General features: G+C 36.1%; 2 protein-coding genes across 12 annotated transcripts; one reads left to right on the top strand and one right to left on the bottom strand.

The window, feature by feature from the left end:
* Nucleotides 1-46740: 46740 nt before the first annotated feature.
* On the bottom strand, nucleotides 46741-143326 carry ETV1 (ETS variant transcription factor 1). Of its 11 annotated transcripts, XM_077856719.1 has the most exons (15): nucleotides 143104-143326; nucleotides 142516-142965; nucleotides 141194-141390; nucleotides 140926-141057; nucleotides 140009-140096; nucleotides 138561-138608; nucleotides 129231-129284; nucleotides 93388-93517; nucleotides 90570-90758; nucleotides 86324-86571; nucleotides 67331-67397; nucleotides 65651-65721; nucleotides 61980-62149; nucleotides 56238-56339; nucleotides 46741-51520 (listed from the first exon to the last, which is right to left on the bottom strand). In XM_077856719.1, the coding sequence occupies exons 4-15, from the start codon at nucleotides 140968-140970 to the stop codon at nucleotides 51299-51301; spliced, it is 1434 nt and encodes a 477-aa protein (XP_077712845.1). In that variant the 5' UTR covers nucleotides 140971-141057; nucleotides 141194-141390; nucleotides 142516-142965; nucleotides 143104-143326; the 3' UTR covers nucleotides 46741-51298. The 11 variants fall into 11 exon arrangements, with proteins under 11 accessions (XP_077712845.1, XP_077712849.1, XP_077712843.1 ...); XM_077856723.1 differs by lacking the exon at nucleotides 141194-141390; XM_077856717.1 differs by lacking the exons at nucleotides 142516-142965; nucleotides 143104-143326 and adding an exon at nucleotides 141489-142016.
* LOC144288826 (uncharacterized) lies at nucleotides 141777-143002 on the top strand. The gene is made up of 3 exons (XM_077856729.1): nucleotides 141777-141923; nucleotides 142181-142278; nucleotides 142545-143002. Exons 1-3 carry the CDS (start codon nucleotides 141890-141892, stop codon nucleotides 142779-142781), a joined length of 369 nt encoding a protein of 122 aa, XP_077712855.1. The 5' UTR covers nucleotides 141777-141889; the 3' UTR covers nucleotides 142782-143002.
* Nucleotides 143327-144179: the final 853 nt, after the last annotated feature.

Genomic DNA, 144179 nt, shown 5'->3' with positions numbered 1-144179 from the left:
CTATTAATTACAATATACCTATTAGAATGTGATCAAGATGTGGTCACAGCCTGTCTTCAAATAGGTAAAAATTAATACTTAAAGTTAGATTAATAATCAGGGAAATCCTTGGTAAGCAAAAGAGAAGATACAGAATAGTATATTTAGGACAAAATGAGGACATTCAGAACTACCACAGATTTTGCTGTCATTATATTTTTTTAATTCTCTTATAATAATGTATTTTTTCTTTCTTTTTACAGACAGATTCAAACAAAATTGAATACGTGATAGTTTTAGCCATGCTAAGGCAATCACCCACTAACAAGTCATAGAAATTTGTTTTTAGATGTTTCCAGACTCTTCAGTCATAGGTTATTACTGTATTTCAGTTATTTCTATAGCTGACTGATTTCAGTGGTGTCATGATGATTGTGTCTAATTTCATTCTCAGAGGGAAACTTTAATTCCAAGAGCTCAGGTTACCTAGCTGTTACCTCCTAGGTACTAACTCCAATTTTCACTATGGGTGTTAAAGTCAAGATTTAAAAACATTGGTACAGTATCACAACATGATATTATATTGATATTGAATTCATTTTGCTCTTAAACATTTTCCTGGTTTTCTCTCTCTGTAGGGTTAGGATTTCTTTTTCGATGAAGTATGATGACACATTTTTAAAGCATAGAATTTCCATACATCATACTCTGACAATCTTGGAATTAAAACAATCTGTGTTGGGTACAGGCAGCATTTCAATATGGAGGGTCACCCTTCACCTGCTATGCTACTGAAAGGGGGGTGATAAAGTGCAAAACCTACGTTCCTTTACAATTTAATCAATGGTGTAAAAGTTTTGTGGACTAAAAAGGATCAAAGTCCATTTCTTCAGGACATTGCCTTGTTCAACATTTCCATCCCATCACCTAGAACAATGCCTGGCACACCTAAAGGGTTGAATATATTTTTGAATGAAATACTTAACCACAAGAGTTGGAAAACAAGCTCAGAGAAAACATACTCTCCTGAGAAGCTACTTAGAATGTAGAGAGAGTTCTTGTGGTGAATCTACAAGGCTAAAATACAGATCTCAGCAAAACAGTAAAGTGACATCTGATTCCTCCATTTGAACAATTACTTCCAAATTTAATGACGAACACTGTTTTTCAAAATTTACAAGTAGAAACATATTCTTTCTATAAATATCTGACTTTATAGTCAGATATTTTTGTTCCTTGAGTCTGCGTTGTTAGGAAAAAAATCTTTGTGAACTTAACCAGTAAAATGTCTGATCTCTCAAAGATTCTTTTCTTTAAAAAAAAAAAAAGGTTTTATTTATTTATTCATGAGAGACACAGAAAGAGAGGGAGAGGCAGAGACACAGGCAGAGGGAGAAGCAGGCTCCATGCAGGGAGCTCGACCCGGGGACTCCAGGATCCTGCCCTGGGCTGAAGGCGGTGCTAAACCACTGAGCCACCCAGGGATCCCCCTCAAAGAGTCTCTTCTTAAGGGAGCAGGCATCAACTATGAAAGTAAAACCTATTTCTGAAGGAAGATACAGATGTTAAAGTGTTACAAGGGTTATCTGTGCAGTTCAGACTTTTGGTTTATTTAGTTGTAGCATACATGCTATGAGACTACATTTTATTTTACATATTTTAGGTATACCCTTTAATAAATGGAGCAAATTAAAATTAAGGCTAATATTATTAGCTGTTGTATATTTAGATTATTTAGAAGTTTAGGCTTAGGCCATAGGCATGTTTCAGTTCCAAGGGATTATCAAAATGCAGAAAATCTCCAGGGTGGTGAAAGTTAGTTGAACAATAATTAGACTAGAGCAACATAAAAAAAAAAAAAATAGATGACAACCCATTACCAACCAATATCATCTATAACTTTCCTTGGTCTCAGCAATTCACAATACAACTTTATTTTACTTATCATTCCAGTTTGAATCAAAGCATCTACTACCCCAAGCATCAATGCTCTTCAATATCTAATTTCACAGTTTTCTTAACACGTATCTCATGTTATTTATTATAGTCAGAGGCATCCCAACACCTTTGTCTATCCTTGCTACCTTTTAAATGGTTTATCTGGCAAACCATCAATCACAAATCATGAAACATATTTTAACTCAAGTAAGATCAGTTAAGAAAGAAAACAAGGCTTGTGTGGCCTAATTGGAAACATTACTCACATCAATAAGTGATAAATGCTTGTTCTGGGAAAGAATATTTTTCCCTCAGATCTGTCTGTAATGTATAATATGGACAAGATTAAAATCTCCAATCACCTTCTAACTTGAGGCCATAAAAATATTGATAAAAACAACCCAAAGTTATGTGAAGATAAAAGTTTGAAAAACTCAATTTCAGGTTCAAAAGATTGCTTGTAATACCAAATAAGTAAAAATATGTAATTTTCTTTTTGCCTTATTCTCTGGTTAAAACCAGAACTCACAAACCACTTGAAAAAAATGCCCAACAAACAAACATAAGTACATTTTAGTATGTTACAAAAACCATGATAAATTGGCTTACTTGGCTTTACCCTGAATAACATGTGCTGGAAGTTTTCAACAATCTCTTATGTGATATTAAACTATTCAAATAACTTTTATTAATGATATTATAAAATGTATAATTCAGCATTCATTGCCATTTTATATAGTATTTTCTATGTCTTATGGAGGATACGTTAATTATACCCACGTAAACATATTCTTCAACTAGGAAGAGACATAATGTTTCTTTCATAAAATTTTAATTTAAAGAACATAGATGTGCTCTCTTGTTCCATGAGGTCAATTGCGCTCCCACAACCATATTAACCAGGTGATGCTCATTTCACTTTACAGGTCATTTATTATAACTGCAGCACTGTCACAGGGATGGTTCACACAAATAATTTAACTTAGGTAAACACCATTTTCCAGTAATGATAAGACAAAACAAACTTTAGGAGCATTTATGAACAGTAACATCTCATTCTCAGTACACATTTGCCAACCGATCTCTGCTGTTTGCAAATGAATTAACGATGGCTTGACAAATCATTACAGCCATCTGTTTTGATGGTAAGGAAGAACTGCTTTGAACATTTTATTATAGGAGCACAGACTAGGTAGTACTTTAGCATATTTTTAGCATCATTTACCCTAAATATCACATGATATCTAAAAAATTACCAGTATTACCCATTCTCATCGAAGCTCTCTATAAATCCATTTGCTGAGAGACCACTCTGCAAAGGTAACTATGTAGGTTTTTTAGAGATCTTGAACAGAAGAAATGTCAATTTTCCCTCCATTAAAATAAATCTTTACAGTTACCAAAATGCTTTATATTCCAGTATATTTTAATTCCTCAAGTAAGCACTAAAGAAAGAAATTAAAATCAGCTTAACTAATTAAAATCAGCTTAACAAACAAACAAGTTCCTCTGGTTGTTTCAAGTCAGTGGATACAAAATGTACTATTGTTTAATATATTTCCTTGTTCAAATAATTTGTGTGAATATTATTTTCAATTTTATCAACATTGGAATAGCAATTTTTTTTTACTTGCTGGAAAAATATCTTTACTTTCTTATGAATATTTGATTCAAGAGTATGTTTATAATGTGACTGTAAGTGTTTTCTTGTATTTGGCAGGACTAATAAGGTGAGGAGGAACAGGGCACTTGCATATACATATACACACACGAACACACACAAATTGAACCCACTGTTACCTGTTTCTCAAGGATACATGTATTTTCCCAAATAAAGGAAGGAGAAAGAAAGGATAGAAAGAGGAGCTGGGGAAAGGGAGAGAAGGAAGGAGAGGGAAATGAAAGACCACTGATGTTTATCTCCAGTGGAAATATTCTAATAACCACACAATTTAAATAATATTTGATACATAATATTAAGATACATGCTTTAAAATAAAAATCTTGGGACACCTGGGTGGCTCAGTGGTTGAGCGTCTGCCTTTGGCTCAGGGTGTGATCCTGGGGTCTGGGATTGAGTCCCACGCCGTCTCCTTGTGGGAAGCCTGCTCCTCCCTCTGCCTATGTCTCTGCCTCTCTGCCTCTCTCTCTCTCTCCTTCTCTCTCTCATGAATGAATAAATGAAATCTTTTAAAAAAATAAAAATCTTTTTTTCTTCTCTTAGGATAGGAGCAGTACCCATGATAGTAAAGGAAGACCTGCCTATTTTTAAATGCACTTGAATTCTACAGACATTTAATAACTAAATATACACTGAACAAATGGATGGATGGGGAAATAGAAGTACACACTAAACTGTGCTGTATCTAAAGCTCAGCTAAAAGAGTGAAAAAAATCTGCTTATGGACTACTAAAAAGCAATCCCCTTCGAATTCAGAAGAACATCTTTTTCTCATTGGGTTTGCAATGAAGAAGGGGACAAATACATAGTTTTAATCCATCAGATTAGCTGATTCAAGCTTGAATCTGTGCAGTGAGAAATATGCTACATATATCCTCACCATAACTGCATTCAGAATTTTCTGTATCAGTAGGATATAAAAGGTTTAAGGAGGTGGATTTCACAAAAGTTTTTCAGAATCCCAATACATAGCACAATAGGAGATATACTTGCTTAAGATAGTGAATCACTTGAAAGATAGTGAATATAAAAGCATATATCTTAAAACTCAGATTTGTGTATTCAAAATGGAATTTCACAATCTAGAAACTGACTTTTTTTAATTATTGAGAAAACCAGCATTACACTCTTGAGGAGGTTGAAGTCAGTAAGATCAAGTGCTGGCCACAAGCTGGCAGTGAATGTGTGGTCTCTTCCACTGGTTGGGTGAGAAATCTGACCAAGGCAAGAGAGAGGGCCCAAAACAGAAGCATTCTGTTTTTACAAACTAATTTTGGAAATAACAGCCCATCACTTCTGTTATATTCATTAGAAGCGAATCACTTGCCCTTGACAACACTCGAAGAAAGGGAATTAAATGAGGGAGAAATATCAGGAGATAGGGATGAAGGAGGCCATCTTAGAGGCACGTACTACAGCTCCTGATACCATAGTCAGCTCCTTCTCCATGGGCTTATTCCAAGGTACCATGTTTCTCTGAATTTTCCTAATTTAAGTCAAATCTATACCAATTAACATATCTATAGATTAGCCATTCTTTTCTCCTTCCTTTAGATCTGAGAAAAAGATTTCTTCTCCTATCTACTTTATAAGATTATTGAAAATAGTAACTATGATAATGAATATCTGACATCTCCTAAAAAACCTATGATATAGAGCAGCCCTTCCTGGGCTATCTTTCTTACCAACATTGCTGCTCAATGTTCCTAAACCTCTATCCAGGATTCACTTCTAGAAGTTCTTGCATCAACAATCACCCTTGTGCCTACTTCAACAGCAGTTACAGAAATTTTCAAATCACTACCGTTTATATCTTCATTCATTCATTCATTTTTTAAACATTTCTTCCCGTTTCCTTTGTCTCTAGCAGCAACTGCCCTTTTTTCAAAGTCAAGTATCTTAAAGAATAATGGAAACTGCTGGATCCACTTTCTGACCTCATTGCACTCGAGTTCCCCATCCTCACTACACTTCTCTGGTAGTGATTGACAGGGATCTTTTAACTGCCTAGACAAAGGATCTTAAAAAATTTGGCACCTGGTATATGCACCCCTGAATTTATTGCAGTATTATTTATAATAGCCAAGATAAGCAAGCAATCTATGTGCCTATCAATAGAAGAATGAATAAGGAAATGTAGGGTGTGTGTTTGTGTGCGTACATATACATACATAATATATGTGTATATATATGAACATACATATATATGTATTGAATATATGAATTTATATATATATTTGCATATATACATAGCCAAGTTTTGGAAGCAACCCACATGCTCATCAATAGATGAATGGATAAGGAAGATATAGCATGTGTGTGTATATATATGTATATACACATATATATACATATTGAATATGAATATATACATATATACATGTATACATGTATGTACATATATTTCGGATATATATACAACTGAATATCACCAAGCCATATAAAAAATGAGGTCTTGCCGTTTGTGACAACATGCATGGAGGGTATTTGTGATAAGTGCAATAAGGCAGACAGAGAAAGACAAATACCATGTTTTCAATTATATATATAACCTACAATAAACAGACCCATAAATACAGAGAACAAACTGATGGTTGCCAGAAGAAAGGGGGTTGAGGGGAATATATACAATGGGTCAAAGGGAGTGAGAGACACAGGCTTCCAGGTATGGAATGAATACGTCAGGGAGAGAATATAGCAAATCTAGCCAGTGGTATTGTAATAGCATTGTGTGGTGACAGAGAGTAGCTACACTTGTGGTGAGCAGAGCAAAATGTATAGAGTTGTAGAATCACTATGTCAAACACCTAAAACTAATGTAAGATTGTGATTCAACTAGACTTTAATTTTTTTAAATAATTTTTAAAAAATAATAAATTTTTAAAAGCCCATATAAAAATATGTGGTACCTGGATCAAGAGTATCATCTGTGAACATCTGTGAAATGCACATTTCAGGCCTCTGCCATAGACCTACTAAAAACTTGGGCCTGAGGCCTAATAATCTTTGTTTTAACAAGCCCATTAGTTCATTCTGATGCCTGCTAAAGTTTGAGAATCACTGACTTCGACCATCATAAAAAAACCACGTCCTGAACTAATGGACGTTCTTCAATTTTTATCTAACTTTGTTTCTACAACATTTAAAATGGATGCTTTGAAAGTCTCATCATACACTCTCCAAAACATTCTTTTTTCACTGCCTCTCTGATAATTTATTCTTTGGGCTGTGTGTTCTTTTGGTTTTTGCACTTGGCTTGCCCCATCTGTCCTAAGAATGATGAATTGGTCCTCAGTTTTCTTATTTTATCTTTATACAAGTTTTCTCTAGTTAATTTTTTCCCATTCCATTAATTTATACATGGAATTGCTAATACCTATGAAATCCTACTGCTTGCCCAGTCAGCTCCCTTGGGTAGAGACACATATTTCCAACTTCCAAATCAAGATCACTAAGTCAATGCTATCTATTAAGTTCCAAATTAAGATGTCCAAACTAAAACCAAAATTGCCCCTCCCACAGCTCCCAAATCTATTTCTTTTATATTCTTTATCATAATAAAATGCAACATAATTTTTAGCATCTTCATTTTTAGAAGATTGGCGTTCGCCCCCAGTCTGCTCTCTTCCCATACTTTTGTACGGTCACTCAGACTTCCCCTAAGTTTTGTCTCCTCTTTTATGAGAGCCCTTCTCTGGATCTTTATTACTATTCCTGGAACTGCAGGTTTTCCTATTTTGTTCCATTTTTTTTCTTTTGTAAATAACATTTATATGAAATTTAACTATTTTCCAAAAACGAAGACTCAGTGAGAACAGTGCTGTGTTTTTTGGGGTTTTTTTTAAGAATTTTTTTTATTGGAGTTCAATTTGCCAACATATAGTATAACACCCACTGCTCATCCTGTCAAGTGCCCCCCTCAGTGCCCATCACCCAGTCTCCCCCACCCCCTGCCCACCTCCCTTTCCACTACCCCTTGTTCGTTTCCCAGAGTTAGGAGTCTCTCATGTTTTGTCACCCTCACTGATATTTCCCACTCATTTTCTCTCCTTTCCCCTTTATTCCCTTCACTATTTTTTATATGACCCAAATGAATGAGACCATATAATGTTTGTCCTTCTCCAATTGACTTACTTCACTCAGCATAATACCCTCCAGCTCCATCCACGTCGAAGCAAATGGTGGGTATTTGTCGTTTCCAATGGCGGAGTAATATTCCATTGTATACATAGACCACATCTTCTTGATCCATGTATCTTTCGATGAACCCCAAGGCTCCTTCCACAGTCCACAATTGTGGACATTGCTGCTATAAACATTGGGGTGCAGGTGTCCCGCGTTTCACTGCATCTGTATCTTTGGGGTAAATCCCCAGCTGTTTTTTAAATGTTTGTGAATTGCTCTACTGTATGACTCAATAAAGGACAACTGAATTCTCCTACTTGCTCCTACACTCAATCTGATACAGTATGATGAATTGGTTGAAGTAAATGAAAAAAAAAAATCCTGTTTCCTACTATTATGTAACTGAATAATGGAGGAGTATTTTAATAATCTTTGCATATAATTTTGAGTATTCTCCTTTGATATCATCATAGCAAAAGCCAACAAGTAGAGTTTTTTGGTTTTTTTTTTTAAGATTTATTATTTATTCATGACAGAGAGAGAGAGAGAGAGAGGAAGAGACACAGGCAGAAGGAGAAGCAGGCTTCAGGCAGGGAGCACGACATGGGACTCAATCCTGGGTCTCCAGGATCATGGCCCAACCCTCCCCCCCACCCCCCTTCTGAAGGCGGCGCTAAACCGCTGGGCCACCCGGGCTACCCGTGAAGTTTTAAAAAATAGTTGCAATATGATACCTGAAACCATATCAAAAAACTTTCTGCAATGTGTTACGTTAAAATCCATTGGATTATCATATATTATGAATGTCTTGTTGTTATATAACAACATACAATGACCATTTGGAAAATAATAATTTATTGAATTCATTTCTTCTAACTACTAACCTAGTTTACTATATAATATTTTAAAAATCACACTCACCAATATCACCATTAATCTAATGTTTTTAAAAAATATTAGAAAGTGGTGGATACAAGTTTTCCAAAATTTTAATGATCTTTTAGATAAATTTTCTCATTGACAACAAACACCATTAGTTGTTTTTCTTGAAATGATAAGCACATTTACTTTATTTTGAAGAAAATTTGTCTAGTACCTAAGTCTGAATAGCCACTACTATTATCTGTCGCCATTCTTAAATGAAAGACTGGTGCTCCTAGAAAAGTTAGCTAGCTCAGCTTGCAACTGAAAGAATCACAGATGTGCTTTTGAAATAAATACCAGACCTTGATATTTGGCAGATGTTCTTTATGAGTATTTCTCATTTCTTCACACAGAATATTAAAGAGACATGAACTCAAAATCTAAGATTTAATAAGATTAATTTTTGTATGGCTTTTTCTCCCTTCTGTGAATGAATGGTGGTAAAGAATGCAATGATTCTTAGTACTGTTTGGTGCCAAGATCTTTAGTTATGCTAAAACAGTAGAAATGTTACCTGCCATTGCTTTTTAAACAAGAATGCAATTGTCAACACAGTCGAAATAACTGAATAACTTCCTTCTACTATCATCAAAAGGTTTTTTTACTTTGCAAACTGCCTGAAAGGATCGCAGGAACCACCCGCATCACCATAAGCACTTCATAGACAATGCTGTGACAATAGTTGATCTAAGTCTTTGAACTTCAGAGTTCAAGGCCCTGATTTTACACTCACTATCCTTCTTCATATGGTGAAATTGCTGGTATATAGTCTTTGATGTTAGAATTCTGAGATTTAAATCTGTCCCATCTAGTAGCTGTGTAACTATAAGCAATAAATGTTAGCTATTATTATTATTCCAGATAAATTACAGCTGAGTAAATTAATAAATTAGGAAATAAATGCAGGTTTGTTTGCTGGTGACTACATTTAAAATTTTATATTCTTTATGTGGTGTTCAGAACTCCCAGTAATTGGACTGTTGTCTCTATAGTCTCCCTCTCTGCCTTCCTCTGGTCTCTCTCTTCTCCCAGATAACCACAGCCTGGAAGCCCTACTGCTAAAGTGCTTGTAGCCATGACATTTACAAACATATCAGAAGATCTATTTCTCATCTCTTTGACCTATAAATACTGTTTTGGTGGTCTCTCTGTCTCCAATATTAATCCCATACTGGGGCTTTACATACTTTTATGAGTATTAGTGCATTTTACTCCATTTAAATGTCTGCATAAACTGATTTCTCTTTCTTGTGGGCAGTCATCTTTGTAAAGTGAAATGGGTGAAATAATAATTGTTTTAATAACTTTTAAGGACTTCAAAACACAATGTAGGTTTAATTTAGAAGATATAAAAGAAAGGGATTTATTGCAAAGCACTCATAAATATATTGGCTTTCAAAGGACATTATGAGAAATTTTCTTACAAAGAGCTGGAAATTTCCTCTTATCTAGAAATCAGTAAGTAGTCTTAAATGAAATCTGGCTTCATTACCCTATCTAAAGCAGGCTAAAAGTAAACTAAATTACCATGTATAACGAAAAAAAAAGTGCTGAGGTAGAGGGGGTGGGGAGATGGAGGGAGACCTTAGTGGAAGGACTAAACATGTCTAGAACCCATGATGGATATCCTGCAGCTGGTAGAGGATATACACCAAAATGTTAATAGTGTTTTCTTTGGTTGGTGAAATACACATGCATGATTTTTTTATACTATTTTTCTTTTTCCCCAAACTGCCTACGTTGGAAATGTCCGAAATTTATAATTTGAAAAAAAAATATTATTTTGAAAAATATCAGAAAAACAACACAGAGTTGCCCAATCAGCATAAAGGTGAAATTTAGTAAAGAGAAAATAAAGGTCTGGGGAGATTACTTGTTTAATCACAGGACTGCAAACAACTATTTTGTGAAAAACCAAATGCAGGAAGGAATGAATCTTTAATATTTAACATTGACTCTTGCCAATTTTAAACACACACATAAACATGCACACATTTTCAAGAACCTCCAATATTTCTCAGGATGTTCAACAAAGGCTCCATGTGTAACAACCACACCTAGTCTCTGCTATCATTTACTACAGAGTTACTGTGTGCAAGATGATTCATGGAGTGTGGGTAAGAAAGTTAAAACACCAGTTTACACCTAGATTTCCTTATCAACAATGAGAAAGGGTTAACATAGCACCTATTGTATAGGGTTACTGCAAGGGGTACATAAGTTAAATCATAAACTATAAAAATGTATTAAAATATTTTAAAATTATAAGGAAAATACAGAAGTTAAATTCTATTAGAATAGTTTGGAAGAAAGTTCCTTGATCAATAAACAGTAGCACTTATAAGTATGGTGATTGTTACTGATTTTTTAATTAGACAAAAGTTGAGTCTTACCTATATTTATAGATTAGGACAGCAGTGATAACTACAGAAATACAACTTGGATTTTCATACACAAAAATGTTTGCTGACAAGTTTCACAATAAAAATTTTGGAGATCATTGACATACAGAAAACAAACCAAATTAAATCTCACCTCAACCCAAAACATGCTTAAATTCAGCCAAGATGACATGCCCTTTATCATCTTAAAACAATTTCTCTTGCCTAGAATTCTCTTCCACCTCTTCTGATCAGCTTTGTAAATTCTTTTATCCTCCATTTCATCATTCTCACTCTTCCTTTGCTCCCACATGTACATTTACATATTTGTTGTACGACACCTAGCTTTTATTGTAATTGATTATGAATTTGTTTTTCCTACTTGATTACAAACTCCTTGAAGATAGAAACTGTGTCCTAGTAAACTAATCTCTCTGATGACTATCACAAAGCTGGCAGTCAACAATCATTTGTGAAATAAATGTTGAATGATCTCCCTCTGTATCTTGTAGGAATGGATCAATTTCTTCCCTTCTGGAGTAGGACAAGAGAAATAAAATGTACACAAACATACAAAATTTAAAAACAGCAAATATATATTATATTCAATATGTGTTTATATTCTATATATTATTTGTGGCATATATTTTATATATGTATGATATATATTTATTCGCTTTAGATTTTTTTGTATTTTATTTTGTTATATATATATCACAATCTCTGACTCAATCATAGATTTTGTTTTCTTAGATCACTAAAATTTAGTCAGAGCTTGATTCTGCAACATGCTATCTTTCCGGATTGAAGACCTTAGTTTTCCTTCACCTCTGTTTGACTTGGATGTCTCATCAATATGCTCACACTGCTAACCTGGAGAAAGTTCCTAGGAAGTCCACTTAGTGTGGAGCAAAAGATGAGCTTTAGTGTCCCAGAAAACCTCGATCCATATGTCGAGGATAACTTTGAACAAGATACATAAATCATTCTGTCTCCCCATTATTGTATCAGCAAATTCAAAATTACAAGTTTAACTCATAACTTGAATTTTTTATTTTTTTTTTAGAATGTAAGCTCCCAGATGTACTATATAACTATATGTTAGTTTCTTAATATGTAGTAGATATCATCAATGACATCCATGAAATACAATCATTCTCTCCTAATCGCTTGTGTTCTTAAATTCCTTTTAAACATTGGATGATTACCTCATTTCTTTAACACAGTAAGCTCCTTGATGACAGACTCAATCTCTTCCTCCTTTTTGTTATCTCTTCAGTGCTAAGCCTGGGACACAATGCTTGCTGAATCAATATTTGTTCCTTGAATTGAATTGAACTGGGTGGTAAGGTTTCCCTCCAGTTGTGGTTATTTTTGATGTGTGCTAATGTAAGTTTGAATCTGGATGATCTACTCCCTCAAATACACAGTACATGTGCCCTTGCTCAGTCTGCCAGGCTGTGATCACCAGCCAATTTTCAGCTGCAAGTCCACATTTTTTTTTTATTCTGGGAAGTTATAAAAATAACAATTCTGCCATCACTTTCTAATTCACAAAGTGACTTTAGTCTCCTGCTTTCTAATTCCTCTCATTTCTCCTTTATAGGCCTGCCAAAAGCCTTGGCCTCTGCCGGCCTTACATATTTAATCAGAATAACCAATGCTGATGATTTTTACAGGGAATTAAGTTTGATTTGTTTCGAAATATTTATTCCATATGGCATTTAAAGTGACTGAATTATTTCTGGTGTTAGAATGAGGTTGCATGAACTAGATGTGAATTTCTAAAAACAAAAACAAAAAGCCCAGGGAAAGTCTTGTAGAAAACATCCTCTCTAAAAGAAATTAACACGCAACTGAAGGACCAGATCAGGAGACTTGGCAAAAACAGGAAGGTAATTTGGCTAAAGCTAAACCTCCAACATAAATCTCCTCAGTGTCAGGCCAGGACTTGGTGCCACATTGTAGTGAACACTATGGATTTTCCCCTGTGAGCACCGTGCCAGTGCCACCTTAGAGCATTCTGGTTTGCCTGACATTGGCAGTTAGCTCCAGGGAACAGAGTGGGAATGGGGTGGGGGGGCGGCTGGTTAGTGGCCTACTCCAGCCTGTGAAGTGCCTTCATCCTGGGCAGGTTCTGGACAGTCAGGGGTCCAGACCTAAGAACCAGCACTGAGCACAGTGATTGGTGATTGGGTCAGAAATAGGAATGTGACCTATTTGTGTCCAATTGGCAAAACCTAGTGATGTAGGAAAAGATGTTAGGGTTTGAAGATGATGGCCAAGAAAGAACTTTTGAGATGTCTTGGTCCAAAAAGGTGATTTTATTAAAGCACGGGGACAGGACCCATGGGCAAAAAGAGCTGCACCAGGATCATGAGGAGTGGTCCATTATGGACTTTCAAGCTGGGAAGGGGTTAGGGAGAGCATAAGTCTCTAACAAATTTGGAAACAAAGTTTCTAGGACCTTGAAGGGGGTGTTTTTGGGAAAGGGTCATTTATTACTGTCTAATAAAACTTGATTCATGAGACCTTTCAGATGTGTATCAGTGGGTCATATGCTTGGGGGATGATTGCCGACATGTATCTTGTGGGAGCAGAGATAAAAGAAGTTTCCAGGGATCCCTGGGTGGCGCAGTGGTTTGGTGCCTGCCTTTGGCCCAGGGCGCGATCCTGGAGACCCGGGATCGAATCCCATGTCGGGCTCCCGCTGCATGGAGCCTGCTTCTCCCTCTGCCTATGTCTCTGCCTCTCTCTCTCTCTCTCTCTCTCTCTCTGATGTGACTATCATAAATAAATAAAACTTAAAAAAAAAAAAAAAAAAAAGAAGTTTCCAAAGGAATTTTTATATGTTAAAGTAGACTTACAAGGTCCTGGGGGGTCAGGCTAAGATGGTCTTTTGCCCTTAGCAAAGTGTCAACATTGAGGCAGTTGAGTCCCTTGAGGAATGTCACTCTGCCTGTTTCATGGACTTGTCAATGGGCTCTAGGGAGTAAAGAAACTTAATATTTCTTCTGTCTCTGTTTCCCACATCACCTAGTATTTCTATTCAATTGTTGGGTAAGGATTAGATCTATTAATTCCATATCCTATAGTTAAAGATATGCATCCCAACACTACTAAAGTCATTTTTCTACCATGACTAAACAAACAAAAAACAAAAAAAAATTAAAGAAATATAGAGTTCAATCCTGATTATCATATATTGCCTAAAATCCACTAACCTGATGTAAACCAAAGCATTGCCTTTATTGTTTAAGCCAATATGTGTTAATCTTTTTAATTTACATTTCAACAACAGCAAAAAATTCTGATACATCAGCAGAGATGCAGAAAGGCAAAATGATAATTAGTAAATCCTTCTGCGAGGGCCAGTAGAAGATGGTACGTATTATTTCACACATTCCTCTACTGAAATAAAATTGCCCTTGAGCCCTTAAACATGCTCAAGAGGAATGACTGTTTCAAAGACCACTGTTTCTAATGTATGTTACAAAGTTGATGCTAATAAGCATTTTAAACCGGTTAAGTACATCATTGCTGTTTCTCTTCTCTCTTGTTTAGAGGTGTGAGTCATGCTTCCTGTTAAGCCCAGGGACTGTGCCCCTGTTTGAGGTTTTATTATTTGGTAACAAAATGGAAAACACACTGGTGCCCTGTCAGTGAGCTGGAAGCAATCAACATTTACTAGGCTTACACACATGAGAAATGCAAATATGTTTCATTTGCAGGGATATGGGTTGGTGGCTCAACTCAAATAGTTCATACCCCTAGGAAAAGGAAGTTAAACCACAGGCTTAATCCTTGACTAAATCTTGAGGCATTTAGAACCACAAATTAGAAAATTAAAACCAAAATGTATTCCGCCATTCCAAAACCAAAGAGCTTTAGAGGCTGGTAAACCCCACCACCTTGGCCCATTTCACTTGATTCTTACCCACTGGTTTACTTTTATGGCCTACTGCCAGCCTCTCTAAGGCAGGCCTATGGAACCAGGACTTTCAGCAATGGAATCAGAAACTGAATTACAATTAGGCTTGAAAGGGCACCAGAATCTTCTAATGATATAGTTACTGAATTTCTGGGGATCACTGGGGAAGTCTTTGAACTGTGTAAGAAAAAAAAGAAAACTAACATGGAAATTCACAACCTTCACAATTTGTGTAAAATCATTAATTATAAAGTTAAAGGTAGTCATACTCCAACAGATAATGCCAAAAACGTAGAGAAAGGGTGCTATTTATGTCATTCAAGATACAAAGGTCTCAGCAAATAGTAGTTGATAACAATGGTGCATTTACTTGAAACAGGAGAGAAAAATAACAGTTCCTTGACTTCATCTTATAATTGCCTAATTGTATTACACACAGATTTTAGCATGGTAGGGAGGAATTTCTAAGAAAAGTATAATTCTTGAGCATTGTTAAGTTGAAATTCTTAATAGGAGAGAAATAATCCAGAAAACATAGGTTGCTTATGATTTATTTTAAAAAATGAATGACTTGCAAGAGCACAGAAATAGACCCATGTATATAATGTCAACTAATATTTGACAAGGAAGCCAAGGAAACTCCATGGAGAAAAGACTGTCTCTTCAATAAATGGTGCTGGGAAAACTACATATCCACATAAAAGGAATGAATCTAGATCCCTAGCTTATGTCACTCAGAAAAATTAACTCAAAATAGATTAAAGATTTTAAATGTAAGACTGAAAGCCATAAAACACCTAGAAGAAACCGCAGGAATAAGGCTCCTTAATGTGGGTCTGGTAATGATTTTTTTGATAAGATACCCAAAGCACAAGCAACAAAAGCAAAAATAAGTGGGATTACATCAACCTTAAAAGCTTCTGTGTGGCAAAGGAAATCAGTGACAAAATGAAAGGTAACTTACAAAATGAGAGAAAATATTTGCAAATCGTATATCTGATAAAGGGTTAATATAGAAAAAATATAAAGTACGCATACAACTAAACTGAAAATAACAACCCAATTTAAAAATGGGCAGAGGACCTGAATAGACAATTTACCGAGAAAGACATATGAATGGCCAACAGATACATGAAAAGGTGCTCAACATCCCTAATCATTAAGGAAATGCAAATCAAGACCACAATAAGACATCACTTCACAACTGTTACTATGGTTATCATCAAAAAGATAAGACATAAAAAATGCTGGTGAAGCTGAGTGAAATAAGTCAATCGGAGAAGGACAAAAATTATATGGTCTCATTCATTTGGGGAATATAAATAGTGAAAGGGAATAAAGGGGAAAGGAGAAAAAATAAGTGGGAAATATCAGAAAGGGAGACAGAAAATGGAAGACTCCTAACTCTGGGAAATGAACTAGGGGTGGTGGAAGGGGAGGAGGGCGGGGGGGGGGGGGGTGACTGGGTGGCGGGCACTGAGGTGGGCACTTGACGGGATGAGCACTGGGTGTTATTCTGTATGTTGGCAAATTGAACACCAATAAAAAATAAATTTATCAGGGATCCCTGGGTGGCGCAGCGGTTTAGCTTTGGCCCAGGGCGCGATCCTGGAGACCCGGGATCAAATCCCACGTCCGGCTCCCAGTGCATGGAGCCTGCTTCTCCCTCTGCCTAGGTCTCTGCCTCTCAATCTCTCTCTCTCACTGTGTGCCTATTATAAATAAATAAAATTTAAAAAAAATTAAAAATAAATTTATCATTAAAAAAGATGCTGGTGAAGACATAACATAAAAGGAAACCCTGGTACACTTTTGGGGGGATTATAAATCTGTACAGCCACTATAGAAAACAGTATGGAGGTTCCTTGAAAAATTACAAATAGAACAACTTTATGATCTAGCAATTTCACTTCTTGGACTATATCCAAAGGAAACAAAAACACTATGTCAGAGTGGTAACTGTACCCCATGTTCATAGCAGCATTATTTATAAGAGCCACAACATGGAAACATCCTGTGTCCAGCAACACATGAATTGATAAAGAAGATGTGATTATATATGTACATATATACATACATACATATACACATATACATACAGTGGTATATTATTCAGCCATAACCAAAGAAGGAAATAATGCATGTTCTCACAGATTTCCAAGACAAGGGAAAAATCTAGTCTGTCACTGACATATCTCAGAGTATTGAATGTGAAATGTGGTGCTGACTGTAGGATAGAGTAAAAAATATATAAGGCACAGTATATCCATAGCATAAAGCACAGTGGCTGAGTCTCATTGCTGTGTTCTCAAAGCTAACATATATATGTTAACTAAGCACCATATTGAAAGAGCCTAGCCAAAGTGTCAAATGTTTTCAGGGTTAAATGTATTCCAATTGTCTTACAGGTAACAACTGGCTTAAAAGTATGAGGGCAGCCCGGGTGGCTTAGCAGTTTAGCACTGCCTTTGGCCCAGGGCGTGATCCCGGAGACCCTGGTTTGAGTCCCACATCAGGCTTCCTGTGTGGGAGCCTGCTTCTCCCTCTGCCTGTGTCTCTGTGCCTCTCTTTCTCTCATGAATAAAAAAAAAAAAAAAAAAACTTAAAAAAAAAAAAACTTAAAAAAAAAAAAGAAAGTATAAGGAAGTGTAGGAAAAAAAAAAAAAGAGGAAGAGGGGATGTGAGTTGGCTGGAGGCTAGGATAGCAATCTCTAGAGTCACCAGAACTAGTTACCACTAATAAAGCACCCTAATTCTAAATTATTTAGAAACCTGTCCACCAGAGTTCAGGAAAACTATCCTCAATCTCAACCCAAAGCACCAACTGAATGGTTCTCAAAACCCTTGTGAGAAGATGATGCAATTTTCCAGAATCTCTGGGATGCTTCTCCCTAATATCTGAACTGCTTTAGACTGAATTGGCCCCCCGCTCCTCACCAAATTCATATGTTGAAGCCTTACCCCACAATGTGATGATGTTTAAAGATGGGGCCCATAACAGATAATTAGGTTTAGATGAGGTCATGAGGGTGAGGCAAGAATTTACTCTCACTGTGTACTCCCATCTGGCTTCCACAGTCACCATTTGGGGACACAGCAAAAAGTCTGGTGTCAACAAGGCAGGAAAAGATTTCTTGCCAGAACCGAACCATGCTGGTACTCTGATCTTGGACTTTCCAGTCTCTAGAAGTGTGACAAGTAAGTGCTGGTTTTAAGCCACCCAGTCTATAGTATTTTGTCTGGCAGTCCAAACAAAGATATCAACCTAGAGCTGCCCAATGAATGGCATCCGTCCTTAGAGCTCTGACTGCTTCTGCGTAAGAACAGCTAGTTCTGTTCACATTCCAAATCTCATGGAAAGGTTTCAAGTTGAGAAACTCTAACCCAGGGTCATGCAATGAAGGCAATTCTGGGAGATAGAGTTCTAGTCTCTTCTCTGAAGGGAATGGTTAGGACACTGAGTTTATAATAGATAATCCAACAAACTGGATTATTAAACTAACAAGCAGATTATATAAATGCCACATGAATATTATGAACTAAGTAATATGAACTTGATAGTGATATAGTAGATAAATATACTCTTGATCCAACCAAGAGCTGAGATAAGTTTTAACCTCCTAGAGCCATGTCCACAGTTCAAACTAGGACTGACCCTACTTACTGGGCTGTTTTTATCAGAAGGACAGCCTCTTAGCCAAAATTAGGAGCAACAAAGATGGGGGGATCTTTTTAAAGGACTGCCAGAAACATAAGAGGACAGGACAGGGAATGGAAAATTCAAAGGGCTTGGGTCCTTCATTGGCAGGTAGCAGCAAGTATCATCAAAATATTCATTCAAAAATAAAATAATTGAGTTATACCTAACAATATATTTAGTAAATTAGATCTATTAAAAACAATAAAGTGAAAGGAAATAAGGATTTTCCTTGGCATGGTGGAAAATGCTATTAGAATGAGAGGCCACTGAAGGCTAGATTGAGGGAAATAAACTTCAGTCTGTGGACATGCAGAGAACAACTTAAGATTCTGAACAAAGGAATGCCATGAACAAGCCAATGGGCCAAATGAAGAGGAACCTGACTTGAGGCAGAAAATAAGGTAAAAAATCAGGCCATTGTATTATTGAAAATACATGATAATGTCTGACTGCAATGTTAGCAAGGATAGAGGTGAAAGGGATTCCTAGTTAACATGGTGAAGAATCAGAATAACTTAGTGAACGATAAGATCTTTTAAAAAATAATAGTAAAAATAAATAGACCTTAGCACGTTCTTCATCTATTCTCAGAGACTTATGCACTGAGTGCAGTCTAGTGCCTTTCCTAGCCACTTCACTGATCTGAGCTTTCAAATTCTCTTAACCATGATCTGGCCTACATTTTTAAAAGGATTTTCCTTTATTTTTTTTAAGATTTTTTTTTTATTTATTCATGGGAGACACAGAGAAAGAGAGAGAGGCTGAGACACAGGCAGAGGAAGAAGCAGGCTCCTTGTGGTGAGCCTGATGCGGGACTTGATCTCAGGACCCTGGAATCATGACATGAGCCAAAAGCAGGTGCTCAACCCCTGAGCCACCCATGCACCCCTCTCTGCCTGAGTCTTGAGCCTATCTTTGATCATCTCTAGATCTGAGTATTACTAATGAATTCTTTTGCATTTTCTCTAATATTTTTTTCTCAAATTACATTTGTTCATTCATTCATTAAGAGTGGCTATTAAATGCCACACACTATACTACTAGATGTTAGGTATATAAATATTAGTAAGGCAAGGTCCTGCTCACCAGAGGTTCATATTCTATAGGTAAGCACACAAATATGCCAGATAATATAATAAATAATATGTTAGGGATCCCTGGGTGGCGCAGCGGTTTGGCACCTGCCTTTGGCCCAGGGCGCGATCCTGGAGACCCGGGATCGAATCCCACGTCGGGCTCCCGGTGCATGGAGCCTGCTTCTCCCTCTGTCTGTGTCTCTGCCTCTCTCTCTCTCTCTCTCTCTCTCTGTGACTATCATAAAAAAAAAAAAAAAAAAGAAGGCTGTTACCACAAAGGAGAGGTTAGCAACATGAGCTAAGTTATGGGAAGCTTGGCAGGCTTAACAGAGGACATGATTCTTACACTCACCTTAAAAGAAGGGCAGGACTGGTCAGGTAGACAAGGCTGGATGAAGGGAAATCCAAGCAGCTACAAAGCAAAGAGCAAAAAAAGGACCTTGATAATAGACATAAAGCATTTACACACTAGCTATTTCAGATACCTCTTGCATATACAACTCTAATTTCCAAAGGGAAACTGACATTTTCAGACTAATCAGGGTAAAAAATATACATGTTTTTGAAGAGTTAACATTTTTAGGAATCATTGAAAGTGTCTACATATTAGAATTGTGTATTATTTTGAACCACACGGAAACAAATAGTAATTGGCTTGAGTCTGTTGCAGAGTAAGGACATCCTGATGTTACCTTCCAATAATGAGAAGAGAGCTCAGCTCAGCTGAGATAGGATAGGATAGCAAAAATAACACACTATTTCTTTTTTCTTTCTTTTTAAAAAGTAGACTATTTTAATAGAAATCAAATTTAGCTGCTTTTCATCAGATAATTTATGGTTGTAGATCTAAACAATTATTCTAGTTTTATTACCTTCTTTGGATGCCATTTGTACAATGCCACTTTTGATGACATTTTAACTTTGAGAAATTTACATTAAATCTTATCTGTTTTTATTTAGTTTTGGTCTTTAGTTATCTGTAACTATCTTCTCTCAGGTCACCACCACTAAACCACCAAATGTTAACCTTGTTAATAATGAGGTAACTGTACTCATTTTACTTCCCTATTTTCATTCTTCATGAATATCCTATTAAAATCAGATATCATCAGAGATCTGACTTTATGACCAAATTCCCTTTTGTTGGTTTTCTTTTTCTCTTTTTTTTTTTTCTTTCTACTTTGAAAGTTGTTTTGGTTTGGAGTCCCTTGTCCCTCTTGGGCTATGTTACATTTTAGTTTCTCTATTCATGGCCTAATAACACACTTTTCCTTCAAGTTTTTATAGAAATATAGAATAATATAATCTATATTACTATAATAGTTTCCTAGGACTGTCAAAAAATGTAGCACAAACTAAATGGCTTAAAACAATAGAAATTTATTGTCTCGTGATTCTGTGAAGGCCAGAAGTCCAAAACCAAGATATCGGAAAGACTATGTTTCTTCTGAAAAACATAGCAGAATCTCTCCTTAGCCCTTTCTACTTCTAGTGGTTTGCTAGCAATCTTTAGCATCCTTTGACTTAAAACCACTTATATCCAATCCCTGCCTTTCTTTGTCACATGGGATTCTCCTGTGTATTTCTCTTTTCCTGTGGCCATCTTCTTAGAACACCAGGTATACTAGAGATATATCTCCAACCTACTCCAGTAGGATCTCTTCTTAAATTACATCTACAATGACCCTAATTCCAAATAAAGAAGTCAGATTTGGAGGTACTGGAGATTAGGATTTCAACACACCCATTTCTGTGTGAGATTCAATTCAAACCCATAGCAATTACTGATGTTAAGAAATAATACAGGGTGACACTCAAGAGGATAGGCTTTGGAATGAAAAAGTTTTGATTTCAAAGCCTCCTTCTATCACTAACTATGACCTCAGTCAATTAACTTAATCTTCCTACTAAGATTTAGTTTTTTCAATATGTAAGTTAGGAATAATGGTGATACCTCAGGTTTTTAAAGAATTAAATAGTTAGGAGGGACAAAATTCAACATCCATTCATGATTTAAAAAAAAACAACTTAACAGATTAGGCATAAAAAAGCATATCCCAACAAAATAAAGGCCTTATATGACAAGTACACAAGAAACATTATATTCAATTGTAAAAGGTTGAAATCTTTCCTCTAAGATCAAGAATAAGACAAGGCTGCCCACTCTCACCATTCCTATTCAATAGAGTACTACTATAAATCCTAGCTAGAGCAGTCAGGCAAGAAAATGAAATAAAAGTTTCTAGAAACTAAAAGAAAGAAAATAATAGCAAATCCCAAATACTCAACCTAAAAACTGTTAGATCTAATCAATGAATTCAGTAAAGTTTGAGGACACAAAACTAACATATGGCAGTGTTTCTATATAGTAATATCAATAGTGGTTTTACATACAACAAATTTTCCAAAAAAATAAAGAAACAAAGAACTTAATCCCATTTATAATAGCATCAAAAATACAGTGAAATACTTAGGAATTAATTTAACCAAGGAGATGAAAGATCTCTACTCTGAAAACTTCAAGATAGTGATAAAAGAAATCAAAAAAAGGACACAAGTAAATGAGAAAATATCCTGTGTCCATGGATTAGAATCATATTGTTAAAATAACCAAAAGTTATTTATAGATCCAATGTGATCTCTCTCAAGAGTCTAAATGTATTTTTTTACAGAGGTAGAAAAAATATTCCAAAAGTGTATATGGAACCACAAAGATCTCAAGTAGCCAGAGAAATCCTGAGAAAGAAGAGCAAAGCAGGAAGCATCACACTCCCTGATTTCAAGCCCTATTATAAAGTTATAGTCTTCAAAACAGTATGGTACTGGCATAAAAACGCACAAATAGACAAATGAAACTGAACTGAGAACCCAGAAATAAACCTAGGCATAATTAATTAATATTTGACAAGGAAGCCAAAAATACTCAATGGAGAAAAGAGTCTCTTCAATAATGGTGTTGGAATAACTTGATCTTAAAAGAGTAAACCTGGACACATCTTAAACCACCCACATAAAGTAACTTGAAATGAATTAAAAACTTAAATGTAAGACCTGAAGCCATGAAAATTCTAGAAGAAAACATAGGAATAAATCTCCTTAACATGGATCTTGGTGGTAATTTTTTTGGGATATGACACCTAAAGCATAAGCAACCAAATCAAAAATAAATAAGTGGAAACATATCAAACAATAAAGCTTCTGCACAGCAAGAGAAGCCATCACAGAATGAAAAAGCACACTAGGGAGTGGAAAAAATATTTTCAAACTATATATCTGTTAATGGCTAACAAACAAAATATAAAAAGAACTCCTACAACTCAAAAGTAACAACCACCACCACCACCACCACCCAATTAAAAAAAAAAGTTAAAGGATCTGGATAGATATTTTTCCAAAGAGGATATACAAAAGACCAATAGGCCTATGAAAAGATGCTCATAGGGAATTGGAAATTAAACCACAAAATAATGGTGTACATATGAAACTAAAATAACATTTTAGATTAATTATATTTTAATTTAAAAAACACACAATGAGATATCACAACATGCATGATATGATGGCAATTATTAAAAAGACAAAAGATAATACTGACATGAATATAGACAAAAGGGAACAGCTGTGCACTGATGGTGAAATTATAAACTGGTATAGCCAATATGGAAAACAAGATGTAGGACTCTCAAAAAATTCCAAATAGAACAACAATATGACCCAGCAATTCTACTTCTAGGAATATATTCAAAGGAAATGAAATATCTTATCAAAGAGAGGTCTGTACCCCACATTTATAGCAGCATTATGTACAGTACCCAAGACATGGAAACAACCTAAGTGTCCATCAATGGATAAATGGACAAAGAAGTCATGGTGTATATATACAATGGAATATTATTTGGCTATCAAAAATGAGGAAATCCGGGATCCCCGGATGGCTCAGCAGTTTAGCCCTGCCTTCAGCCCAGGGCATGATCCGGAGTCCTGGGATCGAGTCCTACGTGAGGCTCCTTGCATGGACCCTGCTTCTCCCTCTGCCTGTGTCTCTGCCTCTCTCTCTTTCTCTCTGTCTCTCATGAATAAATAAATAAAATCCTTTTTTAAAAAAATGTGGAAATCCTACCACTTACAACAACACAAATGGACCTTGAAAGTATTATGCTAAGTGAAATTAGTCAAAGAAAGACAAATAGTGTATGATCTCACAAATATGTAGAATCTAAAACAAACAAAAACAAAAAGCAAACTCAAAGAAAAAACAGATTTGTACTTACCAGTGATAGAGGGAAAGGAAATTGGAGGAAGGTGGTCAAAAGGTACAAACTTTCAGTTATAAGATAAATAAGTATTAGAGTTGTAGAGTACAGCATAACAACTATAGTTAATGATGCTATAGGGTATATAGGAAAATTGTTGAGAATAAATCCTAAGAGTTCTCATCACAAGGAGAAAAAAAACTATTTTTTCTTCTTTCTTTTCTTTTTGTTGTTTCTATATAAGATGGATGCTAGCCAAACCTATTGTGCTCATCATTTCATAATACATGTAAATCAAACCATCATGCTGTATACCCTAAACTTGCAGAGATATATATGTAATTATTTAATTAAAATTGTAAAAAATGTCCAAAAAAACCCTTAAAATGATAAAACAGTAAGCAGGGGACAGAGGAATCACCAACTTTAGCTTTCACTGTGTCATTTGTTAGAGTTCAGACATTCTGGTAATATCTGTAAAAAGCGATGAAAAGAACTAAAGACTACTTGTATGGAGAAGTGTGAAGCCTCCAAAGCAAGAACTCATTCAAGCGAAGAGAGAGCTGTTAATGACAAACTTGCTTCCATACTACATGCTTATTTTCAGAAGGGAAAGTTATTCTGAGCATAGTCTCATGTCACACTGTCACTGGCTTAGTACCATGAATTTCTTTCTATCTGGGTCCTAATGGAGAAAGACGACTCTGAGTTAAAACCAGGACAGGGTGCCTAGCAGGCTCAGCTGGTTAAGCATCTGCCTTCAGCTCAAGTGAAGATTCGAGTCCCAGGATCAAGCACCACATCAGGCTCCCTGCTCAATGGGGAGTCTGCTTCTCCCTCTGTCCTTCACCCTGCTCATGCTCGCTCTCAAATAACATCTTTAAAAAAACAACAACAGAAGGACATTATGAATTAATTTTTGTGTATGGTGTTAGGAAATGTTTTAGTTTCATTCTTTTTTGAATCATTATATCATGTACTTGAAACTAATGTAACACTGTGTGTCAACTATACTCAAATAAAAACGAAAACAATATTTTTTTTAAACTCCAAAGGACAGTTTCTCTGGAAACTTTAAAACTATGGAGTACAACTTATATTATCTTGGTATGCCTCTAACAAATTTTAAAACAAAATTTGAAAAATTTCAAAACAAAATGGTGGAACAAGGCATTCTTTTCTAAATTGCCCCAAATATCTGTGACACTTCTGAACTTCGAGGACCTCTGTACTGCCCAGTGGTCACACATGTATCTAGTAGAGGGTCAGCAGCGGTAACAGAAACCGCAATACTCCCTGCAAGACACCAACAGGGAAAGAGAAGCACAATAGGATAGATAGATATGAAAAGTTAGAATAGTGGTACTGATAACACTTAACATATTTAATTTGTCCTGGCAGCAATGCTAGTAGAGAGGATTAGTATTATGCCCATTTGATACATAAGAAAAACTGAAGGGTAAACATTGGCAATGTGTCATCCAAGACCACCAAGTTAGCAGACAGAAGAGAAAGTGTTTTAACCCAAGCAATAGGATTTCCAAAGCTGAGAATTTTCTAACATGGATGTTAAAAACCATTTCTTTTCTGTAAAAGTTAGCTACTAAATATTTTCAGCCCTGGGAGTTTTTATGGTTGCTGTTGCAACTATTTAACTTCGTCACTGTAATGTAAAAGCAGCCATGGACAATATGTATACAAACAGGCATGGCTCTCTCCCAATAAAAGCTTATTCCAAAAACTGGAATCAGCCAGACTAGACCTACAGGCCACAGTTTGCCAACCCTTGCCTTCTTTTAACTGCTGTGGCAAATGATTTGCTCAGCCATGAAAACATGTCATACAAAAACAGGATTTAAGCCCCAAACACCTCCATCTTCTTTGACTCTTAACTCTTGTGAAACTGCTAGATGTTTGAGGGCAGCACTGATTTGTTTCACATGGTGAGACTAGTCTCTTTGGTAAGAGAACTAGAAACAGACCCTGGATGTGAGTTTTCCATAATAAATCATTAATTTTTGCACCTCTTTGGCTGCACCTGCTCATCGCCTGTACGCTGTTTGCTTACATTTACCATGATCTTTTCTGACACCTGTCCTGGCCCAGCTCCTCTTTCCCTTTTACTTCTAAGCTACCTTTTTATTTTTTTCTTTAGATCTATGACTTTTTTTTTTTTTCCCCCATTTGTGGTCCCTATTTCCCATTTGCAGCTGCGATTGCAGCACATTTATTTATACCTATAGCATCTGTGTTTCTGTGGACGCCCCATAAATTCTATGAGCACTTCACATGATGAGAGGATTAGCACTGGGTGGGCAAACTCTTAAGAGCTCAATGTTGTTCATAACTTGAATTGTGTTAATACGGTAGGAAGAAGCGGAGAAGGACCTACAGGATGAAACAAACAGGAGAAGGACCTACAGGATGAAACAAACAAAACCTAAAGTGAAAGTAAACTCAGCACATTCCTCAAAGAGACTTGGATGAGAGCCAAAAGGAAAGTAACTACCAACACACACACACACACACACACACACACACACACACTTTCTTTCAAAGAAAAAAAGGAGAGAAAGAAAGGAAAATAAGGGAGGGAGAAGAAGGAAAGGAAAGAAAATGAGAGAAATCTGGAGATATTTCCCGACTGTTTACAGAGTTTATTGCAGAGCTGACCCTTAAATTGAAGTCTGCTGATTCACTATCTAGGGTTTTTTTCTAGAGGCCTGAACACCTGGAAAGAAAGAACATTTCTAAAATGTTCCTTCTATTGCTCTAACACATTATATCGTTAGTCCTAGTTCTAATCACTCAGGCAAAATGACTGGGGCTTCTTCCCACATCTGGAAACATAAGGGTTAGAGCTGGTTAGGTCTTTAAAGAAAGTCCGATTTTAAATACTCTTTTCAAATCAAGCGTCCTTCTTTCTTGCTGACTTTCACCTGCAAAAAATTTCACCTGTCCTTTAAAGTCTTTCAACCTAGAAGATGAATTTTCCTAAAGCACAATTCTGAAAATGCCACTCTATTCACTCAAAAAAAAAAAAAAAAAAAAAAAAAGACATTTAGAGGATCCTCTCTGCTTCCTCACACAAGTATTTCCTAATCTTCAAATTTTGCTCTCCGTTTTCCTTCACCTACAACTAAAACAAACACACAAAGCATCTCTTTATTATTTTGTCAGAACCCTTGTATAGGTTTACCAGGGCTGCCCTAATGAAGTGCCACGGACTGATAGCTCACACAACAGGACAGTATTGTCTCACGGTTCTGGAGGCCATAAATCCAAAATTAAGGATAGCAAATTTCCAGAAACACATTTGAAAGGGTCGTTTTCTCCTGAGTGTCACGAGGGAGAATCTGTTTGAGCCTCTTACCTAGCTGGCAATCTTTCACATTCCTTGGCTGTGGCAGCGCAAATCCAATTTTACATGGTGCTCTCCCTGTGACTCTATGTCCACATTTCCCCCCTTTTGTATAAGGACACTAATCAGATTAGATTAGGGCACCCCCTAATGACCTCATTTTAGCTTGGCTACATCTGCAAAAACCCTATTTTCAAATAAGGCCACACCGGGAGGTTTTGGGAATTAGTACTTAAAATATGAAGTGAGGGGCAGAGACACAGACACACTATTAAACCCCTAAAAACCCCACTTGTATTTCCAGGCCTTAAGCAAAAGCAGTATCTTCCACGAAAAATTTCTCTGCCTTGACTGAGACCGTGTTTTCCTCTGCTAAGCCTTTTTGCGATGATTTCCTCCTCCCACTTTATGACAAATTTCTCAAAAGAGAGATTGTGCTTTTCTCCATTTGCTACTGGATTCCCCAAGTTGATCCTGCTGTTTGACATGTAGCAGGCCTTCAAAAACGTTTGCCAAGTTGAAGAGAAGGTTTCTGTCCCCTAGAGGCCAAAAGGAGTTTTACGTGGGATGGGTCCTGCAAAGACTCTGCATCTTCGAGTCGCATTTGACACCAAAAGGCTGAGAGACAGCAGAAGGTCATGGTTTAAGAGGACTGTGTTCAAACAGTGATTTTGTCCCTTATGTATGTGTATAGCCTGAGGATGCTACTTAACCTCTCTTAAGACTCTCTCAAATTTCCTCATCTATAAAGTGTAATATTTAATCCATGCTGCCTTGAAGAATTTGATAGAAATATTAATACCTAGCACCTCCTAAACAATGGCAGCTAATACTACCGTTGTGTAGGGCAGCTCCAAGCCTCAAGTGCTGACACTGTTTTAAAAACTTGCAAGACGCTGTGAAGAACTTGGTAGGACTAGAGATCACAGAAAGGCCTCCATGCACTCATAAAGAAACCTTGTGAGCCAGATTCACCAGGAGGAAAAAAAAAAAAAAAAAGAAGAAGGGACACTTTGTATAACATTAAGGAAACAGTGGTCACCACTGGTCAAGGAGAACAGACGGCAATTGTGCTGATTTGAGCTACAGATCCTACCTTTGACTTTTTAGTCATGCCACACAATTAGCCAGAAGAGCCGTTTTCAAATATCAAGGGCAATACAAATACGGTTATTATCATCACTCACTCTTCAAAGCAGTGACCTTTCCTTGGGGCTAGTTTCTTTGGCAAGGAAGTTTGGCACGGAGCTTCGAAAGTAACATTAAGCAGCAAAAATCTGTTCTTGTATCTACGCTCTCTTAATGGCAATTTAACAAAACACCTAACTTCAGGCTCAGAGGTAAAAATGCTTAAGATAACCCACCTGAGACTCGCAGGAAGCATATTTATCAAAACGAGTTAAAGTCACCTTCTGAGTAATTGCTGTGAAGGTGTTTTAGCACAGCAGACAGGCACATTTTCTATGGGTTGAGCGATTGATCACTAAGTTCTAGTAACAGGTGCATCTTGTTTCTGGGGCCTTGAAACATGACAGCCTGTAGAAAGACTATTAAAATCGCTTTGCTAACAAAGAAAAATCAATTGTTCTCCACAAGGAGGTGCCCTCCGGCACAATCAATATACAATAGTACAATGCTGGGCTGTAAAGCCTGTGAACAGAGTTAAGCTTTTGATTAGGTAAAAGGTGGCTGTTTTTCATCTCTGATGGACAAAGCGAGATAAAGGTGTATTTTGCTGCCAGTTGCATTTGGTTTTCCTCCGGTAGATCAACTTACTAAAAGGACAGTTTTTTCTTTCAAGTACAATCCTTTATAAAGTATCATTTTGCTTGTTTTCAGTTAAAGTCTAGGGGAGGGAGTCAGAGTTGGTAAGGGACATATTTATGAGACTAGTCTCAGACTCAAAATGAAGAGAAACACGGGAGTGGTGACACTATCACTTCCATTGTTAAGAGCTCTAGTCGAAAAGTATATAACACTTGTGATTTTTTTGCTAAATGTAGGACACGTATGAGTTGAGATGTTGGTAAGGTCTTGGTACTTTTTGTGCATTTTTCCGCCAATGAATCAATAATCATCTGTCATTTACAGACCTATATTTCAAGAGTAGAGAAATAGCATTTTCGTGGCATTTACAACCTCCATGTATTTTCATGAAGCTTTATCTGTGTGCCAACAATCTTTGAAGCAGGTACAAAACTCAAAATAAAACTCAATTCAGGCTGTTCTAATGCAGAAAAGGCACATTCCCAGTAACAAAGAACTTTATGCTGAGAACATGAAGTCCCTTTTTTACTTAAAGGAATGTTACAGTTGAAGAGTGCAGCTAAAACCCATTGAGCAATTGTCAGTAATTTTTTGTAGTTATCTACAATGTGTATACATTAATAGATTTGAAATTCAATGTCAAAAACATGTTAAATAGCCTTAATTTTATAAAATCAGCAACATAGTTTAGTATTTTCATGGAAAATCAATTATATATGTTGTTCAGCACAAAGCAAAAATACAAATGTTCTGTAGCTTACATGGTTTTGGGAAGTACACATTATTAAGGGGGTCAATTTTGTTCTGCATAGATCAACTAATAAGCCTCATTTCCTAAAACTTCCAGACTCATGAGTTTAACCAGATTAATCTATGGTTAATCTTGTCCCTGTGAATCTGTTCTGGCCATAGAGAAATCAAGTAGATTGCCAGAAAGAAAGTAATGTTGTTCTCATTCTATCAATCCAAAATAAAGATCTGGAAGTATAACAGGTAGTGATGGGAAATGAGGCCAAAATTTGAGGACAGAAGACTACTGTAGAGTTAAAAACCAGGAGAGGTCTAAAATTGTGTTTACCCTAACACCCACAAAGATACTGCTGCAAGTTCTCAACTGGAAGGAATTAGACATAGCTATAAATCATCCCTGATCTGCATCTATGGAAGAGGGCTATATTCATCTCTGATCAGGTACCCTCATTGCCTATATTTTTTACTCAACATATTTAATGGGACTCCTTCAGGAAGATGAAACTGATGCAAGAGGGAAGCCCAGCGATAAAGGAAAAATATTTGGAAGAGCAATATATGTGGAAGGCATAGGCAAACCTAAATGGATATTAACAGTATAAAGGAAATAAAATGTTTTAGGTTTAAAAATAACCTAGTATTTAAAGGTCACTGTAGGGTCTTGAAAATGGTAACAAATTAATTTATATCTGACTTTAATTAGCCAAAAAGCTGTGTGAAAATCTCTAGAGTAGATGTTGATATGTCAAGGAATGTTGTAATAGTAAAAATAGTGTAAGAATGTGTAACTAACAAACTAATGGATGTTGAGTTTAGTAAACACAAACACAAAAAGTCTAATTTAAATAAAAACAAACAGAAGAAAAAATACACAGAGGAGACTTGGAGAAAACAAGGTACAGAGAACAGATAGAAGAACTAGAAAACAAATCGAAAGATGGTAGATTTAAACATTAATATACAAATAAAATAAGTGTAAATGAACTAAAATTATAATTAATAAATGAAGATAAAATACTTTAAAGAAACTAAACTAAATAAATGTTACTTATAATAGACATACTCTCAGTATTAAAATTCGGAAAAGTTAAAAACAGAATACTAATTATTGAACAACACTAAAAGAAAGATTTTTTTTTAAAAAAGAATAATAATAAAAATTATTGAACAACACTAAAAGAAAGATTTTTTAAAAAAAGATTTTATTAATTTATTCATGAAAGACACAGAGAGGCATAGACACAGGGAGAGGGAGAAGCAGGCCCCATGCAGGGAGCCCGACGTGGGACTCTATCCCAGGACTCCAGGATCATGCCCTGAGCCGAAGGCAGATGCCCAACTGCTGAGCCACCCAGGCATCCCTAAAAGAAAGATTTTAAAACCACATTAATATCAGACAAAGCAGACACTAATGCAAGACACATTATTAAAGATCAAAGAGACATTTCATATTGATAAAAGGGTAAAACCCCTAGGAAAATATAATAGTTCTAAGTTTGTACACACCTTATAACATATCTTCAAAATGATGAAAAATTTTACAGAACTATAGGAAAAATAGTTTCACAATGATACTGAAAGACTTTATTTATTTATTTATTTATTTATTTATTTATTTATTTATTTGAGAGAGAGTCAGAGAGCACAGGCATGCCAGCCGGGGAGGGGCAGAGGGAGAGGGAAAGAAAGGGAATCTCAAGCACACTCCCCACTCAATAAGAAGCCATTCTGGGTCTCTATCTTATGACCCTGAGATCAGGACCTGAGCCAGAACCAAGAGTTAGCTCGTCAATGGGCTGAGTCAGAGTCAGCAAGACACCCTTATATTGAAGGACTTGAAACAACTCTCAGCAACTGATAAAACAAGCAGATAAATCGGTAAGGTAAACATAATTAACCAACTTGACATAATGACAAATATAGAATATCCAACCCAACAATTTCAGAATACAAACTAATTTAAGCTAAAAGTAGAGGGAATTTATTGGCTTACTATTATTTATTATAACAGACAGGTATGTGCTCGTATCTTTGGGTTTCAGACATTGGACCCAGGGAGTTAAAAAATACCTTATAGATTTTAAATTTGTTTTCCTAGCTCAGTTCTGCTTTATTTTACATGTTTGATCTCCTTCTCTTCTGTTGCAAATAACCTGTCTTTCTCAGGCCTAGGAATATGGACCCAAGCAAGTCTAAATTTACATTTTAGCACTTAAATTCCAAAGGCAAGAGATGGTTATCCATATAGTAGCACTTGTTAAGATTTGGAGAATACTCTTATTGACCTGGCTTTGGTCTCATGCTAACACCTGAATTAAACATTGAGGACAAGAAGATGGGTCCAGGATCTAATTCTACAGCAGCCTTATTAAAATCTCATGTCACAAGAGAGGAGTTTGGCAAATAAAAATGTTTCATGACTTCATAAGAACTCCTAAACTTCTGTTTACCAGAACTATGATCACCAAAGATAGTCTTTGATAGTGTATCATAATGGAAAAATTACAAGAAGAATTCTAGTTGGTCCATTTTGGGTCACAAATGCCTCTTTGAATAATGTTAGCCAAGGGCATATAATATTTTTAATTTTTTCCTTTAACTTTTTATTTGGAAATAATTTCAAATTTAAAGAAAGTTAAAACAATACCATAAAGGATCCTCTTATTTCCTTACTCAAGTTAAATAACTTAATTAACATTTTGTCACACTTTTTAAATTATTATAATGTGTGTGTGTGCATATACATGCTTATGTTTCTAAACAATCTCAAAGTATGTTGCAAAAATCATGCCTTTACCCTTCTCAGCAATCATTTGCTAAGTACAAGGGCATTTTTTTGCTTATTAGAGTACAATTGTAAAAATCACAAAATTTAACATCAACACAATACTATTGTATAATATATAGTCCACATTCAATTTTGATTAATTGTCTCATTGTATTTAATCAATTTTACAATGTTGGATATTAAGGGTCCTCTTTTTATTACATACTAATTTTTTTAAAAGATTTATTTATTTATTCATGAGAGACACAGACTGAGAGAGAGAGAGGCAGAGACACAGGCAGAGGAAGAAGCAGGCTCCACACAGGGAGCCCGATGTGGGACTCGATCCCGGATTCTGGGATCATGACCAGAGAAGAAGGCAGGCACCCAACCGCTGAGCCACCCAGGTGTCCCTCACATGCTAATTTTGATCCTATACCTTCTGTACCTCTGTATAGATAGTAGACTATTATTTTTCTGTGTCTCCTTTTCCTTATTGCCTTCTGCTATTTCCTTTTCTCATTTCTTCTCTGTGTTGCCTCCATGAGACCCAAATTGGTGTCTCCTCCTTTCTCCTACTATACATAGCTGCACCACTGTGTTTATGCCCTTCTGATGCCAACAGCTATACCTAGGTCTGCATGGACTTGGGGATTCTACGAGTCTACAGACATAAGATATTATTCACCCTAAGGAAAAAAAATTTCCTTCAGAAGTAGAAAGGAAACTATGTTCCCAGGTCTTCACCAGTGTCCTCCTAAGCCCAGAGTATGTTTACATGTCCCTGTAGGTAGAAATAAGTCAATTACTTGAATATTCAATAAACCATCCTGAACTTGCACTTACCTTAACTGAAAAAACTTCATTGATTTGTTTTTGCATGGTTACCTTTTATTCAGGAATATGGCTTTGTTATTTTCTCTAAAATGACCTTGACATGATTTTTGCTTAAACTTCAGTAAAAGTTAAAATAATGGCACAGCAGCATATCCTGTGACCCAGAACTTTCACTCCTGAGACTTTAAACCCACCCTCAAAAAACGATAAGATAAAAATACAAAGATAGTCTATCTGAAATTTATAATAATGTAAAAAAAATAGAAGCAACTAAAAGTCGTTATTGGAAAAATAGTTAAATAAACCATAGAACATCTATACAATTAAGTATTATGTAACTTTTAAAAATCACAATGTAGGGCAGCCCCGGTGGCACAGCGTTTTAGCGCTGCCTGCAGCCTGGGGTGAGATCCTGGAGACCTGGGATCGAGTCCCAAGTCGGGCTCCCTACATGGAGCCTGCTTCTCCCTCCATCTGTGTCTCTGCCTCTCTCTCTCTCTCTCTCTCTCTGTGTGTCTCTATGAATAAATAAATTAGAATGTTTTTAAAAAAAGAAATTAAAAAAATAAAAATCACAATGTACAATAGTACTTAAGAACACAGAAAATTGTCCAGGTCAACAAATCAGGTAATAAACTATTATTCTAGAAAAACTCTATGTTAGGTAGCAAAAATTGGGATTAGATAGATTTCTTACTCTGGAGACAAAAGAAAAACAAAGCCTAAAGCAAAAATTAGAAACGTTCTTGAGGTAAACGATAAATGAAATATATGAAGTCCAAAAGCCTTCTGTTTTCTGTGCCAAAATCTGTCTTGATGCAGTGTCTTCTTCTATATTAATAATCTTCAATAAAACTATACATTGATAAGAATGGCTCCCTCATGACTGCTTGTCTGTCAAATTCAGAACCTCCTTATATTTAGTCTCTGTGCCTGTCACACCAAGGATTTAACCCAGGACCATGCCAAGCTCAGTAGGAGAGCCAGATTCTCTCAGTAATGTATACAGTTTATATTCCTCTTCTCTAACCCGATACTATTGGTCAACTCAAACACTCTTGCTATCTGGCCTAAGCATAGTGGCGAAACAAGGAACATAACAAAACTCTCCCTTGCCCTTTCTCCAGCCCACAGGCAAAGTTGGGGTATATCTGACTCCGGAAATAAAATGACTAAGTTCTCAAAGCAGGAAACACTACATAGTATGGGCTCACAGCTGATTATCCTCAGCAAGGTAAAGAAGAGCAATCAGGTCTGAAGTACCCAGTCAACACAGTCCAGGATGATTTTGCATATGATCTTCATGATTTTTATATTTTGCTTCAAGATGATAAATGCAGAGAATAGTAACAGATTGGTTTAATGCCCTATTTGGGCCACTTGGAGAGGTAGCAAATGACTCCAGACTGCTTATCTCATTTTATCCCTGATCTTCTTCATGTTTATATACATAAGATACTTGGAATCCCATTGCCCCAATGTCCTCTTGCCATGTTTATCAAACTAGCAATAGAACATGATAATTTTTTTAAAAAAGGACATATTATTCAATGTTTGCTTAATGTTTTATAAGTACATCTTATAGAAGGTCAATGTTACACAAGTTATTATTTCAATTAGTTATGACATACTAATACAGAGTAGAGCTAGAACTCGAATTTCTGTAAATACTAGCAATATTTTTATCATAACATACTGTCTCCCTGAAGAGGAAAATTTGCCCATTCTGATCTGAAATATGGGAGGCATGACACGAAGGTTCCTTCCAGTTTTCCTGTGTTAACCTACATATGCATATGAATTGACTCTGGCTGGATCAAGCAAGCTTTAGGTCCTATTATGATCCTTCCTATTCCACTGGCTCCTACTCACTTTGATGATGGGCCTTGGATAGTCACTCATTTTGTTTGGGCTATTCCATTCCTTGTCCAGCCCCCATCCACTCCTGTTCATGCTGCAAAGCCGCCAAACCACTTATCTGGTTTCCACTGGCATCAATGATTTTCAGATATCCTTTTTTTCCCTCAATATCAGTTATTATAATACACCCTAGTTATTATAATAGAGATAATTTTGTTGTTTTAACATTCTGGTTCCAATCTCTTTATGACTTGTAATTGGGGCATTGGAAACAGAGGCCAGATTGATTCACTAACTAGCTGGCTAGAGATCTTCAAATATATGCAGATGCTCTATCAAATAACGTATAAAGGGTCATCTCTAAATATACTCAAAGACATTCTATTCAATAACAAATAAAAGAGTCATTTTTCTCAAGCTGGAAGCCCCCTAACCTCAACTCTGGAATCTTCTATTAGAGCAATTTGATGGACCGTGATGCGCAAAGAATTAAGGCACACTTTCAACTCCCAATCTGCAAGCCTGTGCAGTATTCTACAGTAAGTTGCAATGCTGAATAAGTGCTTAAATAGACCTGTCCATCTAAATCTCTTCTGTCATTTATAAATGAGCCAGGATGCTACCATTGAGCTGATTTGTGGGGCAGAATTTAAAAGACCTTCTGTCAGCTTGTTTCAGATCTGGGTACACTGATCTCTCCAGCATCATTGGTGATGTATTTAAAAGCAGTCTCTCCACACCAGGGTACCACTGCTCTTATTCTAGACCAACCCTGTACTCAGGACCTTCCCATACACATTTTCTTGATTTGTTTCTTTTTGTCTTGAGAAATGTCATATTTTAATATCCTTGAGAACAGAAATGAAGATGATACTTTTATATTCTCCACAATCAATTTCCTTGTGCTTTTAACATAGAAAGCAGACAATAACATTGGATTGGGGACAAGGAGGAGCCGAAACCTAGGGCCCTTCCTTCAGGCTTTTCCCAGAGGAACTCACAGCTCCTAGAAAATGAGGCTCCAGGGTCTAATTACAGTCCTCTTCTATCTCTTGTGTCAACTAATTGCATCCTAATTGATCAGCTTGCCTCCACTCTTGATAAGCCCCAATATAGCCTCCACATATCTACAAAGGAACATTTTTAAAACAAAAATATCACTCTTCACCCTTCTACTTAATAGTCTTTGATGACTCACCTTAGCCAAAAGCTGCATTTCTAAAATGTGCTTTATATTAAGAATCACTGGAGTCTTATTTTATTTTATGATTTCAATTAGCATACAGCAAAATTGACTTTTTTCTTTTGGTCTCCAGTCTATGAATTTTAACACATGTCATTGTAGGCAGAATAGTGGCCCCAGATTTATAGGCACCCTGAACCATTTTTCTTGCCAGAGAAGAACATCAAACTCTGGTTTCAGCCCCTCTCAAAACCCTTAACCCCAGACATACTTCCTCCTATCTTCCATCCCATATAAGGTCAGTGGATCACTTATAGCAGAATCGTATGGGATTAGGATTTCTAGACCCAATCCCAGACCTACTGAATCTGAAACTTAGGCATCTTTATTTTAAAATAAAACTCCAAGTGATCTTACCTGACTGCTAAAGATCCTTGTTTTAGTAGATCAAAACATAGAAATGTTGTGGTGTTCATCTAGGTTGAAGGTACAATCATCTTGGAAGCTTTATAAGAAGGACGTGTCCCAGCTCTTTTGTGTGTTATTGGTAGTTGGAGATTGAAGCACATATCTTAAGAATGTTTCCCAGGAGGGGCAGCCCCAGTGGCCCAGCAGTTTAGCGCCAGCGTTGGCCCAGGGCCTGATCTTGGAGACCCGGGATCGAGTCCCACGTCCGGCTCCCTGCATGGAGTCTGCTTCTCCCTCTGCCTGTGTCTCTGCCTCTCTCTCAGTGTGTCTGTCATGAATAAATAAATGAAATCTTAAAAAAAAATTTTTTTAAAGAATGTTTTTCAGGAGATTCTGACAATCCCAGGTTTTCTTTCTCTCTCTTTCTCTCACCTGCCAGTCCCTATTATCTACCTGAAATTGTCCACCAAATTTATATGCTAGCATAATATATCATTTCATCTATAAAGATGTCTCCATATCTATATTCAGGAAAGATTAACTGCTCTCATAACTGTACTCAAATACTTATTAGATATTTATAATACAAAATTTCACCTACTGAATTATAGTCAGTGATCTGTTTCTTTCTTCCTCCTGCACTGTGAGTTCATCAAGAGAAGGAGCCGAGTCGTCTGTACTTTGTCATCTCCAGAGCTGGTTCAATGAGTATGTGTTGAAGTAATTACAAATTATGCTTTATATTTTTTAAAGATTTGTTATTTGTTTGAGAGAGAGAGAGAGAGAGAGGGAGAGGGCACATGCACAAACAGGCAGGAGGGGTAGAGGGAGAAGCAGACTCCCTGCTGAGCAGGGAGCCCAATGTGGGGCTCAATCCCAGGACCCTAGGATCATGACCTGATGCTTAACTGACTGAGCCACCCAGATGCAAATTACATGTTTTATAAACACGGCAAAGCAAATAGCTCAGTAACAGCAGCAGGAAAGTCACTGAGAGAGTTTCTAGCATGACAAGTCTAATTCTCCAGTCTCCAGAAAATAAAGCAGCTCTGTTCCATGTTTTCCTAAATTTCTTTGTTTTTTTTTTTTTAAGATTTTTTTCATTTATTCATGAGAGATATACAGAGAGAAGCAGAAACATAGGCAGAGGGAGAAGCAGGCTCCCCACAGGTGGCCGGATGAGGGACTCAATCCCAGAACCCTGGGATCATGCCCTGAACCGAAGGCAGACACTCAACTGTTGAGCCACTCAGGAATCCCTTCCTAAATTTCGTATTATAAATATCAGTGTAATAAGTTTCATCTCCTTTAAAGATGTCATTTCCACTATGGGAAACTTTATGATAAATTTCAATATTATTTTCCTTGGAATTCAAAAAGGATAGTAAGGGCTGATGGTAATTTGTTTACTCATATTAAATACCCCTCCCTGCAGAAAGGTTATATATTCCCACTTTCTGGAACTCAAAAATGGGTAAGTCCATTCTTTGGCCATTGACTATTAAGTGCTAGTTAGTGTAAATTCAGAGCAGAAGCCAGGAGATGGTTACCGTGTTCTTTTTCCCGATGCCATAACAACCATCAGTGTTCCGGCTTGAGACTGTACCGTCAGTGGTAATTCTGACACAGCACTGCAATTGACTCATGGTGGGTATATATAGAGAGAAACATGGTTTGTGTAAAACACTTAACACAATCTGGAATAAACTGGCTGATACAAGGCTCTTGTGACGTTGTATCCTTGAACAATCACAGCATCTGTCTTTGAGTTCCCAAACGGGTATGACAATAAACCTGAATATTGGGGTTGCTATGGTGAGTGTGCTTAAAAATTTGTTGAGCTTTTTTGGGGTGGGGGTTACATTAGGGGCACTTAGAAATGTGTGCATGTGGGGGGGCTTGGCTGTTATAGTTACTGTAGTTCTCACTGGCGTGTAGTGCCTTTGGGGTTCCAGAGGCTATACATCCTACAATGCATCAGAATCTTGCTCAAGAATTATCTAGCCCAAATATTCATTGTTCTGGTGGAGAACACTGGACCACACCAACTACTTAAAAACCTGCAAGTTAATTATATTGAAAAATAAAAGAAAGAGTGAAAGAGAGGAAGGAAGGAAGGAAGGAAGGAAGGAAGGAAGGAAGGAAGGGAGGGAGGGAGGGAGGGAGGGAGGGAGGGAGGGAGGAAGGAAGGAAGGAGAGGGAGAGAGGGAGGGAAGGAACATGCAGATTCAATAGTTATGTTTATAATGGATAAATGAAAGGTGGGTTTATCAGAATTTGAATTTTTATTCAAGAAGATTATTGAATCTGTTTGTGAAGAATATTCTGTTGTTCCTGACAAATCCTTGTTCAGAAAGCTATTACATTTCCAATTTTATGGAATATTCTTGAATCAGTTCTTTAATCAAAGGCTGAAATTTGAGGACTATCTTTCAGACATATAGTGTCTCCCCCCTCAGGATTTCAATTTTTACTAATATGGTTATGAATTTATTTATTATCTTTTTACCCTATCGAGTGTTTTTCCTGCCCTTTACAGAAGTATTTATTCTATTTTGCTACTCTCCTTAAGAGATATTATACATCTGAAGACAAATGTTATATATAGTTCTTTCGCCTTTGAACATACTGTACACACCTTGATCCTTCACCATGAGCACTTCATGGTCATTCTTTATTACTAGGCTATGATTTCCCTCTGTACCTTTTTGTTGTTCTAGAAAAGGATGTTTCCAAAGGGAATAAATTCAGTCAGAAGGGACTTTAGCATTGCATTCAGAAACTGATGAATCTTTTTCAACCTCATCTATTAGATCAAACATCATGTTACATCTCTCGGGTGATGGCTGACATTGTAAACTCATATGCGTGTTGCTGTTCCCTGTCACCTTGTTGCATCCTTTGGCATTACTGCTGAATTTCTCTCCTAGTCACTTCAGTGCTTTGCATTTGACACAAGCATTTCTCAGTTGTGCCAGGGCACCTCTGTCATTTTTTCTTTTTTTTTTCTTTTCTTTTCCTTTCCTTTTTTGTTTTTTTTTTTTGTTTGTTTTTGTTTTGTTTTTCATGATTTATCCATTTAAGCACCACCGTCATTTTACTGGCCTCACTGCTTTTAGCAGTACTTCCTAATTTAGTATCAGCTGTGAATTTCAGTGGAAAACATCTACTCCTTTCTATTTGTTTAACTAGGTATCGTATTTAACTTGCACCTTGCGGGCAGTTTCTATCATGAGGCCCATGCACCATAGTAGAATTCAAGTCTACCCAATGCTGAAGAGTCCGGCAACAAAGAGTCGTGTGCTATCTGGTCAATCTTTTGTTTAAAGCTAGGCAGATTAGATGATAAAGCATTGGCTTGTCCTGAGACTCAGAAAAAGATCAAATAACAGCATCAGGATAGAATCTTGGAACGCTAAGTGAATTAAATGATCCAGTGACATAAGTAACTATTTTCAAAAGCAACACAAATGTTTGAGGTCAAATCTATTTTCTCCTTCCCCTAAATCTGGATTTATTGTATACCTTGTCTGAAATCCTGGGGTGCATGCTGAATCTTTTATTCCATTTATTTTTATCAAGCCTGAGAAAGCTGTGTGAATGTTAATATGTACTGAATAAATCCTGTGATCACTGTAGCACCTTATAATGATGTGTTCCCAAGCTGCCATATCACGGTTGATTATTACTTCTTTTTCTTTGCAATCCTTCATTTAATTACCACTCCTTACATCGGTGTTAATATTCCTGACTATTTGAATTCATTTTTGAGTTCATGAGATGCTGTATCAAATATTTTGCTAAAATCCAAACGTATTACATCTCCCACATTGCATTCATCCACTAATCTTGTAATTTAATAAAAAAAGCAATCAGATTTGTTTGGCATGATTTGTTCTGTGTAAACCCATGCTGCTTATTGCTCAATGGTGCTTAAATGATAAGTAGTGCTCAACGCAAATTTCCTCATCTAACTTCTCATTTTAGCTCGGAAAAGTCTATAGTGTTTTTGTTCATAGATTTTCTCCTGGCACATAGTTAGTTTCTAGGTCCTAAACACCAGAGAACAGCAAGAACATATTAGTTTTATTACAGTACCATTTTCCTTTTTTTCTTTTTTTTTTTTTTTTGCTTTTCCATTATTTGTTTTTCCCATTTATTACCCCTGCATTTTCTCATTAGATTTTCCTTAAATTTATTATGTGAGTAATCCCTTTATTCTCATTTGCCTATAGCATCTTTTGAGGAAGGTGGTAACTGGTGGAGGGATGAGGACACTGAGAATAAAATATATTTCAAACATCTTTGAGAATAAAGGTCAATGCCTTGGTTATATTTATGCAACGTCTTTATCCATTTTAGTCATGTAATATAAGAAAGACATAGCTGTCTTTTACCCCTTAAGTCTGAATCTCATACTTACCATATAATATTTATTTCATTTTAATGGATTCTTTCATCTTCATTTGACCATAATTTAAATACTTGTTATGGGTTGAATTGTATCCTCTCTCCAAAACAGAGGGCGGTGGCAAGCTAACTGCAGTGCTCTGGAATGTGATCTTATTCAGAGAAAGGGTCTTTACAGAGAGAAATTAAATTGAGGTCATTAAGGTGAGCCCTAATGGAATATGACTGACATCTTTCTGAAAAGGAGAACTTGGACCATGGGGCAGAATCAGAGGGAAGACAATGTGAAAGGCACAGGGGGAAAAGGCCAACCACAAGCCAAGGAGAGAGTCCTGCAACAGATCCAGCCCTCAGAGGGTACCAACCCTGCTAGTACCTTAATTTTAAACTTCCAGGGCAGCTCCGGTGGCTCAGCGGTTTAGCGCCGCCTTCAGTCCAGGGTGTGATCCTGGAGACCCAGGATTGAGTCCCGCATCAGGCTCCCTGCATGGAGCTTGCTCCTCCCTATGCCTGTGTCTCTGCCTCTCTTTCTTTCTCTCTGTGTGTGTCTCTCATGAATAAATAAAATCTTTAAAATTAAAAATAAAAATAAACTTCCAGTCTCCAGGACTTCCACCACATTTCTGCTGCTTGACCTACCTAGCCTGTTTGTGTGACTTTGTTATGGCAGCCCTAGCAAACGAATACAGTACCTGTCCTCTATGCATATTGGTTTGTTCTCATCATTATTCCTCTTAGATTATACTTTTCAAGAACTTGCTAAACATTTCCACTTCTTGCTAATCACTGCTTTTATGTCCATGTACTACATCAGCAGCCTTTAAGGGCCTGTAGGAATCAAAGAACTCTTGAAGGAATGGGAAGAACAAAAAGGACATTCTATCTTCAGCAGTTTCCCCATTTGGGAGATGAATGATAATATTATTATTTGGGACTGTGAAAAAGACTGGACAATTCTGTTTCTTTTTCAGTTGCCAATGACTTGGGAGAATTGCTTCTCATCAACTGTACAAGGGCATGATGGGGCTGGTGGAAGAAACCAAACTAAGGGCCAACTCTTGGGTTTTCTCCTCAGGGCTCTGAATCGTCAGTAAAGTGATGTTAGCATGGGAAGATAGTTGGTAAACATTTATTTCAGTAGTGGTGGCCTGCAAAGATTTATCATTATTTCTTGCTACTGGGATTTTTAAAAAAAACGAAGTTCTTTATCATATCCATTAGTTTTGCCATCTTACTATCCTACTAAGCTTCTTTTCCACTTAAAACAGGTAGAGTCGCAGTGTATTCATTTTCATGGGGGTGTAGCTAAAATTCAGAAACCTTAAAATCTATCCGGCTCAGCCCCACAGATACTCATATAGATGCCTATGCCTCTCATACTTATAAACATCCACCATTCCCCGACTGATAAAATAGAAGATACAGGAATCTTTTATCTTGATAAACACCACAGATATGGAGGGGAGGGAGGTTAATTTTGTCAGGTCCAGGAAATAATCCCTCAAGTATATCTGTCCTGGAGGAACGGTATGATGCTTCAATCACAAAAAGTCATTCTGTGAGGCAACCCAAATGGAGTATCTTAATCATGCTTTCTGATCTAGAGTTCAGGTAGAGTGAATTTACTTCCAAAGTTTGAGAGTGAGGAGTGGGCGCTGTTAATAACACACAGGGACAATAAGTGGATTGTCCCAGGCAAAAGGGGATTGATTATCTCAGTATCCCAGAGGTTCTTAGGTGGGTATCAACCTATGAGCTGTCTGCTACGAAATAGTCATTGTCACTGTGAATTTGAAACGGAATGTATCAAAGACTAGAAATAACTCCATCTCAGAAGATGCTTTTTTCATTTCTATTGACCTTTTTAAGCATCAACGGTAGGTTGGGAACAGGGGGGCACTTGTCAGGGCAGATAACAAGGAAAACTACAGCATCTATAAAATGGGACCTCTTTGACTTGAAAACCTTCAGTTATTGTTGCTTGGAACCATCAACCATAACTAATACAATAACCCCTTCATAACAAAGGGAGAAATCCTAGTATGTACACATACACAGCAAGTAGGCATTTGATTAATGCTTTTTTTTTGATTAATGCTTTTAATCAAGATGTTTGAGATCAAGGCAGTCCAGAAGTTAGAGTCAGCAGTCTTCCCTGCCCTGATTTATAAATTTTGACCATCCCCTGCATTATGGGCCACATTACACTTAGTGACTAATTAAATGCTTCATTTAATGGTAATAGGCATGATTGAACATATAAACTCATTATATATATATTTTTAAAAGTATTCTTGCTTCCTACTGTCACTAGCATTCTTAAGGCTACTTCTTTACCACACTCCATTTGCATAGAATCCATACACTAAAGGATGGATATATCACATCCACTAAGTGATACACCAAACCATATAATTATCTAAGTGTATGTTAGATTTACATGGGTTAGTCTTAGTTTAAGTGCGGGGATCACTTTTTATAAATCTGTTGTATATTCCATATGGCCTACCTATGGAATGGGGCATTTTTTTCTAAAGATTTATTTATTTATTCATGAGAGACACACAGAGAGAGGAAGAGACAGGGAGCCCCACAGGGAGCCTGATGCTCACAAGACTCGATCCCAGATACCAGGATCATGCCTTGAACCGAAGGCAGATACTCAACTGCTGAGCCACCAGGCATTCCTGGAACAGGACATTTAATTTGAATGCAGAAAATGCACAATCAGCTGATGTTTAAAGCAGTGTTTAATACCAATTTGTGGAAAATTCTTATTAAGGGATTCTGAGAGATTAAATCAATGGATTTCCCAAATTAGAGCAAATTGCAATGAATAATCTCAAGTCTGTTCTAATATGAATTAATATTTACTCAATGAATAAATTAGTGCACAATGTACTTTTCCTTTGGGATCTACATATCCAAACATTTATTTTAATTTTTTCACTTGCTTTGGTTTTAGAAATATTGCCTCGGGGTTTCTACATAATCACAAATTTTTGTGAAAAAAAGTAAACAGCAAGTTGTGGGGAAGAAGTCATTTTTCAGTTGGTTCTATTTCATAATTTTCTTGATACTGAATTTCAGAGGTAAGCAGGCAAAATAATCAGAAGGGCAATTATGTGTGTTATTTGTAACATTTACTATTTACAAGCTATTCACAAAACAAGTAAAAATCAACAAACAAAATTGGAATGTATCACATTTGGGCCTGGTATTATATATCTGAGAAAAATTTAAATATAATAATAGAATCTTATCTCTTCACATGCTACCCTTTCAATAATGAAGTAAAAGTTTATTCCATAAGTGAATGATTCTAAACAAGCCACCCTAATCTATATATGATCGAGTACCACAATGCAAGAAATAGATTTTGAAAGGAATCTTTAAGAGACTTGGAGAATGCGAGAAAAATATTCTATTTCTTTTCACGTGGAAAGTTTTTAGTGCTTATACCTAAAAATATGGTGAGAGGACAGTGGAGAGATGCCCATTTTATCTTGATAGCCTACTTTAATTAAATATTGTTATTTAATTTAGGATGTTTGTGATTTAAAAAAAAATTATCTGAAATTATCACTGTCTTAAAGAGTTTAATCATAGCTTCAGTATGTTTGTGTTTTTATGATGTTAATCAAATCTATCATTTCAAATTTAAAAACCATGACGGCAAAATAATTTACTGCTTGACATGGTTTGTGTAAAGGGATTGTCTTTACTTGTTAACCTACACCTAAATAACGGAGTTATTTTCAAAACAGCCAGTAAGCTTATTATCTAAATGAACTTTTCTCCCTGCAACAATAATTGGGGCTTTGTAGATACACTGTTTATACATGTTTATTTTTTTTCTTTAATAAAGCCATTAAATGACAGGGTAATACCAGAAACAATCTATTAATGAAGAAACTGCAATATGAATTATGAGAAAGCAGAAAAAAACTGCATTTTTACCTTTCAATTCTAATATATGATAAGGTATTTTAATACTTTAAGAATAGAAGGATCTAGATGTTTTGGAAATAGTGGTTATGGTTGTACAACATTCTGAATGTAATTAATGCCACTGAATCACACACTTAACATGGTTAAAACTACAAGTTCTATGTTATATATACTGTACATTTTTAAAACAAAACAAAGAATTTAATATTTATGATTATTTTTAAGTATAAAGTAAAATATTTTTGTAGTATTAAAAGTAGAATAGTATTTTAAATTACAGAGTAAAAAGCAGTGCCCCCTTTTTGTCTCCTTTTTTTTCTCCCTTTTTTTCCCCCTTTTTTATTCTGCCATTTAAATTTGTTAAACTATAGGACAAGTACTTTTACTAGCTTTTCATAAAATTAAAATGTATATAAGATGTCACAGTCCCCTTTGTAGTAATGTGACATTAACAAAAAAAAAAATCAAGATTTCTTTATAAAATAGTTTCTATGCTTTCAGTTCTTTCTAATTTAAACATCTGTCTCTTGCTTCTTCTGAATCATGTAAATTCAAATTTACTGTGCCTTAAAAGTTTTCTGGAAAATCTATTACTTTCAGAAGTCATGTCTAATAGCATAAATCACAGGGGCAGTGTTTACAACTTTCTGACGAATTTGATCAGTACATCTGTCTCTTTTGGGAGCGTTAAGCTGTATCCTTCTCTAGTAGGGGGGAAAAACCCACCACCAACAAAGTGGTACTTCAATCATTTTGATTTCTAAATGCTTAAAGACTCAAAAAAAAAAAAATCACGGTTTGATGTTGCTGTGTTTAAATAGCACTTGATTTCTTTGTCAGATTTTTCTATAAAGACTATTCAAGAATGGTTAAAGAAATGTTTTAAGTAAGACTGTGTTCAGCAAAATGTGAATCATTGTTACATACATTTTTAAGTATTAGAAATTTAAATCGAGAAAGTAGTTAGGTCCAAGTAACAGAAAAAAAGTACAGCTTATGAATTTGCCTGTGATCACATGACATCTTGACACAAGGACGTTTTTGTTTGCCACAAGCCTCACTCAGCTTCTCCTCGAGTGAAGCCAATCAGTGATAGAGGCAGTAGCATATGTCATGCATGGTTGCTGGCTGGCACATGGGAGTCACTGAAATAATTTGGGTAGCTCCCTTCTACAAATTTCTTTCCGATATAGTTGCTGAAAGGATTAAGTGAAATAATATATTAAAAGAAATTAGAGCTTACAACTAGAAAAAGATTTATCAGATATCCTGGGACCTAAGTTACTGGAAAGAGAATAATACATGGGAAGTGGTAGAAGGGTAGCAAAGACATTACTCAAGTGCCTTGGTCATAAACTAAATGATTAAAATGATTCAGATGATTAGGAGCAAGTCAAAAATTTAGACAACATTTCTCAGTTTTAGATGTGCCACCATTCAGAGTGATCACAATAATACTTTCAGTTTCTGGGCTTTTATTTCAGATTTAAGTTTTGAGCATATTTAATTTGCTATAATCACAAATTTCATAGTATGTATTTCCAAACCATAATTTCAATACATCCAAGTGGATTGAAAATGTCTTCTCCATAGAAATATTAAATATCATTTTAGAATGGAAGAATATTGGAGTCTACATGCAAAATAAAAACAAAAACAAAAAACTGTACCCAATATATGAATTCCTGAACCATAGCTATTCTATATATAATTTAGCATTCTAAAATCATTACTTCTATAAAGGTGTCTGTCCACTCTCAAACTCTATTTTTCCATATTTTTTTATAAATAAATCTTTCTAAATGAGTCTTACTTTAAAAAAAAAAAAAGTTATAGTCAAGCCCTGAAAGTACCAGTTCAGTTCTAAGTATTAGGCCAAATTCCTCAGGATCCCGTCCAACAGTGATATCTTAGGGAATCTTGTTATGAAATTCTTATCACAATTGCTTAATATGCTCAATAGGCTTTTTAATTCCCTTCTCTTATTTTGAACCAACTTTTTTTTTTGTACTACTCTATTTTTCTCATCTTCACATCAAACTGCAACTGGAAAATAGCTCATTCACTTATTTTTAAGTTTTACTTTTCCTCTTTTAAGATACCCAGTATGAAACATTCAAATGGCCTTCTCCTCTAATGTTTTGTCACTATAAGTTCTGAAAGTGTTGCTAGATAGACAAAGTAGCTTATTTTAGATACGCCCAAAATCTAGTTAAATGCTATTAACAGTGGGTAGTAGATTTCTGTCTTTGTCATATAGATGACTCATACTTTAGAACTAAATAGTAATCCCTTGCAGATGTTGAGATCGTATAGTAACAACTCATACTAGGACAAAAAGAAATTTATTTAAAAAATATAACTCTGGCTTGGACAACAGATTTAACTGAGCTACTACTCTGTAATTATCACACTTTTTTTTTTCTCTCATTACATAATATTTACATGAGCGGTTATTCAAATCATGTAAAAGCTTGATGCGATTACCAGATGCTTTAGTGGAATAGGTAAACTTGAATAGAATGCTTTCAGTACCATTTATGTGAACTAAAACTATTTCAATGGTAAACAAAAATGTTTTTCAATAACTTCCAATCCTATCTTCATCAATAAGACTTTTTGCCCATAGGTAAATCAATCCGTATTTTTACAAGTGTCTTCATCTACATGATAGGATGAATAACACACCCTCCCCACACCCCTCCATAGCCCAGTCCTGTGAATGATACTAACTTCAAAGATGTCATCAAGTTAAAGATCTTGAGATGAACAGATAATCCTGGGTGGACCCTAAATGCAATCACAAGTGTCCTTAGAAGAGACAGGCAGAGGAAGATAGTAGACAAAGGGATGTGACCACAGAAACTGAGACTGGAGTGATGAAGCCAGGAGCCAGGAGCTGGGAGCCAGAAATGTCAGCAGCCTCTAAAAGTGGAAGAAGTTAGAATGAGATTCTCCCCTGGAGCCTTCGAAAGGAACAAGCCCTATACACACCCTTTGATTTTAATAGCTTTTGACTCATTTTGGATTTCTGATCTCTAGGGCTACAAAAGGATAAATTTGTGTAGTTTCAAACCATTAACTTTGTTATAGTAGCTATAAGAAATTAAAACAATCTGTAAAAAGGAGGTTCAAATAAATGACCTCCAAAATCCTTCTAGGATTTGAGAGAACTGCTCTGCACTGTTAGCTTTGTGAATTTTTATTTTTCAGCATAACTTAAGAAAGATCATTTTTCATTAGTTATTTAGGATATAACATTCTTTGTTGTAATTAGTCTGTTGGGTAATAGGCAGCAAACTCTAGGAGGATATTTCTTTTAGTTTATTTTACCAAGTTGAAGAAAAAAATATTTTTAATTAATTTTCTATGAGTAGCCAATTAAATTAGAAATTCAAAACACAAGAATCTTGCAGAAATCAGCTGCCAGATTTATTAATCTATCTGAAAATAAAAACACAAGCAAACAAAAGGTAGGATAAAAACAGAACTTAAAAAAAAAAAAAAGAAAACTTTAGATACATTTCCCAAAAGAGTTTATAATGCAATGTTTTGAACCCTTCCGTATCGGAAATATCCTTAATGTTGGCCAATTACTTATTTTGTTTTGTGATTCACTACCTTAAGCAGAAAAATAATTTGTCCTTAAATATTATATAATTAATACTAGTTCTTCCTTTGATCCCTTAAGATAACTCATAGTCCAATTCCTCCCCAACGGGAAATTAGAACTTGAAATTTGAAAAGAAAAAGAAAAAAAGAAAAAGAAGAAAATAAAAAAAAGGAATCCTCAATACAATTTCATTTAGATATTTTAAAGACCCACTTTTCATTTCTCCTTTAATTTCTCCAAATATGTTCTCTTTCCAATAAATCTTCAGCTGAATATGTTAAAATTTGTTTTTATTCTAAGTGCTGTAAATGGCCACATGAGCATAGTGAGGGGAAAAAGTTCTCATTTTTAAGGCATTATTAGCCCAAATGGGCCAAATGATATATAATGTATATGCAGAACAATCATTGAAATCACAGGTTACATATATATGTTGAAATTAAAATCGTTTTTTTTTTTTGTAGGATTAAATGTGAGTAGTATTGATTATGGTATGTAAGTTTCCCAATACCTGTTCAATTTAGATACAGAAGCTGTGACCTGTGTGTGCCATGTTGGAAAATCGGTTGCCAGGCAATCATCTTTCATCAGTCTTTCCTGTGCTTGTTAAGAAATGCTTTTTTAAGTTCATTTTGGCTTTGTGTTTAAGATATTTTTCTTAATATTTCATTATAGACTCTTAAAAATGTTGTTCCTCTGGGATATTGATGGATTGAACAAAACTCACGCTTCTTGTTTGAACGGTTTTAGCAAGCTATTCAAAGATATTATAACACCACTTACTTTTTTTTTCCCAAGGTGAATGAAACAACATATCCTGCTTTCAATATTTTCTCCAAATGCCAAACAAAAACAAAACAAAACCCTTTGAAACTTTAAATCTTTAAATCTTCTTTCAAACAATCCAATCACATTTACACAAGAGTCCCAAACAAGATGAGTATCTGTGCCAGCACTATGTCATACAACAACTTCCTCAGATTCTTTGACAGTTTGTAAATAATTTTCTATTTCACCAAAAGTTACAAAAGTTTCCACAGTTTCCCTTAGCAAGCTGAAGCTTACTCTTCATTTGTCAATGTGCATAAAAGCTGCTTATAGCATAGCATGGCATAAGCTATTTTTTAAGCAATAAATGGTTTGAGTCATCTATTTTGTCCTGAAATGCTATCTGTAGTTAACTGCATTGCTTATAAATGGTCATAGTAAATTCAGCATGAAAGAGAATATTACAGAAAAGACAGCAGCAGAAGCATTAGCATTATCTAATATTTATATATGTTATCAACATAACACAGCAGTAAAAGGTTTAAATGCATATCAACGGGTACCATGTCTAAAAATTACTATAGTACCTATTTAGTGTATTGGATATTTTTCTTAAGGAGTGCTTGCTGTATCTAGAACAGCATAATACGTGATTTAGTACAGTTAATTCTTATCGATTAAATAATGTTTCTTTATGTATTGAAGGAAGTGAGATAGATATTTTTTGCTTCATTGTGATCCCAGATTTAACATTTAAATGAAGATCTCAAAGGACCATGACATATCGTTATTTAACTGAAACGGGCTTCAAAATATTTAAACAAGAGTATGATGTGTGTCTAGACAGCAAGGTGGCACCAGGTACATGGGATGCTACTGGCCTGTGACTCGATTTGGAGCCAGAGTCCAAAACTGTGCCCCTCATTTACAGTCATGGTGATCATCACTCAACTTCAGAGAGAATGACCCATTTTATGGTTATCCTCTGTGAGTCATACAGAAAGCAAAACAAAACAAATAACAGCAAATGCGATCTCTAAATACCTTTTTACAACAGGTGCAAAACCAGTCATTTCTAACAATTAAACTGCCATTTACAGTAGGTTTTTTTTGTTGTTTTTTTTTTGTTTGTTTTTTGTTTTTTGTGGATTTTTTTTGTACACCTTGCAGAGACTCAGAAATGACAGGGGAAAATGCCCAAGGCAAATAGTCTCCAAGTGGATATTTACACAATGTGAATTAACTGTACCATAGATACCCAGAGAAAATGAACATTTTCTTATGTTGTTATGAAATCAAATAAACATGATATAGCTTCATCATACTTAAAACCTGTAGGACCCCATCCCAAGCCTAAGTAAAAAGTAATCCCCATATCCCCCCACCCATTCACCCATTATTTTCCTGTTACACAGAATAAATGTTTAGATTACTCCCACCCACCCTCAAATAAAGTGCGCAGTCCATGGCAGACCATAGAATAATGCAACAGGAAAGCCCCTTTTTGTGTATTATTATTTAAAAATAAAATACAAACAACGAAAATCAAACAAAGATTGAAGAGAACTCAGAGATTCTCTGCATCCTGCAAAAAGAGGAGAAGCGCGAGGAGGCCCTGCGTGACTGTCACTTGGATTAATATACATAGCCTTCATTGTAGGGGTGGGGGTTGCAGCAGCCCCCTTCAGGCATGTAGGCCATGCTCTCGTCAAAGTGAGACAGAGGCACTGTGTCCTCTTCATTGATGTGACGTTCCATGTCTGTCTTCAGCAGTGGGCGCTGATTATCTGGAAAGGCCATGGAGAACAGGGCTTCTGGATCACACACAAATTTGTAGACATATCTCTCTCCGGCCACCTGATGAAAACACAGAAGAGAAAAATCGATCCTTACGTATAGTGTGGGATGTTAACTAACTAGCTTCCTGGGGTGATTATGTCATGATATATGCAAACAGTGAATCCCTATGCTGTACACCTGAAACTGACATAAAGCTATCTGTCACTTAACCTCAGGTGAGCCACAATCTTGACCATCCCCAAATGGTAAAGAGCAGAGAAAGAAAAGAACAAAAACATGGTTATACACCAGAAAGGATGCATAACAAAAGGAAAGTAACCAAGTGTTAGCAGGTATCCATAAAAGAAAAAAAAAAAAATCTTACTTCAGTCCAATAGAGGGAAATGAGACCTTGAGCAATGATTGACCTTGAGTAATAATTACATTCATTCCAGGCACAGCTAGAAAGCTTAGCAGTTTGTTCATTTTAACATAAAGGTAAACTTACATTGTTATTTGGGGGGAGAAAAATCAATGATTTCATGCAAGCATCTCACAGTGAAATTTTTTTCCTTTGCTTTAGATAGTAGTATCTTTATTAAATAATTGGACCTTTACAACATAGTGTTTCCCTCTAAATATTAGATTTCTGAAATTCCTTAAAAGAAAAATGTGCTGTGTTCCTAATAAGACTAGACTAGTGACTCACTGATTCAAAAAAAGAACTGGTTCTTTTTTCTTTTCTTTTATTTGGGGGGTGGGGGGAATGACTGCATATTTCCATCTAAAAAAAAAAAAAAAAAAGAAACGAAAACCATAAGATGCATAGCCTTATTTAAATGAAAGATGGATCAAGAGGACAGCATGATCCTGGGTACATCACTTTTAAAAATGAAGGCAAGATGCATTAGACAGAAGTTAAGGATGTGTGTAAAGTGTCAAATTGAAGTAAGAGGTGTAAAAAAGTGAAAGGAATTTAAAATATACAATGATAGGGAGGAAATGAGAAACAGAAATGTGACAGCTGCCTGAAATAAAGGAGAAGTAGCATAATTTGTAGGGAATGACATGTCCCAAACTTAAATTTTGAAGAATAATGTTTCTCTAGGAAATTATAAACAATTGAATGGAACAAATATGCACCCTCCTTCCCCATTAATAGACAAAACAGAGGTTCTCAAAAAACTGGGGCGGGTTGGAGATGGAGGGTGGGAGTAGGTGTGTGTATGAATACAATTCTTCGTATTGACATTGAGGTAACTCTTCATGTAGATGCAGAGATTAGTAATTTTAGAAAGGTGAAAATTATTCAGTGCCTCTGGGTTCCTAATGTATCAAAAAAAGGCACTGCTAGCTGCTTTGTGATGTAGGAGAATGCTAAGTTCATGGTTCACAAACTATCTGTATATGTTTGGAAAATAAGAATCAACTACCAAAGACTGCTACTGTTCTGGACTTAAGATTTATAACATTTTTTTGTCCTGGATTTTTTACCTTGGAACAGGAACCAATTTAGAGGATCCAAGTAATCTGAATAGTCTTAGGTTTGAAAACAGTGAGCATTTAGTTTTTATGAATTTGGATGTGTTTTTAACCGGGCGTCAGTTCCTCCTGTTCTGTGAAATAGAGGTGGGAACGGCTCCCTTTGGAAAGCCTTTTGTAAAACTGAGATGGACAGCTCTCCGGTACATTGCATGACAAACAGAAGAGTTGGCATAAATTTACTTACTTCAGCCCCTTATAAAAAGGAAATTAAGTTCACAGAGGTGAAATTGCCGTAAAAATAAAAATTGGCAATGTCAGAAACAAACCCAAGATATGAAATCCTGGTTTTCCATTTTTTCTTTATTCAAACCAATTTGAGAAAAAAAAAATAAATGGCCTGCATATCTTAGAACATTTAATAACCTGCTTTGTTTTGTTTGGAGCTGCAAAGAAAGAGGTATTTGCTTTACGCTACTGGTAGCTTTTTTATCCAACCTGTTGCTATTGGTTATAATTAGAACTGATTTGAAAAATCACTATGGGGAATTAAATGTACAACATGCAATCAAGATTATAAAATCTCTTAAGGAGTCTGCCTTGACTCATTGCTTCCTACTATTTTTCTTATGAAAAAACATTTTTGGAACTACTACTATGTTAAATGTCAGAGTTTAGAACAAGGGCTGATAATTACCATGGGAAATAATGTCTTTCATTATTAGGAATATGATTACAATCTAGAAAATGCTGTACATTAAATATACCCAAAGTGCAATGCTGAGATAGATAAAACATGAATTTTATAGGAGAGATGAATCAGAAATTAACAAGGAAGTATCTTTTGAACTGTGTTTTGAAAGACTAGATATTCAAATTAGGTGTTAACTTTTTAAATATCAGAAGTAACAGAAAAACTGGAGGAAAATTAAAAATTACAGATCAAGCCAAAAGAAAATAATGATCTATCCTTATATTATCCAGCAATAACTACTGTTAAAATATTTGCATAGATTTTCCTGGGAATTCCTAGGTTTTGAAATAGAAGTGTACACATATAGTCTAAAAGCCATATTCCAGGCACCTAGGTGGCTCGGTGGATAAGCGTCTGCCTTTGGCTCAGGTCATGGTCCCGGGGTCCTGGGATTGAGTTCCATGGAGCCTGCTTCTCCCTCTGCTTATGTCTCTGCCTCTCTCTGTGTCTCTCATAAATAAATAAATAAAATCTTCAAAAAAATAAATAAAAGCCATACTCCATCATTTTTTATCTCTTTCAGAGCTACTGAAATAATCAGGGTTTTTTTACATGTTTAGATTCATTTGATTATTTTTATTTCAATGTCTCATCTTTCCATTTAATTTTCCCTAACATACACCACATACATACATAATGTTAAGTTTATAAACAAGTGTGGTCATATAAACATTTTCCCCTACACACTGAAATATAAAATTCCACATCATAGATTTTTTTTTTTTTTAAGGATAGCATAATTTTCCTCTGAATGGCTCTGTTAGAATTTATTTAAACATTAGATTGGTACAGATGTTAGGTAAAAATCAGAAGGTAAGATACTATAGAGAATCATAGAATCATAGCAGTGAAGCAATGAGGGAGTCACAAGCGTGTCACACAGTAGCAAGTAGAATGGCTCAACAAGTGAAGAAGAGTAAACATACTGTAAAAACTGTAAAAAGCCTTCCCTCCTTTTGTGCTAGTTACAAGTAGACTTCAATTTTATATGTCTCATCATCAAACAACCTATGCTTTCTTATATTATGCAGCAATACCCCAAAAGGTCTGTCACATACAGACACTTTGCTATTCTATATTAGCTGATAAATAAATAGTTGCAAATAGTTTCTTTTACCTTATTTCATTTAATAATGACAACAACTTCATGAAGTAAGAACACCACCAGTTAGCAGGAGAGGAATCTGTTCAAAAAGTTGATTCCTTGAGAAGGCAGCATGTAAACTTAAATCATGACTGTGTTTTCTGTGACAGCACCTCAACACTGCCCAGGGAAACTGGTGAGCACCTACAGTGACAGCCCACCTGACTGCCAGAAGCATCTAGATGGTGAGGGAAATGGAAGGAATGGAATGCATCTGGAATGATGCACTGAAGGGGTTTGGCTGCAGATGGGAAAGGTGAATGAGAGGAAGGGAGGAATTAAAAACGACCCCAGTGTTGAGGTGGAGAAGACAGGGGAGCAAGTAAGAAACGGTTACACATCCTGAAGGTGAGATTCAGGGAAATAGGAAGGGAGAGACTAATTGAGACTTATCTTTCAAAGATTTTGGGCATTCTGACTTGTGAGCCAGCAAACTCCAGAGCATTGATTTCCTTTGGTCTAAAAACTCAATGATGCTGTTCCCTCTAGTCTAGTATGTTTCGTGTAGCAACTGGTCTAGTTTTTCTTGGCATAACTATAGTGGTATAAAAATATGCCAAATCTGCAATATATAACTATGTTTGTGTCCCCCAACTGAACAAAGGATGCACAATAAAAGAGTAATGTTCACAATGGATAGATCATAAACTTAGTTCACAATCTAGACGTTGGAATGAATACACATGCAAGGCTTAAAACATGTAATAATAACAAATATCCAATGTTTGATCTTTATTCATGTATTCATGACCTTATTCAAAATTTTATTTTGTTCTACGTGTACTTCATTTGTTTTATCTTATTCTTTTTAAAGCCACCTTCAAATATTAAAAGAAGCTCATTTGAAATAAAATAAAATACATTTAACTCAACTTCATTCACCAATGAAATAATATCAAATACCGATTTTGAATAAATGGTTTAGGTTTCTGAGCTGTCAAGCAGCAAAACTGGGCAAGATTTCAAACAAGAAAAGATTTTTCAGGAGAACAAGAAATGTTCTGAATGTTTTAAGCATCAAAACACGGAGGGGAAAAGTAAGAATTCAGTTAGTATCAGAATCTATAAACAAAGGCATTTCAAAATTATGTCATTGGGGAGAATACAGCAGACTACCAAAAACTTCTGGGAATATGTGGGAATATTAGTACTGAAACAACATTTTTTTACCAAATACGGTAGAGTTGGGACCTCCAGAAAGTCCACTAGTTTCTATATGACATTATTACATAGGACTATAATGCTCATGAATTTATAAATAGAAAGGCTTGTCATACCAAAACCAAGAGCTAAGCATATGTTAAAATGAGTGAAAACCTTGCTTCAGCAATGCGATGATATGTGGCTTTTAAAGTATGACATGCAGATTAATGTGCAACATTTCAATGAATTTTAATGCTGTTGTAGCTGCTCACCTTTTGCATGATTCCTTTCTCATAATAATAGCGAAGCGAACGGCTAAGTTTATCATAGTTCATAGCTGGCCTGTTTTTCTGAATGCCCCAACGCCGGGCCACCTGTCACCAAAACAGAATTACATTGTAGTGTTAAGCATTACCTTATCGAGATATTTCCTAAAACATCTGTAAATTAATCAAGGACTTCCAAATCTTCCAAAAACACATCCAAATTAAAGACATAAGTAAAGAGGCAAAAGCTCTCATGATCTGAATTTTCCTGTGTCCTGGTTTGCTTTTAAACCAGGCGTGCAGTGATCATTCTGAAACTTCACAATAGAATTCTTTGTCACTATTGTTTTGGATACAAAATTAAATGGAAATAAGGGGATGTGTTTACAATGGGAATGAACAGGCTGCAATTCACTAAAACGAGGCAAGTTTCCCATTGTGAGATCTACTGCCTGTTGTTTCCTTCTATAGTTTTTCAGATAAAACCTATAGATCAAGCACAGCTTAGTGATTTGTGTAGGTGTTTTCTGAGGTTATGATAAACTAAAGAAAAAAATACCCTGTTAGATACTCAATGAAAGAGTAAACAAGTGGCACTGTGTGTGTAGCAAAGGAAACAGTATACAAATTCATAATCTGAACTGCAAATAATTTTTATTGCCTGAAGCAGCACCAGAATAAAACTGTAACCAATACTGAACTGAGGAATTAAGCATTCATTTAGAGAACAGTAATTGGACACTAAAAATAAAAAGGAAGTGGAAAAGGTCACCATGTACATGAGTCCACAAACAAAAACTTCTAAAGCAGAATGTCCACTTTGTTGTTTAGTGAAAAATCTCAGAGTTTTTGAGAATGTGGCCTTGGAGGAGCAACCTCTCTGGCAAAGCAGAGCTCTTCAAGGAAACCTCCTTCTGCAATGTGTCTGTATCCCCGACCTCACCACCACCCTAGGCTGCCTGAAACGCTACATCCAACAGTGGAGCTTTGACTTTGCCTCTGCTACCCCAGTTAGAGACGTGTTCTCATTGATTTCCATATTTTATTACTCTGAGCAGAAACTGCAGCTGTCATGCATACCTAGGTGACCCCAAGAGGACGTTATCTAATAGGGTTAGGGTTTTCCTTCATTTCTATGAAATTCCAAGTTGCTGCTATGCCACATCCTATACTAAAAATAAAATGCTTTTCAGAGAGATCATTTCTGTCTCCTCTCCTCTTTATTAGCAATAACCTTTCCCCAGGGTTTGTTTTTTTTTCTTTCAAAAATACTGATCCTTGCTATTTTCTCCCCCTGCTAATTTGTATTTCCTGAATGAAGATACAATGTAATTTAGCCACTTGCATCAGTAGACTTTTTTAAGAGCAGAGAGATGTGATGTAACAGGAACATGATTACATATCCAAGCAGTCAGCATGGCAGGTACATCTGAATTTTCCAAAGATAAACTTCATTTTAATGTAAGTGTTCTTAGCAATAGTGAAATAGGAGGGTGGCAATAAGAAATGAAAGCAGTACTTTCTAAATAAAATGTCTTTTAAAAACCTAACAATGGTGGTGGGGCACCTGGGTGGCTCAGTGGTTGAGCATCTATCTGCCTTTGGCTCACGTCATGATCCCAGGGTCCTCAGATCCCACATTAGGTTCCCCACAGGGAGCCTGCTTCTCCTTCTGCCTATGTCTCTGCCTCTCTGTCTCTCATGAATAAAAAAATTAAAAAAAAAAAAAACCATAAAACCTAACAATGGGCATTAGCAAATCTTTAATAGACTTGGCAACTGAACAGCACGCAAACATGGAAGGGACATAAAAATAAACTACTAATATTTCCTTAAATTAAACACCAGTTTCTGACTACCTTTTCATTTATAAATGATTCTCCTCTAGTGATTCACCAGGATGCATATAGGAAGTAAAATACTTGCAACCAACTTTGAGACAACCCAGTGGAAGTCTCTAGGGAGAGAAAGATAATTTTTTGATACCATCAGCAGTCTGATTTTTAGGATGCCAGTTAATTCTCAGCACAAGTGGGTATTAGTAGACATTTTTAAACAAAAAATATATTCTTCGAGCTGTTTTTATTTGTTCAATGTCACATTTATCATAAAGGGAAGTGGGATACACCACTATGCCTATGGGATGGTCATGCAAGGTAAATTCTAGAGATCTGCTCTACCTCAGCATGCCCATCGTTAACAATACTATATGATACATTTAAAAATTTGATAAGAGGGCAAATCCCATGTTAAATGTTATTATCACAATAATAAAAATAAAAAAGATTGAAACTTAAAATCAATAGGTAATACAGATAATTTCCTAGATAGCTTAGACCACGTACCAACACAGAAAGCCCAGTCGGCCCTCATGTATGAGCCACCAATCACTGCTACCTCCAGCACCACTAAAAGCCAAGGCAGCATTCTCAACATGGAATGGGTGCAATGATGGCAACACTTTCAGTAACTTCCTTATGATACTCCTTCAACTCCGACTATTAATAAGGAAACTGAAAAGGCAACTGAACTATAAAAATCACTCTAGGGATGCTGGAGTGGCACAGTCAACAGGGTCAGACTCTTGATTTCAGCTGAGGTCATGATCTCAGGATCTCGGGATCAAGCCCCACAGTAGGCTCTGTGGTTAGCAAAAGTCTGTTTGTCCTCTTCCTCTGCTCCTACCGTCATTCATGCTCTCTCTCAAATAAATGAAGAAGGTCTTTGAAAAAAATCACTCATATTGTCAAATGAATTAGAAGGAAAATATAATAGCTCAAATATTAATTTATTTTTAAAAATCATGTTTGAATACCCAACAGTAAACCTGGAAACCATAACTAGGTCCTGGTTATCAGACTTCCTAGTAACTCATGTAGCTCAACAACTTTGAATATCTTTGAAAGACTTCACTGGGTCCTAGAGATGTTGTACTATGTGAACAACTGTTCTCTGAGACAATTCCCTCGGATCCATGATTAATTTGAAAATAACATCTCATTATCTCAAATATCTCAAAAAGAGAGCTGTTAAATAACATGTGCTTGCTTGAGTTACTCAAGCACACTGAGCAGATCATCAGCACAAGACAACAGGCTTCCTCAATATCATTTTAAAATGCAAAATGAACTAGAAAGAAATGAACCAATGAGTATTTCCTACAAGGATGGCTTCAGAGGCACCTTTCAGGAGCTGTATTGACACAGACACTCAAGGAGCTACTGTGTGGTTCAAGAAGGAGGGTGACCATGGGCCACAGAGGCTAAAGGGATTTCACAAATGCTTTCCAAAAAATAAATGTAAATGGTACAGCCATTGTCTAATGGGAGCGACTACAACAGTGAGCAATGCGGCATTAGAAACATGTTTTATTTTGAACAAAAGCCATAGGAGACTTAGTACTTACTGAACAACTATCATTGAGTCAGTTACTGTTTGGAAATGGTCTACTGCCTCTGAATTACTTGGCCTTTTTAGAAGTCATGAGTCTACTGCAGAAAAGGTATCTAAATGTTTATTGTATTGAACAGATGTAACTGTGTCTTTCTTGCAATTAAAAATCACTGAAATTTAGAATCTGATAGAAGTTAATGGTCATCTGTTCAAGTCTTCTTATTCATGATTAAAATGAAGTCAACAATTGCTAAATAAAAACCTTAATGATGTACGTAAGAACTTTATTCTTCAGAGATCAGTAATTACCAACATAATTCAGAAATTTTTCCACCTTAACAAATAATATGGCAGGAAAAAAGTTCTGTTTCTGCTCACTTTATTTTAGTCCTAGGTAGAGGAAAGAACTAATAGAAATTGCTGTTGGATATACTCAGGTCTAGGATGAACCACCTCTTGCAGCGATTATTAACATGTTTGATGAGGTGAGGAACACACACTCCCATCATGTTAAAGGGCTTTCAAGTTACTTTACATTAAGTGTTTCTAGACTCCATTTGTTAGTGCTTCACATTTTTATGGGTCTTTCACTTACATCATTTAAGTACATCTACATAAAAATGAATTTCCTTTGAGAGCCAAATTAAGCCTTAGACACACTATGAAATTCAAACACCCAAACACTTAGCTCATACTAGATAATGGATATTTTCAAAGTCTGATACTGAGCCCTCTGTGTGTTTGGTGGAGGGCAATGGAGATACAAAGCTAATCCCTCTAGACTACTAGTGTATTCATGTCATCTGAAGTAGACATAATTATGCTAACCAGCTCCTCTTATTTCAAACTTCTTTTAATACAAATTTGAATCAGAGAATCTCTTAAATAAGGAAAGTAACTTATTTTCTGGCTATCAAATGAGGACATGTCATCTGATTATGCATGAATACACGGTTTCAGAGGGCAGAAAATTGAAGATGTAAAGTCCTATTAGCCTAGATTGTAGATGTCCAGTCTATACTAATCGAAACTAATCACTTTGGGTTCAAAATTAGCTGGATATCTTACTAAATTTTACATGTTTCTGAGGCATTTAGACCCTACAGCCAATATGAGCCATTATAGGCATGCTAATTGAAAGTTGTCCATTGCTTTCTTGGCTAATGTAAACTAAAGTCAATTTTAACAGTAGCCGAGAAAGCACCTTTAGTAAGATACAAACATTTTACGTAAAAGTCACCTTTCTATAGAGGTCCAAAATGATATTAGTGGGTTATGCTGTAATAATGGTAGTAGTATTAAGCCTCAAGCTAGACCTGGGGAGAATAAAAATTGAACTGAGAAGATCTTCAGGAAAACTCCATTTGTACATGCATAGGGGTGGGGAGAAGGCAGCAGTAAGCCAGGTGAATAGTTAGTTGAAAGTGTGTTCCATTTATCCATATTCTCTCTCTCTCTAGAATTATCTCATTCTGGTAATTTCTTAGTTAATATGGCGATACTCTCTCCTTACCCTCCAATGGAGTGTAAACAGCCCAACTGACTTGAAAAGATGTTACCAAAAATCAAAGAGAAACAGTGTTATTATTAGGTTGGCATTTCCTAAGAAACACTTCCTGACTGAGAATTGTCTACTGTGGCCTTTGTGTGCCTTTATCCCACAGCAATTTCTCCCCCACCTCCTCTTGTGCATGACTTTGGTCTCTAAATATTCCTCTCTAATCCCTTGACAAAATCAAGATTATCCAAATAATAACTTTCTCAAGAACAATTCCTTCATGTGCAAAACTAGCTGTCAACAGACAAACCCTCTCTTCTTCCAAGAATATCAAACATCCACAATTTAGATATTCTTTTAGAGACTTCCCAAGAATCATATTCTTGAATCAAGTCTAAAACCAAGTCTAGCTGGTTTTCTACAACATCAATCCTGTAGGATGTCATTTAACTGGAAAAATCGTGCAACATATTTATTGCTTATTTTAAATGTAGACATACTTTTCCTTTGCCCAACTTCTCATTCAGAAGGTTTCCCTAGAGTTTTAAAATTAAAAAAAAATAGGGGATCCCTGGGTGGCTCAGCTGTTTAGTGCCTGCCTTCCACTCTAGGCATGACCCTGGAGTCCCAGGATCAAGTCCCACGTCGGGGTCCTTGCATGGGGCCTGCTTCTCCCTCTGCCTGTGTCTCTGCCTCTCTCTCTTTGTCTCTCATGAATACATAAATAAAATCTTTAAAAAAATAAATAAATAAAAAAATAAAATAAAATTTAAAAAATACATTTTGGCACATTAATCAATATGTTTCTTTATATTATAATATATCTGATTTTCCTAATGAAAATCTATTAGACACACCTCTTCAGGCTCAATCAGTTTAAATTCCATGCCTCGCCCAGTCCACGCAATGAAATGAGAATTTGAAGGGTCATCCAGAAGAGCTACCAAAAACTGCCAGAGTTGAAGTGATCCCCGCCGCTGGTATGTGGGTCCTTCCCGATACATTCCTGGCTCCTGTTTGATGTCTCCTAAATTAAAAAACATTAAAGTTTCTATTACTAACACTATTATGGCATTTACGTAAAATTTTCATTAGACCAATCATTAAAATGGTTAAATCACAACCACTTTATGGGTTTCTATGAAATAAAATATTACCACTAAATAGGGCTTTAAAATAGTTAAAGGATTTCATGTAAACCAAGAATCTGTACAAACTTACAAACAACTATATATAACATATAAGGGTCAGAAAAAATGCACACAGATGCAGAATAAATTCACATATATAATTTACTCATTAAAATTTTGTGTAACTATCTGTTTGTTTTCACTTATTTATTTAAAAACCATACCATCTAATCACACTTCTTTTTGTTTTATTGTTAATGACATTATTCACTGCTCTAAGCAACTCTGAAGAAAAAGTATTCAATTTTAAGCTCTGGGCACTTTATTCATACAAATTCTGCAAACTATAATTTGTAATACTTCACTGGCATGCACACGAAAAATGCAAATTTTAATGCAAATATTTCAAAGCAAATTTGTTTATTCATCCATTCATTCATTCTAAAAGATTTATTTATTTGTGAGAGAGAGAAAGAGAGCAAGCAGGGGTAGCGGCAGAGGGAGAGAGAGAGAACCTCAAAAAGACTCCAGGCTGAGCACAGAGCCCGATGTGGAACTCAATCACATGACCCTGAGATCATGACATAAGCCAAAATCAAGAGTTGGAAACTCAACCAACTGAGCCACCCAGGTGTTCCATCTCAAAGGAATTTTAATAGCATCTTAAACTCTGAGTTAAGTAATCTGTACTTTATATAAATTAGGAAAATCTCATAAGTAAATCAGGGCATATTGGATTATCATCACACCATCTTTTTCCCACACCTTCATACTGGTACTACTACTTTCTTAACTGGGGGCAAATAAAAATTCCTTCGTTTTTCTTTGTCTTCTTTGCACTTCAATCACATGAATTTAATTTGCTAGTCTCTTTCTAAAAGTGCAATCTAAAAACATATATACAAGAGCTTTCTGTCGATCTATATTTTTAATCAAGAAATGTTGCTTTGTGTTACATTTATGTTATTTTTATATAGTATAAAAAACCTATTAAGTAGATTACAATAAGGGTGTTACTGTTCTAATTCTTCTGGTATAAATCTGGCCAGTTATCTTCCTTATACCAAACAAACAAAAATTCAGTCATAACTCCTGATTATTTACATCTGCCTCCAGCCAACCATCCCCAAAAGTATGTGGAATCGGTCACACTGGGGACTGAATGTCTAGGGCCCTACAAACATATCATTATTAATGCGCAAACTTCTCTATGCCATGATAGAAACAATTCAGAAAATATATTCACAGTGTACGCGTGAATTATAAAATGCACCAGATCAGAAGCTTCTTAAAACTTTCCTTTGGTTGGGGCAGCCCCGGTGTCTCAGCAGTTAAGCGCCACCTGCAGCCCGGGGTGTGATCCTGGAGACCCGGGATCGAGTCTCACGTTAGGCTTCCTCCATGGAGCCTGCTTCTCCCTCTGCCTGTGTCTCTGCCTCTCTCTCTCTCTCTCTCTCTCTGAATAAATACATTTTAAAAGTCTTAAAATATATATATATATATATATATATATAAAACCTTTCCTTTGGTTAACAGACAGAAATGTGCATCTTAAAATAATTACAAAAAGAAAACACAACACTTTAAAAACCACAACCAAAATAAAATTATTCGGCCAATTGCTGCTAGAAATCATTATGTCATTTTGGTCTAAGCCAAATAATACAGAAGTGTCTCTTCATATTGATTTCAATGACAGTTTTATTTATCTCAGTTTTTCCTTCTGAGACTTACAAATTTTTTCATGGGGGTAACTGAGCAATTATGCAGAGTGAAGCACTATCAAATGTTTTAATCTCTAGATTGCTTCTGCCTATAAATGTGACAGGCTATCCTAGCCTTGTCAATGAAAAAATAACTCTGTGCTTTTCTAATCTCTTGCTCTCTATTCCTTATAAAATTTAAGACTATCTTCTAAAAAAATATTTTCTTAGTACAAAATTGAAGAATATTTAGTAGTCAAAGGGAATAAATAATCAAGATAGACAGCTCCCCTAAATATTAGTGTGACTTAGGCTTGTTAGATTATATCATAATCCAATTGGTAGTTTTGAGCTATTTTTTCTTCCTTAGATGCCCATTCTGGTCATCAAGAGTTTTTTTAAACGTTAAGCTCACTAAGAATGAAAAACAAAACAAAACAAAACAAAACAAAAAACTGATGAAGGTCATTCCAAAAAGTAAAGGCTTTATGCTTTGTCTTAAGAGAAAAGGCTGTATTTTAAGAATTGTGATGCTCTGCTAATGATGCTAAATAGCACATATCACACTGAAACTCGAAGCTTAAAAAACTAACATCTATTTAGAATAAGGCCAAAAAAGTGACTCCTAATGGAGCTTAACCCTGTGACCTTGAATGAATTTAGCCATTTAAAGGAAGACTAAGGAAACAGATCTTTCCCAAATTATCATTCTTTCTGAGAAGGACCAGAGTAGCAAAAGCCTTAGGAACAGAGTAGTCTTCAAGAAACTAATTAGAGATGGAGAAGCAATCTGAGCATGCACTTTGCTGTTTAAATAATGACAATTAAAAACTTCTGAGAGCTACCAAGTCATTACAGCCATGATCCCCAAAGTTTGTGCAATCAGCTAATCAGAGGGTCCCTGCTCATTTCCTGTTAAACAATCAAAGCAGGAAATATGGAGACCACTCTGAAGAACCACTAAATCAATTAACTGTTCACTTTTTACCCAAGCTTCCTCGTAGATGCTGACTTCTACCACCTTTGTCAAGGAAAAAAAATATTTTTTTCTAACTTGACACTCATTTCTAAAATCTGGGACTGTTTCACTGCAAGAGACAGTGATAAAAAAAAAAAAGTAATGCTTTCCTAACTCCATTTTAAGCAATTACAAAGTAATTGCACATTAGTAATGAACATCTTCCCAGGGAAAGAAAAGGAAAAACAAAAAAGAAGGACTAACAATCACTAACTAAATGGGCAGCTATGTTGTTCCTGTGTTCCATAATGCATCTTTTCATGAACAATAAAAGGAAAGAAGCTGCATTAGTCATCTGTGCATCCACAGTAGCATGCTTTCTGTTCTGCTTTGTTAATTATGGGATCAGCTTTCAATAAATCTCAAGCAACAAGCTGCATGTGCTCTGCAGGGCAAAGGAAAGACCCCTCTTACTCTACACAAAGCTCAGCAAGAATGATACTCTCTGGTCGGATCTTTAAAAATGAGACCTCTCATGGGACAAAAGAAAAAGCTTCTGAATAGGGGAAGGAAGAGAGAATTTATAAAAGGCAAAGTTTAGCAAGAGTTAAATGCATCGTAAATGATGTGCATAAAAATCGTTAGGGCGCGATGTCAACTGTTTTCAGGGGAGTCGAGGGTGATCTTTCCACTCCTTCTCAGAAAAATTCAAACTTGAAGCACAGTGAGAAACCTACCATCAAATTTCTCTGGGACAACACAGGTGTCATCATAAAACTGCCTGGGGCCCTTCTCAAACATACAGCCTGTGGGAGGAAAAGAGGATACATTTATTCATGATAGAAATGAAGCTCACAAGCAATTTAAAATATAGCCATTAGCACAAAACTTGGGGTAGAAAAGGACTCTGCCAGTTTTCAGCTCTGTGACCTTAGACACACTGTTTAGCCTCACTGTCTCTGTTCCCTCACCTATAGAATGGGAATAATGATAAATCACCTATCTCAAAGGGTTGTTGTGAGGAATAACTGGTTTAATATATGCAAGTTTAGAATAGTACCCAGCACACAGTGATACACGACAGATATTTATATTATTACCAACCCAAGCACAGAGCGGTTAACACTGGCAAGCCTAGAAATTATAAAGTATCATCTCCTTTTTCATTTTCTTCCAAGTTTTGTTATTTATGAGATAGTAGGAAAATCAAGATGAGTTACTCGTATTTACCTTGCACAATTACTTCCTGATAAACTGAAACGCATTCTGTTTACCCCTTACTTCCCTGGAAAAATTTTTAGCCAGGTTAACCTCCTCATGTTTTCATCTTCAACAGACAAGATAGTTTTAATTTTCTTTTTTTTTTTTTTTTTAGCTTTTTTTCCCTGTAATAAAACTAAGTCCATGGGAAAAAATGCAAAATAAATCAACAGCTTTTAGCAATCATTTTCTCCCCCATGTATTCATGACTGTGACCCTCACTGAATCATTGTCGTCCTTAATCACCAGTAAGAAATTTCATATACTTTAGCCACAGTTTTCTTTCTCAGATGTACTGGTCTCTACAGTGAGTGCATAATATTAACAACAGTAGTGACAATAATCGCACTGCATTTTTGCTAAATTTCTGGTCCCAAATATTTTGGACTTACCAGCTTATTATATAGTCTTCTTTAAAGACAAGCATTTACTTCTATCGATACCACTTATACAAAATAACCAGTATTAGACCTAACCTAAAAAGATGCATCTGTGTCATCTTCCTGAGGACACAGAACGTTTATGTCATGAACTATGCACGCATTTCCAGAAACTCCTTAATAGGGAATGTATCTAAAGAAGATTATTCATTACTTTGTAGGTTATCAAAGTCCGTTAGATCAAAGCTTTCCCACGTGATTACCATGAACACATCCACAAAAACTCCTTCTGTAGGTCTCTGATGTGAAATTCCATTCTAGCAATTACTTATATAAAAATGAAAAATCCAGGATATTTAAAAGCAAATATATTTAAAACTACTCTCTTTTATTTCAAAACACAGACTTGGGTCTGTAAAGCAAAACTGAAATTCCTCGAAGATACATTTCAGTAGAGAGTAGGAAGGTAGGCTAATCTATAAAGCACATGTTCTATTTTAAAAGAATGTGGTTGTTGGCCAAAAAAAAACCCCAAAAAACAAAACAAAAAAACCCCACAGAAATCCACTTTTCAGCTGTTTATACACACATGACTCCTGTTAACCAAATTCAAGATAACATGAACTGAAACATCTTCCTTTTACTTTAAAAAGATAAAGTTTTTTAATAGTGGTTTAGGGAACATAAAATATGATGATTAATCAAATGACTGCATCTTTGGTACATCTGATTATTCTGATCATATTTACAAGGAATTTCAGTAATAAAAACTTAACTTCTGTTCTGCTGGGATGAGCCAGGAAGCCTTCTTGCCTCATATAAATGGAGTGGCAGCTAGGCACTTCTGAAAGAAGAAACATCAGTTAAAGAGCAGTTTGGAGCTGAAAATGTTATCAATAGACAGAGCAGTGGGAAAATAAAAGAAACTGACATGAATCTCCATGAAGGGAACTTGTCAACACTCAGTTAACATTTCAGGCAGGGCCCACACAAGAAATGGAAAGCTGAGGGGCGCCTGTGTGGCTCAGTCTGTTAAGCATCCAACTTGATTTCGGCTAAGGTCATGATCTCAGGGTTGTGGGATCGAGCCCCATGTGGGACTCCATGCTCAGCAGGGAGTCTGTCTGAGATTCTCTCTCCCTCTCCCTCTGCCCCTCCCCCACTCACATACTTGCACACATGCTCTCTCTCTCTCTCTCAAATAAATAAGTAAATTTTTTCTAAAAATTGGAAAAATGAGAAGCATATCATGGCAAACACCGATCCTCTCCAACAGGCATGTAAATTCAAAGTTTTACCCACATTTACTGAAGGGTGGCTCTCCTGTAACCCCATGTGAGTATGAGAGTGCCCTTAAAACAAACGGTGTCATGAGTTTAGATACGTTTGGGGGCATTTATGTGATACATTTGTATGTCCCATGGTATTCAAAGCAAAGATCAACAAAGACTCATTCATGGTTTATTTCATGAACACTGGCAGAAATTATTATGAAAAGATGAAAATTGCCCCATCTCTTGAAATTACTCTAGCCTTTAAAGGTGACTGCTATTTTTCACCCCCAGATAAAAGTATGACTGCTGTTTAAGCACACAGATCACATTCATAACGAATGAGGCTATAAAACAGAAACCCAACAATTTCATAGCAAACACCATTATTACAGCAGGAATGAGGCCTTGCCTACCTGACCAAGTTAACTCATCACTGAGAAAATAAACTTGGTTAATGGTTAAACTAGAGTCATAGTGACAGCTGTGTATTTAACATGTTTAGTAGCTTACATAAAGGGAAAAGGAAAGAAATATGGATGAGGAGGCAAAAGATTAAAATTCAAGTCCTTAATTTACTACTAATAAAGCAACATGACTTTAGATAAGTCATTCTGTATCTAAGATTATATAAAATAAAGGGTGGGATCAGGGTTATCTAAAATCTATTACAGGCTCCAGTTCTTTGATTCTGAAAATAAAATGTCATTCACAGGAACAGAGGTTGATTTCTGGTGAAGCCAATGCAATTCAGCTTTAGGCAGGACCCTCCACTTACAGGAATCCCTTCTGATGCCCTATACCTCATTTTGTATATGCTATTTCTTTTTCTTTCAGAAGGTTCCCCAAATTTTATGTTTTAGTTCCCACAAACCTGTATATTACATATATAACAGATCCTATAGGAATTTATAAATATATATGACTAAATTAATTCTATCCTCTTTATGTATACTCAAGATTTTGAAACTTTTAACACATACAAAACTTGTAAGATATATATGACAAATGTCCTATTTAATATAAAAGTATGTCCTCCATTCTGCCATTTGTAGTAAGCACATAATTTCTGAACAAGTAATAAAGAATATTTAAATGACTTGGGGTCTAAAGCCCCTTATCTCTTCTTAACTATCCAAACATAGATTTTCATGTTTAACAGATAATTAGTATTATTTCTTTGACCTAGAGGTCATTCTTTCTTGGTATGGAGTGTTCCATTTTTAAAGTCTACCTGATTTTTTCAAAATTTGCCTGGTGACTAATATCAATCAAAATATGAGATGATGTTTTCACAGAAAAAAAGTTTACGTGGTTTGAGTCAAAAATATCTTTTTTTTTAATTTTTATTTTTATTTATGATAGTCACACACACAGAGAGAGAGAGAGAGGCACAGACATAGGCAGAGGGAGAAACAGGCTCCATGCACAGGGAGCCCGACGTGGAACCCGATCCCAGGTCTCCAGGATCGCGCCCTGGGCCAAAGGCAGGCACTAAACCACTGCGTCACCCAGGGATCCCCCGGAGTCAAAAATATCTTAATTGTAATTCCTAATAGAAATAACACTTAAAAATATGTAGAAATCAATAGCTTATGAGTTGAAAACAATATCAAACTCATTATCAAACATTTTAGAACACCATATCTTTTTTATATAACATATTATCTAGTATGTAATTCTCACCCCGCAAAAGACAGAGTTAATCTTGTTTCCTGATATCAGGAAACTTAAAATGGGGTTGCAGAGTAGTTGAACTTCTGTTACCAAATTTAGCAATCCACTTTATCCATACTTTTTAACCAGTGGTACTTCAAATTAATTTTTAATGTTACGTTGATTTATTGCTAGGCAAGGACCCTCAAAGCAGCTGGGCCTAGAAGGGACAGTGTTAATGACTCTGCCATCAGCTCAGCAGCTGTTTAGAGGTAAGAATTTTGTTGTACCAATGTTGACACCCTGCCACAAAATACTTTTACTGACTGCAGCCCAGCTGGAGTATGGCTGTAAAAACAGCTGGCTGGCTCTGGAGGCAGCTAGAGGAAAACATATAGATTAAACTCTATTATATATAAGTGTGACTAAATGTAGTCTTTCCTCCCCAGAGAGGGAGAGAAAGAGGAGGAGAGGAAATGCAAGCTTTTGTAAGAAACCCACTATTCAAAGTCAAAGAATATCTTATAAAAGTACTCTAACATAATACAAAATAAGCATAATCTTGGACATTTGGTATCAAAGACAGAATTTGATGATCATTTCACTAATCCTCATGTATCTATTGACCTTGCTGATTTGTTATTTATTTTACTAATTCTGTAATATTTTTCATAAATTCCATTATCGATATGACATTTAAAGAATACGAATTTGAAATTCATAATAAATTAATGATTTACAATAAGGTTAAAGCCAGAACCTCCATTATGGTTCCAGAGGCCAAAGTTTGATCTAAGTTCTAAGAAAAGCCATGAAGGAAGGGCAACTTAAGAAAAAAATTATATACATATATATACATATATGTATATAATTTTGTTTTTGCCATCCTTAATACTACTTATTGCACTCCAGAGTAAATAAGATTAACATCTAGCTCTTGAAATTGAAACACGTGGCTAGCATTGTTTAAATCCAGTCTAACCTCAAAATCGGTATCCTTTATACAGTCCAGAGAAGCCTGAAAAAATATGGCTAAGAGGAGTTTATTCCCCTAAAGTAACTAAAGTCATGTTATCCTAAAGTGGTATCAGTTAATTTATGACTATCAGAGTGGGTCAGACTCTAATCAAATTGTAGAAACATTTCCAAAGTGATTATTCAATCAAATGACTAACATGGTTAATTAGGAGCCATAAACATTGCTCTGAAGTTCATCAAAGTAATGACTTGCCCAGAAAAATTACTGCTAATTAAATTGCCTGCTGCTTTCATTTCTACCTTATCTAATAAAAAATCCAACCAATGAAGTTTGGCATTACATTTTAACTTTTGCTAAATGCTCAACTAAGATCCAAACTAGCTAAGTGGTGACTTCAAAGGCAAATGTTTTGTAGCAGGGAATGGAGGCACTGCATACATATGCATCTGTGTTTTTTTCATGGAATAAGCTCACAAATTCAGCAACGTTAATAAACTGCAGTTTAACTTATGCATAAATGTTACTATGACAGCATATTTATACTGTTCTATTATGTCCGCAGCTTATAATTTTAGGATTGTGAGCACAGCACTGTGATTACAAATGTGCACCTTGTCTTCTAACACACCTGGTTTTGAACCACAGTTCAGGTGTTTCCTGGGAGTATGACGTTTTGTTAGTTATTTGACATCTCCAACTCTCAACTTCTATATCTATAAAATGGGAATAATAAGGATTTCCTTCAAAGGGTTGTGGAGAGGGACCATAAGGGCAAGATTTAACTCAATGCAAACAGTGAGGATTCAAGATATGGTGCTTCTCATTAATAACAGAAACTATTTTAAAGTGACCCTCACGGGACACCTGGGTAGCTCAGCAGTTGAGCCTCTGCCTCGGCTCAGGGTGTGATCCTAGGATCTGGGACCGAGTCCCACATCGGGCTCCCTGCGAGGAGCCTGCTTCTCCCTCTGCCTATGTCTCTACCTCTCTCTGTGTGTGTCTGTCATGAATAAATAAATAAATCTTAAAAAAAAAAAAAAAAAGTGGCCCTCACAAGTGAGTGAACCACAGGACTTAAAAATAATTACATATTTAAACTATTTTTATATTGTAATTTGCTATTTTTAAAACAATTATCTACTGAGAAAGATGAGTTGTTGCTTATTAGTGTACTTAGTGATATTCTTCACAAATCTATTAATCTATGATATTTAAAATATATTGTTTTAAAATTCATTATAAATTTATGATTTACCAGGTTTAAGTGAGAATCTCTATCACATTTTCAAACTATTTGGAGGTATCTCTTTTGAATTTCTATTTACAATGTCATACCTTGATATTTACTGCTAAAAGACTTTTGTTTACAAAGTTTTAAATTCAGGGGTGCCTGGATGGCTCAGTTGGATAAGCATCTGACTTTGGTTCAGGTCATGATCTCAGGGTCATGGACCGGAGCCTGGGATGGAGCCCCCTGCAGCCCCCATTGCACCGTGTGCTCAGTGGGGAATCTGCTCACCCCTCTCCCTTTACCCCTCCCTCCCACTCGCGTTCTATCTCTCTCAAATAAAAATATAAATATAAAAAGTTTAAAAGTCAATCTATAAATTGCATTATGAAAATTTAAGACAAATGATTTTGTATCTTTTTGAAACTTAGGTAGGGATCAAAAAAGTACTACAATGTGACACTTAGCATGGGCCTAGTCAGCTTGCAGAAACTAAACTGCCTATAATTTGTCACACATGAATTCAGGGGATGCTTAGCCAATTCAATATGCTACAAAAATTCAAAGCAGTAAAGCACTGTTCTCATTGTAATGCACCCGTGAATGTAGGGGCAGTTAAGAAGAAGAGTAAACGAACACCCCAAACTATCTGATTTGATTAGTCTGCACCTTTAGAAGCAGGGTTAAAATTGCCTTTCAATTTGCAGGTATGAAACTAAAAAGTTGACTTTTCTGTCTCGAATTTTAAAGCCATAATGGGAAATACAGGGCTGACTTGGGGAACGTCACCAAAGGTTTGACCACAAAGCGGAGTTTTGAATTTGCACACCTTATATAGCCATACACTGCTCTGATTTGCAGATTCACATACTGCTGCCCAGAGGTACAGAAGGAACGATCACCTTCAGGGCATGGTTTGCCTAAACCTTCTAGGAGCTGTATTAGGCCAGATCAGAGACAAAATATTTGCCACGACCATCTGAACCATCCCTACAGTTGGCTGGAATTATTATCAAGTAGTGTGCAAACCTAGAAATATTTGATATTGTAAACTTTGAACAAGGAGGAAAAATGCCTCTCACTGGATGCTTTTGGTTAAATTGTTGTAGCAATAATCAGTGTGATAATATAATAATGCATTCAAGTCTCTGAGAGTAAATGAGAAATCCCTATAAAACAGGAATAAGTCCAATGTTGTATTTTAATGTGATTTTACTTTCATATGAATACACAATGGAAAAAGATTGATTTTCTGACCTCTTGAGGAGGTGATATGACAAAATTAAGTCTACCTAAACTTTTGTGTAATACACTAATGATGGTGGAAAACTTGGCACATTAAATGTCCAGGAGAAAATATGTTTGTGGACATACATCTGAAATTATGAGATATTTAGTGAAAAATATGTGTGGATATGTATTAATTCAGTGCATACAGAAGAGTTCAAACAAGTTTTTCAAAAACATATATCTATTATCTTAAGAAATACTGAGTTGTACCATGAACTAACGACACTATTTGCATTCAAGAAAGATGAACATTGTGACATATCTTGCCAAAGTTTTAGCCATCTTAAATTTCATGTTTTACAGTTTTGTTTGTTTCTTCCCATTTCCTGGCACAGAGTTTAAAATCCAAAGCTTAATTAATTAATTAATTAATTAATTAAAATAAAATCCAAAGCTTTTCTAGAGTGCATAAATAAGTTTTATGAAGATGTATTTAAATGCAAATACATTCACATATACGGTAGTGTAGCATCCTTTTACTATGCATTTCCACTTGCCCCATGAATAGATTTCATGGTTTTTTAATTGAGATTATTTAATTGAGAAAATTATATATCGTATTGTTTCTGAAAAGGATACTAAGGGGAAGGAATTATTCTTACAACCATATGATCTGTCCATGATAGAACAAATCTAAAAGCAATAAACTCTAAAAGTAAGGCCCAGGCTGAATATGGCTGAATTTGCTTGAGAAAGAAGGCAAGTGGGATGACACAAAGATGAAGTTTTGTAAGACTTGTTTGCCTTCAGTCACAAAAGCTCTACATGGATGTAATAACATCTTAGTCACTGGACCTTATTAAAAAAGGCAAAAAAGTTGGAGTTGGCTAAAATCTTAAGAAGAGAATGATGAATTTACTATGACCTCATTCACACTTAGATGGAATCTTTTACATTAGGATTTTTAGTCAACTGTGAATATAAATAATGTAAAATCTGCAGAGATATTCTCTTCCACCGCAGCTCAGAGATCTATTGTTGATACATTATGAGGACAGAAAGATTACCATGTTAGTCTTTATATGCCTAGTGTACTGTTTGCAAAAAAAAAAAAAAAAAAAAAAAAGTAATGCTGTTATCTGCATTCAGGTACACATAAAGGCTACTTAACATGAACTAAACAGTATAGAAAAGTGTAGCTATGAGACCACAAACTTCTCTTGTAAGCATGTGGGTTTCGAGGGGGGACCGTATCCTCCACAAGTAATGGCCAGATTCAGGTTTCGCTCATATGATCTAGTAAGCTGACAATTTTACAAGTTTTAGAAGCCTGTGAAGGTTTTATTAAGTTAGAGTTAAAAGTAAAATTGAAGTGATAGGAAATATAAGAACAATTGTAACTGTTTATTAGGTATTATTGTACTCTGACAGTTCACCGAAGTTTATAAGAAAATATTGCCATTAGCTGTTAAAACAGGGCTACAAAAGAATTCTGAAGAAGGGAAGGTTGTAATGTTGAGTTTCAATACTGAATTGTTCCCCTTTGGAATCTATGTGATGTGAAGCAAACGCATCACGAATTGCTTTGTCCTCTCCCTTTCATCTCTCCTTGGATCACTGTAATATTCAGATATCTATTTTACTTGTTCTGAGCATGAATAATACTAGTGTGGAGTTCTGTGTGATGGCTTCACTCTGTTGCAGACACTGTATTAGTACAGTATCCTGTTGATCTTGCACAATAAGATGATCTTCCCAGAAGAATCTCTCTCTCACTTTGTCTTATCCACTAGCCCCCAAGAGGGTATTGGTGAATGTTAGAAATAATAATGGCATCTTATTCAAGGACTGGCAGTCTTTCAGGAAATCTCTAGAAGTAGTCAAGATAAAATTACATCTACAGAAATCCCATACTATTACCTGGATTCCTGCTACTATACATCTTAGTAACTTTACAAACATAACCATATCCAGTCCTTACAAAAACAGAAAGGCATAGGAATCATCTGCCCCTTTTTTATAAATGAGGAAACGGAGGACAAAAGGTGCAACAACACATGCTTAGTATGACAAAGAGAGTAAACAGTCATCAGGCCCAGAATTTAGTATAATATTTCCAGTGTCATACAAAGTGGGTGGTTTTGTTTTTTTAATGCTAAGAATAACAAAAACATGTGGATGAAGCAGTACATGGTGGAGGCTCACATTGAAATGAAGGGTCACCAGAATGAAGTACTCAAACCTACTTCTCCAAATTCAAGAAAATGGTAAATAAATCACAATGGCACATGCTTGCCATCCTCTCGGTTTTGTTTTGGTTGATTTTCACATCTATCTTTGAATACCACTCTTTGTAAAATTTTCCAGACTTTATTCAAAACAATTAACTAAAAATCCTAACACACGATAAAAACAATTATCATCTATTTAATGTGACAACAATTTCTTGAGAATGTTTCAATTAAATGATCTATGTGTTAGTTAAAAATAGTTTATGGAAATAAAGTCTTCCTTTTCCTCTAAACTATTAAATAGTTAACTCACTTAAGTATACAAATCCTTTAAATGAAAAAAAATTCTGTAATGTTTTATACCTAAAAATGTATATTCAAATACTTTTAAAAAATAAATAACACTTATCTTACCTCTCTCGTTCTCATTCATATGAACACACACATGCATGCATGCTCACACACACACACACACGCACAGATCCAAATATGCATCCATAAACTGTTTCATTTAATTTCAAATCTCAGTTATACATATAAAAACAGTTGTCTGTTCATTCCATCTACTTGCAATAAGCAGTTCTAGGCCTAACCATCCTAATGGTCTTCTTTAAAAAGAAACTAAAAATCCTACACCACAGAAGTACTCTCCCCTCCCCCTTAAATTTCCTTTTTGACGCTAGTATAACTCACAAGCAGATTATCTCTCCCTTCCCCCTTTCCTGCCTGCAAAATCCAAGTTAGACAAACACTGTGTGGCTGAAATGACATATTTGAATGGAATTCAGACCCACCAGTTCCTGTTTATGTTTCTGATTTGAGAATGTTGTCTTCTCATTCACTATACATTAGGAACACTGCAAGGCCATAAATAGTGTTGGGTTACATGCAGGCAGGACCAATGAGCATTAATCATTACTTCCAGTCAACTGGCAAAAGCAGCAGCTGACGGAACACTACACCCTTCAGCTCCGTGTAAATGGACATTCCAGAGAGTAAGAGTGTGTGTGTGTGTGTGTGTGTGTGTGTGTTTCCTTTCAGTCTCCATTTTATGAATGAAACTCCAGGCTCTATAGAGTCCATTCATGTAAGACAAATGCTTACAGGGCTCTGCCCCCAGGGATCAATCAGTCATGGGTAAAACTGATATGATTGGTTTAAGACAGGCTTCAGCCTTCCATTACTGACTTAAAATGCAGTCCCTGTCCATTTGACCTGTGTTAATGCATAAAGAGTAAATCCAGACCATAGTCTCAATTCTCAAATCAAATCACTAGCCAGTGCCACTTACTGTAACTGTAGATTTAGAGCATATTTAAGTATTTCTTAGAAAAAGCGAGAGTGGACCTGAGTACTGTTTTGGGAGATTTGCTATTTTAACTCGGAAAACTGAGGAAAACCCGTATGTGGCATGCTGGACAATAAAAAGCAAAGTCAAGTTGTGAGGCCAATCCCTGACCTTTGTAATAACAAAATCAACTAGGAAGGCATCACTGTCACTTTTCACAATTGAAGCACCTAAAAATCTGAGATTAAATGATCTGCTCGTCCACAAATCACTGGCTGAGTAAAAGAAAATTATCTTTGGATGTTAGAGAAACAGAATGTTAACATTTTCTGAAGGATCAATAGCTCATTCCTTTAAATTCCCAAGTGATTCTCCAGTTGAATTTCTTGAAGCAATAGTTTTAAAGTTAGGATGGGGAGGAAAAAAAAAAAAAGAGCTGCCATGTTTCAGGAGAAAATGTAACCATAAGCAAATGATGCTTGCTAATGGAATAGGGCCAAGCGTTGGCCTCTGGGAGTGTTGAGTATCAGGTACAAAAAGCCAAAGTTCATGAAACTGTAACCATCACTACACTGGAAATTACTAAAGATGGTAATGCTTAAAAATATCTAGAGTTTTTAGAAGGAAAAAAGCTATTCATGAGCAATTATGGGAATGATTTGTGATGAGTTAGCCATATACCAAACACTGTTATACACAAAATAGGTTTTATCAGCCATCCATCTGTAACTTGGACATTGACTCAAGAGGGTAGAGACCACTTCTCTCTTCCACTGACTTGAAGCCATCTCGGAAAACAGTTGTAGTCAACAATCTCTATATATATCTTTAAACAATTTCTCACAAAATCTTTACCATGCCTATTAAAGAAGGAATGAGGAGAAATGAAAAAGATGCCTCGTCTTTGGCTTTAAAACTGTGAAGGACTGTCTACTGTGGCCTAATGACTATTTAATACATATCTTTCAATTTCTAATATCTGATTAATAAAAGAGCAGAGAATATGTAAAGTTACCAAGATATTTTGGAATTCAAAATTGAAACACCTGGCAACATCAGGCAGGAAGATAATAAAGAATTCTATCATCTCCCAGCCGAGAAAACAGGGAGCAGAGGCAAGACCACTGAAGAGTGAACATATACTGAATTATTAATTTCTAAATAACACTCTTTATTCAAGGCTTTAATTTTTTTTCTTCTATTTCATGTAGTCAAAAGACATGTAAATAAATGATGAAATTAAGCTGAATAGTTTCAAAGGTAATATTTCATATTTAGAAATTTTAAAAGTATAATTATTGGCCATAGAACCTTCCATTTTGGAGATGAGGAAGCCTGCTGGTTTATGGCAAGCCCGGATGTTTAAAATAAGTATCAGGAGCCCTTACTCCCTCTGTTCCATCTGACTTTAATTAGCATTTTTCGACAGTTTCCTTTTGTAATCACTACATTCCTTGTGTTTCTGGAACAATATGTTTGGTTGTTTACTTATGTGTAACTCAATTGTTCAGAAAAAAATGTATAAAAATTTATTAGAAAATAATGCATGAGGTCAGTATCTCTAAAATGTATGTCTCCACTTGTAAATAAATAATAAAACATCATTTTAAAAAATAATAAGCACTGATGACAACACTTGGGAGATCCTACTCTCATAGTAGTAGTAGTAGTAACAATCATTCTAGTAATAATTTAGAGATAAACTACTAGGGAACTGTGGTCTTCTGAATTTTGTTCTTTTGTTTTCACTTTTTTGAAATTTTGTATAAGTTGAATCAATTGACTGAGGCCCTAACGAATTTTCTCTGAACTCATAAAGCAATATTTACTTATATTTCCATGTGGTTGCAGAAAATAATCATGTTCACCTTGCTCAGTTATCCACTTATTTCAACCTGTATCTTTAAAAAAAAAAAAAAATTTATTCATTTATTCATGAGAGACAGAAAGAGAGGCAGAGACACAGGCATCCCACAAGGAGCCGGATGCAGGACTCCATCCTGGAACCCAAGAATCACGCTCTGAGCTGAAGGAAGACGCCCAAGCACTGAGCCACTCAGGTGGCTCTCAACCTGTAACTTTCACTTTAAAACCTTATAAACGTTGCAAAGGGAATCCCAAACAAGCCTCCCTAGAAGCAGCATAAGGAATTACTTGACTACTCTTCCTATGATTGACTAAGATGCGTAGCCAGCCACCAACACAGAATAACAATGACAATCGAAAAATCTTCCTCCATTGCCATTTGAGAAACCTGAGAGTATTTATATTTAATTCTCTTGTCTAAAGTGCCAGCTTGGGCCCATATAAGTCCCAGATATATCTGTCAGTTCTGACAGCTGAAAGTTGAACGTATTCTTAGTTTTCACATACTAAACATGAAGTAAATATGTTTTCAGTACTTATTTCATCATTTCTATGCCTATATAATGTTTCTACATGCTAAAGACAGAAAATCTTTCTCTAAATTTAAAGATTTGTCTATTGGCCTTTGTCAAAGTCCTAAGGTGACAAAGAAGGATATAGGGAAACTCGGGAAGGCTGCTTGGGTAAAGAATGGGTTTAAAAACAGAGGATGGAAAAGTCCTACCTTATTTTTCCAAATGTAAGCTTTCCTTATATCTGTTTTATATAATGTGGTCCCTTATAAGCTTTCTGGTGAAATGTGGATTCAGCTGATCAAAGTTTGAAAAGACTGGTCTAGTTAAATTTTAAGCCTCTGAGAGCAATCAAAAAAAGTTTTTTTTTAAAGATTTTATTTTTAAGTAATCTCTGTACCCAACATGGGGCTGGAACCTGCAACCTCGTGATCAGTCCCATGCTCTATTGACTGAGCCAGACAGGATAGCCCTGAGCTATGAAAAATTTCAACAAAGTGGGCAGCCCTGGTGGCTTAGCGGTTTCGCGCCACCTTTGGCCCGGGGCGTGATCCTGGAGACCCAGGATCGAGTCCCACGTTGGGCTCCCTGCATGGAACCTACTTCTCCCTCTGCCTGTGTCTCTGCCTCTCTCTCTCTCCCTCTGTGTCTCTCATGAATAAATAAATAAATTTTTTTTAAAAATTCAACAAAGTATGAGTGATACCCAATAAATAGGCCTATATAAGTCTAAGTCCATATATAATCCAAGCATTTTAGAGCTGGATGAGCTGTTAATTAGCTGACTTTTCCTTCCAATTATTACTAAGCTTTTTCCAGAAGGCCTACTATGAAAAGTCACTTCCTTGACAACCTCAACTCTTGATAATACTTCTATTTTTTTAAACAGGAAACAATATATTTTAATCTCCTAAATGTCATTGGAGGCCTCATGTTTTCCTACCTTACAACAGTGAGCACTTAATAATTAGATATGAATTTCAGGATCAGCTAATGTAAAAAGTACACCCCCCAAATTAGGAAAAGCACACCTTTAGTCTCAAAGCAGATGCTTTCATTGCTCTGGATCAGGAAGAGCTTTTAAAAACCATATAGAAACTTGGTCTGGGGGAATCCCTGGTGGTTTAGTGCCTGTCTTCAGCCCAGGGAGTGATCCTGGAGTCCGGGGATCGAGTCCCACATCGGGCTCCCTGCATGGAGCCTGCTTCTATCTCTATGTCTCTGCCTCTCTCTGTGTGTGTCTCTCATGAATAAATAAATAAAATCTTTAAAAAAAAAAAAAAAAGAAACTTGGTCTGAAAATTAGAGCATAAGATCAATAATATATGTAAGAAATGGTGGATTAAAGTACCTTATTTTCTATAACTGTGTAGAAAAATGGTGGTGAACAGTGTACTAAACTAAGACTAAGAAAATGTTGTTTCTAGTTTTGTTTCATGAAATCCCTGTGTCCCTGGAGGTAAGTCAACAGGAGTGAACCCCAGGCATTTTATCTGAACAACTGAGGCATGGGGAAGGAATGTTAACTAAGTGACCTCCAAGAGCTTTCAGGAGTTTAAAAATTTCTAATTTTCTGAAACAACTATTTGTGTCAACTTCCTAATTTAAAATACTGTTAACAACCTTTACCACCACATACATGTTACATGCCTCCAAACTGAAGGAAGGCCTCATCAGTACCTGCAGATTGGCCCTAAAAAACACCATTAAAAAATATAAAGCACTTTCTTTGGGAGACACATGATGTCCACTTCCTCTACTACCCACTCCTTCTAATTCCTCCTTTCCTGAAGGTCAAGACTTAACTCCCATTTTTTGATGGGACACCTTTCTTTATGTCCTTAAAAGGTTCTCCTATTCCCCTCTCCATCTTGTAGATTAAACAGCTCCCCCACATGGCTGGGAGGCATCTTTTAAACTAATTAGAGTAATAGAATAGGCCCTATTCTACATAGAATAAGACTAAAAAAAAAATCTTATTCATGTGATCGCCCTCCAATCAACTCCTAGGTTGAGATTTTTAGTGCACCCCAAAATGCAAAGGAACAAAGCACCAATCATGGATTGCAAACAACGTGCAGAAATGAACCAGAAACCCACTGAGTAGCATATTAATTCTGTTCCCACCTTTAAGGCAGTCCTGGACACAAACTAATAGCAAGCCAGCTGGGTTTGAAACATGTGGGACTCTAATATCCTTTACTTAGCGCTTTTTTCACTTAAAGGACTGATGTAATTAATTTGGACACTTCTTCAACCTCAACTAGGTTGATATTTTAAACTACAGTCCTTATTCTATCTGATTAGAAAAGAAGTAGCTAAACTCTACCAAGTACTGTTAAAATGCAAAGCACTTTATAGACCTAATAAAATTGTTTAGACTATCACCACCCATATCGAGCCACAGTATATCCATATTGGGTCTTATTTTGCATGAGTCCTACCTTATACGTGTCATATTCTTTTTTACTCAGGTCTCATTTCATTATTTTTTTTTAAAGATTTTATTTTTAAGTAAACTTTACATCCAACATGGTGCTTGAATTCACAACCCTGAGATGAAGAGTCACAGGCTCTACCAACTGAGCCAGCCAGGTGCTCCTCATTCAATATTTTTTAAAAACCTGACTTCAAATGGCTGCATAATATTTCCCTTACGGAGGGCTATAACTTATTCTACCATTCAATACTATATATTTATAACACTTCTCTCTCACTCCAACACTCATTGTGCCCTCCACTGCTTAACATAATTTCCAGAGGAAAATGACCTGATCACAGTGTATGAGTGTATGAATATCATGTGCTGATACTTTCTTGAGTCAAACTTTAGTTTCATGTGCTCATCACTCCCTTAAAAATACTACCCTGTAAACTATCAAAAAAAAAAAAAAAAGGAAAGGAAAGGAAAGGAAAGGAAAGGAAAGGAAAGGAAAGGAAAGGAAAGGAAAGGAAAGGAAGGAAAGGAAAGGCAGAAAAAAAGGAGAAGAAGAGAAGAGAGAAGAGAGAAGAGAAGAGAAAGAGAAGAGAAAGAAAAAAAGAAAAGAAAAGAAAAAAAAGAAAAGAAAGAAGAAAAAAAAAGAAAAGAAAAGAAAGAAAAGAAAAGAAAAGAAAAGAAAAGAAAAGAAAAGAAAAGAAAAGAAAAGAAAAGAAAAGAAAAGGACCAACCACCAACCAATCAACTAACACAAACAACTCCACAATGAAATATGTTGCTCTGGGTGTGGGTGCCTGGGTGGCTCAGCTGGTTTAAGTAGCTGGCTGCCTTCGGCTCAGGTCATGATCCTGGAGTCTGGAACTGAGCCCCACATCAAGCTCCCCGCTCAGTGGGGAGTCTGCTTCTCCCTCTCCCTCTGCCTGCTGCTGGTGTTCTCTCTCTCTCTCTCTCAAATAAATCAATTAAATCTTTAAAAAAAATATGTTGTTTTGAATACATAAAGCACTTGCCTCGTTGGGCATTGTGAATCTGCAACACCTCATATGCAAACATGAAAACGGGAAAATAACTATGATTCTATGAAAATGGGCCATTGCATACGGCACTCGCACTGACTCAACCCTTTTAATGTAGTCACCTGGCCATTAGGGCAAGAAAGAGAAAATCACGTTGGATTCAGGTGAAACTAACCAACTAACAAAAAACCTGTGCATTGCTTTGTGCAGTACTATTAGGCTAGAGAAGAGGAGAAAGAAAACAATAATAACAGATGTAATTGTTTAGAACTTAATATCCTAATAGAATCATGATTACACTGTACTGGGTCACCAAATTGGTCCTAAGTATCATTTTTTTTGAGTCTTCTTAGTGTCTTCTGATCCAGGTTTTCTTCTCTTTTCCCGAAGAAAAATTTCTACTCTACTAACATAATATTTTGCATTTTTTAGCTTGAATATTCGGCAATTGAAATTGCATTCCTGTAATTATAATTATAACTAATAGACCTTCCATTTCCCATGTCATAATTAATGTCAGGCTTTATTAGAGCATAATCATGCTGCCTTTTCACTTACAAAGCTTCTTTTATTTTCACAACATTTATGTTATATTGAATTAAGCAATAAAGAGTTCTAGAGGCCTCCTGAAATGAAAATCTCTGGATCACAGATGCCGAGTAAACTATGAAACGTTTTTGCATTGTTTTTAAATCACATAAACTATGTTCTAATGTCCCATTTGTTCAATGTTAGTAAGTGAACCAAGAAATCAATGATCCAGTGATAAATACATTAAATTCTCTAAAAAGGTTATTGAATGTGCTCTCAGCAAAGATGAAAGAACTAATGACCACAAAACAAAATATCTGGAGATCATACTTGCTGACTGCAGTGTATAAATGTATGACATATGCAGATGTGTCACTACTGAACTGCAGTGATTTGGTGGCCAGGAAAATACATTTTGATACTTGTATATTAATTTTTCACAGGCACTGGTTACAAACTGTTACTTAAGTTTTTTTAGACCACAACCAGAAGATACAACTTTGCAATTTAACTACTGAAACAAGGCAGCCCCGGTGGCGCTGCCTTCAGCCCAGGGCCTGATGCTGGGGTCCCAGGATGGAGTCCCACATCGGGCTCCCTGCATGGAGCCTGCTTCTCCCTCTGCCTGTGCCTCTGCCTCTCTCTCTCTCTGTGTCTCTATGAATAAAATAAATAAAATCTAAAAAAAAAAAAAAATACTGAAACAAAACACAACTGTATCTTATTGGCAATACTGAAATTAGAATTCAAAGGTGCTATTCAACTACTTTAGTGGCCTGCAATAGAATTTAGCGAGAAGAAAGGAATATAAATTAACAGCTTCTCAAATATTAAACAACTATTCTACAAGTCATTTGCCAGATATATGGTACACCTAACAATAGACATACCCTATATACCTTTAAAACAGGATACTAGACAGTTACTGACAGAATGACTATGTCCCCCACAATTCATTACAGATGCCCTAATGCCCAGTATGACCAAATTTGGAGATGCGGCCTATGAGGGTTGAATTAGGTCATGAGGGTGGGACCCCCATGACAGAATCAGTGCTGTTATAAGAAGAGGGATCAGAGCTTGCTTACTCTCTCTCTCTCTGCCACATAAAAGGACACAGTGAGAAAGGAGCCATCTGCAAGCCAGAAAGAGGGCCCTTCCCAGGAATTAATTCTGCTGGCACCGTGATCTTAGGACACCCCAACCTGTAGAATTGTGAGAAATAAATATATGTTGTTTAAGCTTCCCGGTCAATGGTAATTTACTATTGCAGCCTGAGCTAAGACATGGACTATGCTTTTTTGGCTAGAGCTGTGCTTTTGAGGGTCAGACAGTGACCAGCTCTGAAGTTCATATTACGTATGACCCACAAATAATGCATCTTCTCAAGAAAAGTTACACATGCTCAACACCATGTTATACATAATTTTGCATGAAACATAAATGTAAGGCAAAGATACATATATATATTTATATATATTTATATATATGGAGCTAACTACAGAATCAAGAAAATGGTTTCAGTGTAAATCTTGCTATACATAAAAACATTTCTACAACACACAGAGATACTCTCTAAATGCTATGCTTTATAAGTCCTTTTGAACAAATTATTTTGGCTATTTTATATGATTTCCATGTAAAGATTCTTGAAATCATGGTGACTTCAAAAAAATGTGCAGCCAATAAAAATAGGGTTTTGGGGAAAAAAGAGAACATCAGTTAAAAGGATTTTATATTTACAGAGAAAAATGAATCCTATCTATAATAAAATCCATTATATTATAGGACTCTTACTTATGGACATAAACTATGGACAAATATAAGAAGTTCTAAACTGAAACTGCTATGGTACATTTCAGGTACATTTAGTCCCCAAATTACAGAGCATTACAGACAAGCATTCAAATGAAGGCTTCATGCCATATGTTTAAATTTTTTTAAATTGTAAACCAACCAACAGATAAGTAAATATGTCTTCTCCTCTGATGCCCTGGAAATATATCATTTACAACAACCTAGAAGGCCACATCAAATTTAGAATTTGAGGAAAACTCTAAGATTAGCGTTAGAATAGAATGGTATAGAACCAGTTTCTAGTCTTCAGAATCTAGCTCACCCTGTTTCCTTTCTCTTTTCCCATCCCTTAACCTCACATTGTGCCATATACCATGAGGGCCTCACACACAGTGACATGGGCACATCCAAGCTCCATCCTCATTCTACTACAAACAGCTACCCGGTGGACCTAGAAGTGAACACAAGAATGATGTGTTCTGCCTTCAGAAAACTGAGCCTGGGATGAAACTGTTCAGGCTCTGGAAGTGGACTTAGGGCCAATTAGGCAGGGGATTCAGGGGCCCTTGGTAGTTGGTGCTCTTTCTAGAAGTGGAAGTATGACCTCTGAGTAGGCAATTCCTCTTGCAAAGAAGAATAGTGGCCAAAGGAAGACTCTGAGTTGTAGGGCTCCTGCTTGCTGAGCTTCAAGGGCAGTTTATAATGAAGTAGGGAATAAATAAATAAATAAATAAATGAATGAATAAATAAATAAATAAAGCAGGTAACTTTATGCAAGTTAAAAACTCAAATTAGAGACAATTTTTTCCTCAAGTAGATATGATAGAAAAATCAGCAATTATTCCTAGAGAAGCAACAGTTTCCTCACAGAGAACATCCATAATGTTGCATCTAAATGAGAAAATTATGCCATTTTCAAGTATTTCCAAGTTCACAACCATCTATTACAATGTTAATAGTGTTTTGTAGGAGCATGGTACCCTTTTTATAAGCATTAGCTTTTATTTCATACTTTCTTTCAAAATTTCTGAGATGTCTGAAAAGCTGGCATCCTGATTTTGAGATTATAACAGGTAAAAATGAGGTGAGTTAAGTAATTCTTCTAAAGTCTCAAGGTCACATGTTGGTGAAGTTGGTCATCATACTTATAACCGACTTGCATTTCCTTACTTTCAGAAGACTCCTTTTCTCCATCTTGATATATTATTCTATGGGAGCTTTCTGGTTCAGTGAGACCAAAGCTAAGCTCTATGAATTAACCATTTTGAAACTCTTCTTCTAATATGTAAGAATCCTTACTTCTGGACCATTGGAATCTTGCCATCAATAAAGGAAAAAACAGTTATAAGCAATAAATTGAGCCAATACAAAAGAATATTACTTTCTGGAAGCATTGTCACTAAATAATGCTACAGTAGCAAAATGGAAAGAAAGCTCAAAATTAAGAGAAGAATTACAATGTTACTCTCTTGGACTGAGAGTGTGCCTAATTTTACAAATTACACTTCTCGTTGGACTGGATTCATATCTAGACACTATTTCAACCATTGGCTCAAGCCAAAATGGTTTAATAGTCCAACTTCATATAGAGAGGAGGATTCAAAGAAAGGATAAAATCAGGAAGATTCCACACCAAATGGTCATGTGCTGCTTATTCTGATGCCAACACTAATCAAGTGACAAGCAAGTGTAAAGATGTTTTAAATGTCACTTAAAGCATGGGCCTACCTGAATCATATGCAAAGTCTCTGGGTTCCTGTTTAATCATCAGAGGAGGAGGGAAGCTTTGGCTGGCTGCACCACCAACCATGGTGTTGTGTTCGTACACTGGGTCGTGGTACTCCTGCTTAAAGCCTTGAGGTGGGAAGGGGATGTTTGGCTCAGACATCTGCCGTTGGTACATAGGACGTCCTTCCCTTGGCATTGTCGGCAAAGGAGGAAAAGAATTACAGGGTTCAGAAAGCTGGCGGCGAAATCTGGGAAATAAGAGAGCATGTTTTAAATAAAAAGGTAAAAACCCATACTGCTTAAAATACTGATACAATTTTCAACTGTTTGATTAATGAGCATGATACCAACTGTCCCGAAGTGCAAATCTTTAACAAGGACTAGATTTCTCCTTCCTAGGGGCACCATGTTTTAAAATCATAATATGACTTGTGTTCCTTGATAATCTGTCTCTTGAAGCACCATTTTAGTACACTACAGTGAATTAAAGGTGTGTTCTGAGTAGGGATAGGAGAACAGTGTACTGTTTTGAGGAAACACACATCCTAACAGCTAAAATTCTAAACAAACTGGATCATTTACTAAATTTCCATATTAATAGAGTCTCAAGTAATTATATACAGAAAAAACAAACCAGGAAAAACAGAATCTGATTCCAAATTGCATCCTTTGTCCCTTAGCTGTTACCAAGCTAATCAACAAACATACCAAAGATCAACCAGGTTTTTATTAACCTACTTATTGGTTTTCCTTCCCTTACCATCAGTTATTGAGGAAGCAAGAGAGGAATGACCTTCCTCTCAAATGGCAGGATTCTTAAATCACCAATAATGTTCTAAAAACATTGTATTCTGGTGAGAAATAAAATGGGAAATTTTACAGAGACTAAAATCTAAGCTGGTTTTTAAAAGACCACCTCTTTAGCATCAAACAACAGCATGGAATACATCAGCTTCCGATACCTTCAAAGAAGATATCGGATTGATAAAAAAAAAAATAAGCATCAAATATACAGCAGGCCTCCAAAGATGAAAACAAGATGTATGTGTTGAGTAGACTTAGGACAGGTTGCCCTGTAAGGTCATGAGAAAGTTCTGAGGCCTCACTAGAAGGCTGGCGGCGAATCCCCATCTTCCTTCCTTCTTGGTTATGCTGTGTAATGATTGGCTAATCACATAATCGTTTGGTTCTGTGTTTCTCATCCATAATATCATTGACCCACCACAAAGATGTGGATTAATTAAAGATTTAAAAGTACTCTAAAATGCCCCAAGAGTGCTTAAAAATAACCTACCCAACATTTCTCTGAGCAAATATAAACCTATTAACTGATCCCCTGCCCCCAACACTAAAAGCATTCCTGAGACTTTAATTTGGAAAGTTAACATTTAATTTTGGTAACATTAAATGAAAATAAGGTAAAAGCTAAAGAATGGCAAAGCAATCACTTCAGCATTTCTACAAACGCTCTTTCCTCTCTATCCTGTGATTTAACTCTAAGTTTACTGGCTGCCATAGAAAGCACTGAAATTCCACCTACACCTGCAGAAAACAAACTTAGAAACTCGGATATTGCAAAACAGGCTGACTGGCACTGCATTCATTTCCCTTCTCTTGCTTATTTCATTAGCCAAAAAAAGAAACAGAAATTATCATTAAGAACTGTCAAGGAGTGAATCAGAAAATTGTAACTTGAAGTTAAAATAAGAAACCAGCTCACTCGTGAAGCCTTAAATGGAAGTTAATAATACTTATATTGAAAGCTTTGTAAGGAATCAAGCCATTTGTTATTACGAGTCAACCCCATTCTGGTTGGTACCTGCTGAGGACTGCATATATATGTAACATGCATGCTGCATAGGAAGCTACAAGTGTCTCGTGCCATTCTTAGGAGACACTGGGCAATGATAAAAGTAAAGGGACTCAAGGAGCTTCTAGGAGAGAGTTAATGGGTAAGGAGAGCACACTGATGATTCTTGGATACAGAAAAACAGTGTATAAGTGGAGGGAAACACTGACAAAGAGAGACAGGGCTCCTGCACAGTGGGTTTAGGAACACGTGCCAAAGGGCTGGCCCAAGGAACAGAATGAGCCTGAGGAAAGGAAGCAGGGGTGCAGCCCAGTTGGCCATAAAGCATTCCCAGAGTGAGGTGGGGTGCCTGGGCTGGAGGGGGCTATTTGGAGAAAGGATCTGTTCCCAGAGCAAATTTGCTATTTATAACTGAGGGACTGTCATTTGTTGGCTAGAACCCTCCAAGAAATCCTCCTCAGAAACATACGGCTTCAGAGATTTTCCTGGGATTGGCCAGCTGGTCCTGTCCTCAAAACTCAGTAGGGGGCAGTGGGAAAAGACCCTGAGCTTCCCTCTTCTAGTTCCGGGCCGGCTGTTCTCAGTCTCAAATATTTGACTTCAAGTGGAGAAACTAAAATGGATTTGGCTAAAGCATTTCAAGTTAGGTCACCTAAACACAGGCATTCTGCTGGTTCAGCAGTCACCTTCCCTAAGAAATAAGTGCTCCACGCAAAGGGCCAACATCACAAGCTGTAATGCCTATGCTCACTGCAAGCCCAAGAGCCTCAAGAATTGGGGACTCTGGGAAGTCACCAGAAGTGGACAAAATAAAACTGGCTTTTCTTGTTTGGACTCCTTCTTCCTTCCAGTTCTGCACAATGTGCATCTGTTGAATGGCCCACCCTGCAATAAGATTTCTTTCATCTGTATTTACAAAACTGTTTACACAGATGCACATACCATCATGCGCTGACAAGGTCTCAAGTCTACGGAGTGAAAAGGGAAAGATCATAGGAGGCATTTCATAACCAAAGCACAAGAGGACTTAGTGATGGAAACAAAGGTAGAAAAAATCCGGCTTAGTTTCACATTATAAAGAATGCTTTTATCTTATCCATCATACCAAAAGAGATTTAACTGCATTTGAGATTGAATCACATTAAATAACCTATAAAAAAGTAGATCTGAGTATTTCTGTATTTTCAGAAAGTTGCTAGTGACACATCTTCTGGTTTCCTTTGCTGATCCAGAGGATTCCTTTGGCTGAGTTATTTTTACAATGGTGTGTCAGAGCCAGTTTGCACTGGCTTATTGTTAAATTTTCAGAAATACTGTGAGCCAATTGTTAAACACAGGATTATTAAGAATTAAATGATGTCAATGTATAACTTTCTAAAAATTATATTAAAAACAAAGACAATAAGTACTCAAAACTCACCGCTTACAAATTATTTTACTACATTTTACTACTAATTATGCTCTGGAGCTTAAGTCTATTTTATCTAAACAGCAGAAATACTAAATAAAGGTATCCTACTACAGATCTCTTTCTGACTCGACCTTCAGGGCTGTCACAAAGACAGCTTGGAATCGGAATATTTACATCACAGACTTATCAAATGCTACAGATGACGTCTTCTGGCTTTTGTCCCATCAAGCCCATTGTTAAACATTTCCCAGCACACCACTGGCTCTATATAATTACAAGGCAGAAGGGAAAGGAAGGATGCTGTATACAATCAACCTGTGTTTTAAGCTGTATTATTAAAAGTGCTAAAGGTACTCCAATATTTTATTTAAATATGAATTCATCTCTAGGAGTCCAGAATTATCCACTGCAGCAAACTCCTTAGCTCCACGTTCTGGCTCTTGCCTTCCTTCTAAGTAATAATAATTCAGTCCCTATCTCTTTACTTTATATTCGAAGTGTCCAGGGTCATGCATCTAGTGACATTAAATATTCATCACTTGGAAAGGATGGAAAATAGTTTTAATCAAGTAAGTTCTATTCTGCAAAACTATGTACAGCTAAACCATTCAATCTAAGGTAAAGAACCTAATTCCATAAGCCACCTACTAAAATTAGTCTCCTAACTTTATAGAACAAGTACACACATATGCTCATAAAAATGGGATGATCTGATTTAAAGTTTAAGTGAGGCAATTTAATTCAGGCAAAGCGAAAGGGAAATGTTCAAATGTCAGTATATAGATTAATTTTCCACTTTAGCAACCAATTTAAATGTTTATAAAAGGAATGTTTATAAATGACCTTCTCCACAAATTATTTATAACTACAGATAGAGCAAGCTCTTTCTAAAAATATTTTGCAAAGATGTGCAAAATTAATATGCTCACCTTAAATCTACCATAGGTCCTAAGAATTGGTAACAGGAATTTCTTTCAAGATGCTAAAAACATTAAAAAAAAAAAAAAATAGTACTTGCAGTTTACCTGTGGTCCATGGGGTAGCTGCTGTCTTGTATGGGCTGCGAAGGAGGGAGGTGAGCTGGGAAGGTGCGGTCAGGCTTCGGAGTGTGAGTGGAGTTTGGAGATGCATGATGTAGTGGGGACACTGGGGTGCTGGACGGTGTTGGGGGATTGGAGGGCCTCATTCCCACTTGTGGCTTCTGATCATAGGCACTACCCGAGGAACAAAAGAGAAGAGCACATTTGTTTCTTTGGAACGATTAAACAATTTTTCTTCCAACCCAAGAAAAGCAAAAAATATTCCAGGCTCAAGTTATAAGAAAGTGAGAATTTTAAATCTATTGGTTTTTTTGTAATCCTAAAACACATAATCTTTAGAATCACCCAACACTTAAGCAGAGAAGAGGATAATCAATATATAACTCGGTATCAGCATGAAGAGAAAAATGTGTGTTTCAATTACTACACAAACAACTTTGCATATGGAAAATCACTAAGAGAGAAGTGGAACTATGGAAATAATTATTGATGTATCTATTCTTGATATGCCTTCTTAAGCAAGTTGGATAGAGCTTTCCTAAGTCATTAAATATTTCTGATATTATCATTGTTCCATATCACATAAGATTTTAGAACAAGACACTAACCTCAGTTTCATAAGATGGAGACCATTCCTGGCTTGCCTTTATTTGTGATATAATTTTAAGAAGGCATTCCTTTTGCCTTATTTTCATTTTTTTATATAAAATAAATGATGCCTGGCATTAACTTCCTCACATGGGATAATAAAGAGTAATGAGGCAAATTAAACTGTCTCTGATATAGTTAAATTTTCTTGGAGTATAAGAATAGGTACAAAATGAGGTTCTTAAAAATAAAATCCTATTATCATAGTCTAACTTCTAAACACAATTACCAAAGAATAAAACGAGTAAGCCTGTTTTTACATACACTATGAATTTAAGTTGCTTTCCTTTGTGTAGCTCTTGGGAATATGATTTAACGAATTTTCCTAATCTAAAAACTAATTTACTGAGAATAAATTTTACTAATATTACTGAATAAGAAAGGTATTTCTAGGTTAAAATAATATATTTTCTTTCAAAATAAAAAGCAATTATCAATACATAGTTTTGCTTCTTAAAAAAGAAACATTCTTTTTGGATTAACTTATGTAATAATTTATTCAGTTGCCACATCTATACCACAGAATTACATCCAAGTGCAAAAATACTTCACAGAAGTGTAGGAGTGTGTGCTGGGTAAGTCAACTGTTGGTTTTAAAACAAAGTCAACAGTACTCATATTATGTTTGGTTCTACCTATTTCCCTTACCAATATTTCTGAATGAGAAACCACCTCTTCTACAAAATAGTTTGCCTGTCTCGTGCCCTATAAAGAAAAAAAAAAAAAAGATCTATCTTCTGCCCTGGGACACTACTTTTTTTTCTTCTGTGAAATACTGTATTGAGTTGTCTTGTTTGTATAGAGATGGAAGTACTAGAATTTAACCCATACATTGCTGTGGAAATTATCGGTCTCCAAGAAGAACCTCAAAATATTCAGGTGAGGAATGTCAGGTATGTCATCCAAAGCAGTAGCAATTTCACAGTTACACATCTGATCAGTACCGAAATGCAATGACAATTCTACATATCTGGTTCATTAACTTGAAATTTTTCAGTATGTTAAATAATTATTCTGTGAATATACTAATCTAAAAGAGAGAATGCAAAAATAAAAACACTATAAATAAAAGTCAGATTGATCAATATGATTTTTAACTGAACTCAGTATGCTTTATGCTTTAAGAGCTTCTACAAGAGATCTTTTTAAATAAAAGCTTTGCAGTTTTAAGTAAGCTGGCTCATAATTCCAGGCTCTGGTAATCTTCCTAAAAAAGCATACATAAAAGACAAGTTTATAAGAACAAATAGCAATAGAATATCCCAACACTGGTCAGCTGCCATGAAATTGCACCATTCTAAGTTTCTTGAATCTTATATATCTTGGATATAACACTACATGCTGCAAATAGATGAGAAAATAGAACACTTTTTGGATCATAATGTATTATGAACTTGAATCTATGTAACTTCTAAAACTGCAAATATTTGTAGTCATTTTTATAAGTTTCCAAATGAGGTCCTTTTAAGAACTAAGTTTCTACTGTAATTGAGAATAATGATGCTCAATATACAGAGCCAACTTCTCCTCATGCAATTAGAGGACAATATGAAAAGTAACAGAATGCAATTTACTATGAAGGGTTTTTAATGAACATATATGTTATCAAATCTTCTAACAAATGAACAAAGTGATTTTACTGCTCCACCCTTTATTATCATCAAAAGGAACAACTGGCTTTTTAATAGATAATAGCCTGTACTAAGCCTTATAAAATTCTAACTTTATTGCAATTCTCCAGGAACACATCTTATAGATCATCTGCAAAGCCTGTCAGATAACTAATGTACTGCTCAGACCTGCCAAATGTTTCATTTTTTTCTACAGACTCTATCTAAAGTGCATAATGCATTCATTCTAATGAGAACTTTCAATAGCTGTTCATGCCAAGGAAGACCCTCTTCAAATCCAGGATGCATTACTACAGTAGAAAAGCAACTAATGATTTGGATGAAAATTATTGCTTTAAAATGATTCTAAAAGGTACGATCAGATAGTGTACAGTTCTTCAGAGTTTGGCTGAACACATTACCTAATTAGCTTGTTATCTGCTAAAGATGTAATTCATATAAAATAGAACTTGAGAACTGATACTATTCTGGATTTTTAGTTCTAATTAAAACCACCACCCTCTATATCCACCTGATGGCTTTACCTGACATTATACAGGCACTTCTCTCCATAGCTGAATTTAAAGGGCTGCTCCTGACTGCAGGCAGACCCAAGTTCTGAACATGGACTGTGGGGTTCCTTCTTGATTTTCAGTGGTAGGCCATGAAAAGCCACTAGAAAACAAAACAAAAATATCCACACAAATTAAATGTAGTTAGAAATTAAGTAATCTGTTCGACTTCTCTTGGTTAAAATGTCACTAACATTTCATACTGAAAAAGAAAAATCACATTTAGTGAATTTCATGGAAGAAAGATTCTAGAGAATCTCTGTAACTACATTCTTTTTCTGCTTTTACTGTTTAACAAAACGCATGCTTGAACTCTCATTACTTAAAGTGAATTACTTATAATTTGCTTAGCTGTATTAACAAAATTAGAAGCTCAGTTTTCAGAAAGTTTTAAAAACATTTCCAAAAAATTCAGTGATTAAAGAAGAAAACTGATTATCTAAGAATTAAGTGAGGACTAAAACACAATTTTCAGTGTCTTTGAAAGGAAAATATCTTGAGCCCATCAATAGTAATGGTTTCATGGAATGGCAATTGAACTATAAGAAAGAAAATCAAAGTGCAGGTCCAGTGGTAACTGATGAAAGTTTGGGCAAACAATTCAATGTCTCTGAGGCCAATGCTCATTTATAAAATAACTCTGCTAACTCTACTTAGAAGAATTATGAGATAAAATGTGAGAAATATGTGAAAATGATATGTCAAATGTAATCTACCACAAAATAATTCTTCTGTATCAAAGGCTATTTTCTCCTTTTTCATATGACTTAATGGTTATACTTATTATATATTAATGCTTAATATAATATAAAGATCATATAAAATATGAAGGCTAGAGGAATATGTATGTTTGGGAAGAAACAGCTTTAAAGCCAATACATAACACTATATATATTTTCATTCTTCTTTATGAAATTGAAAACAATTCCTGTTAGAGATCCTATTAGAAGTTTTAGTATAAAAGGAAAATTAGTAAAAAGATACACATGAGAATGGATTTTATTTTCATGTACGATATACACAAATGATTAATCAAGAAAGAAACACAAGAAGAATAAACATTTGGGAGATTAATTCTAACTCCTTTAAGAATTGGAATTAAAACACAAAATACTAAGTCTGTATTCTATACAGGACAGTATGACAAGAGAAACTTCATGGTTTATGATGCCATTCAATCTTGATTGTGATATAACAAGCATTATAAATTTGTACTCATTTGAATGTCGTATATAATTTAACATAATAATTTGATATCAAGAACTACCAAGCTATAGGCAAATATATGCTACTTGTTAAAATACATGTATATGATTTTGAAAGAAATGTTCTATGGTATTCAAAAGCCATCTGAAACATTGTAGAGTATACATTTGCCAAAGAAATAGGCACATTTCACCTAAATTAGTTATCTAAGAAAAATTTAACAAAAAGTAATAAAATAATTCCAGTGGATGGTCTATTTGAAAGTATTTTCTTGATATACTCTGAGTTTAACATGCCTACTTAAAATAGAGAGTAGAGGAACAGAAACAAAGGAGAAATTACATGTGTTTTCACATGTCAAGGGATTCATGCTCACTAACTTTAACAAGTCAGAAGTTATTGAGACAGAAGAGATATGAGAACATGAGGACTTGTTAGGATTCTAATTGGAAAAAAAAACTATAAAAAGGCAATTTGGTAACAAGACATCTAAATATGGCCTGGATATTAGATATTTAAGAAATTACTGTTAATTTGTTGGATGTGATAACGGAATGGTAATTACACAAAAAAAGATTTAATGTTAGAGATTCATACAGTGTTTAGAGAAAATAATTAGATGTCTGAGATTTTCTTTAAAATAGTCTAGAGGGTGGCTGGGTGGCTCAATAATTGAGTATCTGCCTTTGGCTCAGAGCGTGATCCCAGAGTCCCGGGATGGAGTCCCATATCAGGCTTTCCTGTGTGGAGCCTGCTTCTCCCTCTGCCTATGTCTCTGCCTCTATCTGTGTGTCTCTCATAAATAAATAAATAAAATCTTTAAAAATAATAGTAAAATAAAAGTCTAGAAAAATGTATGAAAGATGAATCAAATTAGAAAAATATTGATAAATGTTTAAAGCTGATTGATGGGTAGGTGGGAATTCATTACATTATTCTCTTTACCTTTAACTCTCAAATTTGCATGATAAAAACTTTTTAAAATGTGAAAAAATCCACAAAAGATTTAAAGTAGTATTGAATAAGAAAATTTTCTGCCTGTGTGGGTTTGTGTACTGCTTCTTAGAATGACAAATATTGTATGATGAAACCACTGACTATACATTTGTTGCTTTCTTAACAAATAGTTTTCAACTATTTACTACTTCTTTGAACATATACAGTAAAATGGTATGCCCAAGTTCAGCACTTTGGGTTACGTATTGGGTTTTACACTTTTCTTAAGAAAAAGCAGTAGCAACACATCAGGAACTCAATTTGTCATTCAAAGTAGTACCAAATCATTATACCTGAGAGACTGCATCTAACTTGTATGGATAAAATAGGTGAGACTTCAAGAATAAATATACAGTATGATGTAAAGTGTATTATATTTATCAAAATACCAGATCTATCACAAACTACTATTATATCCAATAGTAGTGTATCTTAAAAGTCTTTGAGGCCTTGAGAGAGAATAGGGTTAGTGAATGGGACTCTAAAAGCACTAACCATAAAAGAGAATAACCTACAAATTATGCTTCACTGAGATTAAGAACGTCTCTTCATCAAAAACACTATTAAAAGACTACAGAGTAAGCCACAAACTCCAAGAAGATGTTTTCAATAGAGAGATGACAAAAAGTTCATATTCACCATAATAAGAATCACTACAAATTTAAGACAAAACAAATGACCCAATTAAAAATGGTCAAAAGCCTTGAACAGGCAGTTCATAAAATAAAACATCCAAATCGTAAAACAAACAAATGAACAACAATAAAAAGCCTATGTAAAAAGGTATTCAACATCTTTACTTATCAGGAAAATGCAAATGAAACCACATAAGATTATCATTATACACACACTGGAATGGCTAAGCTCCAAAAGACTGACATTACCAAGTTTTGAAGAAGACCTAGAGCCAACAGGAACTTTTATATATGCTGCTGAGAGTATAAATTGGTATTAGCACTTTGGCAAACTCTTTGGCAGCATCCACTAAGGCTGCAATATAAATGTACCCATAACCCAGTCATTTCACTATTAGGGACAGATCCAAGAGAAGGGACTGCATATGTTCACACAAAGCCATGTCTAAGAATGTTCATGGCAGCTTTATTCAAAATAGCAAAAACTGGACAAATTCAAATGTTCGTTAGCAGGAAAATGGGTAAATGATTCATGGCATATTCATACAATGAAATACTATGCAGGAACAACAATGAACAAATTACTGACTCATGTAGAAATATAGATGGTCTCATAGACGTGGAGTGGAGTAAAACAAGTCAAACACAAAAGAGTATGTAGGAGTAAAACAAGTCAAACACAAAAGAGTACGTAGTAAGTTCATTTCAAGAACAGACCAAACTGACAGTGAAAAAATTCCCTTCCATTGGTAGATGGGAATGTTAATCACTGAGAAAGGGCAATAGTAACCTGCTACAGTGCTGGGAATACTTATACCTTGCTCTGAGTGCCACTTCTATGAATGTACAAATATGTAAAATTCATCAAACTGTGCAGTTAAAAACTTACATAATAATGACAGCATATCCCAACTAAAATGTTTTTTTTTTTTATTTTATTTTTTATTTTTTATTTTTTCCAACTAAAATGTTAAAGAAAATATGAGGGGCAACAAGCAATGCTACACAACTTAAAATACTTGAACATGTCTGGCCTCTTCTTCCAGCAGACCCATCTGAGAATGGGTCTTAGAAATGTGTTTTATTTTTGACTGGACAGGATAAATCATTCCAGATGAGTCAGGGGAGGAATGACAAATCTGGGGTGCCATCAGGAATGGCTGCTAGCATAACGGTAGACTCCTATCAAAGTATCCACTGATATCAACTTAGAAGAAAAAGTACTATCCATCCTAGTGAATACACTGCCTGCAGCTCTACTGCTTTCAGACTGGTTCCATGAGCTTCCTCAATTGACTTAAGATGAAAGGATGTAAGGAACCCTCCAAAGCTATCAGAGGCAAGTTGATCCCAAATCTGACCAATCATAAAATTTAACCAGGTACTTTTGAGAAAAACAAAACAAAACAAGACAGAACTGGGACTCCCAGGCCTGAGATGTTATAGGTTGAATTAGGTCCCCTCCAAAATTCATGTTAAAGTCCTAATCCCAGTACAACTCATGATGTAACCTTCTGAGAAGATTAGTTAAGATCAGGTCATTAGGGTGGAATCTAATCCAATATGATTCAAGTCTTTATAAAACGGATTTAGGATATAGAGACCCTCACAAAGGACAATGCCACAGGAAATAAAGGCAGAGATGCTGTGATGCTTCTACAAGCCAAGGAGTGCCAAAGACTGCCAGCAAACCACCAGAAGCCAGGAGAGAGGCATGGAATAGCTACTCTCTCACAGCACTCAGAACCACCCTACCAATACCCTCATCTTACACCTCAAGCCTCTGGAACTGCGAGGCAGTAAATGTCTGCTTTTTAAGCCTCTCAGTTTGTGGTACTTTGTTATGGCAGCCCTAAACAAACCAATACACCACTCTCAGAGGTGATGATTCATTAAGGCTGGGATATACATCAGGATTCTGTATCTTATAAAAATTTCTAGGTGATTCTCCTAACTGGGCTAATTTCAAATCCACTGTGATGCTTATCCCTACCTGGATCCAGTGTGTGTGGCACTGAAATAGATCCAGTACTTGCAAAGACTTTAAAAAAAATAAAAAAAAAAAAATCTGACAACCTCTTTCTATTTAGTAGATGCGCACACTTGAGGATTTTCACAGGTTCTCCAAATCCAGAAGTTTGGGGCTCCCCTACTCCTAACATAACTCCACAACAGGAATGTGTCTCTAACACATGCAACGTGTGTGGGCCTCTTAATCATCCTGGGCCCTCGGAACTGTGATTTTTTTTTTTTCCTAAATGTAAAACAAATAAGTAATCCAGTGAATTTAAGTTGGCTTGGGATTTTTAATTGCTGTGAGGGAAAAAAAAAAAAAAAAAGGCGGGGGGGGGGGAGCCAATCTGAAGATCTCCAGCACTCTGCACAAGAACCACATGTGACTTTATTCTCCCCATTTTCACTTTCCATCTCTTTCTTCCTAGAGATTCTAGATCACCAAAGTGACTTCTCCTATTTATTCTTAAGGGAGGATAGTAGGAGACTCCCCCCAGGGCTGAGCCGAGAACGGGTCGGGTGTTTCTTCACAGGGCTGAGAGGCTGAGCGTCTGCTAACAGGCAGTTTTCCAGCTCACTGGCACTGGCACAAGTGAACGCAGCACATTCATTTTGTGCAATTTGCTTTACCTTCCCACATGGAGTTGGTGCATGTAAAAGGCTGTTAAGTACTAAATTATTCCTTATCAAATCACCATCATCTGGAGTCATGATCAACACTAATTAAATTACTTTCACTGAACACGGCTCCAGCCTGCTGCCGGGCTGCTAGGTACATTTCATTTCGCTGACTGTACGGACCTTGCTGGGTCTGACACAGACGGTGCCACGCATCTGCATTGTTTGTAAGTTTTAATTAAAGTGAATCTTTCTGTCTTCCACCGTGTCAAATTGCGGGAGTTAACTCCTTCATTTCATTTACAAAGAAAAGATCATTCAAATAATAAATACCATGTTCTATCTTTACCCCTGACTTTGGACAGTTCGGAAAACACATCTGTCAAATCTGCAGCCTCCCTCAGGCATTCCTCAGGGGCGTTTCCAGGCAAACTTTTATGACCCCCGGCTCCTCCGGACAACCAGATCTTTAGGAGGAGGAGCCGCAGAAAGAGTTGCAAGAGCTGCATCTTGCATTTTTTTCTTTGATCGAGGCTTGACCTTTAAAACCACATCTTAAGGCTGACTAATGATGACTGGGTTCTTCTAATGGTTAAATTTAAGAGCTCCAAAATACCAGGACTTTTAAGAGTGTACTTCCAAAATAAACTTAACGACTTCTTAATTTTAAAGTTTACTTGGGGTTATGGTACTCATCATAAAGGATTGGTTAAATTAATAATGGTTTTCATTTTAGAACTATGAACTGCAAGGCATCATCTTGCTTCCATTTTTTTTTTTTTTTTCCTGTCTACATTCTAGACAGAGGCAAAATCTTGTCCTTGTTCTACTGGGGCGCAGAGATGCCCTCCACATTTCTAAGTGCCAACAATGCTTATATATAACCATGTCTTTGGTTCAAAGTACATTTGAACACCTTAAAACAGAGATGATGATAATGAATTTAAAAATTCACTCATAGGAGAATAATTTCCTAAACAATCGTGACACTGGAACATTTTTCTAGCATTAAATTGAAAACAGACCATGTTTGTTTTAATGGACTGGTTCATGTTAGTCTGGAGAATAAACAATTTAATCTATACATTGAGTTTCTGCTTATATTTCTAGAGTGAAGATGATGATGTCTTCTGATACATTTAAGAAAGATAATATGTTTAACTATAAGTAGTGACTTATTGAACTGTGCTTGAACTTAGAATCATGATAGAAAACTCTAGCTACAATGCTTTTTAAAACCTTCAAATTTATATAGTATTACAAAGTTTTCAAAGAATCTTCACCTACTGTATTTGATTCTCATCATTCAAGACAAGAAGGACCTTTATTATACCTCCCACTTTTGCAAACATTTTTCAAAAGGTATAAAAAAGCTAAGATTAATACCTATCCAAAGACCTAGGACTAACTTATAACAGGTTAAGAATAAAAAGCCCTAGACTTCTGATGACAACTCTTGAGCACATAATTCAAATGTATTTTGAATAAACACAATTATTATCCTTCACATACATAAGCCCCACTATAACCTCCTATCAGATGTTTATCCATTCATTCTTTCATTAGTTAATTCATTTACTATGGCCTAGATACGATGCCAGGTGCTGAGAGGAGGAAAGACGATAAAGCTATAGAATAAGGATGAATGGTAAGACATTCTTACCTTCAAGAACTCAAAGAAGGCCAATCAGAGCTTTATTTTGTTTTTTAAAGTGTTTTCTCTAATAAAGATATTAGCCAGTGTCCTTTAAGTTTGAGTAATTCATATGTGTGGAATGCATGCTTACATATATATGACTTTAATAATATATTCATGCCACTTGTATCTAAAACACTTCTCAGACTATTCATGCTTACTGCTAGGCATTCTGCTTTCTTTCAATTTATTACTGTGACCAAAAGCATTTAAAAATTCACACCACTCATATGGAACTAAGGAAAAATGCTGCTATCCAGCCTCTAAAGCTTCCCCTAGAGTCTGATAACCAAAATGTCACAAGTGATGGGTCCCCTTCTATATGTGGACAGTGAATATAATTACAGTGATAAGTTGCCTTGGCTCTGACCTTTCACTCTGCTTTCTTCACAATCCTTATCATAAGAGTGAAATAGTGGAGCAATTTCTGTGAGTACAAAACAATTTACTCTGAGAAGAGAAACCCATCACATTTTTAATTACTTCTTCACTAAATAGAACTAAGTCTTTGAATCCAATCTGTAGGTTTAAAAAATTTTTTTGAATGTGTAGCTCTTAAACAAAAATAACCTAGGAATACAGAGCCTTTTGATGTTGAGATTTCTGATCTGCTCAAAAATTCTGCTTTAGAATAATCTACTTTTCAATATTCCAGAACAGGGGTTGCCAAATTACAGCACACGGCTTCCCACCTGTTGTGGTAAATGAAGTTTTACTGGAACACTGTCCCATCCTTTCACTGAGGTGTAGTCTAGGGCTCCTTTGAAGCTACAACGCAGTATTTGTGACAGAAACCCCATGACTTGCAAAGTCTAAAATATTTACTTTCTAGGGGCACCTGGGTGGATCAGTTGAGTATCTGACTCTTGGTTTCAGCTCAAGTCATGATCCCATATATTTACCATCTGACTCTACAGAAAAAAAAGTTTGCTGGCACTTGTTCTAGATTATGCTAGATTATGGTCTACAATGAAAGAGGAGAAAGAAAATGTAAAAGTGAATGGTTAGAATAGTGACACCTGCTACTGACAAGGTTTAGGTAAATTAGTTAACAAAGGCCCATTGATTTGCTTTATTAACTCTGTTTACACTGACTCTCAAAACCAAGTATGCAACCCTATGCAGCCAATTTATAGGAATATACATGAACAAGATGAAAAATGACATGTTGTTGAGTCTCTAAAACAATACAAATTTATGTTATTTGAGGAATTTTAAGGCATTTACATAGACCGTGGTTATGTATCATGTATAGTTTTTTACACTTGTCTACAAAATATAACTGAGAAAATCAAAACAAATCATCCCGTGGACACTAAAGTGCTTATAAAAAAAATACTTTCACTTGGCCAAGCAGCAAATTAAAAAAAAAAAAAAAAAAAAAAAAAAAAACAACACTGTAAAAGTGGAAAAAAAATCAATGGTATACATAAATTAGATTATTTAAGACCAGATACAAGCATGGCATGAAAAATGCATGCAGCCTTTTATACAAATATATGTAGTTGGGAATACACTCACTAGATGAAAAGCATTCACTTTAAGTTAATATCATTTCAATTTCAGGTGATAAATGGATGGCAATGACCTCAATTAGTACTCAGTTAAATTCCAGAAGCAAAGGGGAAGGCCTGTGTACAAATAAAGACAATAGTGTCACATGTTCCGTAAATCCATCTTCCAAGAGACACAGAAAAACAGAAGGCACTTCTGCTGCAACTGAGCCTCTCAAAGAATCTTTTCCAGTACATTTACCTCTTGCAGGCCTTCCCCGCCCCCACTGTGCACACATACCACTCACAAATACACGCACCAACATCCATTACTAACGGACCTAATCTCAGATATCAGCAGAGTGCCTTTATGGGGCCATTAAACCATTTCTCTTGTTTACAGTGCCTGAAGAAAGATGTGAATTATGTCTGTGACAAAACAAGCGATAACATTTCTAAACTGCTATCAAAATGCAAACTGAAACACATTTAAGGACAGGGACCCTGATTCGAGTTTTCATGATTTTCCATTATTTGCAGCTTCTGGAAATACATTCAACTATACTATTTCCAAGACAGGAATTTAGACTGTAGTGCAGCAAGGTGATATTTATTTTTTTTCTTAAATAATACTCTTGAAGTGTAGTGGTTATTTTAGAAAAGATGATATAATGTTTTTAAAGGAATATTACCAGCTGGCCTAGGTCCCAAATCTAGTTTGCCCTCTGATGTTATTTTGGCAATATGCAAGATGTCACTTAGTTATAATCAAAAGGCAAAATAAGGGAAACTCTCATTCTTGTTATGAATCTAAGAATTTTTTAATTATAGAGCATATTAGGTAAGATCCAGTTTTAGGGATTAAGCTAGTGTTTGTACTTAGAAACCACTATACTAAAGAAATCACAAGTAGAAAGTAGCTGATTGGGTAACAAGATTTTTTTAAAAAAGAGGAGCTATATTTATTAGAGGAAGACAAATGATCATGAATCTGTCCATATCTTGCTCCTGGAAATACATATTCAGCACCTGCAAGGAAATTTCTGGGCAGGCTGAAAACCAGAACTGAGCTCAGAGAAACGATGCATTTCTCAGAAGAAGGTATCAAACTATTTTTTTCCCTAATACCAAACTCTTCTATTGGTTTCAGTGACCACACATTCTATTGCAGATTCTTGAAGGGTCTCACCGGGGCTGCTTCTGAATAAAAAGAGATGTACTTGGACAAAGTCCGGGAAGTGCTCCTGCACCTCACGGCCCCATTCAGAATCAGCAATTCACAGACTTGGAAACCAGGGCTGCAGTTGGAAGCCACAAGTCCTCATAATCTACAGAATAAAACCTTCTGATGTTAGAGGTTCACAAGAAAGTTATTTCTTAAAAATACACTTAATTCGACTTTCTCTACATTATAGAGTGCCATTATGCCATCTTAATAGGCAGAAGAGAATGGACAAATCTTCTGGGTTTGGGCCTGTGTTGCTTCTCTTCAAAATATAGCATTGATACAGAGATGTGGCCAACTCTTACTCACCTGAAGGTCATTTATCTACCAGTCCTGATTATCTAAACCACAGATTGCCAATGTTTCCATTTGGCTCATGGAATGGTTTCAAGTAATTTCTTATTGCAATGCTTTTAAAATCACCTTCAAAATCTCTTTCTGGTTTAAAAATCCAAACTTCTGGCTTCTCTAGGGAAAAATACAACATCCAGCAATACTGAGTCTACTTTCCAGCCTGAAAAGCAGGACAGGACTTAGCTGAGCCCAGTATCAGTTGCCTCTTTGGACACGATCTGCATTTTCCTATTTGCTGCAGTCCCTATCATCCCCACTACTCCACATCCCATTATCTCTTGCATGAAATTTGCTTCAGTCACTTATATCCTTGGCATGCGAGTTTCCTACTTCTGGAGAACACATAGGAAAGAAACCAAATCACTTCTAAACAACAAAAATACTATAAAACTCACATCACTCTGTGTGTTAGATACTCAGGTACTCATTCTCCAGCAATAAGGCATAGTGGAGGAGCCAACAGACACACCAAATCTTCCACTGTTGCTGACCAACTATAAGAAGGGGCAAACCAGTTAACTTCTGTGTTTCCCTTTCCTCATCTATTAAATTAAAAAATAAATTAAAAATAAAAAAGGAGATACTAATAGTATCTGCCTCACAGAGTTGCTGATATGATTAAATGAGCACACTATTGTAACCGGAAGTACTCAATACTGTGAGCCATCGGTGCTGTCATCATTCAAACCGATAAAATCAAGAATAGAGCATAGACATCATTCAGAAATAAAAGAACAGAGTGGTTAAGAGCATGAAGGCTTAATCTTGGCTTTGTTATGTACATGCTGAATGACTTCTGGTAAACTGAGTAACTGCTTACGTGACTCAGTTTCTCCCTATGTAACATGAGACCTTCCCCTTGGGGTTTGTGTCAGAATTGCCTTAGGTGAGGCACACGAAAACTTAGAAAAGGACGTGGAACATGGCAAATACTCAGTAAATGTCAGTCACTATGGTTATTAGTTCAACCACTTCCTTTCATGGAGGTTAAAACAAGACTCGAGGAAGTAAAGGGACATTCCAGAAATATGACTACCACCCATCCGACTAGTATGTTACTACTTCTTTTTCGTTTTAAGATTTTATTTTATTCATGAGAGAGACAGAGAAAGAGGCAGAGACATAGGCAGAGGGAGAAAAAGGCTCCTTGTGGAGATCCTGGTGCAGGACTCAATCCCAGGACTCCTAGATCATGACCGGAGCCGAAGGCAGACACTCAACCACTGAGCCACCCAGGTGTCCCTATGTCATCACTTCTATTTTGCCCTGTCCCCAATTTTATTTTGCGCTCATTACCCATACACCAAGAGCAAAAACAAATATTACATATGGAGAAAAGTCTGACAGAATGAAAGAGCAAACAGGGTGTCCTGGAAGAATGAGCACTAAGATCAGGAATCAAATACAGCTGACTCTTGAACAACACGTGTTTGCACTGTGTAGGTCCACTTATATGTGGATTTTTTGACAAACACAGGACAGTAGTGTATTCCCTGGTAATTTTCTTTAAAAAGTAAGATTTATACGACAAGAGAGAGAGTGTGCACACAAAGCAAGGGGAGTGATAGGCAGAGGGAGAGGGAGAAGCAGTCTTCCCGCGGAGCAGGGGCCTGATGCGGGGCTGGATCCCAGGACCCTGAGATTGTGATCTGAGCTGAAGGCAGATGCCGAACCAACTGAGCCACTCAGGCACCTCTCTTATAACTTTCTTAATAATGTTTCCTTTTTCTCTAGCTTTATTGTAAGATATAATACATAAAGCATAGAAAATATGTCTTAATCAACTAATAACAGAAGGTTTCCAATCAATAGGAGGCTATTCGTAGCTTTGGGGGAAGTCAAAATTTATATATGAATTTTCCACTGTGCTGAGGCTCAGCCTCCCTAACCCCTACGTTGTTCAAGAGTGAACTGCAATATCTACCTAGTTCCCACCTTACCCGTAATTAGCTGTGGGCTCATGGATAAACTGTACAGCCTTTCTGGGCTTCCATTCCTACCTATAAAATGAAGACACTAGGCTAAGCAATCTTTCCTTACAGCTTTAAAATTTAACATCTGGGTGTAAGTACCTGCTTACTTACTGTCAGAGTGAAGAGGGAAATGTAAAGACTTGATAGAAGAATTCAAAGGGCCTAACATTCTAAGTCCATATAGAACTCCACACACTTCATTAATAATTGAGGGCATTGCTGCATTTTAGCAAGTAGTAGTCAGTGAAATTTATAATCATGAGCCTTAATCATCACGAAAAAGCAAAATTAGGTGTAATCTACTATAGTCAGAAGGGAGGGTATGTAATGCATATTAGAAAGGTGTATAGGCGGTAAGACAGCATTTTAAAATGCTCAGTGCTTTAAAAGGTGTTTCATGGACCACCTACTTTCCAGCTGATGCAAGTAATATGTTATTATATTAATAAAACAAAAAGTAGAGTCAAAAGACAGAAAGTCATATTCCTAATTGTAAAAGCATCACAGGCACCATTAATTGAAAAATAAAGTGAGTACAGATCGTATTGATTCATTCCTCTAAATTTTAAAGCCCAATCGTATTCTAATAGGACTTTAGTAGTAGTGGCACTAAACGATCCTCATCTCCGCAGTCTAATTGCCAGGAGAAAGTGCTCTGGGGGGAAACTGGTCTTTCCATCTGGAAAAGGGTAGGAATGGGGAAAGGAAGGCCGAATGTATGAACAATCCAAATCTAATCAGTTTGCATTTTGCATTGGCTTCAAATCAGATCTTCCTACCCCTACTGGTCCAGTAGATGGAAAGCAGCACGACACTATTTTTTTGGAAACAAATTCTGTACAGTGAGCCCAAACATACAGCACTTCATATCCAACTGGCAGGAATAAAACCTGAACAAGCTGCAGCTATTTGAGAAACAGATCTAATAAAATGAAGTAAAGTTCTGAATCAAGATGCCTATCCAAATCCATACCTCTCAAAAATTGCTCCACTTAATAAATTACCTAATTATGACCTTTATGAATATGGAAAACACCTCTAGTGCAGAAACTGTTCCACTTCGCTTTAATATGGATACTCTTTAAGCCCTACAAAGTTATTAAAATAAATATTACTTCTCTGCCTAGCAATTCTGTAATTCCTTTCTAATAATGCAGAATGTTATTTGGAAAAGACTGGGCAGTACTTACTATTCCTAGCTGAGGAGAGGCTGAAAGAGCCCATCACTACCTGGTGTTTCTCGGTCTAGCATGAAGAAGTTCTGAGGAATGCTATGACAGATGGGCCCTGCATAATACCCAGACACCAAGAGTGCTTTGTCCAGTCACAGACCATGAAAACAGGTCCTTCCCATAGGAAGAACATGTTAAAAAACAAAACAAAACAATGGTAGGCATCCTCTATCTTGCATCCTCTGCCCTCTCCAGGACAAACCCCAGAAGGCCACCCTTTGTAGACTATCAATCTAGAACTCTAACAAATAGTTTAGGGAAAAAAAAAATCCACTGATGAAAAAAGAAGAAGAAGAAGACAGGTAATAGCAAAGAAGAATCAGTGTGACTGGTAACATCCAGAGATATTTACTAAGATGTAAGAAGTGATAAATGTGATCTTTAATTTTCTCTTTTTATTACATCATAAACACAGGAGCTCTGACCTAAAATTTTACACTAATTACTCCAGAGTCCATAGTAACATAAAAAGACAAAATGAAGATAACGTTTCATTGCCAAAGAAGACTGCCAAATACTAATCTGCCTGTCATCACTTTGGAATAATAATTACTAAAAAGACCAGTAGTTTCTAGGGTTTGTAAGTTTCACTAAGAACAAGTATTCAAACAAGTAAGTTTTTTTTTTATGAAATAAAGTATAACTCTTGTATCCAATATTATTTTAAAAGCAATGAAGAATTAGTGAAGCAAATAGTTGCTTGAATCAATTTATTACTGTGTTCTTCAGAACTAAAACAATATAATTCTAAATTTAGAAATCATCTCACATGCCTCAGATGATCTGAAAGTCTTTAAATAAGCCCAGAGATAAGAAAAATGGTACACAGCCTTCAGAGTCCACCAAGCCAACTGAAACTCTAAACCTGCACACCTCCCTGACAAAGCTAATAAAATTCTATTATTGTTCCACTTCCTCAAATGTTTGTGGTTTACTTGTTTTAATATGTACCCCCTAAAAAGGATCTTTTCATTTTTAATTTGGTGAACCTGTACTGCTTGGAAAATTCTAGTTTCCTTCACGTTAGTGAATCTTCACATTTCATTCATAATTTCAACATATTTTTCTTCCAGGAGGTATGTGAAAAGAGCCTGTAATTTGCATGGTCTTAAGTTGACCACGTCAGTACTCCAGTACTAAAATAACACACTGGATAAGGAAGAAGCAACACTCAAGTGCTCAAGTACACCTGCAGCATTCTGATGTCACGCACTGAAGACATGATTGAGATCAATTCAGTTATTATTAGCCACTTGGCTCCTTGTTCAAAAAGATCCCACTGGTAGACAATCAAAGTTGAAAATATGTTCTGAATACCAGAGCTAGAAAAGTTTGCCCCAAAAAAGCAAGCCAGCTGGCTAGCACGAAAAAAAAAAAAAAGTACCTTTTCAGTAAATGCCAATAAAACTTTACAGGCTGCCAAATAACAATGATAGAATAATTACAAAGGAAACTTTGCAATTTTCATGACAGTAAACACGTTCTTAAAAAGAAATTATCTGTCACCTGGCCTCAATTGTTAGAGCTGTTAATACTAGCTAAGGTAAATCCTACAAAAGCAATTTATTTGAACCAACTATGAATTTGTCACAAAAATTTTATAATGTCTTCCCTAAAATAAATTTTTGGATTTTCATTATTTTTTTAAAGATTAATTAATTTGAGGGAGAGAGAGACAGAGAGCGAGAGCATGAGTGGGGGAAGGGGAGCAAAGGGCGGGAGGCAGAGGGAGATGGAGAATCAGACTCCCAACTTAGCAGGCAGCTTGATGCAGGGCTTGATCCCAGGACCCGTGGCTCATGACCTGAGCCAAAAGTAGATGCTTAACCTACTGAGTCATCCAGGCGCCCCTTAGATTTTCTTTAAAAGTAACTTGTTATATTAATTTCAATGTATATTAGAGCTCTTCCCATGAGGAACCATCATTTCTACAGAAAAGCTTTTGCCCATCATAAAAAATGTACATTTAAACCCCTCAGATTAAGAAGCCTCCCAAAAGGAAATGGGAGATAGAAGAGATGTAATAGTAAAGACTATGACTTAGAAGCCACATTTTAAACCCCAAAAGAGTTTATAAGAGATCAATGTGCAGGGGGAGAAAAGATTTATCGATATTACTTAAAACATTTAGAAAAGTGCATTTCATTCTTCATACAGCAGATAATATTGATATTGGCCAAATTTTCTTATAAAAGTCCATGAGACTTTCTTATAAAGACCCACCACTAAGTACCAGTGTTTGCTTCCTCAACTGTGACAACACCATCATCACCTTCAGACATCAAGCAAGCCCTTTTTTTCATTTCTTAGCAATATTAACTTAAAAACATCTACAGCTCAAGAGTTATGTCAGAATAATGAACTGTGAGAAGTCTCTACTGACACAAGCTCAGCCTTCAACAATAAAACAAGAAACAACTGAATGGTTATAAAGAAAACCAACCCAGGGAGTTATGCATAGGCTTAACCACGGCCGTAAATCCCAAGAAAACTGTCACTGGGACAAAGAGTTTTAAAATTATATTAGCATTTGGTGAGTAATTTTTGAGATTTCTTAACATTCTTATTTCTTAATAGATTGTTTCCTTTGAATACAAGTTTGTTTTAAAAAATGTGTTATGTGTTAGATTAATTTTTTTTTTCACCTAGTGGAACACATCTCTAATTTTTGACTGGCATAACAGCTGGGAGTTACAAATTACAAATGAATAAGTCAGGTAACAGTATTTCATAAGCAGTTGAAAAGATTGTTCTTGTCCACCTTTACAAACTTTACAACGAGCAGTTATTGAGAAGTACTCTAATCATGGATAAATACTTTAAGCTTGTTAAGTCTGATTTCTCTACCCTGAAGCCCAATTTATATTAAAACATATTTGGGGTACAACTGGGTGGCTCAGTGGTTGAGAGTCTGCCTTCAGCTCAGGTTGTGATCCCGGGGTCCTAGAAATGAGTTCTGCATCAGGTTCCCCGCAGGGAGCCTGCTTCTCTCTCTGCCCATGTCTCTGCCTCTCCATGTCTTTCATGGATAAATAAACAAAATCTTAGAAATATATATTTATAGAAAATTACAATTCTATTTGATTTAGTTGATATGGATCTAGGAATATGCAATTATTAGAACAGCTCAAAATATAAAATCAAGTTTTATGTCACTATTCTTTAATTATAGAGACTTGTAACTAAAGACATTTTCTTCATTTTCACTCTATTTATAGTATTCCAGAAAGGCGTCTTAAATGTGTAGAAAATGATCCTTAAATTTTTATTAAACTCTAGAGAGTTCTTGATGTAACTTCCTAGCTAGTAGTTCCAAAGATGCCTGTTTCTGTTTTGTCGACTCTAGAGCCTCTCTACTGCACTATCATACAAGTGCATTCTTGAGGCTTCAGAACAGGAGAAAACTCCTCATAATAAGATCATTGTGATCCTTCAGGAATCAAGCCCTGTCTGATGGCAATCAAGACAACTCACCAGTTACTAAATTTGGCTCCGTAACAATAGTGTCATGGCAACATTCCAATGTATATTTTTTTACTTTGAGTTGCCAACTGCAAATAAGGGGAAATCAGATTACCACATTAAACATAAAATAAAAAGCGTAACTAGGTAGCAGTGTTGTACAGGTGCTATTGGAAACAGAAAATCACAGTATGAAGGCAATAATATTTGAAGATTACAAATCTTTTTACTTCTGTCTTCAGCACAGCGTTTCATGGTGACATTAAAATACATACCAAATCCTACTCATTCTTACACAATGCAAGTCTTTATGTTATTCAAAATATACAAATGTACTAACTAGGATGGAAAGTTTACATGTGATTTGATTTTCACATAAATTTCACTTAAACAAATATTGCATCACTAATCCTTGTGGGTTTTTAAAATTTAGAGGTAAGGTATATATAAATGGATCTGTATTCTTCAATGAAGCATTGTATCCAAACACTCAATGTAGTCTCATATTTAACTGCTTTCGTCTAAATAGTCAAACCTGTATTTACTGCTGTCAACCTAAAGCACTATTTAAATTTCACCTTTTGAGACCCTCCAATGTTACCAGCATGCCTATGTGAATGAACAGGTATTACAAGGCCTGCTGTAGGTCATAGGTTATAAAAGAATAATCATGTTTCTGTAATTTAGTGATCAAAGAGGATGATAAGCAATGACAACAGAAATCTTCCAAACCCCTTAATGGTTTACCAACAGAACACAATGCAGTAAACTCATGAGTAGAATGGGTTTCTTTTTTACATTTCCCTTTAATTTCATATTCTAAAAAACACTCTAATTCTTCAGAACACAGACTTCTGCCTTCGGGTCTGCTGTTAACTCCGTGTATAAGGGGACCAGTAGGTGTGTCAAATACTGTAGCCAGATGATATATGCAACAGCTTATATTAGCACTTAAACACACAAAGAAGATTTATAGAATCCTCCTTTGTAATTGATAGTTCCGAGAAACGAGAAAAATATGAAGATGAAAGAGTCCCTCTGCTCTCCTTCCATGTGTGCAAATAGAAATGAACTTTGGAGAAACACATGGATACCACCTGCAAAACGACTGTGTGATCACAAACATAATAGGCCTGGTTTGCATTCTCTTTCTTGCCCTTTGAAGTTAATAGAAGCTTTGTAAATTGAGGGTGTGCACAGGGCTAAAAATTAAATCAGATAAAGCATGATTCAAAAAGAGTCTTCCCTTACAGTGCATGCATAAATTCTTAGCCAGTAAACATTTGTTTGAATTACCACATTAGATTAAACAAACAGAATTATAAAATTTCTGATATATGTGCATTATGTTATTTGTTTTAAATATAGTTAACTACAGTGTGCCTATATGCTAAAACACATTTGCCCCCCTCCCAAATGTATTTTCCCCTTTGGGTTTTTTTTTCTCCACTTTCTCTTGCTCAATAATATGACATCAAGTTTCATGCTTAGGAATTTCCAGGCTGGCCCATTTGTTCTTAGGATAAATCCAAAATACATCTGACTGACTTTTGCTGACCCATAAAAATTGACTTTCTCTGACCTATCAAACTTCATCTCCACCACTAGCCAACGCACATCTCTATCTCCAAACACTGCTGCATTCTCTCAAGGGACAGAGAATACACCTGCCTATTTCATAGCAATTAACACTTGGTCTTTATCCCACCTAATAGGTCCTCCCTTCATTACTGTATAAATCACACAAATAGTGAATGTGGTAAGCACAGATACATTGAAAATTAGACACTAAGGAGGATTAAGTTCCACTTCTATAACTAACTACTCAGGTACTAACTTTTTGTCACCTTGGGCAAACTATTTAGCCCTGACCACCTTATTTTGGGCACACAGCTTTATCTGTAATAGTGGTTAGGAATGTAAACTCCAGAGTTGTATCTGCAACTTGGTTGCTGTGTGACAAGAGACAATCTATTTAACTACTCTGGGCCTCAATTTTTTCACCCTCCAAAAAACGTAGAATAACTCCCACTAATGGGGCTGTTGTGAAAAGCTTAGAAGGGTTTAACAGAGCATCCACCAAATAGTGAGCATTATACAAATAGGAGCTATTCTTACCCACCAAATACAGAGATACTGGGGGGATAATCTCTAGGTTCATTTCATTTTGAACCATTGATGAGTCTGGGTTTCCACTTCAGGCCATGTTTAATTTTCTTTATGAAGCCATTCTCAACTATTCCAATCTCTGTTGATCTCTTAAAACACACACACACACACACACACACACAAACACACTATAGAAGTTACTGTCTATACCATTCATTTAATTTGTAGTCAATTTTTTTGTTAATATTATAATAACAATGGTATTAAGGAGCATCTGGGTGACTCAGTTGGTTAAGCACCTGCATTTAGCTCAGGTCATGATCCCAGGGAACTGTGATAAAAGCCCCACATAGGGCTCCCTGCTCAGCTGGGAGCTTGCTTCTCCCTCTCCCTGCCACTCCCCCTACTTGAGCTCTCTCAGTCAAATAAATAAATGAAATCTTAAAAAAACAAAAACAAACCACAATAGTCCTAATAATTTTGAATGTCCTGACTTATCCTATCCTTGTTTCACATCTATGGCATCCTTACTACTGTGAGCCTCTCAATAAGATGAGGAAATGGAAGTATTCAGAGATAAAGTGACTTACCAAGGTCTCAGAGCTAGAAAACAGTAGACAGGGGGCAACGGACTTCAGAACCTGCACTCTTAGCTGCTATGTTAACTCCTCCCTCTAATGTATCCCGCCTATCTCTATCATGTTTTCTCCTCTTCTCGAACTTCCCAGTATGCTTTTTTGAAGTCAGAAATCATTTGTCTGGGAGAGGTTTTGTTTTGTTTTGTTTTTTAGTGTATATGAACTGCATCCTAATTTAATAAATATTGAAGTATTTGTCTATCTTTATCTTGGCATTCAAGTAATGTATACAATTATTTAAATGGAATGACTTAAAACATGGCTTAAAAATGGTTAGATCTGTCGGACCATTTTTTTTTTTCTAATTGTGAGTTATGAATAGTCATGTGTGTTTTCTACAGGGCACTATGCAAAGACAAGCTACCATACAAACTAGAGAAAGAACTGGGTCTTTCACAAATTTGTAAAGTATATGCTGCCACAACTGTAGTGTTTCCTTTTTGGTTGGTAATGGAGCAAAATGGAAAGAAGGCTAATGATTACTTTTTGGAGAACAACTGACTCACTATAGTTATCTACATTATATATACTAGAAACATTTGGTAGGTAGACTAAATGACATTGCAAACCAAACTTTTTTCACTGCTAGATCAATCAATTGCAACCATTTTGATTTTTTTTAACTGTACTGTTGATTGTACTATTTTGAAACCTGTAACTTATGAAATCCTCTGGCCTCAAAATAATATGTTAAATATATACTGACAATGCCTTTCTTACTTCTATAGAACCACTGAGTTCTCAAATACTAAACTGTGTACCCAAATGTTGACATAAAATACCTCATTTAACCACATTGACCCATTTACTTTCCCTAACTTTTACTTAAGAGGCTCAACAGAGTTACATAATTAGCACAAAATCACAAAAATGGTAAATTGTAGAACTACGAAGTGAACCTATACAAGTTGGCCTGCAAATCCAACCGGTTGTCTCAGGAGGTTAGAGCAACTTCTGGATCTCTTCTACAGTGCTGAACAATGCTCTAATGTTGGTAATTCTAGGTACGGCTAGAATCTATTTTTCTTACATTTAGTGTGCAGAGGCCAACTGTTGAAACTCTCAAATTTGAATTTGTTTTCCCATGGATTTTGATTGTCTTTAGGAAACTTAAAATACAGGAATTTGTTATCCCAGAAGAATGAACACACTAATACCTGTAAAATGCCTTGAGTCAAACACATCCAGTCTCGTAGAAGCCAACCATTGTCTAATAGCTACTTCACTAGAGTAGCAGCTTATTTTATAAGAATGATCTTAGGTCATTTCACAATTTCATCAGCCAATTACTTTTATATGGGCTTCCAGAAGGCCATCTCTAAAGCCAAATATCATTTTATCACAAGTGGTGTTACAGCAAGGGACCCGTGGATTAATTTTTATTATTTAAATAAGAGATGATCATAAAATTAGAACTCTTCTAATACAGTTCTCATCTTGATTATTGCTATTTAACTAGTGAATTTTTTTCTTCAGTCTGAGTGAACACTATAATTATTTATTGCTTTGCATTGTAAAGGTTGCATCTTAATTGAAAAATCAACACTTTTTTCCCTTTCAGTGAATACATCAACTTCAAAATCACAAAAACATTGAAGATGCAAGCAATTTGCTAGACCCACAAATTAGAGTGTCCTCGATCAACCAAAATTCATAACCCATAATCTTAAACGTAAGTTGTTAACTAATCCTATAACCAGGCCAGTATTATAAGCATGGAATGTTTTCAGCTCAACTTTCTGGTTATAAATCCCTATGGTCAAAGCAACAGTAGATTTGACAAACACTTTTGAGTGTCTTCTGACAGTGTCACTGTGGATAAGTACTGAACTGCACAGTAAAAGGTCAAGTTGTTCTTACAATTATTTTACAGTATGTGTAGAGAAAGCCTAGAAGTCAGTAACTATAGATATCATTTTTGAGTATGGCAAAAACAAAGAAAACAAATACAACACAGAAAAGTAAACTGATCAAAATGAAGGCATTTCATCATAAAAGTTATAATATAAATTGTAATTTCATATACATATTTGTATATGTATATGTAAATATAATAAAAGCTTATTCCATTGCCTTTTATGCCTAAACACATATGTTTAATACATATCATATGAACTCACAATGTTATGCATGTGTGTGTGTGAGAGAGAAAGAGAGAGAGAGATACTTATTTAATATTCAAGTTATGCGAGGGGAAGGTAATAATACTATTCCTGGTTTATGCAGGAAGGAGTTAAGGCACAATAACATGCCTTTATACAAGGTCACATGCTATTAAATTGCAGAGATTTGAACTCCAATTCGCAAGGTCCAATACCTTGCTCATATGCAGTACACTTACTCAGTCCCCTGAGAGAATCCCATCACTTCATATTACACGACACTAGTGTTTACAGCAGTAATACCATATAAGAGCTTGAAGAGGTGTTTAAAAAGTACTATCAGACAAAATGCCAAATGTGATGTTCAGCGTAATAGTAGCACATCTTTCTGACCTACTTATGTGATGCTTGTTGATAAATAGTCTACCAACCAAAATTTAAAAATTCTCTTTGGAGAGCACCATTATTTTGTTAAGCAAACATTCAGGATTCCTGAAACTGAAGGCTTATGTCTACACAGAACTTAACCATACTCTACAATTCAAAGCATGAGGATGAAGATTTTCATAAAGTAATAGGGAACTAAGAGAGCTATCTACTCCACCCTTGCTTTCCATATATGTGTTACTTTGTACATTATGGTAGAAATTAGAAGAATTTATAAACATTTTATGTTTTTTATTTTTCCTTAATTTATATCATATAAACATGCAAGTTTATATATGGCAAAAATATCTATATGATTTTTTTTTAACTTGTAAAATCATAGCATTTCAAAAAATGAGTGGTTGCCACATTTTGCTGTGCACTATCCTGTGTACAAGAACAAATGTTTCAAGATGAGTCTTGTTCTGCCATCCACTATATATAAAACTTTGGATATTGTACTAAACCTGTAGGATCCTTGTCTGCTCTGCCTATGTCCCAGGGCCACTGTGAAAAGCAAATTAGATGACGGATGTGAAAATAATCTATGAATTCTAAACTGTAGAACCAAAAAGAAAGGAGAAAGAAAGAAGGAAGGAAAGAAAGAAGGAAAGAAAGAAAGAAAGAAAGAAAGAAAGAAAGAAAGAAAGAGAAAGAAAGAAAGAAAAGAAAAAAAAGAAAGAAAAGAAAGAAAGAGAAAGAAAGAAAAAGAAAGAAAGAAAGAAAGAAAGAAAGAAAGAAAGAAAGAAAGAAAGAAAGAAAGAAAGAAAGAAAGAAAAAGAGAGAAGGATGCCTGGGTAGCTCAGTGGTTGAGTGGCTGCCTTTGGCTCAGGGCGTGATCCTGGAGTCCCAGAATCAAGTCCCACGTGAGGATCCTTGCATGGAGCTTGCTTCTCCCTCTGCCTGTGTCTCTACCTCTCTCTCTGTGTCATACATACATACATACATACATATATACATAAATAAATAAATCTTAAAAAGGGAGAGAGAGAGATTGGTATCATCACTACTCTTGTTTTTATCTTTCATTCCATAGGATCTAGTACAATACCTGGCATTATGAATATTTGTTGTCCAAACTTACTTTTTCATTAGGAGGGAAAAAAGCTTTCTGCTTCTTAACCAAAAAAACATGCTACATTTTACCAAAATAAAGATGTCAGATCTCCACATTCTAAAATTGTTATCCACTTATGCAATTAATAATAATCAAACATTTGTGTGTATTTTACTATGCTTACAATTATTTCAATTTTGTGTGAAGGGGTTAGGAGGCACTTTACACGAGTCCTAACAAAAAAGAAGTGTTATACATATTTAGAGAGAAGGGGGGGGTGGAAGTTGCTGATGAATAAAATTAGACAAAAACTTAAGAATGCAGTATTTTTTAAAAAAATACAGAAATTTGTATATGTGGGTCTCCTTATGTGTATATCACACATATATAAATTCATATGACAGCCTCAAAATAAACAGATAGGTCTATACATTCCATAAACACATTATCCAAACCTTCAGAAATTGCCATTTAAGAGCCAAGGGCCTAAATTTTCACTTTGATCAATGAGACAGCTCTATCGCAAAATGAAATGACTGAAGTTTATTGATTAGCTGATAACCTTCTAATGCACCAGCCTTTAACCTGCAATAGAACAGTGAATGTAAGGAAAGCTTTCAGAAAAGAATACAGGGTTTGATTATCCTAGAGGAAAACAACGTGGAGAGGCTCAGGATGGCAAAACATCCAGAAAAACAGAGCAATGACATCCAGTTACTTGGCTTGCCCAGCAGATCTGTGAGTTGAGACAACTGTGTCACCTGACATTCTAGCCCCAGTGCCAAGAACCAGAGTGAAATCAAATCAACATAATAAGGCTGTTGTGTCCATGAGGATAGAGAAAAACAACCTCAAACAGCAGTAAAAGTTCACTTCACAGCATGACTGCCATTTCAAAGGAAAAGCTAACACTATTGAAGTTAACATTTCAATATTATCCATACATCTTGATAGGACCGAGCCATTTTTAACAGAGTCCAGGGGCCTGAATAGTATTTTGACAGAATTTTTGCTGGCTACTCTGTGGCTCAAAGAAAATCTAAGATGAAGATCTTATGTTTGGGCCTTAAAAATCAAGACAGAAAGGTTCAGGGGGAAAAAGGGCAAAGGGGGGATATATTTCTTATCAAAATGTATCCAGAATTTGGTATTGGCTTATAGATCTTGATCATAATCAATGTGAAAAAACTAAATAATAGTAAACTGTGAATCATACACAAATACATTAAAATTGATAAAGTAGATTTTAAAAACTGGTATAAAGATATATTGAATGAAATTCATTCCCTCCTACAACAAAAATATATTTGTGTCACAGAAGTAGCAAAGTTTAAAGTACCTTCTGTAACAAGAAAATGGCTGAGAAAAATATTTCTTCTTCCAGTGTTATGGAGTATTTGATAAAGAAAAGGTCATCACTAAGTCAAAGAATCTAAGTTTGTATAATTCATATTTGCTATTTTCCCAACACACAGGTAAAGACATACAATCATTCTTGTTTGAAAATCACAAAACCAACTAAGCTTTCTGGATTTCACCTTTTCATTGTGAAAACAAGAGCTCTGATACCATTAATGTCTAATGTCCTCTTCAAGTTGCAGCTCTGGAATTTTTGTCGGTATTTACTACCTCTGTGGGAACTCCATGAATCCTACTACTCTGACTAGTACTAACACTATTACTTCTGCTATTGCCACTACTACATTTGCCCGAAAGGTTCTTCTCCCACAGTGGGGAAAATGTACCATGTCTGAAACATTCTTAGAACAAAAACTGCACAGAAGCAACAAATATATGATATACTGTAAATCTCTCTCAAATTCAAGATAAGAACCCTCGAGGCAGGGAAAAGTAAACACTATAGCCTAGATGAGAAGTGGAACAGTTCCAAGTACCAAGTCCTCCATAGCTATTAGCTCAAATATGTTCACCAAACATCTTCCTTTGGACAATCCCCTATGGGAAGGTTCTCTTGGTCTCTCTCTCAATCTATCATGCCTTGTTATGAAGAATTTTCAAACAATATCAATGACCTGTACGAAGAACATTCTCTGTAGTGATGAAGTTCTTTCTTTTTAAGAGTAGGAACAGTTGGTGCCCAAAGGAGAGGTCTTATATTTTCATCTTTTGGGGAGCCTGGTCAGCTCAAGTCGGTTAAATGCCTGACTCTTGATCCCAGCTCAGGTCTTGTTCTCAGGGTCAAGAGCTGGAGCCCCCATAGAGTTGAGCTCTGTGTTGGCCATGGAGCCTACTTAAGGGAGGGGTAAAAGAGCGCTACCAAAAAAAAAAAAAAAAAAAAAAAGTAGTGAAATGTTTTGAAACCCTTACAAGCAGACTGAGTACTGGCCCTCAGGGAAGGGAGATGTCCCCAGACTACACAAGTACGAGCTGGCGATCTGACCTATAGAATTTCAATCATCCTAGGCCTTAGTTAGTTGATTACTTTATGCCCTAGGTTTCTCTCTATAAAAAAATGGGGGGGGGGGGGAAATCAAGTTATTTCAAAGTATTTGTGTTAAATAGAGATTACTGAGAAATGTGTTATGATATATAAGTATCAAAGAATATTTATTACAGAGGCCTAATCTGATAAAAAAAAAAAAAGACTGATCCCTGATAGTGTTACATAAATGCAAATGGCTTTCCATTCTCCCTCAAAGACAAAGCATGGGAAAATACAAGCAGAATAGTTGCATGAGATTTCAGACAACTTAAGCCATCTGTGCATGAATATGTTTTATGACATTTTTTAAAGACTCTAAATATCCAAGAAGATATTCATTCAATTCACTGAATACCCACAACATGTGAATTATACAAAGATGTATAGGACATGATCCATCCTCTATAAGCCATCTAAAATAATATTAAAATTGAGATACATCTCAATATATACTTGCCACTGGAGTTCATGATTTATTAAAAGACATAAGATCATCTTGGTCTCTACCACAGGAATTTAGGCATGGGCTAAGATAGACACTTATGGGAAACATAGACATTGACAGTAATCCAGTGGCCCTACCTTTGAAGAGTGCTTTTTGTGGAAATAAACATAAAATTAAAAAAAAAAAAAAACCACCACCTAAGCACATCTTCTTCAGAATGTAATAGATCAGCGTCTGAATACACAATGACTATGCATACACACTGACCCCTGCAAAATTTCACATCCCTTGGCATGGGATGAATAAGACTATTTATCAGTTGCATGCAGATTGGAAGGTAAGTTCCATGAGAGCAGAGGTATTATTCTCATTTGTCCACCACTGTATTATCAGTGCCTAGACAGAACATGGCATATAATAAACTCAAAACATGTTCATTAAAAGAATAAACCTTTAGAGTCTTGTCAACCTACTTAGCATCCTCAATAAAAATATACAACTATGGGTATTTGTATCAATAAATAATTTAAACTAAAATCTCATTAAGTGAGAATTGTTATACTATTAAGGTTTATTATTCAAATTTTAAATAATAAAAATCAAAATAATGGATATGCTCACATTTCTAAGAATATAATCATTCCAACTTTGCAAACAATTATGAATATAAGATTTCCCTAGTAAGACATAAATAAAGGAGCAATCACAATTCAAGCCTCTTTCAGGGATCTAAAAAAATCACCCCTAACAGGATTGTAAAGCCAGAAACTAGGAGTAACTATGAAACAAACCTCTGACTGGTTTAACAATGTAGTAGCTACAGCAAAATGAAGTTCTTTGCTAAACCTTTGATTTAAATAAGAGTCAAAGATTGCATATAAAATCATTACACAGGGATGCCTGGGTGGCTCAGTGGTTGAACATCTGCCTTTGGCTCAGGGCGTGATCCTGGAGTCCTGGGATCAAGTCCCACATCAGGCTCCCTGCATGGAGTCTGCTTCTCCCTCTGCCTATGTCTCTGCCTCTCTCTGTGTCTCTCAGGAATAAATAAATAAAATCTTAAAAAAAAATAAAAAATAAAAAATAAAAAATAAAAATAAAATAAAATCATTACACAAAGGCACTCTTTCTACTTTACAGTTTAATCAGACATTGTATAAACAGGATTTTTAATCCAGTTGTTTCTGATATATTATCAATAATTGAGTTTTTGAGTTAACATTACCTTCAGCTTCTGTCAAGTGCAGGTAATGCTTGTTGGGTGTAATTCATTAAATTTTTAAAAAGCAACACAACTGGTTCATTACTGGGTTTTGGCAAAAAAAAAAAAAAAAAAAAAAAAGGCACCCAACCATTTTTACTTACTGAGTGAGACACAGCACAAACTCTTGTTAAGAAAAAATTTAATAACAGAAGCAAATAATAAGCACTGTGCATCTTAAGTAGATGTTTAGTGCTATAAGGGGAAAAATAGAAAAATGATAAAAATAAAAACATAAAAACACTAATCATGTAAAAAAAACACTAACCATGTAATTATGACATACAGGTTCATATGTACTACTTTAGCTCAGATTACTTCTTCTTTAGGCCTGATTTCATAAAATTTACATGTTTTATGAAATGGTGGTCCAGAAATGTAGTTATTTTCATGACTGCTCTGGCCTTATTTGCAAATCCTCGCAAATGTTGTCTTTGCAATTTGTAATCACCACTATACGTAAGTATATGCATACATATTAAAAATACAGGAACAAAGAATGTAATATTTGGTTCTGCAAATAATTTCCTGCCATCATCCCCTACCTAAGCTTTCCAACGAGTACTGTTTGGCTTTCAGCCTCATCAGTCCAGGACTTGCACAGCAATATGCTTATTTAATATTAAGCAAAGTTTAACCAAAGATGGCACAGATCACTTGCCTCTAAATAATTTGTTACTAATTATAGGCAGGGTAAGTGGAAAAGATTTGTTGGCATACTTCCTCTGATCATGTTTCTGAAGTCAATTTCTAGGATAACATATTAAACTAAAGGCAAAATTTAAGAGGATAAATAAAATAGGAAAGAAAAAGCTAAAACTTGGGGTGAAATATATCATTTTGGCTTTCAGCTATAATAAAGCTGCAAACTCCAGTTTTGTGAGGGGTTTGGCACTTCTTTGCTTTTTGGTTTTCACTTTGGCATTAAATCTTAATTGTCTACCTTAGGAAGAACAAGCTGCTAAAACTAAAAGTTTTGAAAAGGATCTACCTGAACAGACTTTACAAAAATTGATGCAATCTTCTAGCTATAAGTATATACTCACTTACAGGAATTTCTATTTATACATATTTCCCCATTAATGGTGGGCTTTTTTCTAAAATCTACCTTTTTATATTTCGCAAGCATTCACCATCTTTAGATATTATCTTTTCTTTTTTTCCTTGAATGTGGAAGAAGTGCCACTAAATCATAATGTGTTCTGGGCCTGAGAGATTATTTCCTTGTCATTTTACAGATAAGTAAATAAAGGTTAACTGACATGCCTGAGGTGTGTGATTTAGAGTTTGTTTCTTCTATTGAACTTGATCAATTTTCCAGGATGTTACCTAAAACAAAATTTCTTCTGAGAGGTAGCTTTTTTTCCACTGGGTTTCTGTTTTCATTTTAAAAATATGTTCTTTGTCAAACAATCAAGCACCAAACTGTTTGTTTTGCTTAAAAGGTGGCCACTGGACTGTAACCTGTGCCAAGCTTAGGTCAGGTGTATGCTACCAATGAAAAAGTAGATGGTCTGATGCCGGGAACCCCCAGTGGATACACCTGGAAGGGTAGGGCCACCGATGCTTGGTTCTCATTAACGCTAAGTGAGGATTGATTCCTTATAAACTAGAAATGATTCTAATATGATAGGGATCTAAAGTGAGCGATCACTTCCTCAAGGCAAAGGTAAGAAAAAATAAGCAAAAAAGAGTCTTTGGAATTGGGTAATAGAAATAACTCTAACAAAGATAACAAAAATTAAGGAACTATTTTAACAATATCATGTCTACGTATACTTCATTTTTTAGTTACCTAGTATTCTTAAATAACAAAATGACAGTGTATTACTTACATAAAAATTTTCAGAAAGTCTATCACATAATGAATTCTATATGTATATGAATAATAGAATCCATCCTACAACTTAACTGCCGAAGACTGATACAACTGTCATTGTTCCCCAAGTAAATAAATGACAAGATAAGCAATATATCTACATTTGCGTTGTATGGAAAGCCTGCATCAGAATCATCTAAGAGCTCATTAGAATTTTGGGGGCCCAATTCTAGACCTGAAAGTGAAATTCTCATACAATACGGAATATGAAGCTGCATTTGAACAAGCTTTCCAAATGATCCCTGTTCATACTCAAATGTAAGATTACTGGACTCCTGTAGAATTACATAGCTGATTACTTTCAGTAAAATAGCTAAAACACATTTCCAATGCTTACTTTCCTGAAAAGGATGCCAGATAAAAATCTAAAACTGATATATCAAGAAGTTGCAGGGTAAGGATATTATTTAGTATGTGGGAAAAATGAAAGACATTTAAGAAAAAAAAAAGGTCGCCGTAGAGAATAAGAAAGACTGTGTTGAACAATCTTATTTGTGTTTTTTTTCCAACTCTGTGAACATGATGCTTTGATAAAATATAAAAAAGAAAAAAACAAAACACAAAGAAACAAACAAACCCAAAACAACTGAAACAACAAAAAAACCCACACAAAGGAAACAGAACCTTCAAGAGCTAGCTGTAGCTTAGATCTCAAGCAATAATATCTAAGATGAGGAAGGCACCAGGCTATTGATCCTTGAAGTGGACAGTCTGAGGCTGACTACAATGGCAAGTTTAAACATGACTCAATTTTTTTAAAGAAAACAAAACACACTAACAAACTTATGTTCTCAAATCCCAGAAATGGACTTACTCTTTGAATGTATGTTCACTTTCTGGTAAAAGAAGCTGTAGGAATGAAAGACAAAGTCTTCCCAGCCAGTCATGACACCCACAAATTTCATCAGGCAAGGAAGGTTTCAAAATTAGTAATAAAAAGCAAACTTTTACCAAGGACTCACTATGTGCGTAAAAGGGAACTCAATGCAAGAAGGTAGCTTAGTAGAAAAGTAAGAAACACAAACCACAAATGGAACTTCCCAATCCAGGGCAAGGACAGGTTAATATAAAAGAAATATTTAGCCAGGTTCTGCATATAGACGTCTCTGACTTTGGTTTCTTAAAACATATTTGTAGTCGTAATCTGTTAAGGTGTCCCTCCCTACCCCTACCCAATGTTACTGCAGAAAGGACCAAGTACTACCATTTTTTTTTTAAATTCCTAAGAAAATGAAGTACAGCTATGAGTTTTATTTACTTGAACAAAGAATCACCCATGTAATAGTGGCTTTAGACAGTTGAGATCCCACACACTGGTTTGCCCAGATTCTTTTCAATTGGGTCACCAGCACCATATATTGAATTTCAATTGAAGCATACAAACTTGAAAAGTTTTTAATATTTACTTTCTGACATATAAACATATCAGAGTCAAGGTTATTATTCCTTTAATGACACTATTCTGACTGACTTGCATTCCAGTGTTCTTTCTTGAATATAAGAGAAAGGAATAGAGTTTCAAAGACCTATTCTGCTGGGAATTTTTACATAACCTTGGTTATACCCCTGGGAATGTTCTGGAAGAGGTAAAAGGTAAATGTGAACATCATCTATCCTGTGAATCACTGTAGAGAAAACACTGAAAGAACTAATGTAACCAAATGGAAACAAATTAGTTGGAAAAATTATATTACTGTAATGAAAAAAAATGAGAGGTAGTGCTATGATTGCATTTAAAGTATGTGATTTAAAATAGAAGATTATTAATGTATTAAACTTAAAACACATAATTTACAAAAATTCAGTTTATATACAAATTTATATCTATTTTGGAACGATAAGGCTAATTTATATTCTAAGTACTCTTTAAATCCTCCTTTCTGAAAAGAGAATTCTACTTCCTCTAGACTAAAGCATATCTTAGAGTAATTCTGCTTTTTTTTCAGCAGAGTGTCTGAGTTCTGAAAAGATCTGTTTCTAAGAAATAAACAATTTGTTAGAGCCAAGTAATCTTTTCTTTTAGCCTCTACTCATTCCTAGGATGGACTCGGAGGGAGTATTTTGTTTTCATTTGGCTTCAATGACTACAGGTGCTTCAAAAGTCAGCACCCTTCAAAGGTTAGCAGCAAGCTATAGATCCTTAGATTCTAGATTTTCTACTGACATATTTTATAAGTAAAAATAAAGGATGTTTGGGAATATTTTTAGAGAATACCCAAGTGTTATGGTTTAATCTCATTTTTCACAATTCTGAATGCTCTGCTCTCTACTCTTCTACATAGATTTACACATTACAGTCAAATATATGTTCTATAATGCAGTGTTAAGCAGACTTAGGCTGTTCATTCTCCTTACCTACATTTACCAAAGAACTAAAGCAATAAAAAAGAGAAGCATTTTACTTGATTGAGGTATGTCAGGAAATCTGATTATGCTTGAAAAAAATAGTCCCATAGAGTTTACAGACAGGCCATACAGAGGAGGTGGGGTTTCTTTCTATTCTTAGAGATAGCATCCCTCTGCTTCACTAACCATTCCCAGAGAAGAATCAAACATTTGTAAAGGCATTTAGCAAACAATCTAACCTTTCAGTTCCAATATTTGATAACCTCCTCTACCCAAAAAACTTAGAATTTAATCCATACACCCAATTTCTCTTTTTAAATCATTTCCCTTTGTTCTGTTCTCAATGAATGCTGAAATTAGATGTTCGCCATCTGCGAACAATAGTCTTTTATACGTCAAAGGAAACATGAAATAAAGCACACCTCCATTTTCTTTTTATTAGGCTATTTCAGATTTATTTTTACCTTTGTTTAGAGGTTTCCTTTAAAATTAGGTGTTGTATTCACAAGTCCCAGAGCCAGATTTGTTAAACTGTAAATATTCACTATTGGATAAAAATAAAACCTCAGCCTTCTGAAAATGTTTGGTTAAACATTCATGGTTTTAGCATGTTTTTCTAGAATGAGACTCTATCTAGTGTTTTAAGGCATGATCATGTATTTTCCACCTTAAGAAGGGAATTAGGGCTTTGAAAACACTTAAGAGGAAAGGAGCATTAAGAAGCTGACCACATTTATGTGATCCAAGTTTACTTACTGTGCTTCTATAACATGCTAGGACATGCTCCTAATCTTCCAGAAGTTTGCAGTCTTATTGAAGAAATATATGTGTCTAAAATGTTCTAAGTACAAGATACAAGATACTGTACACTCTAACTCTGTAGGACAATAGGACAAGGATGGCAAGGAAAAGCCAAGAAAGACTTCAAGGTGGTGAAGTCTAAGCTGAGTCTGAAGTAGGAGGTCTACCAATACCACCAAGCAAAAGTAAAAGTTTATAAAGCAAAATGAACAACACATGCAAAGGCAGAGAGACATAAAACAGCTCCATCTGTTTGGATAACTGAAAAATTAGAAGGGCTCAAATTCAGGGTACAGGCATGGCAAGAGTTAAAACTGAAACAGCAAGTCAAGGCCCAGATGGTAGAATAATGTTCTGTAGAAGTTTACTCTGAAGGAAGTTTAAGGAGAAAATTAATAAGGTCAGACAGCGATGCATTAATGCCACTGCAGAGAATGGACCCAGAGGAGGGAAAATTGAAAAGAACATCACCAGTCAAAAGGCTTACTCACAGGATCAGTCAAGGTAGAATGCAGATGTGAACTCAGAGACTCAGAGACAATGAGAGACCACAAAATTAAGATATTTTTGAAAGGTAGAATTAACAACTTGGTAAGCAAGTAGAAGGGTATGCTAAAGAACTGGGAGGAATTGAAGACAAAGATTTTCAGCTTAGATAGTGATGCCATCAACGTGGAAAGGCAATAGAAGTGCAAAAGAGACGCTGATCAGGAAAAATAAAAATAATAATTTCCGCATCGGCCTGGCTGAGTGGGAATTGTCCATGGAGCATCATGCGTAATGGTGCTTTATGCCGACACTTAGCTAAGGGCTGAGGGTTGACTCCCAAGGTGTTGGTTTTTTCTGACTTGGCACAAGGATCACAGTGGATCAGGGGAAGATGTCCAATAGACAGGGGCAGGAGAACACCCAGGCCAGCAAGAACAACATTGGAGACACCCTACACAGAACTGTGCTGACCACTACAGCAACCAATAGCCACATGTATCTCTTTAAATTTAAAGTCACAGAAATTGGGCAGCCCCGGTGGCGCAGCGGTTTAGCGCCGCCTGCAGCCCGGGGTGTGATCCTGGAGACCTGGGATCGAGTCCCACATTGGGCTCCCTGCATGGTGCCTGCTTCTCCCTCTGCCTGTGTCTCTGCCTCTCTCTCTCTCGCTCTGTGTCTCTCATGAATAAATAAGAAATAAAATATTAAAAAAAAAATAAAGTCACAGAAATTAAATTTAAAAACTCATTTCTTCTGTCCCATTTACTACAATTCATGTGCTCAGCAAGCAACATGGTTAATGGCTACTATATTGAATGGTACAGAAACAGATTATTTCCATCATCATAGATAGTTCTATGGGACCATACAAGGATGGCCCAGGTTAAAGAACAAAGACTCAGGGACAGAACCCTGGGGAAAAAAGAGGGAAAGAAGATGAATGGAGTGAGAAGAAGTAATCCAAGTAATTAAAATAGAAAGGAAAATTCATCCCACTGTGGACCAAGAGAAGAAAGAGTTCAAGAAAACGAAAGAGTCAAATATGAAAAACTAAAGAGGTCAAATAAGAAAAAGAACAAAATTTTCTTTCTGGTAGTGATTTTACTCTGGCATTTGGTATGGTATTGGAATCATTACCAATTTCTTCAGATGTGAAATGACTCAATGAGAATAATTCTCCCACTCAGATGACAGGTTTAGCTTTTAGAAAGAACTCAAGTGTCCCACAGAAAGAGAAATGCTGGAAATGTGACCATTCCCTTCCCACACTTTAAAGAAGAAAGGAAGGCCCTGCCTAGCTGTCATCCTTGGCTGTCATCTTTCTAGAAATTTCTAAGGGTCTCTAACTAAGGTCTATATCATTGCCGAATAGGTGCCTTGACATCATCTAATAACTAGAGTCGACATCAAACAGCACACAGAATTCTCTTCTCTGATCAAAAATCAAGCTGATAGAAGAGCAGTTACCAGGGGCTCGAGGCAGTGAGGAGTTATTTTTTAGTTAGTACAGAGATCAGAATGAGATGATGAGAAAGTTCTTTAGGTGGGCAGTGCTGATGTTTCCACAATGTGAGTACCACTGAACTGCACACTTAAAAAATAGTTAAAATGGTAATTTTTCTGTTAGGTATATTTTACCCCAAGTGAACAAAAAAATTTTTAACAAAGCTGAACTAAAAACACAGGAGGGAATCTGGACATTACCTCTTACCACCCTTGACACTTGGTAAATTTAAAATAGCAAACGTAAAGGGGAAAGCATCGCTCACAGACCTCAGTTCCTCAAAGTCACGTATTTGTGTGAGATTCCATGTGAGATAAGGGTTTGATAAGCTTTATAAGGCACCAAGCATCTCTAGTTGCTGTTGAAACTGCCCCCTGTGAAACTGTCAATGGTCTGGAAAAATGAAACAAGTTAGAGCTCTAAATGGTACTATCAGAATGAAAACGTATCAGGTCACTTTCATCATCAAGATGGCATTTATAGGGATGCCTGGGTGGCTCAGTGGTTGAACGTCTGCCTTCGGCTCAGGGTGTGATCCCAGGGTCCTGGGATCAAGTCCCGCATCAGGCTCCCCCCAAAGGAGCCTGCTTCTCCCTCTACCTGTGTCTCTGCCTTTCTCTCTGTGTCTCTCATAAATAAATAAATGAAATATTTTTTTAAGAAAGATGACATTTATACCCCCCTTCTTTACTATTTACACATCAGGTCAACAGCTGCAGTTAGTTGGTAGAAGGGAGAGCATAAATAGGTGGAGGAAAGCCCGAGATAGCCACGTTGGTAGATGCATTAATGCTCACTCAGGGATTACGGGGAGGCCACCGTCCCATGAATCATGACTCGCGTTGTCTGACAGGCCCTGGAACAAAGCTCAGGGAAAGAAACACCCAAGGGATCCTAAGAGAAGTCATGGGCTACTTCCATTTGTGTTACTGTAACCAGGAAGCAGAAAACGAAGCTAAAAATTACATCAAAGTAGGTGAAAGTTCATGAATATAAAACAGTACAAGCCAACAAATTTTTCAAAGTCATTCAATAAAGTCTCATGTGGATCTTTACTGGCTTTCTCCCATCAACATTCAGACTTTATCTCGTGAACATACCAAAAAACTGGAAGTAAACATTTGTGCATTCATCGATCACTGCCTATTTCTTCTCCAAAGGTATTAGCCAAATACAGAGAATCAAAATCAAAACGGTTTTCCTTAGCTACTATTTGGAGCTCCGCTCAGATCATACAGGGATTCTGCTAATGTCACTACCTGACACACAGAATCACCTCATGACTATAAGCTAAAAAGGTACCAACATAATACGAGAACAGACACTGGAGGTAGAAACCAACCAAAGAGAAAGAAGGAAAGAAGGAAACAAGGAAGACAGAGAGATTCAAGAGATGAGTCATACTATACTTACAACTTTCAGCCTGATAGTCTGGCACAAACTGCTCATCATTGTCAGGTACCTGAGCTGAAGAAAAAAAAAAAAAATTAAAAAAAAAATTAAGAGAGAAACTGCCAAGGCATAAGGAATGTCAAGCAAGATCTTTCAAAGTAAGATCTTTTTTCGGCTCAGACCAAACCTATGATTATTTGCCAATGAGCTCCCATTTAAAATGGTATTGACAGCAATACTTGGGAGGGAAAATAGAAGCAACCATTGATGTCAACTAGAAAACATAAGTGTCAGAAATCTAACTGTGGCAGTTGTGTCCCTCTGAATATCACTTGCCAGACAGAAATAAAAGAGACATGCAAAATAGAAGAAGCTACAGGATTTCTATTAGCTGCAGTGCTTCTTTGCAAGAATGGAGTAAGAAGTATTTCAATTCACCCACTGCCAGTGCTTCAGCAGCCCATCGAAATTAACTACAGCACTCTTTCAAATGATGTGTGCAGTTACACACATCCCTCTGCTTTTACAGAAATGCCTGCTTTTGGTATATTCGGTCAAGTGCAAATTAGACTACCATAATTAAAGGTGTTCCATCTAAACTTGGCCAAGACATGCTACAAAGATTTTTTTAATGAAAGCATGTCCATTGATTTTGCTCATATAGAAAATAAAATATTTTAGTGATTATGTCATAAGAATAAAATTATAAATAACAAAAATAAACTCCATCTTTTCATGCAAAATATTTTCCGGGCAACTATACAACTCTAAAGAAAAGAGTATCACTATTTCATCAATCCTAATGTCAAGCAACTTCCCTATTTTTAGTAAAGGAAAAAAATACTGAATAGCAAGGACTTAATGCATTCGGCAGCAATCAAAACATAAGTACACTTTTTCGCTTCTAAAATATTTTCATCACGGCTGATTTACACATCAAAATAATCTATTTCGAATTGATAGGATATTAGTAAAATACATCTTCACATGCACACATAAGTATACACACTCTCACACACACACAAACCTCATAAAATAGAAGTTAGTTCCTTTTAATTTGGTGAAAATAGGAGTTAGCTCATTTAACTTTAGCTATGATCTGATGACTAGTATTACTTTACTAGTAATATTGAACACTGAAATGCTTTATCCAGTCAAATTATATTAAAATAGATTCAATTAATTTTTTAAAAACAGCCTACTGTGAATAGGGAATGTTTATGAAAATAATCATTCTCTATGGAAAAAGTTTCGGGTAGGTAGTTGAATGAGTTAAGAAAAATCACCTATAAAAAGAAATTCTATATTCAAAAGAAATACAACATAAATAGTATTAAACATCCTTTTGTATCAGCTTATGGAATCACATTTTTAAAAACAGAAATATGTGGCTGAATAAAACTTGTGTCCTATTATTAAGAGCAGAACAAATGATAACCTTGCAGATTGTTAAAATATACATAGTCTGACATTAAATTTTTTCCTAACGATCTATGTACACCCATACTTCAACTTATTAAAGACAAATTCTATCCTCTGTCACCAAAAATATTAAGAACCTTCTTCCAAGTTATAAATGATCAGCATATAATGGAAGAAAAATTTTTTTTCTCTTTATATTCCACTGACGTCTGCTACCATGGGTAACTAAAGCCATGCAAACTTCAAGTCATAGTTTTATGACTTTCTATCTGTAAACTGTGTACACTATTTAACCTATTTGAACTGTATTTCATTCATCAGTTTAATAATGATAATACAGGGGCTTTGTGACAATTAAATTAAATCCTCAATGTCACTTATCTTTTTCAAACTTTCACCTCCCACCCATTTCTTTCAATTTACATACACAAAACTACGTCAGTCATTACAGTAAAAGTTTAAAATCTTCACTTCTCCTAAATTATACTGGAAACAGATAAAAATAACAGCTAAAATTTGTACATTAGTACTCTCTTAACTATAAACATTTTTGACATTACAGCAAGCTTCATTTTTCTCACAGATTCATGTAAGTGGGGAAATACCCTTTAAAATAAGTCTTCACACCAAAAAAATACAAAAATGTTTTCAATATCTATTTAATAAATAACAGCAGGTAGACAGAACCAAATCCTACACATTTTTTCCATCAGACCCACATGTTTTGGTTTTCCTTCTAAATTAACAGCTAAACAGACATAACTATTGAGATGCAAAATTATCAACCACAGCAATTTACTATGCTTTTAAAAAGCCAACATTTACAAGAATCTAATAAAAATGTAATATCCCTTTACAGGAATAGTTAAAAATAGCTGGTGAGTAACAAAAATATATTTGTAACTAAATATGCTGGTATGAATGTCCTAAAAGCCAGACATTATTTTTTCCCTACTATCGTATCACAAGACAAAACTGCAACTCTGTGATATGTATCACTGCAAGAAAGACATAAAAATCACTGTGTTGGGATAGGTGTGAGGGGAGGAAAAAAAGCAAAATTTTAGAAGAAGCTGGAAGTCATACTTCACAAATATACAGAAAATAGGTCCATAACAATTTGTAAAAAGAATAAGAATTGCTATAAGAATTGCTATTTCTGTTCTAACTCCTTAACATACTGAATAAATACTTCACACTTATGCCTGAACATATTACAGCATTTTAACAAAAAACATATGACTCACATTTTCACAGAAGCTAATCTTAAGAAACGGAATAGACCAAATGAAGCAGCATGCTACTTAAATAGACAAAGGCTTAAGTATACTTCTAATTTCAAGTTAGGGTAAAGGGAAAGCAGTTAACGAAAAACACACGTTGGATCTGGGCAAGGAAAATATGACAAAGTATTGCCACACTCGTATCATTCGCTTCCTCTTTTCCTCAATTCACGGGAATTCTGTGAAGTAGCAAACTACAGCTGCCTGAAAATTTGTGGCAAGCCGTACCAACTCCAAAGTGGAAAATTAACAATAGAGGCCAACCTTTAAAAAACACAATTTCCACTGCTATCTCTTATAAACTAGGCTTGGAATAATCACCTTTGGGGAATGAAAATGTTTCCCCACACTATGTAATTAAAGAGGAAGGGGAAGAGTAAGAAAGGGCAAGGGGGAAAAGTACAGACCAAAAGACCAATAAAAGGCTTTCAAGAAGATGAAGCATGTGGATTTTATTGGTAATAGCTGGAGCGGCTCTATCAGTTCATTGCACATTAATAGACAAGTTGCCATCAAGTCTCAGGACTCCGGCTTTAAAAGGGTAGTATCTGCTCTCTCAGCTATTTGCTTTACCTAGATTATTATCCAAAGTTGTTGTGTTTTCTCTCTCTCTCTCTCTCTTTTTACTGCAAAGCAATACATATTATAAGAAACAAACACATGAAAATATTAATCATGATCTAGACATCACAGAATCACTAACCCTCGTTTTCAGCTTCAACATACTTTCTTAACACTTCTGGGGGTGGGGGCAATTTTTAAACAGGGTTCCTTGATTTTTATGCTTAAACTTCCAGAAAGAAATTATAATTACTTAAGAAAAGGTGGGAGTTTACATATTTTCCAAGCCTGGCTGCAGCCAAGTAAAAAGCCCCTGGTTCCTTACAAACCAGGGGTCTGCAGAGTTTTCTCCCAGAGGTAGGGGTGAAAAAAAGCAGAAAACTCACAAATGGAACACACGTCAAGTATAAAAGGGGTTAATATTTAATTAAAACCAGTTCTATCCACTGTAACAATGACCTGGAGCCAAACAAGGCGGAAGATGTATGAGTCATTCTTTCTGCCTGTGAATGAGACAGCTGATCTCCTCAGCAATTCCTCCAGACAAGCAGGCAGAACTGGAGTTCTGCCTCCATTCACAAAAACACAGTCCAGCATGAGCCATGTGGCCCAACCGCAATCTTTTCATGTCACACCCTTCCAGGGAGCTAAAGCAAGTCAACTTGAACTTGCAATAAACACAGCGATTTTACTGCTCTGTCTCCTATACAGCTCAGATCCATTAAGGTATATACATTTAAATAAATGACAAATTTACAAAATTAAATCAATCTATAGCTAGATAGACAGATATAGATAGACAGACAGAGAAATAACCCATCCTGCTTTATACAGTAACTTACAACAAAAACTTAAATGTATAAAACTAGGAAGGAAGGAGGAGAGGGAGGAAGGAAATAAGAGGGGGGGGGAATCATTAAAGAAATGTCTTATTTTTCTTGCCTATTATTCAGTTTCTTTAGCCTGAGATGATAATAGATTTTTGCTGACCTTTGTGGCATTTCTCTTTGAATCAAAGAATTAGAAACAAGTTTCTCTAAATAAACTTAAATTGTATTTTAAATAAAAGTAAAACAGCGAGAAAATCAACCTTTGCGTGGTATTCTATTTAATCATGAAATGAAGCTTCAGGCCATGGAACAAAATAATCATGAAGCCACGAAGCCTGGTTTTATACCACATCCGCTTTTAAAAATTAAAAATGATTGTCCTGCTGTATGAGCATTAATTAATACAGTAATATAAACATATTTAAAGAAACAAAAAATAAAGGGGGGGAGGGGGAGCTACTTCCCCATGACAGAAACATCTTTAATTCTTGATACTCTAGAAAAAAGAAAGCAGTAAGTTCCGGTTGTCTTCAGTCTCAGGGCAGCTTCAATGGTAATTCTACTCTGACCTGGAGTGACTTAGAAACAAGCATAGCTTACAAGCTGTTGTTTCTATTACCTAATACTACTACAGAGGTCTGACATTGTTATTATTATTATTGGTGGTGGTGGTGGTGGTGGTGGTATTATTATTATTATTATTTTAATCATAAGCTTGTACACAGGTCAAAGGAAATAAAATTATATTACCAAATTCAAGAAATGACACATTGCTTGTCACAGAACCAGAAAAGCAGTATTTCATGAATCCTGATTAGGACCCTCTGGAAAACATAGATCTAAGCTATACTACAACCAAGTTCTATTTTTAACCAACTTTTTATTTTTATTTTTTATTTTTTATTTTTTTAACCAACTTTTTAAATTTGCTAGTAGACCCTACATGAAAAGACATTTATATAATTCCAAAAAATATTTTAAAATATAATATACTTACTCTACCTGCTATCTTTTAATCAAGTCCAAGTAATAAGCAGTCTTCCTTTCGTATTTTAGACTATTTCCTGGTGCAATAAAAAAAAAAGGAGTAGTAGCATGCCCCTCCCCCCCATACAAAATAATTCATACTGAGAAAGAGTATGGACTTCTGTAATTTAATCCTTAATTCTCATTTCATTTTTTACGTAAGCCACATAAAATAATGTAGTTTTTAAAGTCTTTAGTTCGTACCATATCACATAAAAAAATTAACAAGCACATATCCAACGTATGTGCGAGAAACAGTATAATTGTTGAAAAATAAAAATAAGTACATCAGGATTATGTGCATTGTGGATGACTAGTAACAACAGTACACGTTATTTAAATGAACTTCATAGTAAGCTCTTCTGAATGTAAATTTAGTATCAGCTACTGAAGTAAATGGAGAAGATACAATGACATCTCTACTGTTAAGTCAACCTTTATTTGAAGGTCACACAAAACAAAAGGAAAAAAAAAAAGCCTTATCTGCATGAAGTAATAACCTGTGGTGTAGGGAGGTTGTTCTTGGACATAAAACTTCGATTCAAGTGGGGAGGCTGCAGGAATCCTACTTGCTATATAACACCACTGAAAAACATCCTACCCTGTGGCAGCGAATCACTATGGACTTTTGTCCTCAATACTACTGGTGAAAGGGAACCTCAAGAACATCTAGCTCCACACCAAAAACAATGTTCAAAAGTTGCTGTGAGTTTGCATTAGACACGTATGAAATTTATTCTTTCTCTTCAAGCTGCGTTAGTAGGTAAGCTCTAGTCAGCAATTTTAGAAGAATGCAATCCTTTTTAAACTCAATTCTATATCCTTCTGTTTGTCTCCTTCACACACAAAAGAGTACATTTTAACCATGAATTTCTAGGACACCATTCACTAAAGCACCACGTAAAACAGGTTGTTAAGAATAAGACGTTACCGTGATGCTGATAGGATTGCTATATGAACTCATTATTTCATGGGATCAAATAATTGAAATCGCCTTTCTGTCAGTAGCAATCTAACTCAAAAGACAAAAAAAATCAATAAAGAATTGTACATAGTAAAATACTATGGCAAAATTTAAAATACACATTTTTTTTAAGTGCTATGGTGGTCACTGAAAACCTCTTCAGCAGGAGGAGGTGTGAATGGATTTCGTCGTGGTAGATACGTTAAAAACATTTAAATTGCAGTGTTAGTACTTAGAAAGTGATACTAATACAAAGTTACATTCTTTACAAACATATTTTATCTCTTCTTCAGGATGAGGTGTGAATAGATTTCATGGTGGTAGAGATGTTAAAAACATTTAAATTGCAGTGTTAGTACTCAGAAAGTGATACCAATACAAACATATTCTTTACAAACATACTTTTGGATCCCTGTTTGGAAATTAAAAATATACTTCCATGCTTCCCCTCCCAAATTAGAGGACTTTAGCAAATTGAAAATAGGGGCTCCTACCCTCACCCTCAAATATTCCTGCCTTATCCACCCTAATCTGTCCTTAGACATAAAACACGCTGCATAATCCACAATAATTTACCTATGACTAATCCATATGTTGCACTTTGAGTCTAATTTATCAAAAACTCTTATAGGAAAAAACAAACATCTTGGGACAGATCATTTCCCAAATATTCAGGGCTTTGATCACTTTTTAAAAACATGGTTTTCATATGACACAACTTGACTCTCATGTCTAATAAGATTTTTAGACCTGTTTAACTTCCCAGTGGGATGCTAACTCATGAGAGAAACTTGGTTAATTGCCAATGATCTTTTCTAAAAGGGTCAAGATGCCTTAAAATTCCACGGTCACTTTCTTGGCTACCAAGCATTATGAAAAGAAATATATAAACAGTCCATAGTCTGCCAATTTGGCAATGTTTTAATTTCTAGATGTCCAGAAGGACAGAAATGGACAAATCTAGCTACAAATAATCTAATGTAATTTTAAGATCTCTTAATTCAAGATGTGAGATAAGTCAATTAAAATGCTAAAACAAAAACATAATTATATAGAATTGCCAAAAATAAAAATAAATATGCAGTCTATTAACAAATAGTAAAAAAAAAATCTCCATTATTAGATTTTAAAAATCATAATAACAACATTTTGCTTATATCATGATAGGATAAATTAATGTAAGCTATTTTGAAAACTGTTTACATTATCCTAAAATGCAGTCTTATCCATAGTTTGTAAACAGTCGCCCACCTGAGTATTCAATAAAACACCTCCAGGATTAATTCCTTAAAACTAATTTAAGCTTCTTAATTATTTTCGGAGTAAAAGCCCATGTTCCTCCAAATACATCAGTCATTTTCTAGATTTGTTTTATATAAAGTTAGATCTTCAGATCTGATTTACAGGTGCGTTAATAAACATGGGTAAAAATACATTCAGTGCAGTTTTCTTTTTTTCAGTGCAGAGTTTTAAAAGATTAACTTGGATAAGTTATTCAAATCACTTACCAAGCGACAAATAAACAAAACAAGTCAAAAGTAAGAGACTGTACTAAAACTGATTATAAAATGGCAAGAGTCTGTCACAGAATACACATTTTAAAATTCCAGAAACAGAGTTGCTATGCACATGCAAAATCTGCCAGCAAGTCCAATGACTTGGAATCAATGAGACTTAAACATCTAAGAACTAACAAACCTTCGAGAACAATTAAAATAGACATTTCAAGTTATTTTAGATAAGCGAATAAATGTCCTCATAAATGTAATGTCCTTACAACCTTCAACTTTGCAAAACTAACAGATCAAAGTTAACACCACAATCTCTGTGTAAATTTTTCTTGAAAAAGTTAGGTTTGGATATATAGTTTGTGTTGCAACAGTAAGTAACCTATTGCAATAAGTTTCATTTACAGAGACAAGCAAAATGACCTTTAAATATAACTAAAACTTTCATTAATACTTACCTTTTTTTGAACATGCAAATACAACCACCCTTTCAAAAGGCTACTGGGAAAGCTACTTAACTTAAAAGATTTATAAAGACTGCAAGAGCTTTTTGGAGAACCAGAATATCAGCAAAACAAAGAAACTTATTTTACATGCTAACAGCAACTTGATGAACTGCAAGCAAGACCACCGATCAAATACTGCAGTCTGTTTCAAAGTAGCAATAGCAACACTTGGGTTCCATTTAAAGAGACCCTCTCTCTTCTTTTAACAACCTTAAAAAATCTGTTCCAAAAATGCCATGTTTCCCATTTAACATACAGACAGAAATATAAATTATACTCAATGCTAAAATGTGTATAATTTTCTCTTTGTGTTTCCCATAAAACACATCCTCGGATAAAATTAATATTTCACATTTCTGACAAACCCAAAAGAAAAATCAAATTATGGACACCAAAAAGAGCCCCTCAAGATTAGGCATTTCTCAAGTTGTATCAAGCTGTATTGAAGCAATATCTCATTGTTCCTATAAAATAAAGTTCCAGCCAGTAAAAGATCCGATAGACTGTAACACAAAATTTTACTAAAAAGTAATTAAAAATAAGAGTAAAGCCTTTAGATGTCACATTGCTGTAGTAAATAAATCCTAATAAAAGTGACACAAAAGCAAAAATCAATTTCAGCAAATATCACATAATAGCAACAAATAGAAAACATTTTTTTAAATCCTCAAATCCCCCAAAGATTTCTTTTAAAGCCATAGATTTCCTAAGTATTGCATACACACCTAACGTTCTGTGTTGTGAGCAAGGTGGAAAGAAGACACTTGCACTTAAATCTTGAAGCATCCCGTCCTGATGAACCCAGAGAAACTAATTTCTGCCATCAGAAAAGTCCTCCACCAGAACACCAAATAATGATATGCGCTGCTCTAAAAGAAACAGCAAGCCGGGATCTGGCTCTAGTAGGTCTCTCGAGGTACAATAATATAAACCTGATCAATTGCAATTAAAATCTGAACAGAGGCTTAGAACTTGAAGTCTTGGTGCATTAGTTCTTGCCAAAAGCAGATGTGATTGTGAGCTGGAAGCAATTTCTCCTGGTAATTTGTGATGACACTGGGTAGTGCAGCCCCAGATTCCCCAAAGACAAACTCATCAGAGACTCTAATGTATGCATGACACATGAGGTGGCTCTTTTAGAGCTCAATTAATTGGGCTGAACATTAAGACAGCAACTTCAGGACTTTTTTCCCCCTTCTAGAGTTGCTTTTCCCCTCCTTTTAAAGCATTTTTTTTTTTTTTTTGCCTTACCTTCTGCAAGCCATGTTTCCTGTAATTGACTTAGATCTTGAAAGAGTTCTAAAAAACAAGTCAGAGACATAAACAGAAGATTTGAAAAACCTTTAGGCTCCATTAAATGGAAATGTTTGTCATGAAATTGGTATTAAGCATCAATTTAATTTGGGGAGGGGAGTCAATACAAAAAGAAAATAAGATTCATGACTTAAATAGCTCAATAATCCTGCCCTGTTAATGGCTATTAAGCAATACTTCTTTAAGAGATTCTTTTAGTGAATTAAATAACGAAGGCAATATTTTCCCCCTTTTAACAACGTAATAATAAGCTCAGGGACACACATACACTAGGATTCAAAAAAGGCTGAGGTGAAGGTGTATCTGTCCATGTAAACCTTTCTTAAATAGAGTCAATTCTTGCAGAGGAAAGAGGAGAAAGGCTGACAATCACTTTCTTTTTATCTTCTGAACCTTATATAAAAGATGTAACAGTACCTGGTACAATTCTTAAAGCACCGTATGTTTTGAGTTTCAATGGCTCAAAATTAAAAGGGACAACTTTTAAACACAAGATCTTAGAGGAAAATTTCTACATGAATAGATTTACAAAAGTAAAAGTAAGATAATTCCCTGGCACCTGTTTATTATCAAGTCCCAAACTCTGAATTCTGTCATAGTAGGAGGGAGAGGGTGTCCAACATGTATGAAGATTTGAGTTAAGTTTCAGAATTCAATATGCCTCATCAAAATGGCAAACTGAACTTTGATAATTAAATCTCAGTATATTAAGTTCATTATGAATGCTCCTGTATGGCTGGAATAATTTATAAAATATTGACCTCCTAACCAACAGTGCCTTAAAAAAAAAAAAAAATCTGTAACCTAATTTCCCAAATAGGTATTATAATTATAAATTAGGCCTTAATTATGATTCAGTGAACACTCAAAGGCCTATAAACAAGATACTATGACCTCACCATGTAGTCATCAAAATTATCCATGAAAAGTTTGATAACAGTAAATGGTTTTAGTGTAAGAGGAATGGGAAATCAAACTACCATTCACATCGTTTAACTTCTAATAGAGTAGAAATGAGAAATTAAGTAGTATACCTAGCTGCTTACTTTGTCTCACTGTGTTGGATATTTTAAAATTGTGACCTCAGTGTATGGAATTAGTTATGTGCCATATGGACAAGAGTATTTAAACACAAAAGAACGATTAAGAGAAGGATGTCACTGTTAAGTTTTTATTTCCTTCTTTCATTAGTTTGTGACAGGGCCATAAAATATCCTCCAATGCAAACTGTCACATTATGTGAATTGCTCCAAGTAAAAGTCTCAGTTAAATGCAGTAATTTGAAAGATTGTTATTTTTAAGCTAAGACTGAAGTACTCCTCTGCTTTATGAAGGTGGGGAGGATAGGTGAAGAGGGAGGAATTCAGCCCAAAATCAAACCTCACCTTCTGAATCATGAGCCAGATCTCTGTTAATGAATTTTCTTTTCCTGACATTTGTTGGTTTCTCGTTACAATTTCTCCCACGCTGATTCTACAAAGGGAAAGATAAAATCCTTTTAAAAAATGTAAACCTCAGATGTCACACACAAAAAAACACATGCAACCATAAGCCTACCGGATCCTCTCTCTAAATAGAAAAATAAAAGTCCATAGTATCAATTCCAATATTCATTTTCTGCGTTCATCTGACAGTGAGAGCTTAGGCTGAGAATTCAACAACCAGGGAGAGTTGCTTCCCAGCGCCAAGCGTAACACACTACTACTTATCAGTCATATATTCATGGCATCTCAGCATCAAAACAACATTAAGCAATCACACTTAAAGCCGTTTTTAGCTGGATCAAAGCTGGACTAAAATACAGTGAATTTTATTCTCTCTGATACCACCCCCCCAAAACAAAAAAATAAAAATAGAGTGGTGAAATTAAAAACATGAGGAAAAAAAGGAGACGACAAAAAAAGAAACAAAAACACCCCATGTAAACAAAAAGTGTCAGCATTTGTCTCAACTTCATTCTTTTCAATGTGGCAGACAAACCCAGCCAAAAACTTTGAGTGCAGCAGCTGCTGCTGCCCTGCGTCTCCTCTTCCACTCATCTTGGGCACTTTAATCAGAAAAGAAAAGGGGGGGGGGGTCTTAAAAACAAAACTATGCCTTATCCAAATCACTGAAAGGTAAGCTCATTTTGAAGACTGGGCTTCTAGAAGCAGAGTCGCCCTACAGTGGCAACAAAGCAGATAAAGTATCTGCAATCCCAACCCCCTTACCCCCTCCCTTCTCATTCTCTCCCTCCTCCCCCCCCCCCCCCCCCCCGTTGGAGTCAAGTTTATAAACAGCAACTTTCGAACTGATCACTCACATTGGTGACCATGTAAGGCACTTGCTGGTCATAAAATCCATCCATTCTGCTGCTCTTCGCAAATCTCAGCTGAGTGTTTTATATTTTGAGCATTTAGCTGGAGATTTCCTCGGGATCTGGACTTCTATCAACCTAGAGGGGAACAAGATGGCTTTTAGGCTAAAAAAAAAAAAAAAAAATCATGAATGAAGCTCTTGAATTTGCATAACTAATTACCCTCCGACAGTCCCATTCACAAAAATAACCCTCCCTACACCGCCTCCTTCACCTGGATCCAAAGAGAGCCAAGAGAGTTCACAATTTACATATTTTCGGCAGTAGCAAAAATCCGAACCAGAGGCGATGTATTTATTTACACTCTCGATGTTTCCCTGCGCGGTCGGTGTACCCCGGGCAGCTCTGATTCGCAAACGTGTGCAAAACTAGCAATGGCGATCAACGAGACTTGCTTTGCACCTAACGGGACTAAAGAGACGGAGACACCTCTTTCATAAGGATAGTTTTTGCAACCCACAACCATGCAATTATCTGGAGAGACATAAAAAGTTGTTGGAAAGACCCACCTGAAGGCCACGCTAGGCGAACGGCTGCAAAAAATTCCCTCCAAATTTAATAAAAACATTAATTATTGCCCAGCACTTCCCCTTTGGAAGCCGAAAGCGCCTCTGACAGAGCTCAATTCGGTGGTTTTTCCTCTACTTCTCCTCCAGGGGCCTCCAATCCAAACTGATGGATCGCTGCCTCCCATTGGCTCCGCGTCTCTTTCACAAGATCAGATTTCGAGCTGTCAATCAGGCGGCTCGCGGCCCCTTCTCGAGGATCCCTCGCGCCCCTCTCCCGAGCCGATGCTCCGCGGGCGGGCGGGCGGGAGGGCGCCGGAGCCACCGCCTGCGAACGCCACCGAGGACATCAACTGCCTCCCTACGGCGCTGCGGGCTGTCCGGGCGTCCGGGACACCGAAGCCATGTGTGTCGAGTCGCTAGTGTTCCTCGCCGGTGGTGTGTTTGGTCCACTACGGGGCTAATTGCCTACATCACTTTTGCTCGGTTCGGGTGTACACTCTCAAGTGCGACCCATCGAGCCCGTGCCTCCTTCCTCCCCCGAATCCGCTCCCTCAACATCTCCAGCACCCCCACCCCCACCCCCACCCCCACCCCCTACTTTTAACCTGATGGGGAGCCCCCCCTTGGCTCTGGCAGACTCGTTCCTACTAAGCTTTTGGCCCAAATTCTGTTCCCGTTTTCCCGGCATCCAGCACCACTTTTGAACCGCCAGCCGTCACGTAAAACGAGATCGTATCGCTCATGGGGCAGTAAAATAAAGAAAAAGCACCCGGGAACTGAGGGATTGCTTGTAAGGAGCGGCTGCGTTGGGAGGGAAATTTAGCAGGACCCCAGAGCAATCAATCTAGGCGAGGAAAAGTATAAAAAACAACACATGTGTCCCACGCGTGCACTGGGGCAAGGTGCTCCCAGCCCGCTGTGGAGGTGGGGAGGACCAGGGAGGGATGGGGTGGCTCGGATGTCCCGGGCACCCGCAAGTTTCCTGAGCTTTTGTTCTGTACACACGGAGGCGGAGGGTGTCACTTACTGTACTTGACGCTCTCACTTCCTCTCCAGCTTTTAAACAGCCGGAGCCCGGAGCCGGGGGCGAGCGGCCGTAGGGCTCGGGTTTCAAGGACCAGGATCTGGACGTTACCAAGTGGGGGCTGCAAGTCTGAAACCACTTGCCCTGGCGCGCCTCGGAGGCTCGGAGCGGCCAAAAGTCGCTCAGAAAGCAGCCTCGGCCCAGCAACAGTCGATGGGAGGCCGTGCGGATGGGACCAGGGACTTAGTGGTGTTGAAATTCACTTGTGATCCTGATGGCGTCCAGAGCTGGAGACCAAAGGACGTTTCCGGCAGCTGTTCCGCCCGTAGAGAAACGTGCTGCAGTTCTCAATTTCTATTGCAAAGTTTCCTGCCTTAAATGGAACGTGAGAGAGACGCATTTAAATGGGAGTGTGAGCCCACGAGACTCCATTCCGGACCCCATGGAGGGAACCTAGGAGGGTAATGTAAAAAAAAATTAAATAAAATAATTTTAAAAAGTGCTTTTCTTTCTTTCTTTCTTTTTTTTTTTTAATAAGCAGCAACAGCAAAAGTATTACTGGGTAAACACCCAGTAACTGTGGACACCCACCGTGCATTCCCTGACACTAGTAAATGAGAGAGCCGGTGCACACGCGAGCACCCACAAGCATTTTGAGCGGGAACTGCACTTAAACCTCGGCCCCAGGGAAGGGTTCCCTGGCCCTCGAAGCGGAATAGTGAGGCTCTGGGGTACATTCTGAGGGTGCAGTCAGGCGGGGAGCCAAGAGCTAGGGTGCCCCGCCGCCCAGCATTCCCGGGATAAACCAGCCTCTGTAACGTGAGCAACAGTTTCCAAAGACCTTCTCGGCGGCCAGAGCCTGACGGGTATCCAGGGTAACCGGGAGGGGGCGGAGCTTCCCGCCTCAGCCAATCACGTGTCGTATGTTCCCAGCCCATTGTTGTTTATTGCTGACCCCGCAGCGCTCCGCTAGCAGATTGGCCGCTCCGGGGAAGGGGGCGGAGCTTCTCCCGCCCCTGCAGCCACCTTTCGGCTCCATTCACAAAATTCCGGCCTTTCTTGGTCACGTGGTTGGGGGCGTGGCGGGGCAGGGGAAATGACACCACAAAGGCCCAAGTTCCCCAAAGCCAAAAAAAAAACTTTTTCCTACCCCGCTACCTCGTCTGTGATGCGTCCCTGAACAAATACTATCTGAGGAAAGGGAGGCTTAGGTCTGAGAACAAGAGGGGGAAAAAAAAAAAAAGTCGGAAATTCAAAGAAGGGCTCCCAGGGCGACAATCTCAGGGTGCACTGTCTACCAGAAAAGCTGCAAAAGAGGAGAGGGAGAGAGCTAAGGCGAGTGGGGAGAAAGCCCAAGGACAGACTAGTAACTCATTGCCAGCTTCAAGCCGCCGCTTTCAGAAGTGCCAACAGTTCAACTGCAGATAGATTTCAGTTTTCTCACCCAACTTTCCATTTTTACCTTTAATTTATCCCACAGTTGCTTGTGAGCTTCTTGACGTTTCACGGAGGAACACTGCAGGGTTTTTCTGGCTGACAGTGTTAGTTTCCATTTCCCAAGTGCTCCCTGTTTTACAGGCTCCCCAAAGCACTCCCCCTCCTCCCCACCAGCGCTGGACTGGCAGACAGAAGCAGCGCCCTAATCCTCCCGATTTTACTCCGGAGTG

Source organism: Canis aureus, chromosome 18 (genome assembly GCF_053574225.1).
Source record: "Canis aureus isolate CA01 chromosome 18, VMU_Caureus_v.1.0, whole genome shotgun sequence".
NCBI classification, from domain to species: domain Eukaryota; kingdom Metazoa; phylum Chordata; class Mammalia; order Carnivora; family Canidae; genus Canis; species Canis aureus.
The sequence above is the reverse complement of the archived record's forward strand: the minus strand, read 5'-3'. Positions and strand labels throughout refer to the sequence as shown.

Bases quoted from the DNA above. Each gene is read 5' to 3' on its own strand.
- ETV1 (XM_077856715.1), bottom strand. From the start codon at position 140,662: ATGAGTGGAAGAGGAGACGCAGGGCAGCAGCAGCTGCTGCACTCAAAG. The intron at 90,759-93,387 runs GTAAAGCCATCA...TTCCTCGGGTAG, and splicing joins AAGTGCCTGTATAATGTCAG to TGCCTATGATCAGAAGCCAC. The intron at 65,722-67,330 runs AGTTAAGTTTTT...TTTTCCTCCCAC, and splicing joins GCTCATCCCAGCAGAACAGA to AGGCTGTATGTTTGAGAAGG.
- LOC144288826 (XM_077856729.1), top strand. From the start codon at position 141,890: ATGTGTGTCGAGTCGCTAGTGTTCCTCGCCGGTG. The intron at 141,924-142,180 runs GTGTGTTTGGTC...CCCGGCATCCAG, and splicing joins GCTAGTGTTCCTCGCCGGTG to CACCACTTTTGAACCGCCAG. The intron at 142,279-142,544 runs GTAAGGAGCGGC...CTTCCTCTCCAG, and splicing joins CGGGAACTGAGGGATTGCTT to CTTTTAAACAGCCGGAGCCC.